The 116,450-nt window shown below is 40.9% G+C and overlaps 2 protein-coding genes and 1 long non-coding RNA gene across 9 annotated transcripts; all 3 read right to left on the bottom strand.

Annotated features, from left to right (window-relative positions):
• Positions 1 to 5,331: 5,331 nt before the first annotated feature.
• Positions 5,332 to 28,292, bottom strand: TCAIM (T cell activation inhibitor, mitochondrial). Of its 6 annotated transcripts, XM_072033442.1 has the most exons (13): positions 28,109 to 28,292; positions 27,682 to 27,812; positions 26,629 to 26,700; positions 25,902 to 26,120; positions 23,320 to 23,455; positions 22,616 to 22,769; positions 21,241 to 21,487; positions 19,932 to 20,054; positions 18,280 to 18,377; positions 16,097 to 16,188; positions 14,446 to 14,678; positions 11,325 to 11,456; positions 5,332 to 8,450 (listed from the first exon to the last, which is right to left on the bottom strand). In XM_072033442.1, the coding sequence occupies exons 4-13, from the start codon at positions 25,928 to 25,930 to the stop codon at positions 8,225 to 8,227; spliced, it is 1,470 nt and encodes a 489-aa protein (XP_071889543.1). In that variant the 5' UTR covers positions 25,931 to 26,120; positions 26,629 to 26,700; positions 27,682 to 27,812; positions 28,109 to 28,292; the 3' UTR covers positions 5,332 to 8,224. The 6 variants fall into 6 exon arrangements, with proteins under 6 accessions (XP_071889543.1, XP_027306909.1, XP_027306910.1 ...); XM_027451108.3 differs by lacking the exon at positions 25,902 to 26,120 and having other exon boundaries at positions 28,109 to 28,291; XM_027451109.3 differs by lacking the exons at positions 25,902 to 26,120; positions 27,682 to 27,812 and having other exon boundaries at positions 28,109 to 28,291.
• A 553-nt stretch (positions 28,293 to 28,845) lies between these two features.
• On the bottom strand, positions 28,846 to 69,536 carry TOPAZ1 (testis and ovary specific TOPAZ 1). The gene is made up of 20 exons (XM_072033441.1): positions 68,378 to 69,536; positions 64,408 to 66,871; positions 60,430 to 60,497; positions 58,781 to 58,911; positions 57,571 to 57,632; positions 55,563 to 55,675; positions 53,176 to 53,246; positions 52,518 to 52,655; positions 47,842 to 47,905; positions 46,646 to 46,797; positions 46,348 to 46,440; positions 45,983 to 46,098; positions 44,433 to 44,499; positions 42,964 to 43,138; positions 41,323 to 41,423; positions 37,783 to 37,948; positions 37,097 to 37,261; positions 36,037 to 36,240; positions 35,576 to 35,759; positions 28,846 to 33,878 (listed from the first exon to the last, which is right to left on the bottom strand). Exons 1-20 carry the CDS (start codon positions 69,495 to 69,497, stop codon positions 33,665 to 33,667), a joined length of 5,868 nt encoding a protein of 1,955 aa, XP_071889542.1. The 5' UTR covers positions 69,498 to 69,536; the 3' UTR covers positions 28,846 to 33,664.
• A 31,473-nt stretch (positions 69,537 to 101,009) lies between these two features.
• On the bottom strand, positions 101,010 to 110,199 carry LOC140001575 (uncharacterized). 2 transcript variants are annotated; one of them, XR_011806920.1, is made up of 2 exons: positions 109,886 to 110,199; positions 101,010 to 109,256 (listed from the first exon to the last, which is right to left on the bottom strand). It is a non-coding gene; the product is annotated as an uncharacterized lncRNA (long non-coding RNA). The 2 variants fall into 2 exon arrangements; XR_011806921.1 differs by having other exon boundaries at positions 109,933 to 110,199.
• Positions 110,200 to 116,450: the final 6,251 nt, after the last annotated feature.

Here is a 116,450-nt window from a genome sequence, read left to right as displayed (position 1 = left end):
ATTTGGCTATCCTGAATTCAACCCTGGCTCTCAAAACCTTTTTTTGCCAGATAAACTCTTCCTATAGAGCCCTTTGCACCTGTACCTCTGGCAAACCAGGTGGAACGAGGCCCTTACCCAGGGTGAAGAAGCAGCTCCGTAATTAAACAGCTTCCTTGAGGAAAACAGGTTTGCTTTTTAAAGCAGTCTCAACAACAACAGGATCTAAACCAGAACAACACCGAAGATAGAAGAAACGCAATTAGCAGTGCAAAGAGACAAGGAAATGGCTCTAGTGCGCAAGAAAATGATTCATAACGCTGCTGGGTAATTTATGCTGGGCTATTTATTATGCTCACACACATGGTGATATATTAAAATTCTTGTTGGCAAAACGTCCTTTCAAAATTAAATGATGCTTTAGCCTCACCACCAGGATTTTTCTCGTCCCAAGTCATGTTTGTAATAAACTTTATTAAATGTGATAAAATATTACACAGTTCAAACAGAGAAACCCAATGGGGAAATCATGTCCATTTCTGTGAAACTAAGTAGCGGAGCTTTGTTGCTGGCATTAGGAGAACAGCTTTGTGCTTTGCTAGAGATATGTTCTAGAAAATCCCCATAGTTCTCCATGAATAATTGAAGACAATATATAACCGAGATGCTTGTTTGCTACCTCCAGAGTTGGATCCTCAAGGACCATTAAATTAATTTTTAATAACGTAGGCTACGGCTAAAGTTACGGGACACGAAATTTCACTCTAAATATGTTCATCGTAAAAAATAAAATAAAATTAAATCTCAAGGTTGCAACCTGGGTAGCAGGAGGTTTACAATGACTAATAAAGCAGAAAGGGAGACATTAGGAGAGCTTACTGTTACTCCAATTTGTTTCTCACATCTCATTTGTTATGCCTTAGGTAAGAGGGACGCCTCTACAGACTTTACTCCACAACTTTAACAGTATGCAGCGTGATTGTAACACTCACATTTTCCAGTCCTCTTCACTTACACAGTCCCTTTTTAATTTTTTTATCCCCCCAGAAGCAAGGAATCGTGCAGACCTTTCAAGTGTGCCGGGCACCTGCCCGATCCCATCCACGTTGGTTATTTGTCATACATGGGCAGCGACAAGGCAATTTCTGCCAGCGCCTCGGGGCGATGCTGCAAACGTTTCAGAAATTCATTAACCGAGAAGAACTCGCTGTAATAAATTGTCTGCAGAATAAATTTGCACAGAACAAAATAATCATTAGGAAACTCGGCCCACTTGAAGTAGTCGCTAACTGCACCTAGGCTGCCATTAATCGCTGCATAATAGCATTTCACCTAGTATTAACTCTACCCTCAAGAAAGGCTGGTTTATCTTTGGAAAGAAAGGTAATAAAGCAAAGTAACAAGGAAAAATGTATCTTCAGAACAAAAAGAGAACTTTTCAAACATCCTGTGTCACGGAGAAATCACCATTTCTACAGATTCTCTCTAGAGATGTATTTAAATGCAAACCCATTTTGTAAAGCTGTGGTGGAGTTTTCTGACGTTATTTGGGCATGAGGTTTTAAGGCTCAGGATGACAGCCTGTACCCAGAGCAGCTTTTATTTCACCAGAAGCAGAAAGCAGCTCTGGAAACTGTAATTTTTCAATGATCTTTGTTCCAGGCGATGGTCCCTGTTCACTCAAGACAGAGAAGCCTTTGCCCAGCAGCACCGGTGCTGAAGGAGGCAAATGGAGGGGAGAGGAAGGAGCAAGACAGAGACGTGCTCAGCACCTAATCCCTTCCACTCTATTCTTAAACACTGTTCTGTTTGGACACAGATATTTAGAGTAAACCGGTCTGTTATCAATACCTCCCAATAATAATCTTCTGAGGGAGAAAATCAGCAGCCACTCACCTGGTCAGAGCTGTGCTGCTTTTTTCCAGAAGGAATTTCTAGAACCCATACAGCGAGTTCATTATATGCTCTAGTGCTTTACTTGATGAGAGAGGAGCTTTTCAGAAGTGACCTTTGAAATTCAGACATGATAAGTTTTAAGGCTTCTGAGAGAGATCTGTGAGGACTTGTTCGAGACATTTGAAGATACCTCCAAAGGCAGTAAGGTCTCCGTGGCTGCTAGAGGGCTGGCCATCCAGGTAGCATCACCAAGATGTTTCTTTGGAAAGCCCTACCTATGGCACATGGCCCCACGGCCAACCAGTGATCAGATGAATGGAGATTACCAGGCAAGAGGAGGGAAATGTATATATGGCAACACACAGATAAAAGCTTGATTCAATTATCACTAGATATAATCTGGGATGAATTCATCTATTAGTGATTTTATTGATGCTTCTTAAAATGTTTGTAGTTTCTATCTATTTTCATGCCATGTCTTTCTCAACTCATTATGTACCTATATCTTTAATTTAAATAATGCCTCATACCAACACTTTGAGTAGAAGCTTTAAGTAGTTTTTAGAAGTCTCTCATCCAAATGTGTATTAGGCTGATGAATTTACAGAACGTAAATAATTTGTTGGAGATGGATCTGGTCTCAGCCAAAAATCTGGTCTCAGCAGGGCCTTTTGGTCCACCCCCTTTTCACCATTTCAAAACTGATATAGGGGATTTCTGGCCAAAACCAGAAGGCATGTACATCCCGATTTACAGCACAGATTATTTTTACTCCAAAATCTGTCATATCAGGACAGCAGAGATCTGGACAGTAATAACACATTTGCAAACATACAGGCTTTTAAAGTTTGATTCATTCATTTGATTTTTGATTAAATAATTTGATTTTTCAGGTAACACAGGGTGTAAGAGCTCTTAGACTGTTCCAGGCATCAGACGAATACAGTCCAAGACAAGATTCCCTCTTGCTAAAAGCTTTGTAAACTGGTTAGTCATATTTAAATTAAAGCTTCGTGACCTTTACAGAAAGGTCTCACCAGCTCAAAGATTAAACGGAGAAGGATATGCACGTGATCATGCAATGCACCAACTGCCCTGTCTTTAAATACCACCTGTTGGAGGGATTGTCCGTTTTGATAACATCACCCAGGAATTTTCCCTTGTGTGAAACTGTGAAATTTATGGATCTGCATTTACTCTTAAAAAATGTTGATTTTTTTTTTTTTTTTGAGCATTCTTTGTGTAGAAGTCACAGCTCTGGCTCGATGGACTGCTTGAAATGAACGTGGGTGGAAAAGTGAAGTCATCTATGCCCTTAGATTACAAAACAAGCACAATTCAAAACCAGCCTAGAACTATGACCCACTGACTTAATGAACTAGAAACATGACATTAAAAAAACAGCCCCAAATGAGAGGTTCCCAGGAGCATGACAAACTGATGGGTAAAATAAGATCAAGGTAAAATGCCTTGATCTTGAACTGTGGCTGTCAGATCACAGGGCGGTCTTGAGGGAGGACATCGGGTTCTCATCCGATCGCTGCTTTTAGTAAATGGTCCCAGAATATCCAGTTACAGGCTGAGGGTGTGCACAACCACTGCAGGCATGAGCTGACTGCTCAGCTATGGCCCTACAACAACCCAACAGCAAAGCGGATGATTAAAGAGAATTAATCAAAAAAAATTAAAGCGGACTGTGATCTTAAACTACATCAAATTGCCTTTTGTTCTCCACAATTGCTTTTGTTCTCCAACATCCCCACCACAGCTAGGTGGGGATGTTGGAAACGAATTAACAAGAAAATTATAACCCTGCTCTTTTATCTAACCTCTACGTTAAACATCATTTCATGCTGTTGTTGCAGCCAGCACACCTTTGGCCTCTACCATGGTTCCAAAACCTTCTTACTTCTGCTGTTGAAATCCAAGGGAAGCTTGCAAAGAGGTTAGCAGCACAGTCTAGGGGGAGTGGGGCTACAGTTAGCAAAACTCACAGCGTAGACAGAGCCAATCTAAGCCTCTTCTCTTTTGATAAACACATTAGGAAAAGCAAAAGCGTTCAAAAAATATTTAAGTTTATCAACAGATGGAGACACACAATATCCAAAAGCTGGAAACAAGATTGAAAGGAGACTTTCAGAATGTAAAAGCTAGCAAGAAAATACTAAATTTCATCTCTACTAAATAAAATATCGTCAAAAGCCTTTTTTTTTTTTTTTAAGACATTACCGAGATCGCAATCAATCAGTCTGGCTACTTAGACATACAGCGCCCCATCAGAGGATTTAGCAAAAATGAAGTACTAAATTATTCAGTATTTAAGCAATCGTGTAAGGAATACGTAGCTGTAAAGGACAAACTGCAAAAGAAGAATATTTTCCTGTTACTTCAATATATACTGTAGTTTTAACAGGACAAAGTAAAAATCTGAACATTTTTTCCATGCACAGAATTGAGATCCCAATTTAGCCTCATATCTCAGTCAAATTCTTCCTGTATTTATATGCGACAGAAGAGCACAATCTGTATCTCTGAATTTAACTTAGTATTTTTACAGCCATGCTCTCTCACAGCTGTGTTGCATTTGATTTTTATTTATTTATTTTAAGCCTCCTCTGTTACAAATTCCCACACTGTTATGCTTATAAAGAAATGCTAGGGAAGTCTCGTCTTTGGATCCACGTACTACAGACATACAGTATGTGTGTAAGCCCAAGGAATCACAAAAATAACCCTGTTCAGATGCACGCTGTATTCTCAGAATGACAATTTTAAATGAATGAGCTTTAAAATTTCACCATTTTCCCAATAAAAAAGCTTTTTAGCTATAAATGTACACAATCTCGATCAGAACCATTCAAATTCTCCAAGAAAAGCTCTGATGCATTTTGAAACGTGCTTAAATACATCAGCTCTAACCTTCTGCGATATTTACCATTTTTAAGTCTTTTTCAAGATTCATAATCAACATTTTGAGTGTCTTGCAGAACGTGAATACAAGCCAATTGGTCCCTGAAAGCGCATCACAGCAATTAATAGCCAGAAGAACAGTGACCAGATGGGTATTATTTCACTTATTTCATACATTTTTTATATTTAGCTCAGAGAATCAAAATTGCATGTTAAGCTGTTAAAACACACGTAGGAGACTGTAGCACTGGAATCCATACAAAACTCATACCATAAAATGTTAAGCATACACCTGACAAAATGGAAATTGTTGTTTGCCACTGCATGCATATCCAGATCAAAGTATTAAACAGCATCAAAATAACTCATTAAAGGTGATTTTAATTTATTTTTCTTAAGTCCCCGTGTCTTTTATTCTAGCACTGAATCTTTGAATTTCCTTCTGGCAACTGCACTAAAACAATAAACCTTCCGGAGAGGTTGAATGACACGATCTGGGCACCGTGGTTTATTAACCCACGACGGATGACCAGCACACGTTTCAAGTCTTTGATCACTGGGAAAGATTTTTACTTATCTTTCAAACATTTATTGCAGATTTCTAAACAGGAGGAGGAAAACTCCAATTAAGCCAAACATTAATGACCGAAACAGCAAGACACCAACTCCACCTAATTTAATATTAGAATTTGTTTTCAAAACAAACACTTCTTGAAACTTCATACTGAGCGTGTTTTCACTTGTTGGTCACAGAGCAAGCAGGAATTCTGTACCAAAAAACACCACGGTAGATGTTAATACTCATTTAAAACTATCAGCACGACGAGCCGACAGCATACAGTCTGTTGAGCAGAAGGCGAGGTGTTCTGCCCCATTTAAAAGCAGGTCACAGTTTCAAATTCCCATTTCCACTCTGCCGTTGTGATGAAAGGCTTTCAGAACTCCAGCCCCATTCCTCTCCCCACCCCCCATTAAAATACTGTAACATAAAATATAATTCTGACAGATTTAAACCATACACACAGCTACCTAAACGGACAGTTCTGTTACTTTCAGGACAGTGTTCAAAATAAATCAAACCTGTCGAAATAAAATAATACCTATGACATGCACATTAAGTTCAGGTTTTTTCCCTGCTGCTTTCCTACATATATTTAAGAAAAAGAAGGTTGTGAGGACAGCACGTTTGTAAACTCAACCATTCTGCAGTAAAATTGAACCACAGAAAGTGTGCTATAATTCAGCTAAGATACAGACCTTACAACGTTGAATTACTGAACTAGAAAGAATCTTAATTTTTGCTGCTGCTCAATTTTTGAGCAGTTTTTAGAGATTGTAGCGCGCAGCCCCTTTCTCTGGGAAGACAGCAGCAGAACCGTGACTGGCTTATTGCACAAACCCAAGAACTCAGCCAGGCAGTGAGCATCCAAGGAGCAGGCTGCCAGCCTTTTGGGGTCTGACACGTTTTGTCAGAGGATTTTCACTACTTCCCTGCTAAACGGAATGGCGAGACTCATGAGATGTATTCCAGACTGGAAGCATCTAATTGCAATTATTTTCATTACTTCCACATTTAAACTCCATCTTCCGATTCCCTCTCGCCCGTCCTTGCCTACTCCTATCAGGCCGGGGTCCTGACAGACCCTTTACACTTGCTGAAAGATCCCACATCATTTCATAAGGGCTCTTTACAGCTTACTTCTCCTTCCCCAGCCACTTCTAGCTGCCTTCTTTAAGGCTCAGAGAAGGTCCATAAGTCTTATCACTGTTTTTTTTTTATGACATTAATGTCAGCCTCACTCAATCCCTAGCGGGATTCCTGTCACAATCACATCTAGACCCTCGATCAAGTCTACTAACCTTCCCTCATCAAACATTTTCTCTCTTCTACAGAGAAATTGGAGAGCTGCTTCTTGCCTGAATGCCTCTAAAAGGGGCATTCAATCCAAGGAAGAAGAAGAAAATTGCTACGCAGCTTTTATTACAGGAGCTGCCCTACTTTCAAAGAGCTACAGGTGACAGGACTGGCTCAGTTGCTTAGTTCAAATGGGACACAAACATTACTGTCAATACTAGGTGGAGGGAGGGGAAGTAACAGGCAATAGAAATAAATTGTTTAGTCAGAAGAAACTATCAACTTAACTTTATAACCTATGCAGGAATTGCTAAAACCTTGGTTGAACTAAGGCCCGAGGAATCTCCAGTTCTGCCTCTCCATTAAGCGACGTTTGAGATCACAGTGTTGCAACCTTAACAACAACGATGACAAAAAACATCATAATTTGAAATTGAACCTCTCAACTGAAAAACTAGAGAACCCCAACAATTTCCTTCCTCGATACAGATGTAAATATAAGGCAGGTAAACATCAGAAAAATCCTTTTTTTTTTTGCCAGTTGTTATAGGTGAAGTCCATAAATATTAAGCTGTTGAATTTTCCTCAAAGGATATTTTGCAAAGTAGTAACCCAGATACAAAACACATCTTGGCACGTATTACAATGAAAAAGCGTTGACAAATTCACACACTTTCATTTTGTTTAAGCAATAAAGTACCAGTATAGACACGTTTGCTCTACAGAGCCTTACTGCAAGCTCCTTGCTCTCACTGAGAAGTACTTAACACTTGCAGACAACCCCACTCAAATCAATGCTTCCTTCCCTCAGATGTCACGTTAAACTACTCAGGCACTAAGTGCCATGAATGGGATTTGCAATCTGGTAGTAGTGTACATAAAGATAAGTCTTCACAAAATTTGAACTGTATTTGCTTCACAAATACAGGAAAACAAAAATAGAATGACATCTCCTCTACAGTAAGTGCAGACAGTACAACTGGCATGTTTTGAAATTCTAAGGCAACAATATGGGACCAGCATATGAAACTGTACTATAGAGACCAAGTTAATGTACTGCTTTCTTCTGCAGAGTAGAAGTAATTTTTTTTTTTTTAAATTCATTAAGAGGTAGCAATATGAAATGCCAATATCGCCACCAGATAACTTATATACTCAATTTCTGCATTGAAAAAATCCATTAAGGTGATATGTAGTGTCTGGTTTGAGTACTATACTCTATATTCATGGAAGTCTGTCTGGCAATATTCGTGTGTATTAAAAACACACATGCACATTTTTGCAGACTTGCAATTTAATATCTTTTCACCGTTAACTACAAAAATGCAGTTTGGCAACTGCTTTCATACACTGGGACTCCTACAGCAGTACAGAGAACGTACAGATGCTTTACCTAGAAGTTGCAATACTGTGCATTGTGCAAATTGCCTAGGACCCCAATCCTTTCTGAGCAGCAGTTAGAAGAAAATTTGAGGGTTGAGTACAGATATCAAAATACAGATTTAAATAATTTACTCTTAAAAACACTCATATTTATAGCCTCTTACAGAAAATAAACAATTCATCTGATTATCAGATAGGTCCTCAGCTTTTCCAGTTCCAAGGTATACACAGGTCTCCATCCTGCAGCACGGAGTAGAAGTGTGAAATGCAAAGGTGCATGCCTTGTAGGTACGGTAACGATTCTTCCAGCAGCCGCTTACAGCAATCTATCATCTGTGCACTGGAAACACTGGGCTCCTTATACAGCCGATCCAAAGAAAACTTCTCAGTGGAAGTACCAATGAGCTCTTTTTCTGTAATCATCATCCTAGCAAAGGAAGACAACATACAGGGACAAAATTAGAGCTTTCAAAAATCATTAACTTGAACCAACCTTTAAATAAGTACATTTACAGATTACATGCATGTAAACAAAGGTAACGCTTCTTCATGTACAGGTATGGTACAGCTGTAATTTTGGTGCAGGACAACACCCACATCTGCCTCAGAAGCTAAACTACATGTTCTTCCACGACCATGGGCAACACCATGCCTACACACTTGAAAGCCTGCATCATTCATTTTTTTTTTTGTTTTTTTTTTTTTGCTAACAAGGTAATCAGAAAAATATCAAAAGAAAAATCCTGTGAGGTCTATTTTTAATATAAGGCATTGAAGTACTCAAATAACCTTGGAAGTATGAAGTTTAAGAGTAAAACTGTGTAACTACTCTGTCTTCTTAAGAACAGTACTCTGCATGCCATCAAATCTAAAGGATGACAGGCACCAGGTACAATCACTTTATGTGTATTAAATGCGTTAGTAACTTACTAATTGTAGAAAATATACAGAATATCAAATTCATAGCTTGCAGATGATTACTTCCATTCACTCCAAACAAAGAGTAGTAAGACAGGTCACACAGCAAATTCAAGCTCCTCAGAAGTAAAGTTAATTTGCAGAATTAATTAAGATCACTGAAACTGTGGGTTGTATGATGCAGATTCAGATCTGATTCAGCACGCTTATACCTCTACCACAATACAAAACATCTACTTTCTCAAAGCGAGGAAGTGGATTCCTACTAGAAGACTGACGTTATCTGCACAAATAACACAATTTTGTGGAACAGCAATGTCCAAACTCTCCAGCACATCAGGTCATACAGAATTCCAACTATGCTATACTATTTACCACACATAAAACATTCACCTGCATGTTCAAAGTATATCTAGTACATCTCAAAATGTTTTCCTTTATCTCAGATCCCCTTTAAAGCCACAAGATGCTAAAGAAAATCAGAAGTACAGAAAGGGTTCTTTCAAGGAACCATTAAAAGGAAAAAGGGGTTTTCAGCTTCAATAAAGAGACACTAACAGAGAAATATGACATACCCACACACAAAAAGAAGAGGTGGTAAATACAGAGTGACTGTTTTGTATTACCTACAGCATAAGAACAAGAACGCCAAATGAGATCATCAGGCCATGGTCTATAAAATAAAGAATACCTCTTCCCTCCTTCAATATACACGTGGTAAACCTAATTCAACTCCGCAATTTGCTGCCACAGGATATTTTGAAGCCACGAAGTGTAAGCTGGCTCAAAAAATAATTAGACAATTAAGAAGGGAATAAAGATCTAGTGAATGCTTTTAACATGAGATAACACTTCCAGCTTCAAGTACTTAGTCAAGTACAGACTGTCAGAAACTGGAGAGGAGTACAGAGTAAAAAGAACACCATAATTTTGCCCCATTCACATAGCCTTTCCATAAGCTAACAGATGATGGGGTTTCAACAGACCTTTGATATGACCGAGTATAGCTGTTCTCAACTGTTTCATACAAACCAGCAATCATGCAACACACAGAAGAGCTGAGATATTTAGCTTGCCTCTTACATTGTTACAACACAGCTGCTTATACTCTGAGGGGAGCCCCACAGTTCTTTCACTGTTAACCTAAAGATGTCATTATTCCTGGATGAGTGTCTTTATGATGTGGGGTAACGTGAGGGTTTTGGGGGGGAGTGAGTTACCAGATGCAAATGCATACATTTGCTACAACATCCCTCCCAACCTCTATAGACAACACTTTTCCAGCTGTCACATACAGAAAGCTGGATAGAGAGCTATTCAACAGTTATCACTGGCAAAAATAACCAACCCTTCATAGCTGTGCTTGGATCATGGAAAAACTCCAAAGAACCTCCATGCTGCACCAAAGTCCTCCCAGATGAGTCCTCCCAAGGAGTGAGATCTTAACAGAGCTAAAACCATAAAAGCTTTCAGTAAGGCTTATGCCTAAAATAACCTTCATAAAACTAGCTGGATCTTACAGATCATAGATACGCTCATGACAAAGTGTGAGGTTTCAGCAATTCATTAAAAGCTTTTGAAAGTAGAAAGATAAACTTGCAGTAACGACCTGTAAAAGGATAGTAACACTCAGCTATCCATCACAGTGTTTTATTCGAAATAAAATTGGTATCTCTACTTCACACTCTTCTTAATCCTCGAAGACACATAGAACATACAAGGTCAACAACAAAATTCACAAGTGTGCTGGATATTACATACTATGGACTTAATGTTAAGTGATGGTACTGAGACTCAGTGTAGTCACTCTCATCTCACAAGCACCTGTGAAAAAGTATCAAGGATGTATTTTTTCTATCATTCTATCCCTAGTTTTTCTCTTCCCCTTATTATGTGCTACCTAATCTTTTCCTCATCTAACTGCCAAACAACCAGAAATAACAATTCTCTAGTCAGTCTCAGCTGTTTTTAGTTTTATTTTGTCGTTTTCTTGTTGCAATTTAAGTAGCATAAGTAGAAGTATGTTGCTTTTCTTACTCCACAGAAGAGCAAGAGTTTTCCTTTGTTAACAAAAAAAGAAAAACTCTTCTTTTGGGATGTCATTAAAAAAATGTCTTGTAGGCAAGGATCTGAATTTCTGAATAAAATTTCTGAATAAAGTACAACTATTTCTATCAGCTGAAGGATGGGTATTTTCTGACAACTGTTTGTTCACAGAACACTTGAATTTTTAGCTTAGTAAAGCTGGTAAGTACAGTTTTACTTTAGAAACAGAAGTTATTTCCACCAGAAGAGCACAAATACTTTCTTCAAAGTTCTATAACAGCTACAAGCACACAAAGGTTTTTGAAAGCTAAGCATATTGAGTCATATAAACACTTACTCTTCCTTTCTTTTTAGGTTCTCTCTCGCTTCCTGTGCTTTGGCAACAATAAACCATTGAAGGGTTGCTGGATCACAGACTGTTGGGATAGTAAAATGTCCAAATTCATGTAAGCTTGGTGTATATCTATCACTGTAATGAAACATGATGGAAATAAAAACCAAGGTATTTTTTTCATATAAACATTGACATGAATTACTTTCAGAATGAATTCTAACTATGAGTAAGAATATCACTAAATCATATTCAGAATAGCTGGTGAAAATTAATCAGTTTTGGCTTATGAGAACATAGAAGCATCATACGTAAATCTTTTCATTACTTTTCATAAGCAACTCAGTCAAAAAGCATCAAAAAAATACACCAACACCTTTATACTTAACTGTGTTGTTCTAATGGTGCAAACCCTTTTACTGGTGGAGTTACTCTTTATGTGAGAGAACAACTGGAACGTATGGAGCTCTACTTCATGGTGGATTACGAGTGAGTTGAGAGCTTGAAGGTAAGGATAAAAGGGCAGGGTAACATGGGTGACACCACTGTGGGTGTTTACTACAGGCCACCTGATCAGGAAGTCACCAAGACTTCCACAGACAGCTGGAGGTAGCCTCACAATCACAGGCCCTGGTTCTCCTGGGAGACTTCAACCACCCTGACATCTGCTGGAAAGACAACACAGCTAGGCACAAACAGTCCAGGAGGTTCCTTCAGAGCACTGATGACAACTGATCAATGGGTGGTGGATGGGACAACGAGGAGACGTGTGCTGCTGGACCTTGTGCTAACAAGACAAGTTGGAGATGCAGAGGTTGGTGGCAGCCTTGGCTGCAGTGGCCACGAGATGGGGGAGTTCAGGATCCTATGTGGAGGAAGCAGGGCAAGAAGTAGGACTGCAACCCTGGACTTCAGGAGAGCAAACTTTGGCCTCTTCAGGAACCTACTACTTGGAGGGATCCCACTGGTTAGTGCCCTAGAAGGAACATAGGTCTGAGAACTGGTTAATATTCAAGTGTAACTTCCTCCAATCTCAAGATTGGTGCACCCTACAAGTAAGAAGCCAAGCAAAGGGGGCAGGAGACCTGCACAGATGAGCAATGAGCAACTGGAAAAACTCAAAACAGAAAAAGGAAGTAAAGAGCACGTGGAAGAAGGAACAGGCCACTTGGGAGGAATACAGGAATGCTGTCAGGGTGTGCAGGGATGCAATGAGGAAGGCTAAGGCCCATTTCATTTGGAATTAAATCTGACAAGGGATGTCAAGAACAAGAAGAAGGGCTTCTTCAAGTACATCAGTAGCAAGAGGAAGACTAGGGAACCCTACAGACAAGAGAGAGTGTAGAAAGAAAGATTTTCCCTTAGTTGAGGAGGACAGGGTTAGAGATAATTTAAGCAAGCCTAATACCCACAAATCTATGGGCCTGGATGGGATGCACCACCCATGAGTGCTGAGGGAGCTGGATGATGTTAGTGCCAAGCCACTCTCCATCATGTTTAAAAAGTCATGGAGAGAACAGGAGGTGCCTGGGGACTGCAGGAAAGCCAGTGTCACTCCAGTCTTCAAAAAGTGCAAGGAGTATGACCCAGGAAACTACAGGCCAGTCAGCTTCACCTCCATCCCTGGAAAAGCGATGGAACAGCTCATCCTGATGTGTGGGGAAGAAAAGTGATCAGCAGAAGTCAGCTTGGATTTAAGAAGGGGAAAATTATGCTTAACTGACTTGACAGACTCCTACGATGGAATGACTGGTTGGGTAGATAAGGGGAAAGCAGCTGGGTGGACGCTGGTTACCTTGAATTCAGAAAGGCTTTTGACACTGTCTTCCACAACATCCTCATAGGTAACCTCAGGAAGTGTGGGTTAGATGAGTGGACAGTGAGGTGGACTGAGAACTCGCTGGATGGCAGAGCTTAGAGGGTTATGACTAATGGCATGAAGTCCAGTGAGAGGCCAGTAGCTAACGGTGTCCCCCAGGAGTTAGTACTGGGTCCTGTTTTGTTCAACTTATCAGTGACCTGGATGAAGTGACAGAATGCGGTCCCAGCAAGTTTGCTGGTCATACAGAACTGGGAGAGTGGCTCATACTTGAGAGGGCTGTGCTGCCATTCAGAAGGACCTGGACAGGCTGGAGAGCTGGCTGGAGAGCAACCTCACGAAGTTCAACAAAGGCTGAGTTGAACCTGCTGGGAAGTAGCTCTGCGGAGAAGGACATGGGAGTCCTGGTGGGCGACAAGTTAACTGTGAGCCAGCAGTGTGCTCTTATGGGCAGGAAGGCCAATGGTATCCTTGGGTACATTAGGAAGAGTGTTGCCAGCAGGTTGAGAGGTGATCCTCCACTCTACTCAGCCCTTGGTGAGGTCACACCTGGAGTACTGCGTCCAGTTCTGGTCTCCCCAGAACAAGAGAGACACAGAGCTCCTGGAGACAGAATAGCATAGGGCTACAAAGATGATCAAAGGACTGGAGCATCTGTGATATGAGAGAAAAGGGCCTGTTCATCCTGGAGAAGTCCAGCGAGATCTTATCAACGTGTATAAATATCTTAAGGAAGGGTATCAAGACAATGGGGCCATACTCTTTGCACTGGTGACCAGTGACAAGACAAGAAGCAACAAGCACAAACTGAAACACGGGAAGTTCCAACTGAATATAAGGAAAAACTTCTTTACTGTGAGGGTGACGCACACTGAAACAGCTGCTTAGAAAGATTGTGGAGTCTCCTCCTCTGGAGATATTTAAAACCCACGTGGATGTGAATCTGGTGCTGTGTGCTCTAGATGAACCTGCTTGAGAGGGGGGTCGGACTAGATCTCCAGTGATCACTTCCAACCTCAACCATTCTGTGATTTAAACCAGCACAACACTGTAAGATAAAAACTCTAATTTTGACTCTGAAGTTGATTAAAACGTGCAGAACGTCTTTCAGTCCGACTCCTTCTGAACCCAAAAAAAGGCATACAAAACCTTGAGAACTAAAAGACTGACATGAAAATCTGAAATTTAGTTTTCTTCTTAGTGAAAGCAATAATCAGTGTAACAAAAACAAAACAAAACAACAACAAAAAAAAAACACCACAACAGTAAAAGCTCTAGAAGGAAGAAATCTTCCCTATAAATACCTACCTTTCTAGAATCATTTGCAAGCCTCGCAGACTGTGAGGATGAAAACGTAGCCTACTGTCAAGTAATTTATTACAGAAAGAGTCCAGCGTCTCGTAGTACTCTTCTAGAGTCAACAGCGGTTGCAGCTCTTCTATGTATATAACTTGTATGCCTCCCAGAAGTTGGCTTATCCGATCTTCCAAAAACAGCAGCCTTTTCTGAAGTTTGTAATAATTTGGCAGTCTTTCAAAAATCTGTGCAGGCACACATACAAACAAACATTTCCTGTGTTACACAGAACATTGTAATTGTAAGAAATTAAAAAAAAATAAAAAAGGAGACACTGAGCATGCAAACACGTGATCCAAGGGAAAAAATTAATCAAACCATATAAAAAAAAAAAGAAATATTATGTATATACATTTTGGTGCAAGATATAACGGAAAATGTTTGTAAGTATTTTCAGTAATTACACTATAAAGGCACCAAAAGGCCATAACAAGATAGATGGATGTCCTTTATCTCTCAATCTATGGAAATTAATACTCCCAGATCCCTAAACAATTCTAATTTAAGGCCTATGTAAAATGTTTATCAGCACAGTTACAGTGGTAGAGGTATTCTACACACTGTTAACATGAGTGGTTTTGACAGACTAATTTACATCAACTCTTAAAAAAAAAAGGCAGAGTCTCTGTTGCTGGAACAAGCTCTTTCTAAGGATTTGGTTCGTAATATTTTGTCTGGAGTCTGAAGGGAGGGGAGGGAAGGATGAGGCTCCTGATTTACAAATCTACACCAGAAAAGATTAAGAAACGTTCAGACTTGTGAGTCAAGACACAGAAGGTAGGTAACAGGGAGAAGGCTGGAACAGGGAAGAAAGTGAAAAAGGAAAAGTCCATAGTAGTCACTTCCTACCACCTACCCAATTATTACTAGAATGCAGCTTTTCATATAAAAAAAAATCCTGCCACTGTTCTGAAATTGTTACAATCTCTCTAGAAATGACAGAGCAGCGGAATCCAGGCATCTTTTGACATAACTTCCATTGGTTCAGCATTTGCATTTCTTGTATGGAAAATCTGTAAAAATCCTCTAGGTACCATTATGATAAACCATTTTACAGACCGATGTGGACATTATTTTATTACTTCCTTTTCGTTTTGGTTTTTGTAATTCCTAAATAAAGCACTAGAACATAGGAACGCTTCCTAAAATGGGTTAGAATGTGACAGAAGTTTCTACTCTCTAAAAAACAAGTAGCTAACCAGTCTCATGAAGATCTTCATCAACTTTTTCTGTGTATTTTTTAATCTTTGGTGCACTTTTAAATAAAAAGCCCTGGTTTTCAGGTTTGAATACAGACCTCTTTGACTTCCAAAGCAAATACCATCACCACGCTTGCTTTGCATAACAAATTAGTTTGATTTACATCTAATCAGGAATACAACTTTGTTTGTTAGCAGGAGCAGCAGTAAAGATCTGACAGAGATTGTTAGTAAAAATACATCACAGGATTAAATTTGGGATGCAATATACAGAGTTATGCTAAACATAGCAGCTGCATTATTTCCTTTAAATTACTCATCAGTGATCTGCAACAATTAATATTTTGGTTACAGTTTAAGAAAGGATGTCATAGCAAACAGCATCACTTGCTTTGAAATCTTACTTTGGTCCAGTGATGGTGAACATCCATGGTCCCCAGCATTATGTGGCCTGCTGCACTCATACCTGAACGGTCTGTGAACACCACTGTGCGCCCTGAAGATTGAAGAAAGCTCTTTACTAAGTTTGGTTATTGTAATTATTCCCTAAGGTAGCCACGTATGTCATAAGCAACACATTTTCACTGCACAAAAATAAACAGGTGCTTTCCTTCTGTTCAGAATCTGAAAAAGTGATTCTTGAAAACTCTGGTTCCAGAATTTTTCCATGCCAGCCTCAACTAGCTTTTATTTTCTCTGTTTGAACAGATAGACTTGATAGATTTTTAGTTAACCTGACTTTTTCTTACAAAGACAGTTCTTAAAAAAAGAAAATTGCAGCAGACTGCATCTTCAAAGAATACGTACAAATAATACATACCCAAAGAAATATATGCTGTGTGCTTAAAGTACGTGGAAAAGGTTGGTCAAAGAACTATTAGCACAATCATCCAACGCTATTTCCACAAAGCTATCTGCAGCATTCAAGCCATCAGGAATGCCTTCGTATTAGGTTTTTTATTGGCTTGCTTTTAAGAAAGAATAAAAGCAACATAGAAGTCTAATGCTATTTTTAAGTGTAGCACAGAGATTCTCAAGTATTCTTGAGGGAAATAGCAGAGGCAACTATTTATCAAAATAAACTTCCAACAGATGTCTTCAGCGTGATACATTAGTCTGCAAGACAAGGCTTAAATAGAAGATCTGGAAAGTACCAGACACCAAACCTAAAGATTGTAAAAAACAAAAGCAAATAAAACAACTTAATTTCACTGCTGTAAAACAATAGATGACAATTTCTATATTATGCAGCATTAACATTACATGGCTGGAACTGTCTAAAATCACTAAATATAATGCTGCGTGCTGAACCAGCTGTAAGTTAAAGTAATGCTACTAGTAACTCCACAATAACTCATTTTTGAGATCAAAAGGGCAGGTGTTGTCTTTGTAACGAATCATACTGGACAACTGTAAAAAGGAAGCATCATTCCATCTTTGATGTTAAGCTCCGCAAGAACTACAAGGATGAGACTGAAATAATTAGGGATCTCTATCCAGGAAAAAATAGACAAAAGAACAGAACATAATGGCTTCCAATTATGAGACCAGTTATTACTCTTCAAGAGTCTAGATGGAAAAGGCAGCTAATTATGTTGAAAACGTACCTAGGGGAAGAAAAAAAGCTTCTCCTGAACCCATCTCTCTACCTCAGCATACAGACACTTCAACCTGCTCTCAGCAATTGTGTTTCCAAAATACTTGAGAGCGAGCAACACTGACTTCAAGACATCTAGTCCATCCTCTTACCCCAAGGCAAGACCAACTGTACTTTTAGGCACTCACAATTATTTGTCCAGTATATGATTAAAAACATTTGAAAATGGAGACTACAACAGTGTCACAGGACAGACCTCTCTAGCACTTTACATCCTTACCATGCTTCGGTAAAGAAACTAACTTGAAATTTGACACAGTTTATACCTATTGTTTTACTCACTTTGTCTTTTGACAAAGGATTAAGTGAACCCTCAAATGAAAGCCACTCAAAACTGAGTATCTGGAAACAGGCAAAAAATGTGGAGCTACAATTACAGCAAACAGCTACTGCCAAGGCCAAACAGCTATATCAAAAAAAAAAATAGTATGTCAGATTTACAGAATATTTTATTTTTTTCCTGAGAAGGGACTTCATTGTGAGTATTTTATTGAACACACACGATAATACGATTTTAAAGGGATTCTATGAAGTCCTCCTTATACTGAACATTTAGAGAACCGCTAGCATTTTTTTCTTGAATCTACCATGAGTAACAACCTGTCGTTCCCCACTATCCTTTCAAAGACAGTCTGAATTTTTTGCATTTGTTTGTAGTACTTAGTCTTGTGCCTTCACCTCACTCCTCTTGCATTTATCAAGAAGTAAAAAGCTGAGTGTAGAGAATGCACTGTAAGGAAGGGTCACTGAAAACAACCAGTAGCTTAAAATGTAAATTTTCATCAGCTTTTTAGTAAGCCTACATGTTTTTTTGCAGTTATCAAAAGCACTCATGAAAAAAATACTACAGCTCCCTTGTCAGAGAAGAGTCATGCTAACCTCTGAATCAATACTCTATTAGGATATATGGAACAAGTAGTGGAAATATACCTTTAACATTCTTTACTACTTCAGGTCTCTGCTGGACTAAGCGACCTAGACTGTGCAGTTGGCTACAGCGATGAGCAATACCCCAGCTTCTTTGCCACCTGGATAAAAATACAAATGAGAGCATTTCATCTTCAGCTTTATAAAAACAAACAAAAACAAAACAACAACAACAAAAAAAAAACAAACACAAAACAACAACACACAGGCAGAGATACAGACAAGAACCTTACAACTCAAATGACTCAAAGTAACACTTCTTCGACAGTGATAAAAGCAAAGACCTATCAAAAAGCTGTCCATGTCATGCTATTTGAAGAGATAAAAGTCTAAATAAAATTTCACAATCTCCCTTGAAATAAGTGCCAAGAACAATACGGGATAAAAACAGATAAGAGTAAACTCGTCTAAGAAAAATAAATATAAAAGCTGGTGGATGGAACAGAATTTGAAAATTAAACCTCTTGCCTAATAAGAAGGGGGTTAGTTAGCAAATAGCAACATACGAGCCAGGATTCAGTCCACTCATGTGGCATGCAGCTTCTGTTTGCACACTGTGTAATGTTTGTCTAGAGCAGCAAATATTGTATATAAAGGATGTTGTCTTTTAAGTTCCTAACTCAAAATATCATGATTCTAGCATTAAGTTGCCCTTTTCTTTTTTTTAAAACCACATTTGGAGTGGAATAAGTTTTGCTTCTATAATATCATCTTTGTTAAACCACTCAGTAGCCAGGTGTTTTATTAGTGACTTTAATAAACATAGTTTTGACATCTCTTTCCATCATGCAGAAGAGACAAGCTATTAATTAATAATTTCAAAAAATGTTTAAATTAAAAAGTTGTCAGCATATCAAAAAACAGATGTTTTTCATATTTGGAAAAATTGCTGGCTGATATTGAACTATCTCAAAATGGGAAATTGGCATTCCAGGATTGTGCTGTGCCTGGCTGGGATGGATTTCCTTATCTTCATAGCAGCCCTGTGCTTTGGATTTTTGGCTAAGACCAAGGACAACATGCTGATGTTTTGGCTATTGCTGTGCAGCACTGGCACAGCACTGAGGTTCTTTTTCTTCTGCTCTGCCCCCATCAGGGAGCAGACTGGGGGTGGGCAAGGTGGGAGGACTCCAGATGACCAGAGGGACACGGCCATTCCTTGTTATGGCGTTTGTCTTCCCAAGCAACCATTATGGGTGCTGAGGTCTAAACACCTGCCTCTCGATGGAAAGTACTGAATTAACATTCAATGAACAAAGCTAACATTCTCATTCAACCTTTAAACACCAGAGCATTAGGCTAGAGTATCACAAACAGTAGCTTCCTATTAATATATTTATTTTTCAGACCCCTGATACTTGAATTCTTTCCTAAATGATGGAAGGTTAATGTAACTCCTGGAAGGCTCCTAACTCCTCAAAACATAGCAAACCTATGTATTTAGTTACAAATGTTAGGTCTTTCAGAGCAGATTGTAACAGGGAACTTTTGTCCCGCTACAGTTCTTCCAGAGAAATCTTGTTCAATGCAATAACAGTATCATACATGAAATACAGCTGCTTTGCCAGAACAGGCCTTTAAAACTCATGGCACCGTATTACACAATGCCTCACTTTGGCTGTTTTAATGCAAATCCAACTAAGGTAATTTATTACCTGATATCCGAGAGCTGGAGTTGATGAGAAAGTTCAAATTTTAAACGTTCAAGTTCTTTTCTAAGTGGCAAACTCTTCTTTAGCTTTTTAACTGCACTTGCTTCATTATCATCTAGCCATGATCTAAAAAAAAAAAAAAATCCAAAAAAAAAAAAGGAAAAAAGTAGAAAGTTGAATTTTCTCTCTCATACAAACAGTACATCTTACTGCTAACATTGATGTTTTATTTCAAGTTACAAGGTAAAGACATTTTTTCTTTCTAAAGTAGAGGTCAAAAACTCAAAGCACTAACTGCTTGCCATTAAAATATTTACAAAGGTAAACCCGCTGCTCTGTATCTTCAGGGGAACTAGGCAATCAGATTGAACGGAAAGACTTTGACAACGTTGCAATTATAAAACTTTGAGAGGTGTGAAAGGCGTAGAGCAGCAGATTAGTGTTATTTATTTAGGTGAGCTGCTTCAGACATCGGTGCTTTAATGAAAGAAGTTCCCAATCATCTGTCTTTAATAAATAAATTATCCTAAGAGACTGTCAAATAAAGGAGGTGGTACTAAAGTTACACAACTCTCAGAGAGCTGGAATGAGCACGGATTATGCAGGTCAAAGTTTTACCGTTCTTTTGTCAGTAATCACAGCCCTGGAAACACGACTTACAGAGCACATCTAAGGCCTTGAATAAACAGTTCATTCTATTTTTAGGAGAAAGCTACTCTTTAAGAGATTTAGCCTTGGCTGATAGCATGAGCTTATTCCCACACACTCATTTTTACAAACGAATACTTCAATTCTTATAAAGCATTCTAAGGGAATAAAGCAAACAAAAAAAGGAGCTCAGCGCCAAATGGCTAGGTATTAAAACCAGACTGTTAATAGATAACTGCAATGTGTCATTTCTTGTCAATGTGTAAAAACAAGTAAAAATGTTATACACTTGCTAAATCCCAGTTAATAAATGTTTTACAGTAGTACGTAGTATAGTGATTTTTGTTGTGGCATGCTAGGTAGGATAACAGGTATTTTTTATTTTCCAATGACAGAAGTTTCATCGTTATAAAAAAAGTTTTTGATATGCTGATTTTAACCCTGCCCCCAAAAGGAGCACATACAGTTTATAAACAACCAGCTCCTAAATTATAACAGGCTGCATATAACACAAGTTTAGTATTTGTAACTGATGGTAGACCCTTAGAAGCACAATGCTATGCCATCTAGCAACTCGAAACAGTCTAACCGTAATTTTCATGTATTACCTCCTTTCACATATTATTAGGTTACAAAAATAAAATCAAATACAAGCCTTACATACGTTAAAGTAGTTTCCACTCTTTGGGCTTGTTCTAGGTCTTCCTCAGGATCCTTGAATCCAGTAAATGAATAGTAAGTTTTATCCCATTTGATTGGTCTGTTCAGTGTGCTTTTTGCTTCCTTGTGGGGCTGAGAGTTCACATTCAAACTCTGAACATGCTCCGTAGACAAACTGCAGGAGTTGAGAATATCTAATACTGTGCTCAGGAGATCTCTAGTATGTAGTGTAAAACTGACGGCTCGAAACCCTAAAAAATTCAAGTCATAAAAATTAGCATTATTTAACTGATTTACTTTAACTGCATTCACATTTCTCTCATCTTAAAAAAGTAAAAACAAGGGTGTGAATATGCAGAAATTATTATGGCTTTGTTTTTTCAATATTCACTGCAAAATTCAAAGCAGTTTAACCTTTACAGTCATCTATCTCCAGAACTATAAACATTTTTAAGTATCTGAATCATTGGTCAAATCAGAAATCTAGCCGCAGATGCTGCAAAATCCAAGAAAATATTATTTTGCTTTAGCAGTGGCAGTGCAACAAAGAATTCGTATTATTACTGATCATCAATTTGCATGGAATTTGCGCTTACACACACTGGCTAAAATTAAGGTCCAGTAGTTAAATTATTGGACTAACTGCCCAGTAAGAAAGCAAGCCAGTTCTGGAGTCAGAAGCAGAATGCTGCTGACAGTTTAACTGGCATAAATAGACTGGACATACTGCTACTATTTTCTTGAAACACAGTTATGATTTTGTTTTCTGGCACTAGGGTCCCTCACAATTTGCTCAAGTTTTTGACTAGCAGAATACAGAACATAAAACTCATCTGTTAGATAAGGCATTTTGGTTCATGAGAGACAAATACGTAAAACAATATTAATCAAAACCTCTATTCTGAGCTTGGCAATATTGACTGTAGTCTCAAAGCTAAGAGAACACGTGGTGAATTAAAGCTTCAGATACTACATACGGCATCTGCTTTCAGAAGAAATTCCTGCTGATCCTATAGGCACCCTGATATTGAGTACCACTTATTGTCTGCAAAACAAGGACCCTCTTGTTGTTCAAGTTAAACATAAATAATGTATTTAAAGCACAACAATTATCACTTACATCAAACTGTGTTTTTTTTTACTTCATCATACTGCAATTTAACCTCAACCTCAAATTCTCATTCTTTCAGTCCTTTTAAAAGTTCAAGATGTTTAATTAAGATGGTCTTAGCTGGTCTGATCTAATACACGTTTTCATGGTTTGACAGTATTTTATTCAGTTGAAAAGTCATCATGGCTGCACAAGGCATCAAAGACTGCACAAAATTCTTTCAAGATTTTTAATACAGTAAGATACATTCTGCATGATATAAAAGCACCTGAAGTACTGAAGGATTCTTGAACATTAGAAGAGTTTGGTTCTCTTTCTCTTACATAAAAAGTAAGCTGAGTTGGTTTAAAAGAGCGAAATCCTGGTTTCTGCAGATTCTCCAAGTAGCCATTTAACCTCTTCAGAGAGTTTTCATTTACTTCCTGTTAAAAAAAAAAAATCAAACATACACAAATGGGCCAGTTCTCATCTAAACCTTTTTAATCTCAAATGCAAAATTAGCATTTTTTTTTATTTTTATTTTTTTAAACAATCTGTCACCTGCCTCTGAACAACACAGTTCATATTCTCAGCATAAATGAATGTTTACCTTGCATGAATACGCTGTATGATGTACATACTTGTACATTCCTGTGACAGATGCCCCAAGCCCATTTTTAGGGCTTTCAAAAAAGGGCTTAAGAAAAGAATCCATTGATTTCAAATATGATGCACAGCATTTCAAGCAATATTATAAGTTAAATTGAAAAGACTCCATATGCTCATTACAAGAATTAAACAGAAAATATGACTAATAAAAAAAATGTTTAAGGATCTATCCTTGCTAAAAATAAATTAAGCAGTGCATCTTTTTGTTCTTTTGTAACTGTATTCAGTTGTAATGCTACCCCACCCCAAAAGCAAGGAAAACAGCACACTTCCATCCTTGATGCATGCCACATTTACAAAGAAATCCCACTGTAAGATTTTTACCCTTTCTTTGGGATGCTGGCCAAAGAAATCTGGATGCACAGCAAAATAGAAAGGTCTGAGAGCATTGATGGCATCAGCTCCTGACAACGTTCTTGACTGAATAATGCATTGTAGCAATATCTTCTCCAGACATAACCTAACAAAATAATAAAATGTTTATGTATGATGCAACCAATCAAGTGACAAACTGGTATAAATTACATTAGAATGTGACAGAATGGAGTAAACATTCTCAATTGCAAGTGTAATCATTTAAAAGTGTTATTAGAAGTCTGAGTGCTGTTTTTTTTTTCCCCTTGGGACTCACAAAACTGCATTTATACAGAGCAAACCTAACAGGTTCCAGACACGGTGGATGCTAATGGCTGATTAAAGACATTTAAGTACAATAACATTTTCCTCTAAAGTAGGCTCAAATGATAATTTCCCAGTCAAGCAGTTAGAATGATAAAGACTGGCTTTAGTGGTATTTTTTTGCAGCTGTTTCTAAAAACCAGCCCTTACGTACTTTTGAACCTCCAAGTTAAAAACCCAGCCCCCCATTTTTTCTTCAAGCAGTGCCAAGGAGTATTAAATTTTTCCCAGAAATAATAACCGCAATTCAACCAAAAAGTTCTGCATTTGTTTGAGGGTCACATAGTCATGTCAATTTTGAAACAGATTCAATCTAATTTCCCAAACATTTACTCCTTTATGGGAGATGTCTAGTTAAGATGACAGCACTTTTTTGTCCTTTGATCTTCACTGAAAGACAACAAAACCGAATTTCAGTGGTAGGAAAAGAAGAGTGTTTCAAGTAAGACCACAAAGAAAAGTCAAATTAAAGTTCTAGGAAGTAGAGAAAGTGCAAAAGATTGACTACGCATAAATCAAACAACAGTTCTGCAAACTGCACATTTGTGCAACAGAAGACTGAAATGGAAGAAAAAGCAAGTTCTGAATTAAAGACCACCACTATTTCCTGCCACAGCTTAAAGCTGATATTCAAGTCAACATACACTACAGTGTATTTAAAAATGGCAAGAAGAGGCAAAGTGTGAATACTGAATGATATATTTCCCCTTTACCTGATTTCCCAGGGTAACAAATTCAACAGGCTAATCATTTCCTCTGTGATTAACGTTAATTTTGTTTTGCAACTCAGAAGGGTAGGGACTATGCTCTGTTAAGCAATACAATACTGTTTCACTCCTCACAGTAACATTCATTCAAACTGTAAGCCCCAGTAAGAAATATACAGAAGATAAGAAATAAAGCTGCTTCAATTCACATAAAAAAAAAAACAAAAAACACTATGTTAGTAATATTAAGCAAGACTGTTTGTTCAGAGAGCTATTTGCTCAGCATCCTACACCAAAAAGCCAACCTTGGACACAGAAACACGTGAGACTCTTTCTGACTGCTCTCATTAATTAAAACCCACCCCCAAAAAGCCCTAAGTCTGTGCTCAGACAGTATTTCTCATACTGGCAAATGAAACAGCTGAGTTGCTAAGCTGATGCTATGACCCTTACTTTACCTTTCTTCTGTCAACCTTTTGAGCTCTTCAATTAGAAACATAAAAGCAGTTAAAGCTAATGGTTTCTGTTTCTAAGAGGAAGGCAAATATTGAATTAGCAGGTCTTAAAAGTCAGCTTGCTGAAAACAGAAGTTTGTGTAGAGAAGTGGGAAGGAAAACCTGTAACGTAAGAAAAGTGATGAAATTTCCAACTGTTAATGACTAAAGATAATTTTTGTGAGTGTGATTTAAACAGAAGACAGAAGTCTGTCATTTATTACTGGCAAACATTTCTACCTCCTTGCTGGACATGTCTGAAGAAGGCTCTAAGATTAGTCATCACTATAGCTCACAATCCTACTCGAAACAGCAGGAGATGGTGAAGTACTCTGGCAATATCATGCTTTTATGGAGAACAAAAGCTCTCAAAAAGAATGTGCCAGAGATGCTCGGTGACGCAGGAAAAAAAACCTCTGCCTGTCCTGGCAAAAAGAAAACAAAGCACACCAGATGGGAAGTCCACTTGGTCATAGGCTTTATTATTTTGAACACGGAAAGCCAAATGCAACTGTTTTGCTGAGAAAAAAAAAAAAACTTTCATATTTGTCTTTTGTACCAAGTGGACACAACAGTGAAAAAAATTATTTCCAGCAACAACAACAAAAAAAGTGAATCCAACCAGTTACCTATCTGATGGCAGCTTTTGATTAACAGCCACATAAGAAACCCACATCCTTCTAGGCCTGGCTGCTGGGAAGAAAGAAGTAAAGGGTTTGGTTCTTGTTTCACCTTGTTTGTACACTGTATCCCACATTTACCCTCCAGCTACATTGCACGCTGCTTCCAGTAGTTTGGGGAAAAGTTCCAACGCACCTGGAAATTATTAATCATTTCCATCTGCTATTCTACAAGAAAAATGTCCAAGTATGGACAACTTCAGTGCACTTGTTTTGTATCTAAACAACTCTGTCATGCTAGTAGGAAGGCTCAGGATGCCAGCCAAAAGTCTATTTTGAACTTGCTTTAAAGAGAAACGCTCAAAGGCCAAAATTAGTCTGCGTGACAGGAGGAAGAATTCATTCACCGAAAATGAAAGACAGAACTCTGAGGCATCCTTCAAGTGAAGTGACAATATATATGAATCGAAATGAATTTAGGGAGAGAAAATGCAAGGAAGATGCTTATGGCTTCTTGCAGAAGGGGCAACAGATTGTTCCCAGAGCTTCACGCTGATTTGAAGAGCAGAGAAAGGCTTCATGTTAAAATCAAGGTCATAACCACTTCGAGGGCAGCCGTCTCCGCTCTGTGAAAGACGTGAAACACAATCTCTCTTAGAATACATTATGCAATCGTACGCTAGGGCAGATTTAATTTATTGATTAATTCCCTTCAGCTTTCTTTCTACTTTTTCTTCACATTTCCCTGAAGTTTAACTTTTTGCACTGAAAAGCTTTGTTAAATTAAGCTCTCTACTACAGATGTATTCACTCATTTTTAAGCACTGAGCTTTAATAACTCAGTAATACAGTAACATATTGGATACTGTATTCAGGTTTAGAATACCACTTTCTCATAATTAAGCTATTTAGGCCTTGCTTTGTTTAGAGCCTTTTTAGCATCTTGCTTGAGGACAAGCACATAGCTTTTGGGCATTTTCAGCTCTGGATGCTCTGTTGATAGCTTCAGGCTGTACAGATGAAAAAGCCAAAGAAGTAAGGATTAAACAAAAAAACACCTCATCAATTTTACATGCATGCAAGTCATAAGCAAACTTTTAAACACATACTAATTAAGTCAGCAACATGCCTTACCTTCTCACGACTCTCAAACAGCAAAACATTTCAACGACTCAATGCTCAAGAAAGCTTTTGGCCATCCATTCACTTAAAAAAAGTAAAAGAAACTGTTTAGTAGCAAACATGAGCACAGACCAGCATTTCTCTAAATCTTGGGTGATAACTTTTAAAGTGAGAACAGCAGTACAAAACTGAGAAATTGCACAAAAAAAAAAGTTTCACAAAGAACAGTTTCCTGTTTGCTCTGCAAACAGACTGCAAGGAGTCTAACAAACATCAAGAGTTTCTACTGTGTTTTGATTATAAGATGAATAAAGATGTTCTAGTTAGGGAAAAAAAAATTGCATTGAAAGCGTTTCCCATTTCTCCTGATGTTCAGTTTTTGTCTTAAGTATGGAAAAGAAAATAAAACAAAGCTTTTCAAGCATTAGCATGCCCAATTAATGGAATTCCAGGTTATTTTTCACTCCACTAAGTCCAAAACTTTCAAACAAGCGATGGTATTTTAAAACTTATTTGCCAAGTATTTTATTGGACCGAGACATAGAAGCAAAGGGAAGGACTGTTATGCAATAACGCCTGTTAGCCTTCTGAAAAGTTTGCTGGCACTCACAAAAGTTAATCAGCATTTTCTACCAGAGAGAAGAATCCGTATTTCTGGATTATCCATCCGTAAACTGAGCGTTTTCAAACAGGAGATAAAACACTCAGCACGGCAGACTGCTGCCACGCACCTGATTATTGGGGATTAAGAGGGAAGATCCACACGGGCAATGTTTCCTCGTATGTTTTCGGTGCACTTTTAAGAATATTTTATTGAAAAAACTTGGCTTTTACAGCTTACAAAGTAGCAAGCACCCCAAGTGTGTAATTTCACCTGGGGTGAGGCATTACCTGAGGGACACCACCCTGGCTTCCAACGGAGCATCAAAGTTACTTTGTTTAGCAAAACAGCTGAAGTTTGAGAAGTGCATCTTGCTGAGATTAATATAGTTTATTAATGGTATGTTATTACGTGCAGGTAGAGGCGAGATATGCTGAGATAAATTTCTCCAGCTTTTAAGTTACCTTCTGATTATCATCCAGGAGAGCGGGACAATGGTCCCTTCGCTTCTCAGTGCCTGTGGCAATGGTATTAAGCGAGGATTTTCCCCAGGAGCAGCAGCAGCAGGCTCCCCGGTGCTGGGACAGCTCTCCCCCTGCAAGTTTACCTCCGGTTATTTGGACAGGGGATGGAAAAAAAACACCAAAATCTCCCTAATCTGCGGCGACGCTTTACATAACCAGACAAAAGCATCATTGTTCCTGCTCCAAACGCTCCGCTAACCGCTCGGAAGCCGTCCCAAATTAAAACCTCAGGCTCCAGGAGGGGGGGGGGGAGCTTCCCCCCTCTTCCCCCCTAAGGACACCTCAGGAGCAGGGCGCCCCCCGCAGCCCCCCGAGCAGGACGCGGGGGTCGCCGCCGCCGCTCCCACCGCCTTGTGCCGGGGCTTACCTGCGCCTGGCTCCTCGGGCAGCCCTCGGAGAGCCGGCAACGAGCACGGGGCGAGGCGGCCCGGCTGCTGCAGCCCGAGCAGCCCCGGCCCTGCCCGGCCCGGCCGCACGGCGCCCCCCGCTCCTGCCCCTGCCCGCCCAGCCGCCCGCCGGGGCCCGGCCCCCATCGCCCGGCGCAGCCCCGGCCCCGGAAACGGCGCCAGGGGGCGGGGCCCGGCGGCCGCTCAGGGGGGTTCCCGCTGCGGGCGGGGGCAGCGCATGCGCGGCGCGGAGGCGCTGAGGGGAGGCGATGGCTGCCCCGCCTCATGGGGGGGGGGAAAGGGGGTTGAGGTGTGTGGGGGTAGCGGCACATTTCGGGTGTTGGTTTTGAGTAAAATGCATTGTAAACAGCCAAAACAAGCAGTTTTTCTTCCACAAAAGTAGAATAGTGTGGAATTTAGTGGTGGCGTTGAGCACTTTTTGACAATAAGTTATAGCCAGGTGAAATGCACGCAACGGGTTATGGCTACCGCGCTCCACCTGGCACCGTGCCTTGGTCACAAACTGCATCCCACCCTGTAACCTCCATGATAACACTCCTGCCATTCCGCCCTGTAACACACAACTCAAAGATGCTGTCCCTTCCCATGTGCAGCGTGTCCCCAGCTCTTCCCTTTCCCGTTGCAGGAATAGCCCTGAAACAAGAAACATGCTCTTTCCCAAAGCCCACGTAGGAGTTATCAAAGTACTCACGTGCACCTCCAATTTCCTTCATTCTGCAGAAAGATAATACCAAGTGGGCAGAGAATCAGCCACGAGCTCTGCAGTCACCAGAGGAAAAGCAAAATCTGTTTTCCTGCAACTCCCAACAGCAAACACGTTTATACACCTATTTCACTTCCAAGGTACTTCATGCTGCTACAGACATTCAACCCCAGAGCAAAAACATCTACGGCTGATGAGTATAAGAACAAAAAGAGATTAACTATTAGGGACTGTCACTATTCGCATACACTCTATTGCATTTCTGGGCAGAAAAGGCTAAAAAAGAGGGCTGACAAGGTTTAGGAACTATGTGTAGTTCAGTGAAGCTTTAAATCAAGTTAACACTCGCACAACCCTTGGGGGATTTGCATAATTTTCATAATGCGCGGCATGTTTTTGCCTCCTGATAGAAGCCATCCGTTATGTAAGCAAATTGGTTGCATAATTATGCAGATGGGAAAATAATTTTAATTGATTCAACAGAAAAGTGTGCTGTTCATTTGTTCTTTTCACCTGGGATTTCTTTTTACTCTGTGAGGAAAGAAATAAATTGGGAGAGATAACCAGGAGGTGATGCTGCCAGATACCAGCTCCATTGCATGGGGTACCTGTTTTCTAACAGATCCAGGACAACAATCTCCTCCCACCCTTCTGAGCACAGGAAGGAAATTCCTCCTTCTTAGCCAAAAGCTCTCACCATTTATTGTTTATGAATATTGTCACAGTAGTCCGTGGGAGTAGTACTGTGGCTTTATCTGGTTTCATTCTCCTTTATAGGTTGGGCTTACCTGTCATTCTGCACGGTTCCTCCCGCTGGCTCAGCAGGAATGGACTTTAGGCGTGAATGTATTTCAGCAGAAAGGCTGGAGGTCCATAAAAACAACTCTACACCTTCAAATAATTTCTATTATGTGGCACACACATTTCCGAATGGAAAGGTTACTTTACAACAAAGTTGTAAACATCTAACAATCTGAAAGAGTAGGTATTTTGACTACTTCTTGACCCCTAACAGAAGGAAACATAAGAAGGAAACATCACAATGTGAGAATTGTGAGAATTTATGTTTTTGTAGTGGAAAATTCCACTGACCTTGCATATTCCAAAGTGATTGTGGAGGCGTAACAGTGGGGAGAGAGTATGTTAAGCAGATAAGGGGACAGTAGAAGGTCCCACTGTCCCCAGATTAAAGAAAATAGCTAAGAAAAACGAGATGAGCAGTGCAAAACCAGTAAGAACAAAAAATCACAAGCCCTCTAGTCACAAGAGAAGAAAGAGAAAAAAAAAAAAAAAGGAAAAGGAGAAATAAAAGGTTGGTCAAATAAAATTGTATGTATATGGCATAGTAATAAGTGTTGAGTAGTTTGTGAACCTGCAGTACTCAGCCAGTAAGAAAATGGGAGGAATTAAGCATGAGGTAATAAGGCATATAAGGTTATGATACACTTTTTGCTGTGCTCTGCTGCTTGCAGGACACCTGCCACTGCAATCGTGAGTAAAAATGTTAGTTCACCGAGATCCTCGCCTGAACCTGTATTATTGGCTGGAGATTGTTTCTCACAACAATAAAGTTGCTAGGAACAGCTACAGAGCCCTTTTCTCATTGCTCCTTTATTTCTTTCCTCATCCTCAGTCTGCAGGGAAGTCAAAAAGTGGTATCAGTTTCTCCAGTCCCATTACACCCAAAAGCACAGAAGCTCTGAGGCCAACAACGTCACTAGTAGCTTTTGATACTAGATGTGGTACCAGTAATTTTAGAGGATATGCAGAAGGGTTAAGACTGAAAAACGTAGACCTGAAATTTGCCACAAGATAAAGATATAAGATATATCCAGAGAATGTTGAAAAGACAGAAACATGAACCAGCAATCGCTCTTAACGTGGCCATATTTTCCTAAGCTGAGGAGTATGGCACTAAGATTTTGGTAATTAAATGCTTGATTGCTACACCAGAGACGTTTCATTTTACTCTCTCCCCCCATGTGCGAAGTCTCAGTAGCATCCCATTAGGATTCCTCAGCAAGCTGAGCGCAGCACACAGGCCATTCCCCCAGATCCTCCACTCGAGCCTGCAGTTAAAACTGGAAGCTGGCCATGTCCACAGCTGGGAGCTTCAGCCCAATTTATTCATGAGCATTTGCTACATTATGTGCTATGGCATGGTGAAAAAATGCATAATCGGACTGATTTCACACATTCTTAACCTCCTCACACAGTATATCGTACTTGAGATCCTTGTAGTAGTTCCTAGATATTAAAGTCTCTACGTCACTGGCCTATGCTTTTGCATACCTATGAATATTAATTATAGAGATCTGAATGGAATTAAATATTTTAATGGCAGCACTGATTCACAGGTGTTTTGGGTATTTCACATAAAGAATAAAACCCAACATTTATTAACATCTTAAAAAATCTTCCAGAACGATACCTCCCTTTACTACATTATAAAACATCATAAAACTATCAAGCTTCTATCTCCAGCTTCTCACCTCCATCCAAGAGGTGGGTTAAAAAACTCTCAAAACTATCAATGCTTTGAAATAAAACTGTTGCAAGTCTTCCAAACTACATTATTCTGTTTTAGTTACAAGAAACTGTCCATACCTAACAAATGTCATCTTTCCAAGAGCATACCTTGTAATCAGTGAAAATTGAAGATTTCCATAAAGAGCAAGGGCATTTCTCATACATCATTAACTAACAGCATACTGAATTAGAATAGCTTTGTCTAGATTTAGCTACTGAGTGCAGCATAGGATTATTTTTTTTGAAGCACTGTCTCTGTCTGCAAACACCTAACTGTACCTTTTGTCTCCTATATGAGAAAAAAAATCTATCAAATGAGTTGCTAGTCTCTAACATAGAAGTTCTTTCAGCTATTAAGAAACAGGAACTTGTATAAAGGGAAAAGCAAAAAGAGGGATATTTTCTGGCGGTGGCTATCTGCAAAAATGCATCTTCTCTGTTGTCCTTAACTTTGATCTTTGAAATATTTCTCCATCTTTTCAGGAGCATTTCCATTCCACAATGAAGTTTTCCTCACTTGCTACGTCCTTTCAGCACATGAATTTCTGTCACGAAAAGGGTACTAAGAACGCTGATCAAGAAACCTTTCTGAAATTTTGATACACAACAAAATAACCAGATTTATGCAGTCTTTCAAAGACCCAAAAAGTATGAAAGTGTGAGATATAAGACTTAACAGTAACTATTTAAATTGCCTACTGGTTTATCATGGTGATAGGGAGAAACAGCTGGATCCTGATGCACCCACCAGTTTTAACAGAACTTCTTAGCAGTGATGCGGGGAGGCTGCTTTGCCTGTTAATATAAAATATGACTGAGATTGCATCACATCAGCTGAAGATGGTACTCAGGGGATGGAGCCAAAACATTGCACAAACTTTCCACAGTTCCAAGCTAACCTGGAAAGTCGATGGCTAATCTCTGAAGAATAAATCAACATTTGGGTATTTTTTTTTCTGGGGCTGATCTAAGCAAAAATTCAAGGTTACTTATAATGGAAAAATAATGCTGTCCCTAGAACATCCCAAACTTTGAAGCCATAAGGATTACTGAGAGTATTTTGTCCTCCTGCATCTCTCAAACACAGTATTAGCCACATCTGGTACTGCTTACAGAAATGTGGGATTTAGCTGAAGTTCAGATAGCTTCCGACTAATTCCAAGGAAGATTAAGCTACAAAGGATCTTACAAGAAGTAATTAGCAAAACTGACTTAGTTTCTTACTGTTGACTACATTGCCAGTTTTAATTTGTTGAAATCTCCAAAATTGCTCTTGCCTGTAATGCTGGAGTGGCTGGCAGAACGTCAGTTCAGATTTCTCATCTGAAACCTCATATCCATCATATCCAGCACTCAGCTACTAGGGAACAAAGCAGCAGAACGCTACTGGATTTGACTAAGTGGGTAGCCTTGCAAATGGGAGAGCCATCTCAGAGAACACCGAGTGGTAGAACCCAAACTCTGAACTAGTGTCAATTGTTTCTCAAGGACACGGATTTTAAAGAAATGCCATCTGATTGTTACTACTGAACCTGCTAGTTTTTATGAGGAAAGCAGGTGAGATCCTGACAGAAGAATGATGCGCTGCAAAAACATAAGAGCTTCTATCCCTGTATTTTTCTGTACAGGTGGGACAGTCATCTCAGAGGTCATCAGACTCGAATCTTCCTTCATCCAGTAGCCTCCTCTAAGACAGACTGGATGAGCAGTGGTATCAGATGGAAGAATTCCTGAAGAAATAGGAATGCTACAAGCAGCTTGCTACAAGCCTCCAGCTCATCATACAGTTGGCAAAAAACTTAAAACGGTAAAGTCAATTATCAGATGTGAAGGCAGAAAACACTTTTCTCTAAAAGCACCATCAAGGGCGAGAGAAAGTTTTCCTTTCCAGTGAAAATGCACAGATACACAAATGGGAAGCCATATACAGGCAGTTATCTAGACACAGCCAAACCTTCAGCTGTGAGCGACTTGTGTAGACTCTCAGTTCTGTGAAGGAAAGGTATCCTAAGTCAGGCACGTCTCATGTGGGAAATGATTTTGAAGATATTTTATGCTCACTGCTTTTTACTGTGTGTAAAATGCTCTTTTCGTCCTACTATCTGCATCATCATCGATATTAAATACATAAAAATACAACTTGAGTTTTGAAGCCCTGCTCTAAGTCAGTAAGGCTGAACACAGTGACAAATACCTTTAGTAATTTTTATTAGTTTTAACAATGATCGCTTAAACCACTGAACTCCCTCCCCCAAAGTCTTTATTTTTATTTATTAATTAATGACTACTGAAACAGCCAGACCTTTCCAGCCCATTTCATATTCTCCTGAAGCCACTTTAGAGCAGATGTATGCTCCAAGCTGTAAACTTCTTCCATATTAACATTCACTGTCATACGCTTAAGAAAAAGCCTTGGATCAGACACATGAGCAGCCAGGCTAAGTCTCTCCATTCCTGCTTGATAGTCACTGTTATTCTGAACTGTCTGGTCTTCACATCTGTAAGTGAATTTTCACAAATACAAAATTATGCAATGTGCAGGCCCTCCCTCTGCCATTTGCCTCATGGTTTATACTGGCAACAAGATCACAAAAACACTAAACTAACGCCTTGTGTTCATTTATGATAGACGTTAACTTCTAGACAAATTTTAGCTGATTATTTTGAAGAATTTAATAAGACATTAGAATTTAAGAAGTTAAATTTAATAAGTTAGACATCTTTTTAACATATTTTGCAGTACTGAAACGTAATAGGATTTAATGCCAGTGCAAAGCAGGTCTGCAATATTCACATTTCATGAAGAAATGCTCTAGTCAGGGCTGGCAAATTCAGTAAAGGAATGTAAACTATTTTATGAATTGGATATTCCAAGAATTTATATAACATGCTTGAATCCAAAAGGATTACTCATGCTTGGCATGTAATCACTTTTGGAATAAGGATGTGCCTAAGTGACATGCCTATGTTTTTGCAAGAGCAGAATTTACTCTTTAAGCAGACAAGCAGAGGTATGACAGCATACTAGCAAAACTGTCATCTAGTATAGGCTGCAACTTCTACATCAACAAATATTCATAAATAATAAATCCCTCTATGGCGTTTAATTTCCTTGAGTGTCATATTAGCTGAAGAATATATCCTAAGCATAATCAGAAAAATTCTTCTGATGACAAAAATTCTCTAAACGATACTGTTGTTCTGGCCAGCACTGTTCTCCTAATAATCTGATCATACTTAAAACTGAGTGTGATTTGTCTTTTCTGCTGCTTGTAACATATAAGTTTCTTTTTTTACAGGACATGATTATTTTGACCTGAAGTAACCACTGTTCCAAACATAAATTTAACATTCCTTTAAAAGACAGCACAAAAACTTAAACAAATTGTGTGTCTTTAAAGGTAAGATTTTCAAAAAAGACAAGGTAAAAAAAAACAACACCAGAACAACAACAAAAAAAAAACAACCACCATCTAATTTATCCAAAAAAGCCCACAAAATTAAGAGATGTATTTCTCAGGATGGGTAGAGCTGAAAGAAGACACAGCACTCAAGTTTGAGATGCCCTCATTCATCCTTCTTAACAAATGCAGCTTTGCTATGCAGTTTCACATCTTGATTCTGAGCCAAACACTCCCAGAGAAAATAGGGTCTTGAAAAACAAATTACAGGCATAATCCAGTGACAGTGGTTGGTGGTTTATGGACAAGAAGGAAAAGCAATGAAACAAATTTTTATCTTGCAGTTACTCAGTCTCACAGGAAGGGAAAAAAATCACACTTAATACCAAGATACTCCCTAGAGAGAGAATCAAATAAAATGGTTCCAAGCACTTGCCAAAGAACAGCCAAAAAAGTTGCATTTGCTTTATGAAAGGAGTTAACATTTTGACTGTGCCTTTCTCCTCCAATGCTTAACCACAACCCAAGACTCTATAGTGAACTTATCCTGTTTTTGAAAATACAGGAGTACACATTCAGCTAGGGAACAGAGGCCAGTATCACTCAGGAACACATGCTACACATGTAAAAAATAAAAGCAGAAACATTTACTGTTACATCATCAGTTTGTAAAAAAGGATTAAAAACAAGTTTTTAAACAATTCTCTTTCCTAACCAATAGAAAATAAACTCTCTCATTAATTACATGTTTAGACTAATAAGTACAATAAATAAGGTACATGTCTGACACAAACCTTTTCAGTATTATTTGAAGAGACTGAGTAGTAGCCCCTGGACTTTGAATATCGCTGGCATTTGAAACGAGGAATAATTCAATGGCCAACAGCATCTCAATCTCAGACACGTAAAAAGGAATTGGCAAGATTTTGTGATGTAAATTTCCCTCTAGTGGCGGGTAGCAACCCAGTGACAAAGCAGCTGTGAGTAAATGCAGAAACATAAGAAATTAAGATTACCAATACTGAACATGGATCTGTTTTCTTCATGCCCTGTAATAGCCACTGATTCATATTCCCAACTGTCACTATATCCCAATAAGTATTTTGGTTACAAATAAATTCCTGACATTGACAAAGAAAGTGCTCATCTTCTTCCTTGCAAGAAGACGAGCACTCTCACCCTTTTCTCCCCAAAACACGGAGCTGCTAATGTTATCCAAAGAAAATCTTGGAAGGATTTTTAAAAAGCAACTTACTTTTGTAGTAGGTTCTAGCTTTACTCCACAAACAACTTCTTCCCAAACCTGTGATTAATCCCCTCAGTAAAAAAAAATCAACAGCTATATTTTTTGAAAGCATGAAGTCTACTGCAGAAGATGAGACCCCAAGGTTCTTGCTCTCAAAACAGGCTTTTATCAGCAGGTTAAAAATGCAGCCATACTGAGAAACATCAACAGTATCTGAAATGAAAAGAAGAATATTTACAACTCAATTCAAATCAAATCAAAGCCTACTTGCAGAATCGCTTCAATGCTGGGGACCAGCACCAAGATCAGGCTTTTTGCTTCTAGGAGCAAGATGGCACAAGGTTGAGATGATTTATTCATCAAAATTCTTTCCATACAGTTATACTCATTTCATTTACATTGTGAGAGAGGAAGTATTAACATCCAAGTAATGATTTGCTCTGAAAACCAAGAGGATCAGATAAAAATACATTCACTTGCCTAAGTCTACAAATAAAATCCTCACTTGATCTCTCAAAATTTGCACCAATAAAAAAACATTTTGGTCTCTGAAGATCTGCTTCTACTCTAGATGGTCTTCCACTAAGGCAATGTCTAAAAGCACACACTGATAATAGGACTGAGACCTCCAGACAGGAGTCAGCTGAGGTTTCCTCAGTGGAGCCTAAATAACTACCCATCTCAAGCTGAAGTACACATCGGAACTGTCAGATAAATTGAGCCCAAAAGAGCACTCAGTTCAATGTATAAAAGTCTAGGGTGGCTTGCTCAGTTTTCTATCCTATTGTACAGGCTGTGAATGCTCTTTAAAAATTTAGTGGATCTTCCTTGTGGGCCTGTGTAACTGAGCTAACTGGAGAACAGGACAGGCAGACAAACTGTGTGCGTGAGTGCACATCTGTGAGACAAAAGCTGCAGAGTTCACTGACACTACCCTCTTTGGAAAAGAACGAGCTTGTATAAATCCATCTTCTTCAAGAAATGTGACAAGGAAAACAAAGAAAAAAAAAACAGTACAGAATAATCTGTTACGTTTTTAGCTCTTAACACAGTACCTCTCCTTACTTACCAGTACTATTTTGGAAACCTGGTAAATTCTGCAGAACTTCCAGTGCCTGCCTGTATAAACTCTGCCTCATGTAGTTGTGCACTAGTGAATATAACAGATTATGCCGATTGAGGATGTCCTCTTCATCACAGGGCCACAGTGGTGTATTTGTGGTCCATTCTGACTCTGCAGCAAAGAATGGCATAGTGTCATTTCTATGAACTAAAACTGCTGGATGCTGTGACTTGTGGCCTTTAAGGGTATGCTGTAAACTGTAGCAGAAAACAAACTTCAAAACTTATCATAAAATGCAGTTTTTAATAACTTCTTCCTTACCACTAAGACTTCTCAGATGGATTCTCAGAACCCTTTAATTTTAAATAATCCCTTTTATTAAATATCACAATAGTAAAATGAACTGTCAGGGGCATATCTAACTATATCTATATACAGATATGTATGTATTTATTTAATAATATAAAACAAACATGAATAGAACATTTTAGATCCTCCATGTTACTTTATAGAACACCTCCTATTCTTGTTTATACACTTCTGAGTTTCTTCTTTCAGTAGGTCACAATTCCAAAAAGCCAACAACTATGTATTATTTTAATTTACAGACCAACTTGTAGCTGAAAGCTTTCACCAAATGGGGCAGTTCAAATTTGAACGTCAAAACTCTGTTCTTTGTAAGACAAGCTTACCTCTCAATACCCATGTCGCTCCATCCAAACTTCCAGTTTTAAGAAAAATTTCTGCAGCATTATTAACAATTTGGCATCTTGATGCTAAGTTCTCTGCACCCATAAGTCCCTTCAAGACTGTAAAATTTATCTGTAGCTCATGCAATTTATCCAAAACCTTCCTTCCCTAGCACAAGAGTGAGACAGGAAACAGGGAAGGTCTGAGAAAGCAATAACATTAATACCTACACATTATACAGCACATTTAATTTGGTGACCAAGTTTTGTACACATCAGTTTAGTGACATTATCCAAACTAGGGGGGAGTGAGAAAAGGATCACATAGTAAAAATTCTAACAAACAATAGCAGATTTTTTTTCTTTGTGATTCTGTAGACAAAACAAAACAGTTGTAGTTCAACAGCTCCCAGCACACTATTCCTTTTAATATGTTCACAGTATATGTTCCCAGACAGTATTTTAATATGCTTTGTAATTTATTTGCATTTGCTTGCTTTAGCATATTAATATTTTCACTCTTTTGATTCTGTTCAGCCCTGTATAACTTATGTAATTCCAAGAATATTGTATAAGGACTTTTCTTTTTGCAGTAGAGACATAATAGTTAACCTGAAATAATTCATCCAGCATAAGCTAAACAGAACAGGTAATTCTACCCAGCAGGACAAAAAAAAAAGGAAGAAGTTGTGCCCATCTGACCAACAGTAAAACAACCAACAAATTTATCATCATATACCAAGCTGAGTTTTAGTCTGGTTTCCTAGAAAAGTTTCCTGTCAAGCTTCTTTTTCTTCCGCTTTTTGTCTGGCTTTCTCAGTCACAGATAAAAGAAAGGTAGCAGTCTCAAAGATAATGAAGATGTGACCAACCTAAAAAAGTGCTGATGAAGCCGAAAAGGGATACTAAATTAATGTCCCCAGCAAGGCAAAGACAGGCAGGGTTTAGCACTTTAGAGGGAAAGGGAGGTGTAGGAAAACAGAGATGTTGACAGAAAATGAAACATACTTATTAGGAAGCTAACTTTTTGAAAATGCCTTGTGTGTATGCATGTAAGTACCATGAACTGGCATATGCCCCAAATTGGAGACCTTTAGATACCTACAGGAATCTGCAATGGTTATCTCAACATAACCTGTAGAAAAATACAAACGAATGATTGCAGTTATCATCTATGGTTAGATCACATCCTTCATCCTGTCTTATTTTCTGGACCACTTTTTTGAAGAAGCAAGACAGGGCATCAGGAAGATAGCCCATAATCTCAGGATTACGGACTTATTTCATAGCTACAATGGAGCAAAGCTGGTTGGAAAGAAGCAGTAATGACAGTTCTAGTTCATCCCTGAAGCAGAGATCAATTTGGAGGTTGTCAGTTCTGATAAAAATCACTCAGAGCACCACCTCATTCACATCCAATATGGTCATCACAGGTTGTCTGTGAGGCTATTTGAGGATCTTGGAGAGCAGTCTATTGAGAGAGGGATTTGACACCCTGTCAAAGGAGTGATGATCTTTTGCTCTACACATAAAAAAAAAAAAAAAGTAGTAACATAAGAACTGCCTGCTCTTAGTAACCTCTATCATACAAGAGAAACAATACGCGTGCTTTTGGCACCTTGTGCCTCTGATGTCAGGAAATGAAGATGAACTTCCTGGGAATATGAGATCGCGGAACCAAGTATCAAGATTTCCCTCACAGGAGATCTTGGAAAATAGCTCAGTGTGAAGGTATTTCCCTGCAAACACTGAATATATGCTGCCTCTGATGAAGATGACAGCCAGAAAACAAACCAAACTAAGCTCTTAAATGAGAAACAAGAGCGCTAACCACTTCTCAATGGCAAGAATTTAGACCACCTCAACAGAATCCAGGAATCTCCCAATGATTCTACAAGTGAGTTCTGTGGAACAAAAACACTTTTAAAAATTCTAGTGCAGTATTAAAAATCTGCTAGTGCAAAGAACCCTTCCTTCCCTTTACTCTCAAGGCAGCGTCACACTTGATCAGGACCTGTTAGAGACCCTTCTTCTCAACAAACTGATGCTGCAAAACTTCTGATTCATCAAAATGGATGTACAGTGTCTAATTCAAGAACCTTTATCAGCTATCCCCTGGGACTTGGGGTGGCCCTGGAAACAGACAGCAGTGCATGGGTTTCATGTAACAGAATCCTTCATGGTCATGCCTTATAGGCAGTAGTTCAAAAGACATTTTAGCTCTTTAATGCAAACTAGAAAGGGATCCCCAAGAATAAAAAGACAAAAGGGGACAGGGAGAGTTTAATTTTGTTTGTAAAAATACATCTTTGAAATCACGTATAGGATGAGAAGTGTCCCAGTACAGAATAATTATTACTTGTAGGGATCAGCCCTGATGACAGAAAGGCAAGTTCAGAATACAATCACTGACCAAAACACATCCCAGAAGCACTGGTGCTTCAAATTCTCCCTCCCACTGGCACTGGTCATGCTGCATTGTATAGGGGAGGCAGATTGGTATAAACTGCTTCCTTCCACCATGAAAAATAATTTAATGTCGGAGCAGAACTTGCTGCAGTGAGCTTATGATCAATTACTGGATGAGTCCTGAAGACCGAGGACATCCAGTGAAAGGTCTAGTCTGAACACTGGCTCATCGTAATATTGGACAGCAGGAAAGGACTGTAAAGGGTATTTCTTGGTGAGGTCCAACTCTTTGAGAGATTCACACAACTCATAAATCCAAATCTGGCAAGATGTATGAAATGAAAAAGAACCCAGAAGAAAAGCACTTTCAGTAACATTCTGGGGAATTAGCACTACCAAGTGCAGCAGGAGGAGCCCTGCTATGCCTCTCTTCTGTCTTCTTGACCTTAGCCGTTCCATCTCAGATCAGGCTCAGAAGAATCGGTGCAGGAAATATTTCTCCAGTTGGGTGGTCTTGGAATTCAGCAGTATTACCAGACGGAGGAAAATGGCATTTGTGGGAAATCATCACCAGCTTGATCCAGAACCTCAGGAAGCCCGGTCTCTTAACCCTCATTCATCCCTAGCTCAGAAAAGGCAAAGCTGACCCTGAACAATCAAGTTGCTAGGTTGCAAGACAAAGTTATGACAGACTTGACCAGACAGAAACATGCTCATTTACGTGCTTTTGTCTTGAACCACGCTGCATTCTTCTACCAGGCAATACAAATACCTTGTACATCTATCACTATAAGGAAAACAATTTCTACAGTCTGTGTATATTTTGCTCATTTAAAAGCTGTAATTACATAATGTATGAAAAATAAAAAGTGTATTAATTCTCACAAGCAACTCCCTCCACCCTAACCAACAAAGCAAGCAAGAAGAAATCCCCACACATGCAAGGCTCTGAAGACTACTGCCCAGAAAGGCACAATGAAATGCTTTGATCCAGCTGGACAATTAAGAAGCATTAAGAAGATTGTGGGGAGGCAGGTGGCACATCCACATACTCAACTGGAGAAACAGTTTGGCACCAGGTAAGGTAAAGACAAATTCTTTTTCTTCCAAACAGGTTACTATAGCGCAGCGTACCTTTCTCCACTGTAGCACTTTGCGATAAGAATTCATCATGCTAATCCCAGTCCTTCCAATGAAAACCCTGTCTGCTTCATTACATGTCGGGTTTGTTATTACTAGAAAGAAAAAATGTGTATTATTTTTCTTTTCACATGTAAATGCTGTTTCAAAGAACTTGATCACAGATCACAGAACTTACACTTGAAAAACAATAGTCATTGTGAAATATTAAATACACTTTCTGAAATACTTGGCATTAAATGTAATTATTTCCTAAGTCTGACAACAACAATAGTTTATTCGGACATTATTTTCTCAAGTTTATCCATAAGATGCTTGGACAAGTCATGGCATAACTTAGTAACATCATAACTTAGCAACATCATTACTTGTAAAGTAAGCTCTCAATCTGGCACTACAGAACTGGGTAATTGCAAGTTTTTTCAAGCCGTATTATTTAACTATTTCGGAAGCATTGTTAGTACTATAGGACAGTGGTTTCCAGTGTGGGATGGTACACAGACAACTCTTCCCACACAGGTGCGGGAAAGTACTTTTTGTGCCATTGATAAATTAATAAAATAAATTAAAGTAGTGTTTATTTCATCCTTTTTTAAATTTCTGTTTTGATGTATGTTTTATAATGCACATAATAAAACATACAGTGCAGTACTGTATGTATATAATTTATAAATAAATACACATAGACTGGGGATAAGTGTTCACAAATTTGTTACTGACAGGGTGTCTGTCAGTTTGGAGACCACTGCTCTAGAGAAGACAGACCAAGTTTCAAGCCCCATCAAAGCCTTTTGTCCGTGTCATAAATGGAAGCTGTTTTATACTCTGAAAGTCTGTAATCAGAAAGGTCGTGTCACATAACTGAAATACATATTCATCAGGTTTTAGTAGTTAATACAGGTTGAAAAAGATGTGAGTCATCCCTTATACAAAGCTGTAATATCCCACTGACACTTACTTCACTGAGCCTCCGTCTTCTACAATCTTATTAGGAGGAAGGATGCAGATAAGTAAATGAAGAGGCATAGAGAGGAAAGTAGAAAGAAAACCTGCCAGAAATATTAAAGAACTAGGTGTTTTGAGGACCCTGCCCTTGCAAAAATTCTTGGTTCTTCAGGAGACTGAGAAATTCTGAAAATCCAAATTGCTAAAAACCAAAGAAACCAAGCTAACCAACCAAATGATACATACCTGATGTAACCCTGTCCAATGTGTTTTTGTATGTACAAGTATATGCAGCCGTATTTACAGCTCTGAAGTTTACTTATGTTATGAAGAGTGTTGCACTTCAGACAATAATTAAACATGCTTGCCTTTGTCCTGAGAACAGGACATTCTTCCTTAAAGACAAAGAGTTTTGGTTTCTCTTCATAATCTGACAGAGCTCAAGTGTGCTTTTTTCAGAGCAAGTAGCTCTTTCAGTGTAAGCATCACAAATTCCACTTCTACCAGAAAATGACGTCTGTTGATAATTTCACCTGACTGTATTTGTGCCTGAAGAAATTCTGAATGCTGTATTAGATAAAAGTAACTGATGTGAAGAAAACAGTCAGTACACGATTTTATTTTTGACCTCATAAAAACCCTACCAAGAATAGGATGAGCAATAAAGCATTTTCTCCATCTTAATTTTACCTGCATCAGCAAAATCGCAAAAAGGAACTCCTGGTCTGTCTTTCTCAGAATCTCTTGTTAGTATTTCAGTAATACATAAAGACAATTTCTGAAGATCATCAAAATGTTCACATCCAGTTCTTGCATTAACATACAAAGTTCCCATCTTACTCCAATCGTTTTTTTCCTTGCAATGCTATGAAAAAGACGAGTGACAAATATGAGCAAGCCTGCTTCCAGAACACCACAGAAAATATACTGAAATTCTAGAGATAATCCTCAGACACACTTAAAGCAGAAAACAATGCAGCTAATATATACCGTGTCCTATGACATTACTGAATATATTCTGATGTATGACATTTCACTTTAGCAGAGTATCACCCATTTCTTAAAGGAACAGATCTGAGAGTCTAGAGAAGTTAATCTGAAGAGATTATAACCAAATACAGACATTTCTAATGACATGACGATTAAACCTCAATGTTTTATATTCTTCTCTCTCAACACTTTTATTTTTGTAACATATTACATATTTTTATAATATATATCATTAAAATTTTGTTAGCATCACCAAACCCATTTTCTTTCATCAAGGATTAAGTTAACTTGAATCCTCCTATCACTGCAGGCTAGGACTAATCAATGTCTCCTCATGAGACATTCAGTACTCTGGTGCAACTTTTCTGAGAGGTTTAGAGCTCAGGCTACATTTCTGTACTGTAATCTAGCACAGGTTGCATATGCACATGCACGTAGAATAGTTAAATTTAAACCACGTGCGTCAGGATTCTACTGATAACAGCATAGGGCTGTGCTGCAGGGTCTGCAGGTATGCCAATCGAGATGAGGTATGTGACACACAAATGCCAACAAGGAATTACAGAGGTTTTCAGGAACTGACTGGACAAAATTGTGACCAGTCCTGGTCACAGTCCAAGTTCTTGCCTTCTTAAATTTAGGTTTCAGGCGAATTATTATTATACTAATCCGTGCGATTAGTATAATAATAATAAAACTATAGTATAATTGTTCATAAGAAGTAATTCATCTCTCAGGGTGAAAAATACAGTAGCCTATTAAAGAAGTTATGCTGTAGTATTTTCTTATTCTTCAAAATAACCTGCCTGTCACAATTACGCCTTTTTATATAAGGTATTGACTCTGCTGAAGTATTAAGTAATTTTTGGTGAGGAATGATACATCATTACCAATTAAAAGCACAACAAAAAATGCTGACAATTCTAAGATTTTTGAATTAGATGCAAAACTAGGATAAAAGCTACAAGTATGTAAATTAAAATAAGTACTGACATCACAGAAAAGCCAGGCAATTTTTCCCCGCATGTTAATCTTTCCCCAAAACTGTTTTACATAGAAATGTATTATCATCACATTAATTTTAAATGATGCAAAAATTGCTATTTTATGTAGGTTTAAAAAAGTCGTGGTTTACACATTCCAAAAGGCTTGAAAAATGCACACCGTACCTGAATTTCAGCCATTATCAAATTGAAGTCAAAGAGCCAGCTGTTTTTAAAATGTCTTTCCTGATATCTTCAGGGGGAAAAAAAATATTAAAACTTAATTTTAACACACCCTATTGAACTAAAATATGAACTAGCAGGTGATCAACAATTCATTGTATTTGGATTGAAAACTGATGTAATTTTTTATTTGATTTACATATAATACGCAAAACGGACACTGAAAACAGACATTCACGATCATGCCAAAGGAAGTCAGTACATATGTTATGCAAATAACTGAACAGCAATATTTTCAACAGGCAATATTCCCTTCTCTTGGTATAAATGTAACTGAACAGGCAGGAATAAGACAATACATTAAGTAAATGCAGACCTCACTGTACATGTGTCTGACAAAAAGGTTAAAAAAAAAAAAAGTTAATTACATGAACCAAAGTGTAATTCAGCTTCAAATACCTCAGAATGTAATTGTTTGTTCTGATGCTGCCACTGGAACAGTGAATCCACCTACCCAGTGTGATGCTATCATGTAGACACACTTTACCTACACATGAACGAGCCAGCACGTGCAGTTGAAGCAGTAAAGCTGCTCAGACTTCCCAGACACAAACTCTTTCTCAGTTTGTGCTGAAAACACAATACATACTGAGGCAACTTGGAAAGGGTCATTCCTTTGTGGAATGTGATTCCTGGTCTGAAAAGTGAAATCACCTCTAACACAGGTGGTAAACTGCACGTATAAAACACTGAAATCCATAATTGAAAGGAATTGTATGGGAAAAGTATGAAGAGCAGCAAACAATTCCTGGAGTGCTTTTCCTTGAAACAGTGATGGCTTGCTTTTACAAAGTAGATGCCTGCTGCAGGTTTGGTTTCCCTTAAGAATCAAATCTTCCTTTATGAACCATAAATTTAGTTTCTCAACTTGTGCGTGCATATATGATGCAGAAAATTTAAACAAAAAAAACTCGGGCAAGAGATGGGGAACATCAACAGTTTTGGAAGAGGTTTGGGCTCCGATTTCATGTTTTGTCCAGCATAAACTAGTGGTACTAAAAAAAAAAAAAAAATCACCCTCCTTGACACTTCTCTTGTGGAGGCACATATGTTTAAGATGCACAGTAAATGAAACTAGAAGACTACTTCAGATTATAACTAACAATTTTACTGCCTACATGATTTTTATTGCAGAAGTACTGCTGGCCTAAAATATGCATTAAATAATTACATTTCTAATTTGACTACACTTGTACAAATTTCTCCAAATAGTTGGGAACAGCAACCCATCAAACTGTACTATGACAATATTCAAAAGGCTAATCATAACGCAGCCTGAATCTAAGGTTTAAGTAATGATCCTTGATCTTTGAAGCAAGGCAAATTGACAGCGTTTGAAAATACAATTAGGCACAATATGGTTGTATTTTCCTCCAAACCCCTAAATTTACACTTTCTAGTCACCTTTTACGTTTTTACATACATTTATGAAATAGAACCTGAAGAAGGAACTAGACAGATATAATTATAAAAATAGCTTCTTAAAGGCATACCTGGATTTTATATTCAAAACAACATTTATTTCCTGGCTGGAAACTTGCAATTGTTGAAGGAGTTTAGTAATGTAATTAAAATGTTCAAACTCAAGAAACATACCAGCATCAACGAGCTGTAATATCAAACAGGGGGAAGAAAAGTAAGCATGCAAGAATTGTCATCGTGTATATCCACGTGCAAGCATCAGTGAAAAACACATCACATTGAATCTCAGTCAAAAACCCATATCAAACACTCAGCTAGCCACAATTTAACTTTTACAAAATACCATTGAAAAAATATTTAAGAACTACCTTGCATTTTAAAACAGGCAAGCTATTTTCAGAAATTCCTTTAAACAGTAGTACAATCAAACTCATACCTTACGAAAGGTACTGATTAAAGTAGGCACAGCATTTCTTATATTCAAAGAAGCCACGTGCTCGAAAACTTTCAGAAGAACATCCACAGCTGGCTATAATTTAGACAAAAAAAGCACAATTAGTTTTATGACTTTGTTCAACTAGAAAGGTTAGAGTTTTTCAAATAGGAGCTTACATTTTTTTTTCTTCAAGAATTGAGTACCAAAGTAAAACAAACTTATTACTACAAATGGTATTGCCCCCCAAAACTGAGAAACTATGGATCAAAAATGTTCAAAATATTTCAAGGTGACCTACCAGTATATTAATCTGTACAGCTACCCGCAGTATCTGAAACACTTCTTGCAACAAACAGTTCTTGAGCAAACAAATAAGAAGATCATTCAGCACTTGAAAATCAAAATCCTCACCAGGAGTAACTTCTCTGTAATACCTGACAAATATTTGGACTGAAAAAGCAATTAAAATAATTTTACTTTGGGGGCACTGATGCTTTCTAAACAGGTTATTACCTTAAATTTTAAAAGCAGTGTAAAAACTCCTAATTATCCAGAATTTTATGGCACTGGGATGTGGAGAAAAATAGGTAAAAAGAAAGTTTGAATGCAACGTTAACATTACTGACTGTTAAGATTGACTGTTCTGAAATACCTCCCATCATTGAGCTGAACTTCTGAAGGTTTCAAGAAAGCTTAGCTAATTTAGTGCAGCACAAGAATGCACAAAAAACAGGTTAGATGTGGTAGCAGATGAAGGTAGCAAGCTCCTGCCAGACGTGAAGCTCTACAAAGTGCAGTGCTGTCATGGTGGACGGTGTTACCAGTTCTTCCAGGGCTAACCATGACAGATGCAAGTACTCAGTGTTACCTGCATTTCAGTACTCAGTATTTCAGTAAGGCAACATTACTACACAGGGTGTAACAGGATCCCATGTTCATACTGTACTACAAGCTAGTAAACTTTCAAAAACGTAGGTAAAAAGAGAATGACTGTCCAGACTAAAATTAAGCCCTTTATGACTCAACTCATAGGCTCACATGGATTTATCTAAACTCTGGTCTCTAAAATGTGTTGATTTTAATTGTCTGCATATATAGCAGTGTGAAAGGACTAAATTAAAGCTGTTTGGATGCTGTAACAGCGCTTCATTTAAAGAGCTTAATTCTAAAGTTTTTGGCTATGTAATATTTAGTCAGGGCGTTGTTCAAAACTGCCTTAACAAAATCTTGGTCCCGTTAAACCTTTCCCCTTGCCCCAATATCTATTCTAAAGTCTAGATCATTTTCTAGGGAAGTAAGATTTTTAACAACCTCCTGAGATAACTGCCTATCTAAACACACATCCTCAATGGGAAACTGGTACATGAAAAGCACATGGATTCCTCCTAAATAAGAACTTTATTCATTGTTGGAAGTGCCATCTATTTTTCTCCCAAGTCTACTTGTTTTAAATAAGCTAAATATCAGATATACATAAAAAGATACTTATCATACCTGCACGTTTTAGAAGGCCTGATTCATTGATACTAATGTATGTCTTAAGTATTGCCATGCAAATCTAGAGAAAGAGAAAAAAAAAAAGTAAAACATTACCTCAGTTTATGCCAAACGATCTACCCACAAACATGAGCTGTATAAGGAAACAATCTTTACATTGCTTCTAGTTGACCCATATGTACCAACATAAGCTCTAAGAAGGTAATTGGGTCTGAAGGCAAAGGCACCATCAAAGGACAGCAAATCAAATAGAAAATAACATAGATGACATACATAAACATACATAACATACACAAATGTTTGGGAGAGGAGCTGCTGGAATCACAGCTGTATGCACGTGTGCGTACAAAAAAGGGATTTTGAAAATACTTGGAATTAGTAAAAATGTCGCACACTAAGCAAACAGAACAGCAAAGAGGTAAAAGTGAAAACATGATAAAAATTACACAAATGCACCAAGTAGTAAGTCATAAAATCATCGAGAACTGATGTTGCTAACACTAAGACAAAAATGTTTCAGCAATCAATGTTTTAAGCTGCTTTAGAAATACATTAACCTCAGCTTTGTGATACACATTCTGCTATAGCTCTGCAGATGAAAAGTAAAAACTACACAGATTAAATCTTAAAATTCCAAGTTAGGAAAAAAAAGAACAACACAAAAACAAGAACCTTTCGCATCCCCTTTGTCACTTCTGAAAAATGTACAGTCTCTCTGCAAAACGATTTAAAATGGGTCTTACATCTAACACTATTTTGTGAAATAACAAACAATGAAGGGACACAATCCCCCCCCCCCCGACCGTAGATGTGTTACTGCAGAATTGAATTGGGTTTATTTTTAAACGAAACTTCACGATTTGACAGGATCCACTCATTGAGTCTGTTACAGTGAATGAATTACCATGAAAGCACTGGCTTGTGGCCAAGACATCTTTCTTTTAAGACTATTAACCTTTTCAGATCCCCAAGGCAAACAACACAAAAATTGTACATTTAAATACACCGCCTATAAAGGTTATCATTTTTATTTTCAAACAGCATCACAATGTTGTTGAACTGTGGCCTAAGCCACCCCTTGTGGAAAATCACGTCGAATGTTTGATCTTTGATATGTGTGTGCTGTCACTCTTGCAAGGGGTTAACTCTTTTAATCCAAATCCAAAATCCCAGGTGGCTGAGGGCATTTCCAAAACAAACTTTAGCACATGCTTACAGTATGTAAATTAGTTTGCTTTCTTTAGGAATCTGTTTTCCTCCTCCTTTGGACTGACTGCCAAAAAAAGCCAAGATTGCATCTGGAGCTCTGACTGTTCCAACTATTAGTGAAATTGCTTGGAAAATCCAGTTGTAGTAGGATTTAATCATGGGACATGTTACACTACATGCATAAAAGGAGTGAACTGTGTGCTTCAGTTACAGCTTCTAGGAGGCTTCAATTGATTTAATTGTTTAAATTTAAAGTTAAAACTGAATCTATAGACCACATAAAATGTGAGAATCTCTAACCTTTGAGTTAATCGTAATAGATTTAAAATGAAGGTGCATGAAACTAGGAAGAGACAAAAATACATTAAAAAAAAGCAGCACAGATCACACTGTTCTGTCACCCACCAGCTGATTCCAGAAATCACTTGGTATGACAATTTAATAAGAAATGTAACAAAATGGCCATTTATATTCTAAAAGCAGCTGGCTGCCCAGTCAAACGGTTTTACTACAGTAACACAGAGGTGCTTAAATTACAAGAACAATCACCAAAATTCATGAAATCTTTCAGCATCTCTCCGTGTGCGCTCTGATGTTTATCAAGAGGGAAAACCTCATGCTGCAGCCCTTTGCGCAGTGAGATCAAAACCAGGATCCTTTTTACAAGAGGTTCTTTTCTCACAGGATACTAGCACCTGTAAGATGCACATTTCATACTACATGTGGCTGAAGCTGACCAACACAAAATTATCTGTTGTCCTCTGTATCTTGGTGACACAAATCCTCAGTCAGCACAGGGAACTAGAAGATACATACAGCAAAAAATCTCAACTGTCAAATTAAGGTATCTCATCAGGATGTGACAGGCATCTGTTGTCCTTGGAGGCAAATGCTTAATCCCTTTTTTGCAACCAAAGGGAATAAAATGTAAGGAAGTTCAAGCTACTTATATATAGTCAAATAAGTCAAAAAGAAGGATGCTGGGCACCTTTCTTCCCCCAAATAACAGTTTTTTTCTTTCAGTAAGTGGTAGCAAAGAACACATCTGCAGAACAAGACACCTGATACAAGAGGAGATACTTCCATGTACTAATAAGTCATTATTTTAATCAACTGGTTTTGCATTTCTGCATAAAAACCACCCCTAACTGATGACAATACTGCCACTCCAATCACACCAAACCAACACTATCGACTAACTATTTTTGCCATTTTAATTTAAACGTCAAAAGCATTCCTTTTTACTAACAAAATTGTAAATTGGAGTGAGATGCTCTTGGACAACCACAAAACCTTTTATTTTTTTTATTTTAAAGACAGCAACTCCACTTAGCTTTCTGAAAATGCCTGCAACTACTGAAGCTGTTAGAGCTGCAGAGACACTGATGGTCCAGAGAGACGTATGAAAACCTCAGCAAAAGTGTATCATCATTCTGTGCTGAACGATGCTCCAAAACCCTTTAGATTTATCAGACATCGGAATCAATAAATTATTTAGTTTTGTATGACCTTTTAAATATTAAGTGATCGGGATTTTTCAGCCTTATTTCCTGTAACTGCTGAATGGACAGGATGAACCAAGCTGTAAACTCTCTCTGAAAGACAGCTATTCTTGGAAGGCTAACTGATGTCTAAACCTAGTTAAAACCATGACCTTACCTCTGGGGAGTATTTAAAACAGCCTTAATAGTCTTGTTTACTTTGCCTAATATAAAAGAGATTTCACTGTGTGAAACTATAGTCAACTTTCTTTAAATAAATAAAACTGGTAACTTGCAGAAGGTGCTGAGCTCAAGACTATGCTGCTTTTCAAAACAAACAATGTTTTCATGAATTAGATCACTGCTTTGCTGTGTGACTAATCACAACTGTGAAGAGTATTAAATCCTAGCGGGTTAGGCCATCAGGCATCAACACGTTACCTAATGAAAATGAAGGAAGCTCCATTATGGGGAAAGATAATTCTCTTCAAAAATTCTGCTAACAATCATCATTGGAAACTTAATACTGAACAAGTGGACTGCTGGTCTGCTTAACAGTTCCTAAAGAGATTTATTTTTGCCCTAAAACTGACTAGATGACTTCTTTGTTGCTGCTGTACCTGTCTTCCATTTATGTACTTTGGTGCCACCATGAGGTGTACGGCCTATTATCATTTTACATAGTTCCCCCCAAAAAAATAAAATAAATAAAGCAAAACAAAACAAAATGAAAATATGCTTCCAGACTACCACCAAAGTTAGGCTACGTTAGGTGGGCAGAACTGTACTTGTGCTGGGGTGCTACACCGTAAGTAAAATCATATGGAAAGGATTTTAATAGCTTAACACAAAAATTATCGTTTTGCAATGTATATATGTAAAAAGAAGCGCTACAAACCGTGGTAATTCACACAAACTAGCTGAAGATCACTGATATTCACTGCAGCCTGCCAAAAACATTTCACAACTGAGGCAAAAGGAAAACATACCATAAAGAATTATTTTCAAATGATCTTAGTATTTTTAAGCTGTCATATAAACTTTCAAAGAGGTTGCGAAGCATCAGAAAAAAAAGGCAGCTTTTTTCAAAACATAACAAGGAAGGAAACAACATCAAGAAAACACCAAATTACAGGGACTTATTTTTAAAGTTCTGACACAGTACATTTATTTATTTATTTATTATTTTTAATATTGTTTGCCTCTATCATCAGGTTCAATGAAAAACACACATCAAATTATTTTTTACATGCTTATTTTGTAATTTCTTACTTAAGGTAAAAAACACTAATGATAAAATTCTAACTCATAACAAATTATCTTGTAAGACCTGATGAGAACAAGTTTAGGCATTTGTCTTTGTTAAGTTGTTTTAATGTTTTATTTCCTACTAAGTGACTTACATAACCGCCAAAGTCTCAGCTAATGCCAAAATCTTATTACATGACAGCACAATGAGCTTGCCTTGCACAGTTCTTGGAAGTAGATTTTTTTTGTTAGGGGGTTTGAAAACACATCTACTTTGCCCACCACCAGAAAAGTAATATTGCCTGCAAATACGGGAATTTCTGCTCCATTGGAGGAGCTCACAGCATCTTTAAATAGACATGCACCTGTTCCACAAAACTTGCAGAAAGTTATATATCATACATGGCTTCTGAGTTTAAGAACTTATACAAAAGTTTCTGTTTGCTTACAGGGCTCTGATGCTTGGCATGGAAACGTCTCAGAACCTTCCCATTCTACCAGTCCTCATTGGTATGGCCTAATTCTTGCTCTTTTGTTGATGTCTGCACTCAAAAAGTCTGCAAGTTCACAATTCTAGCATATTTTTAAATGAACTTCAAAAGATGAACATCTTTTGATCCATCAATCTCTGACATTTACTCTCTCTCAATATATAAATGAACACAGGAGATGTTGTTTGGCTTAAAAAAGTGTTCACATTTACAATCTGCTTCTTTCTTCAATAAATCTCTTTACCTTTTCATGTCTTTGTTCAGGAACGTGCCGAAACCAACATTTTGCCCTTTCACAGCCACGCAAACTCATGAAATAATATCTGCAATATTTACGGGGCATATCAATCATCTCCAGGATCTGCTGGACTGAATGAGAAGCCTAGAAATAAAATTAAGCAGAAAAAAAAAAATATTTTTGAAAGCATGCGTGTGTTTTTTTTTGTTTGTTTTGTTTAAAGAATTTCAAAATATCAAAGTATTAGAAGAAGAAAGATGAAAAACTACTGCACTGCATGGCTCTGGATAACAAGATGATAATTCTGGGCGGGTCAGATTGTCAGATTCCTTTACCCTTTTCAGTGCCCAGCATAATGGATAATGCAGTTTCTCCTAAACATACGAAACTTTGTCTGCTTTTCACTTCTACAAAAACAGTAAAACAAAAAGCATTTTTCATTTTTGTTTAAGCTGGAAACAGAAATCAGCGAATCTCTAGTGTGAACAAATCACTGGTTTTGCTCTCAGAAACTGTATTTACTCATTTTTAACGTTTTTAGAGGAGTAGAAACATAAATCTAACAGGTTTGTAATTTCTTACTGGACGTGTGGAGAATTGTCTCGATATCCCTAATAAATTTAGTGTCGAAGTATCTGAAATCACTACAGATTCTGCAACTCACTTTTGCATTTCTGTCTGTTGTCCATGGCTCAGAATCTCCATTGTTTAGCAATGGCAGTGAAAGGTCTTTTCCTGAAAATGTACAATCTAAAAATTAGTATGAAGACAATAAATGGATCACATAATAAAGTGAACCATACTGAAACCATTCTCATTTATCTTATTCTTCCTTATATTTAGAAATCTGTCAAGTCATGGCAATGATTAATGAAAATTTGATTAATACAATTTAAAACCAATAATGGAACTTGTACTTTTCTTAGTTATCCTAAAACTGGGACTTTAACCAAACTTCAAGAGTAAGGACCTAATTGCAAATATTCACAATTAAACTTCACAACGTTACGCAAAGTTTCTTATCTAACTTTCAGAGATGAGAAAAGAAATGGAATCAAAATATCCAGAAGTTTAAATTTTAAAAGGAAAAAAAAAGACTTTACCAGTAATCTTTGCACTGCCACATCACTAACAAAAAGTTTAAACTATCTTTCTGAAATGAAATAAAACCTTTCATAAGCTGTATGTTTCAAGCAGTGCAATATCAAGCTCAAGCCCAATGGAAGTTACTGGTTTCTTAAACATGAAACTTGGGTTTAGATCTTTAATTACTGCCGATAATGGAGATTTCTTTTTCTGAAGAATGAATAATGTTAATAGAGGATAAGAGTTCAATTTCTTAAACTTCACATATAAAGAGAAGTAAAAGCTTTTGAATGCCTTGCTTTCTACGGTGCCCATCTGGCATCTTGAAAGAACTGGGTATTCAAAAGGCAGGGTGCTTAGTGCTCTCTGAAAAACTACAGTTTAAATAAAGAACATCCAATAAAGAGGCACGTTCTGGTAGAGATTTGCACTAGGCTCTTCATTGGTATGTCATTCTAAGCAGATAGGGCCATCACAGGATGGGAAGTAGAAATGGAACAATTAAATATGCAGATGTTAAGTACTGTCATGGCTCCACGATTCTGTGCAGAGATGATGGGGAATTCAGTAAATTTAGGAAGGGACGGATTTAGTGACAGGAACAAGACTGAGAAAACAGCCAGCAGCTGCAGAAAAATGCCACGGTCAACTTCAGCTCAGAAGTCTTTCCTCTAGATTCTTGCTGTCCCCACAGCCTAGAGTTTCTGGCCAGGTCCTTTCAACAACAGTTTGTACTCTCCCTGCTACCATATGCCAAGTTCATAGGGGAGCAGGCACTAGGAAGTGAAACAGCTTGATCCTGCCTGCACTTTTCTGGGGGAGAAAAGGGCTGTTTTACTCTCTCCCAGCACAGAAGCTCTTGCTTTGGTAACCATTTCAACTGATACCAAGGAAGGTTTACAAGAACTCTTCAGAATATGAGTACACTTTTAAGGCCAAAGACATGAGCAATTTTAAACCACTGTAGTCTGGAGACATATTTCACAGCTGCTTTTTATAGCATTTATGTTTCTTGCACTTCCTAAACATACTGTTAAGTGATGTGATGATAAAATTGTTCTACAAACTCCGACTGGCAGCGTAATCTGAAATTAAGCAAGAACGTCTGCCACTGATCTCAATTCAGAAAATCCACATTTATAAACATCCACATTAACCAATCATTCTAAAAACATCAATTCCCAAAACAGCTGTTGCAAAGGAACAGAATGCCTATCTATCCATAAGTAATCAAGTCCTGGTTTTTCTCTATCTCATTTGCCAAGTAAAACTATGCATTTATGTAAGGCTAAACATCAGAGTTCTCATGTGCAGGGAAAAAGATACAGAAACTATGAGTATGGTTCCATTACATTATGATTTCTCTGGTAGCAGAAACCCTTCAGCGGTACCTGTCCCAGTTGTGAAATATACCAGGTCAAAATGAGGTGCTGCTTATTAAATCTAGATCATTTCCTTGATGCACTTTAGCAAATGCTTCAGAAACGTTTGAGTTGGCATACACAAGAAATTTCTGATCTTCGGCAAGGTGGGCAAATTCCTTTGCCAAGCATTGCTGACAGATAACAATCAATCAAGAAAACCTGTTGTCACATTCTCCGACCACAAATAAAGAAAAGTAAGTTATTTGCTAAAAACACAAGCTGTCAAAATACTAAGAATACAGACATTATTGTACCATTAAAGTATTTGAGAACTATAAATAACAAGATAAAATGATTGATATTTCATCCAACCTAGTAGGAATCTGCTAAAAAATCCAAAACAAGAATCAAGAAAACAAACCTAAACAAACAAAACCCTAACTTTTTACATGAGCGTGTTTATTTTTGCTTCCATGTATAAAAATAAAACAAATTGCGACCAATGACTTCTGAAATTGGAGAAAATCCTTATGACTTTATAGGCAGATAACACACATGCAAAAATAAATTCTGGAGGGTTCACTAATACAGCATACGATACCATTCTTCCTGGGTTTCAGCACTGTACTTTCATCGAGGACATCTATTTTCGGTTCATGCAGTGGAGATCTTGAGAGCAGCTCACAGTTCATAAGGTCTGTGTATTTACAGTCACTGTTAAGTGTTAAAAAACAAACGTTTGGTTAGCCAAATTAAACATGTGCTTCTCTCATATATTAAACACCTACAAAGAGGGACTAAGTGTGTAAAAAATGAGAATTTCTGCAAAAATTAAACCAATGCTTAAAAACTCACTGTATATTTAAATGGCTAGCAGTCCCAACAACTTTATTAAGGGGGTATTATATTAAATCCCCTTTTACCAGATCTTCTTCCCTTCCGTTAAGAATCTAGGTTCAGTATGAACAACATTTCAGCATGCTTGCTGTTTGGAGAAAGCAGTAGTCTTGCTATGCCCTATGAGAGGCATGTTCTAGCTATTAATTACTTCTTATAGCAAGGATAATACAAACCTTTTTGAAACTTCACACTGTTTTTAATACAGTCTGAAGCAAAAGTGTTAATGCAGAGAAGAATAAATTCCATAGAATAAGACCAAATTCATTAATATCAATCTTCACTTTTATTCCAGTCAATATATTGCATTAGTCCTCAGAGGAAAAAAAAATAAAAAAATCTGTGGATCTCATCGCCCAGAATTTTCAAGTTATCATGTAAAAATTTGTTTATGCTTCTTCACCACACCAGCCTCAGATGTGTTACAACAGGATTTTCACAGCAGCCTACCTTCAGGATAACAATCTCAGATTGCTTTTTAATCTAGACGTCAAACTACACAATTCAGTCAAGAAAGCCGAACTATGTAGCTGAACAATCAAATTCTTTGTTTAACTGACATCATCGCTAGAGGCAGGATTTGCTAAAAAGGGACAGTAACTGTGTCTTCTTCTAGGTGAAACTTTGCAATACTAACATTTTTGAGTAAGACTAGAGAAGAGTTTTACTCCAAATGGAGGATTGGAGTAAGCACAGAGTGCTGTGTTGCAACTAAGGAAGTTTATCTCAGCTCTAATGCTCTGTTAAGGAAAGAGATGGATTAATCTGCTACAACTTGCACAAATATTTTTATCCAGCATAATCTATTTTTTTCTGTAGCATAAAGAGCCATTTATGGCATATAGTAAATCTAAAATATTTTAACAGGAGGAAGAGCTTGAAGCTTCTAGCCGATTAAAGAAAAGACGTAATATTCTGTGTATAATGTCCTTCTGGTACACTTCAAGTCTGTCACAGAAATGTGACTGGTACTGGAAAAAAACAGTTCTTCTATGCCAGCTAAACTTTCTTGACTATTGTGAAAATGACTCTGAATGTCTGTGACTCACTTTCTCTCTTATTTACCTGAGTATTCCATGAGTTCAGTTTATTTTTTCTACAAAGTTGTCTTCTGCTTCATTTTTGGGCTGATGTTGAATGGAAGCACATGACTTTGACGCTTCAAGTTGTAAGTACAATAAACAAAGTAAGCACAGCTTGAAGCCAGCGTAGCCGCTGAGCACATGATTAACTCCACGTGCCATGTTTTTAAGCGCCTTTTTCCACTTTTTCCACAAATATTTGTCCGTATGAATTTGAGTGAAATCTTTAAATGGTCTCATGAATTTATAAAGTCCCAAGAGGCAGAAAAGAAAGCTGAGAGTTTCTTTTATGTTCTAGTAAATACTATTGTGGCTGGAAATCTATCTTGCATTGTACCTATATAGAGATGCCAACACAGGTGAGACACTGGCACAAGGTGGCTATATTTAGTCACAAGTCAGAAGACAAAATACCAACTGTCATCTGTTAGGCTACTGCTGTAATATGGCTGTAATATTCTTGTACTTAGCACTACGAATTATGCTATTTGACACTTTTTTTTTTTTAAATCAGTCATAATAGAAAAAAATGAATTAAAATGCCAGTGGTGTTTTGGCAAAAACATCACCTTTCATTTGCAAAGTGACTGGGGAACATCACAGGTTACTTGAAGGACACAGTATATTTACCTTTTTTCTGCTTCACCTTTTTCTTCTGGTTCAAGAGCAGCCACTCCATCTTCAAACCTGAACTGTGAAGATATTTATGGCTTAACTTTGGTTAAGATTGAGGTTTGGGTGAGATTAGTTGGAGATATTTATTGTTGTCCAACACGACACAGAAGAGACACTGATTTTATAAAGCCACGACACCATGAAGTAGCCCATCTGGGGATTGGCCTGGCAATACTGCAGCAAGTACTGCTCCTCCAGCAACCTACAAAATTTGACAGACCCTTTCATCCTCTCTAACACACTAGGGACAAAAGAGTGCTGTTCACTTTATGAATCATGTGTTAGGAGCACCAATTCCGTTGCTGAAGGAAACGCTTCAATTCTGCTTTTAAAAATCGTTTTTGCCAGGGAAACCCATTCCTTACTGTTCGATTACCTCGTAATTGCACTTACCAATTTTTAGCCATCTGAACTTAGTAGTTTAACTTACCCAGTTAAAATCATTATCCACTCCAGATGTAATGGAAAACAGTAGACACTATCAGCACCTACATCTGAGTGGCAGTGAAATACAAATTCCAATCCATTATCAAATAGCATAAAACTTCAGCAACTCTTAAAATACCTAGACTTATTATCTTGAGGAAGGAGGTTAGAGAGTATAAAGGTCAAATAAAGTCACTGAGCATGAAAATTGCTTAACATTCCCTCAGAACTGCAAGGAAATCAGTATGATACTGTCACGGCACTTCTGCCCAAGTAATCAGTCACAAAATGCTTCTCCTTAGAGGCAGGACGGCTGTGCAGTTCCCCAGGGTTCAAACACCATCCTTTCCTTCTGAGGCTGTGCGCTGAGAAATACTTGACACCTACTTTTACTAAGTATGTTATCTAAGAACATTACATATGCACAGCGGTGCTCTCATGTGTCTATTGAAACAGTATTTTTCATACAACTGGTAAAACAGAATTACCTTAACAACTGAGATGACAGCATCTTGTTTCATTTCAAATTTGAAGATAAATTACTGATGTCATGTTAAAAACAAAAAAACTAGTTCCATCAAGCAAAACTTAAAATGTCAACAGCATGCAGTAATTGTAAAACTCTGGATGTAGTATCTCTTAAATTCAGGAATTTAAAAATTAGCAATGAAAACTATCCAAATACATGGATTACCATTTCTTAAACTGCTCAGTGACAGAAAGAATGATTTCTTGGTACCTTTTCATTAATTTCAAAACTCTTTAGAAATCCATCTTGCTTTCTCAGTTGGCCATCTTCAAAAGAGCCCTCTGTAACACCTCGCAAAGGACTGTTTCTACTGGATGAATTATGGGTTTTAATATCTGTAGCTGAAAACGTACAAACACATTACTTTATATTTCCCATACTACAAGACAACAAAACTTTTATTTCCTAGATATTACAAAGACTTACAACCTATGACATTTAAGAACTTGTAGGACTTCCGAAATGCAGAATTTACATGTAAAATTATTTCACTTTAAAGCACAAACCCTTTCAAATAAACATTAAACTGAATCTGCAATTAAAATTCCAACCAAGCTGTATGTTCTGCAGTAGTCCCTGTAGAACAGTGTAACAGGTTTATTTATATCACATTGAATTCAATATTTTAAAAATAAATTCAGTTAGGATTTATTATTAAAACACAGCCAAAGATATGTATGTTAATTTGCTATTCAAATAAAGACTTAAGTCTCTGCTGGAGAAGAGGCTAAGTTAATCATAATGACATGATGGAACTCAGCAGTAAATACAGACAGCTCTGAAAAAAATCGAATTCCTGTGATACAGTGAACTTGATGAGAATTCAGTGCAAGGGAATTTAGCACCTTTTGTAAGTGCCACAGGAAATGAAGAGGCCACCTCACTGCAGCTCTCTGACGCGGTTCTTTAAGAACAATAAAAGGAAAGAAATTCACTATTTCAGCATGTCACAGAGTCATTGGTGTCTGTATCATCATCAGGTCAATTATCTTTTTAAAAGGTTATAGTCAAGAGTCATCACGGACAGATCAACACGCATGTGGTAAGTTAAGTGTGTGACTGGATCCTAAGTTACTCAGGCCTGTGAAGAACGAGCTGCTTAAACCTTTTTCTTTATTTTAAGCCCCACAAGAAGACCCAATGACTTCGAATTCCATTAGAATATGCTGTAAAACAACAAACAGATTATTCGAAGTAGAAATTACCAAAGAGTACAGGACTGGCTTCCAGGTTTTTGTTCAGACACGTCAGTACTGTAGGTGCCATGCTCTATCATCTGGCCCTTTCTCTTTACGTAACAAGAGGCTTAGCTGTACACTTGTTCCCTCCTGCACCTCAGCAGTCTTGGTATCTGAGCTCTTACACCCCCATTAACTACTATTTTGTCTTGTAATCATTGAAGCTTGAAGCCTTTTCTCCCACAAATGCTCACTATTCCCATAGGGAAATTCAATCCTTTTTCTCCAAGATGCTACTTCAGCCCAAACCACTCACTCTTCCTACACGAACGTTAACATGTTAATATAAAAACACTCAATGTCTTACTGTTGTCTCATCAACGAATAGAGTTCCTTTCCTGAAGTGCCAGAGATGTCAAAGGACAGAAAAGACAAAAAAGGACAGAAAAAAGAAAAAGACAGAAAAAAAGACAGTACTATCAACAGACAAGAACTACAGGGAAAGACATGTTCTCTGTAAGAGGTTTGTACCATCTCAAAAGACATGCACTTTACATAATTAGGAAATAAATCACTGTTACAATAAAACATTATTACTGACAAGTTCTCATTTTATGTGGAAAGCACAAATCCCAGATTTTCCCACTGAACATCTTTGTGGTTCCTTCCTCAGACGCTTACCTTTTATTGCCAAATCCTGTGAATTTCCAGCATGATTCAACATCCCAGATTCCTGTACGGTAAGGTCTCTGTTTTGAACAAAAAGTACATTTAAGATCTCCATCTTGCAAAAAAGAGAAGTCATCTAACCAGTTGTGTAAAATTAAAGTTCTCAGTAATACTTTTAGCTACAGACAGAATCCTTACTTACAATACGCTACCCTCATTAGAGTGTTCTTAAATCTCTTTTGACTATATGTCCATTCCTACAGACATACACCTAGACATGTTAAGTAAAAACATTTCTAAATCCAAATTTTCTAGTAAAAGCCCATCATCTCATTTCCCCTTTGCTTAAAGTAGGGAAAAAGGGAATCTTTTCTATACAGCAACTTACAGAAATACTGGGCTAATAAACCAATTTGTAAGTATCTATAAAATGTGATTTATAGCAATTTCACATTCAAGACACTTTGCATAACGATGAATCCCAAAGACAATAAGAAAAAGGTTTACAGAAAGTTACTTAGTTCACCTATTTAAAGCTAAGTTAGAAAAATATTGTGTATTTCTCTTTAAAAAGCGCAGAAGGTAAAAGTAAATTAAAAATGATATATAGAATAAATAAAACAACAGTCATCATTGCAGATTTTGGAAGCTTATACCTGGTGAATGAGACCAAGTGTAACAGCAGCAAGCTACCCAGAAAAATGGAACAATGGGAATTTGCAAGAACCTAATGGAAACGAAAGCTTCCCAGCATGTGTAACTTTGAACTACACGATATGCAGGCACAGGCACCTATGCAGGTCTACAAGAAATACCACAAAACAGAGTTTAATCAAGTTAGAGCAAGTCTGCAGAGATAAGATGGATTTTTACTAGAAGCAGGCTCTCGGCAGGCTTATTTCATCTCTCTCCCACATGACCATACATTTCTATGAAATGAAGAGCTTGAGTGATTTTGCCTACAATTGACTTTTTGTTGTTGTTGTAAAATCGCAGTGCAGACATTTCCAGAAAGCTGTCATCTTCATACAGTTTTTTTTTTTTTAAATGGAAAATATATAACATCATCGAGAGACTGCAATCTTCACGTTCAGGTCAAATGCCATTTCCAAATCCTTACCAGATTCTGCTGTGTAGGCTGAAATATTTATGAGAACCACTTTTCAAGTTCTTGCAAAGAAGGTGCCTCAAACATCTACAGAAAGCTACGTTTATTACAACACTTGGCTTCTGCTCACCAGCCTGACAAATCTAGGAGCACTGACAGAACCTGCAGAAGTCAATGCTTTTTTGAGTTCAGAAATGGAAACAGACTGATCACGTCAGAATTTTTTTGAGTAGTGAATGCAGAATGCTTTTGTATGCTGTTGATGATCAAGTTTAAACAAACCTCTCTTTACAGAACAAGTTACATGAACCAGAGTGCTGTTCAGTTTGCTGTTTTGCATTTGAAAAGGGAATAAAGTTTATAGATCTTATTTAAAAGGAAAAAAATAAAATGCACAAGTGTCCTCAGAGCAAGAATGGCTACTATGCTCCTCCAAAGATAGCCACCACATCTTCTGGCTCTGAGCTGCTAGATCTCAGACTTTTGTGTTTGGAGGAAGAGCACAAATTAATGCACCAATGGTGTCCTTTCCAATTGCAATTTTAATATTATTAAACTCCTAAATAACACTCAACATGATTTGAAAAGCTTTAACAACCTAGCTATGTGCTTTCAGAATAACTTGCTGCTAGCAGACATCCAGCTCTCCCTGTTCTGTATCAACGACAGAGCGAAATACCATCATACAAAAATTAATCTACCTAAGTCCATCCCCATGCACACACGCAGTGAAACAATTTTAGCAAAGATCCAAATCCTTTCTCTTATCATCTGCCCATCATCAGTCTGAAGGGAAATCAGAGCAATGTTCTGATACAGGTAGAGAAAACAGTCAGCAACAGCCACCACCTGCAGGCATCAAGACCTTGCACCTCTAGTTCTAGTTAAAACCATTTTGATTATATTTTTCTACAGTGTAATGGTTAGTATTAACCAAACACGAAGCAAAACATAGAATCATAGAATCATAGAATATCCTGAGTTGGAAGGGACCCTTAAGGATCATCAAGTCCAACTCTTGACACCGCACAGGTCTACCCAAAAGTTCAGACCGTGTGACTAAGTGCACAGTCCAATCTCTTCTTAAATTCAGTCAGGCTCGGTGCAGTGACCACTTCCCTGGGGAGCCTGTTCCAGTGTGCAACCACTCTCTCTGTGAAGAACCCCTTCCTGATGTCAAGTCTAAACTTCCCCTGCCTCAGCTTAACCCCGTTCCCGCGGGTCCTGTCGCTGGTGTTAATGGAGAAAAGGTCTCCTGCCTCTCGACACCCCCTTATGCATATACTAGAATTTACACGAGCTCGAGATGGCTGACAACAGTGCAGTTCTGACTCGCTGCTCTATGCGGACAGATGGAAGCAGCTTTCCAAACTGATGTTGCTGCAAAGCAAAATTGAGCATGCATAAAATAAAAAGCCAAACAACGAAATACATACAATACCAGGATATTTCTAAGGAGAGGCCATGAACAGAAACAGCATTTTGTTTTAAAATATGTAGTACAATATAAACAGAACTCAAGGTCAGTCTTCATCTAATCGTTTAATAATGTTACTCCAACTCAATGTCATTACTAAGTAAGGGGAGTATTTATCCTCCCTGTGAACTAATTACAAGACCCAACAGATCTTCAGATAGTAGTGTACATACCAAACTTTACACTCACATGTTGGTTACAGTAGTAAAGGGCTCGGAAGGTCTTTGTTCTTCAGTTTTGTTTTGTTTTGTTTTAGTAAAAAGTATTATTCTATTTTTTTTTTAATATATTCTCATGTCTAAAACCTTCTTAGCACATTGAAGAAGATGCCCTTCCTCTTTTGCACAAGTTTAATGACAGGGAAGGATAAAGATCGCAAAGAGTCAAAACATGAATGTTGTTGTAAGATGGTGCAACTTTGAAAATAATTAGTTTTTGTTGTTGTTGTTGTTGTTTTTTGTTTTTTTGTTTTTTTTTTTTAAATAAAGGTAACGTAAAACAACCCATAAGGTGCCAAGGAAGAAAATCAAACACCATCCAATTAAAAACAATAACAAACTTATCTTCAGAAGAAACAAAATCTCATACAATTGCTTTCTAAACTTTGGTTTTCTAAGATAAAAAATTCAAACTCAAAACTCATTTATCAAACAGAGGTATCAGAGCCTAGAGAAAAGAAAATGGACTGGTGAGTTGACGAATTCATCTATTCCACAAGAGAATACTGCTTGTTTTATAAAAGCCTGTGGCTACTTTAAAGTGACTTTTATTATCACCTCAAAACCCAGAAAAAATAAATAAATGCCTGATAATGCATACTAGGCTTCTGCTGAATGAAGATGCAGGCTTATAAACATCCCAAACGTGTTAGCCAAATTACAGATCTGAAGACTATTCACATGTCCAGGGGTAGAAGAGAAGTGGGGAAGGAGAAAGACAATGGAGGGCTGCTGCAGAGACAGCCACTAACTCAAACACAGACAGCAAAAGTATAAGCTACACCTAAAAAGCAAAGAGTATTTGTAAGTATCGTACCACTTTACAACTAAAAACTGCCCTCAAAGGGATACTGCTCAAGCCAGATAATTAAAAATACTGTTATTTACTAAGAATATTATTCTTAATAATTAGCTTTCCTTATACTTTTGTATTTCACATCATCAAGACCAATTCTTGAGGACTAGGTTTTCCTTCCATTCAGGGTTTATCCTTGTCCTTACAAGGAAACCAGAGCACAGTTTATCTGCACTCAGAACCCTACTGTACCTCAATCAAATTTTGAGGCTTAATGCCAGCCCAGACATCAGCCAAATTTTCCAAGGAAGCCTACAACTACAACCAAAGTATACTGATAGGAGATCAAAGTAATTGGGATTACTGTCATCAAAAAGAATGATAAGCATACCTAAAATTAGCATTTACTGAACCTCTATTTTCTGAAATCACAGCATACTCAGGCTTATTATTCTGCTTCTCTTCTTTAATGAAGATGCTACCACAGGATGCCTTCGCGGGCCAATTTTCACAGGCTGTGAGTGCAAACTCTTCTTCGTCACTGGCTCCAAAAAGATCAGGGTCGTCCTGAATCACATCAATGACAAGAACATCTTCTTTGTAAGCTTCCAGAACATCTGGAAAAAAATCACTTCTGGGCTTTGAACAATTCACTCCTGATTTGCCACCATCACGGATTTCTAATGCAGCAGGAGGGTCAACTGCATTCCCTGAACGCTCTGGAAAATTCGTCTTCCACCCACAGTCAGTAGCACTGGAGCCACGTGGAGATGACTCCTGCTGCCTCTCAAGAGCAGGACACGGATATGAGGAGGCGTGTTCAGGGAGCGGGGGCATCTCCTTTGAAAGGGTTTCAGAGCCATCGTGATGCAAGTCCTTACTGTTGACCTTACCAGCATTTTTCTTCATGGAAGCTGTAGATGCAGCATCACTAGCCACAGGAAGAGGCTGCTGTTCAGAATTTACCGAAGTCTCCTCATCTGTTTTCTGCCTTTGTGAACCATCAGAGCTGTCAAGGAGCTCTAGTGGGCTACAGGCTTTTCTTCCTGATGAACTGACACATTCCGATTTCCTGGATTCGGGTTTGTTTCTGCGTAAGGGAATTTTGAAATTTGTCAGGTTTCTGGTGTTCAATGCTTTCACTAGTTTTACGTCAGGAAGCGCCTGGTTCACAACCGGTGCCTTAGGGCTGAAGTTTATTCTGCTTTTGTTACTTGTAGATGGATTATTCTGGACTGTCACAGACGGACTTTTCTTTGTTACAACTCCTTTGTTTTTATTTTTTGGTTTTGCTGTAAGATTTGAGGTCGCTTTAACTTCTTGCATATCATCAGGGTTAAAAGCCAGAGCACTTCTAACCATATCAACTGGTGATTCCACGTTTTTATTGCTCATTCCACAACTCTCATCAATATCCATAGCAGAGGATTCTGGGGTTTCAACCGAAGTCGGGCATTTGGCATTTAGGTCTACTGCTTCATGTGCACATTCCTTAACTTCTGCCAGTGATGTACACAAATCCAACTGCCTCGAATTTTCTGTCACAGCACTGTTTCCTACAGCTTTGATGCTGCTTGGATCAGAGGATCCCTCAAAGACTGGACTTAGAAGTCTGTTTCCTTCTGAGATGGACCAGTGATTTTTGGGAACCCATTCAGAAGTCCTGGCACAAGATTCACGAGGCCAAACATTTTTACCAGTCATAGGCAGTGTTCTTTGACAGGTAAACTGACACAGTTTCTTATTAGCTTTATTCACTTTTCCATCTGTCATGCTTTTTAGACAATTAGAAACACCAGGGGCCTGAGTTAGTGCCCTCAGACTACCTGAGGTAGCAGAGTGCTGCTGTGCTGCCTCACAGCTTGAAGCTTCTCCTTCTGCTACTACAGAGAGCCTGGATGTCTTCTTCAAGCCACCTTCAAATGCAAGTGATTTGGTACTGTTCTTTCCCTGTACTGATGCCTCTTGTGCTTCACGAGTATTGTTTCCTGTATGAAGATCTGCTGTACAATCCCATGAATCTGACAGAGTCATTTCTTTACGGTTTTGTCCTAAGACAGCAGAGGAGCCTGACGTGGCAACGTCTGCCTTTAATTCACACTTGGTGCATTCATCAGGCACATTTGTGAAAACATTCTGCACAGCTGACATCTCACTGATTTTCATCTTTTTTGCACGCTTTCTACCAACATTCGTTTTTTTTTCACTCAAAAACTTACTGCTTTGACTCTGACGGCATGGAAGATGCCCTTCTTTATGTTGAGGTTTTACTTCTTCATTAAACAACGAACTACTTTTTATGGGTGAGCTTTCTTTTTGCATTGTGTTAGTGCTGCAATTCACTTCACTCTGTTCTACTGTTCTGTCAGGACAAGCAGCTTTTCTCTTACGCTGGGCTAAATGGAAGAATTTACTTAAATCAAAAGTGCTGACAGTTCCACCAAGAAATGATTTCACAAATGTATTGATGTAACTACAAACCTCTAATCTCACAACTGGATTCTTCCTTGTTATGCAGAGCAAGCTGTTGCAATGCTTTAGGGTGTTTCTGCAATGGTCAGCAACACGTTCTGCAGATTTATTTATCACTTTTTCTGCTGCAGCTACACTCGATATGCACGCGATATGATCAATTCTGGCTTTCCTTTTTTTAAGCTGTGCAACAGACCTTTTTGCTTCAGGATGACAACGAAAACTCTTGTTTTGAGTCCCACCTAAAGCAACAGCTGCAGGAGATTCAGAGTAGCGAGGTTCCTTCTCATTGGGATCTTCTGAGTTAGTTAGATTTGCCTTACAACTCTTCACAGCCTGTGTACCTGAGTCTTGCTCATTTTTTTTCCATTTTTTCTTTGCTGCTTAAAAACAAAGTAGTCTCATTAAAGAATACACTAAGGGAAAAAAACACCCTAATGCGTTATTTTATAAAGAGGACAAAAACATTCAAGGCTAGCAAAGCACATGACACTGTATAAGCCTTAAACATTTGTTACAATTCAACAAATCTTATTTTTTCATTTTTAATGAGCGCTATTAGCAGACGTGAGAGTACCAAATTGCCTGGTCTTCAGAAAATGTATATAAAAAAAAAAGGAACAGAACCTGAAGATGTCACAGGGTTATTGGAAGTTGTGTATTTAAAATAGGCAGAAACCAATTAGAGCAAGTTTGGCAAGGAAACACCAAGGTTATTTGCACCATCAGCCTTAAAAACTTTTGTTTACATAGTACATTCTCCATAATAGGAAAGCTTGTTTATAACAATGCAATAATTTATTTCTGATATATTGTCCAATTAAATCCTGGAAAATTCCAGGACTTGCATTTTTCTAAAATGCTACTTTTTATTTGAGAGCACACACAGATTATGTAAACTGTACACGTGAAATTTCATATGGAGAACGAACTTGAGAAAGTATTGGTAAAATTTGGTTTTATAAGACCTCAGTTTTCAAAGTCAAACATAATTTTAGTATCTCAAAGTTTTCAGGAATTGTTATCTAGATGAAATATTCATTAATAACCTGCAGCAAGTATTTGTCATTTGAATATACTCATTTTGGAAGTAAAAAGAATGCCTTACAGACAACTGCATTGAAGATAATGAGAATTCTTTAAAAATCCTCCTTCAAAATTGTTCATTTGATACAATATTCTCTTAATACACCAAAACAAAATATTTGTTTTGGCATCTTTTAGGACTTTGCAGAGAACAGTGACAAAAAAAGCTGAAAGTTCTGACAACAAAACCCAGCATTATACAAAGGCAACCACTAATGCCTGCATGATACACATTTGAAAACAATCAAGTAACAAAAAACTGCAGAATTTGCTATCTTTTATTTTAGCTTTGCTAAAACTACTGCCTCTCTTCCTGCTTGTGCCTTACCTTCTACATGTAAACGCGTACACCATGTTGGAGGAGAAAACAAATAAAATGAATTCTTATTCAGGGCCTGCTACTGATACCCCTTCTCTCTTCCCCTTCTGCCCCCAACCAGTTTATGTGGTCTCCTCTCCTTTGTGCTACAGAACTGCTTTTCTACTTCAACAAAAGCCTCTCCTCTTCCTAAAAATTTCTTCCAAGACTGGTATTCACAGTTCTTGAGCTAGGGACTGTAAAGTCCCTAGCTCAAGAAGCAGCGAGGTAAGAGCCAGGTTACCAGCCACGTGCTGACGGCCACATTGAGATAGGCCACAGACCACCCCTTCCTGCCTGCAGGACATTGCCCCACGCATACACTTACCCACAGGAAAAAAAAAAAATAAATCTGATTTTTCACTTTCTAACAAGGTCTTACTGCAGCACCATGCCCTCGTCCTGGAAGCCCAGATTCTCCACCTGTATTTCCACAAATGCTTACCACTTTTCCTCAGGCTATCTGCTCCTTTCTGAGGGTCTGAGCTCTGCTGCTGCTCTATCACACAATGCTTGCGCAGCTTTCCTCTGGCTGTTGGTTGTTCTTGGCCACTTACACCCTGTACGTGCAGCAAGTCCCTGTTCTTCGGACTCAGAGCCCTCTTCTTGGACTCCAGACACTTTGTATGGAGTTCTACCAAGGCAGATCCACCTCTCTTTCTTGGTTCTTGTAGTTTTGATTTCACCAAAGATGTACTGCTTTTCTTTCTCAAGCATTTATTTCCTTGTTCCTTGGTCTTTTCTGAACCTTTTAAAGAACACAGATTCATCTTCCCTGTGTTATCTACCACTTCCCAAGGTTGAGGTTCAGACAAGGACGATTCCTCCTTCCCCAAACTCTTTTTAAGATCTGGGATTTGCAGTTTCAGTATCATTAAGGAGCCAATGCCTTTAATTCCAGTACTACATGCCCTGTTCCTAGGCTGCAGCACCTCTGCTTCTGGCAAACATGGGATAATACTCTCTGTGCTGTCAAGCTCCTCCTCCGAGGTTGGGATCTGTAATTTCAGTTCCATATAGGAACGTTTGCATTTTTTTCCTGGGCTCCTCAAACCCTCTGGGAAACCTGAGAGGTTCAGCCCTTCTGGGCTACCGGTCTCTGCTGAGACTTTCTTCTGCAGGGTAATTTGTGAGAGAAATGGCTGTTGACCCTGTCCCATCCTTCTGCTTCCAGTCTTTTCCCAGCAGGTTCCTGCCACCCGATTTTCGCATACGGCTGTGTGGGGTACCTGCATGGTGACACCCTTCTCACTTGGCAATGCCACCCTGCACTGGATCCCCTGTTTTTTCTTACCGGGGAGTCTCTGACTCTCAACTTGCTCCTTCTGCATGGGCAACAGAAGAGCACGCCGCTCAGGGCAAACTCCAGCCAGCACAGCAGGGCGTGCAGATGATGGTAAGGACTGCTCGGCTCCTCTCTTTAGTGCCAGGCGAGAGCTCTTCTTGCCTACCAACACCTCCCTGGGCTCACCCCCTACCCCTGCACCCACAGCACTCAGCCTGGCAGCCACCCTCTCCGCCGCCTCACCACCAGCCACCACCTTCCCCGACCTTAACTGCAGCATGGCAGCACCCTGGAGAAGCCACCACCGAGCCCACAGAGCCCACAACACCCACTCACCTGCACACCCCTACCCTCACGCCGGCCACCCCGGCCCCGCAGGCGGCCACCCCTTCTTCCCGCCTCAGCCCTCACCTCAGCGGGGCGACACCGCCGCCACCCCCCGGCCCCGGCAGCACCGGGAGGGGGATGGAGGCAGCGGCCCCGCACCTCCCCGCCTCACTCCCCCTGCAGCCCCGTGTCCCTCGCCCTCCTCGCAGGGCACCGCCACGGCCCTCAACGCCTCGCCGGCCACAGCCACCGCCGAGCCCCCGAGGGAGGCTCCGAAGCCGGGGACGGGGACGGGGGCGGTCCGGGTGGAGGCCACGCCGCTTGGCTTCGCCCCGCTCCCCCCCCCGTAGCTCTCCGGGGCCGGCTGGAGGTGCCGAGGGGTTGTGGTGGCGTTGCCAAATGGCGGCAGGAGTCTTGCTCCACCGGGCCTGAGTCACGTAGCCCGAAAAAAAAGCAAACACCAACCCCCTAACCCCACAAAAAAACACATATATTGCCCACACAAACAACGTCCCCCCCCCACGTCCCCCCCCCTCCCCACCCTTCCCTCCTCAAACCACATTGCCCAGCCCTTTTTTATTATTATTATTTTATTATTACTATTATTTTTTTAGGTCTTTCATCCACCAGAATAAGCCCTGCAGTTCTTCAAAGTCCCTCCAAAACCGCGAGGGAACATGCTCGTGTCTGTACCAGCCCCTTACATAAGCTTTGTATTTCAAATACGGCGTTTTCTGAGGAGATACTGAAGTCAGACCGAAATAGTCCAAACACTGTGTAGCCAGAAAACTGCAAAAATTGACGTTTGTATTTGAAAATACAGTAGTATTTGCAAATGCAGTAGTAGTTCCAATACAAATGGAGGCCACCCAAGCTTAAAGAGCATTCACTGTGTGTGAACATGAACACATGGAAACGAGCTTACAAAAACAAGGTTGTACAAAGATCAAATCTTTGTGTGGTAAATGCTATGAAAACCATAAATGCTGTGGAAATCATAAATGCTGAAACTTAAGTTATTAACAGCAAAGTGTTACTTTAACAGCAGCAATGCTGTCAGCATCATGGCAGGTGTACATAAATGGCCTCCTCCTTGGGTACAGCCATTTTCCACTCACGGATCAAATGGAGGCAGTCACCTTGACTTAGTGCTTCCTCATGTGAGACCTGGGACCAGAAATGAAGCTTTTTGTGTCATTCCTTTCCAGAAGTAGAGTGCCGTGGGTGCGAAAGAGGAGCTGAAATTAATAAAGGCATCTTTGGATTTCTAACCAGCTGGAATTGGCCCACTGTGCAACTCTGGCTAAACCACTCCTTTTACCTTTCTATCTCCATCCACAGGTAGAGATAATACCTCACTATCCTAATAAAGTCAGGAACACTCTTTTATGTTTTATTTTTGAGCGAGAGAGGGGGCAAACCTCTCAATTAGTGACAAAAAATAAAAGGCAGGCTTGAAAACTTCTTAGGTTACGCACATGTTCAAGCACAAAAAAGTCAGTGAGTGGCCAACTAAAACTTATCAAAGCAGAAAATACAGAGGTTTTTTAGTCACTTTTTGCCTCAGCTCAGTATAGTGCTTCATGTCCTCGGGACAGAAAAGACCTGATAAAGGGGAGCCAACTGTACGGCACTTGCCATCCTCAATGTGCTGCGGGGTTCCTGTTACATGAAACATTCGGCTCTGGCAAAATCTAACCTTCTCTGGTTCAGATGTGTGTAACATAGTCTTTTAAGTTTGGTAGCAAGCCAAGAAAGGAAAAAAAAGAAAAAAACATGCCAAAAAGCAGTATTAAAGGAAAGCTGGAAGAACGGCATTTGATTTAGCTTATTGCTCTCTGGTATCATTTTCAAGATTTAGTATCTCGTCAGTTATTTACAATAATAAGAATTTTAGTCAGACCAGATTTTTATGAAATGAATAAAAACTGTACTTGAAATGAATACTAATTAAATACATTCTTCATGCAAGTCCTTTGAAAAAAGAGCTAGAGCCTCAGAAAGGACATTTTGAAGCAGCTGCGGATTATGTTAAAAAACAGACTGCATTCAGTTAAAAATATTGCTAAGAAGAGGTAGTGTAAACATTATCTTACAAAGCAGAGCAATTTAACCTTCTTTTAAAAAATGCTTGAAATAAGAGGCAGAGATTTAATACACGGACGTATTATTTAAGGAAATTCCATGTCAAGCGTTTATTAAAACTGCAGGTTATTAAAGTGTAAGTAACTTAAAAAATCAAATAAACAGCTTTAGGGGAAACATGAATTATTGTCACATTCCAACAACATCTGAATTAGTAATACTACAAGCAGATGTTTAAACTTTATTGTAAAATTCCATCTTGTTTGGAAAAAAAAAAAAGATAAATGCCTGTTTCTCCTGAGTATTGTAAATTGTGTACCTCAATGCAATATCTAAGCTTTAGACTTAATTCAGCTTTTGCTGATCTGTTTCTTTGTTTCATTGGTTTCTTCTTCATGCTTGACACTTAAACAGTCACAGAAATACTAGGTACCCAGTGTCTGAAAGTAAAAAGGGAATCCTGCTGCCTAAAACCATTATTTTTTTTTTCCCCAGAATAACTGGTATGTTCAAAGATAACTGGCAATTTCCAAGAAGAAAAATGCAATTTATGTGACTACATTTATGTAAAGTCCATTAAATTTTTCTTTCTTTCTTCTCCCAGAGCAGCAAGTGTTTGCTCTTAGCCTCCCAACCAACTTCATTTTCAATACCAGTGTGGATTCTGTAGCTGCAGATCTAACATTGATACGTTTGACCAATCTTCTAAAAGTTTTTGAAGGGCTGATATTATATGAAACCTGTAAATAACAGCTGTATAGGTGAGCAAATCCTACACAATTTTTACTGGGCTGTATTTTGGACATTGCAGATATACTCACCTAGCAACAAGAATTAAGTCTTCTTTGTGAGCTAGGGAACTGGAAACAATTAACTTGAAAATTAATTGTCTTTTTGTATTTTTTGGTGAGGTAATGTGAAAAATGTCCCCCAGGACTGCTTCCTTTTGCATCCTTTCCTTACATCTTCATGCTTGGTTGGGGAATAGATTTGTTATCTCTGGCAAACCTTAGCGTAAAGATTTTGTCTGTGCTGTAATAGTTGAGACTGAGCTCTGAAGAATGTTCATAGTCTGTTACATTCCTAAAATATGCCAAATTAAAACAACTAAAACCAAACAGGGAAGGGTTTTAGTCCAACATGTCCGCGAAAATGTATTTCTACAGCCTGGAGGGTTATTTAACAGTTCTGATGTATTGGTTTTATGAAGTTAGCACCCAAAGATACATGTATTACCACAGATATGATTTTTAAGTAACTTTTTTTGCCCCCTTGCCTTCTATTCAAATATATGGCTGTTTTGGAAATAGGTTTATTGCTAGCCTGTTGAACTCAGGAGTTTTGTCTCATATTATGCATATTATTTGTCTTGTAATATGCGTATTTCCCTCTAAAAATGCCTTTGCTTTCCATTCACCTTTGACATGAGTTGTAATGAGAATCGTGCTACCTTGCCTCATTATGCTGAGGTACAATGTGCATGTTGGGCTGATGTCCTTGGTAGCTCAGCTGTGTAGGTGTTGACCCAGTTCACGCTAGCAGCTTTTCTACCCTGGCACTACAAACTCAGTGAGACAGGGGTCATGTTTGGAAACCGCTGGATACACTCGGAAACCAGAGAGCTCACTGCTGATATTGTTAGAAATAAATATAGTAATAATACAATGATTAATTGATGTGCAACCAGTGTGGTGTTGGGAGCAGAGGCACCTCAGTGGAGGTATGTGATCTGCTTTGCAAAGCAGTTACACTGCGTGACATCCTGAGTCATGAATCTGGGCAGTAGCTGGGATTTCAACCTTTATTTTGGTGGCTGTTTTTTTATTATAGGGCTGTACAGAGTAGATTAAAGTAACTGCGTTTTCCACCAGTTTAAAATGAGACATCGGAGGGAAAAGGACAGCTGGTGTATTTCATAATGAACCATCTGGCTTCTTTTGGTAGATCCTCTGATTCCTAATTTATTGCTGAATTGTGACAGCATAAAAATCAAAATTATCGATTGTGTGGAATCAGTGTTTCCCTCTGGCACATTTTGTGCTCCTTCAGTTTCTGTCAAAGGATGGTCCTAGGAGGGATAAGGACCTCTCACACTGAGCTTTTGCAAAGCTTGAAAGTCATCTAAACCAATCGCCTTTTTTTTTTTTTTTTTTGGTGATCATGCTGCTTGACATTTATTCTGGAAGACCTACTTTCCAGATGATCACATCTGATCTGAACCTTGTAGAAAGTGGCACTAATCAGTTTTAAGTTTCCACGAGGGAATTTCTGCTTTAGGTTCATATTCCGTTTTATTCACATTCATTTCTGTCTTTTTTTTTTTTCTCTCTTTTCTTTTCTTTTCTTTTCTTTTCTTTTCTTTTCTTTTCTTTTCTTTTCTTTTCTTTTCTTTTCTTTTCTTTTCTTTTCTTTTCTTTTCTTTTCTTTTCTTTTCTTTTCTTTTCTTTTCTTTTCTTTTCTTTTCTTTTCTTTTTTTTTTTTTCTTTTTTTTTTTTTTCCTAGCTTACACTGCTAGGAGATTAATAAATTAACTAGAACTTGAAATTCAGAAAATAGAGATACAGTAGAGGAATTAATTATTCAAGTAGGAGACCGTAAACCAAGTTTCAATTTATTTTAAAATGCTCCAAATAAAGTATATCTTTGCTTGAACTCTATAGTACATGTATGTAACGACATACCTACCACTAAATCTGCCTTCAGAATAAACTTGTTTTAGTGGCTGGATGAAAGAGATGTTAGACTTTAGAGGAAAGCATCTGCAAGCCAGCAAGTACATGACGCCTCCATCTCACTGCCAAAAAGGATTTTGAAATGTGATTTCTGAATGAGAAAATTAAAGAAGAAAGGAAAAGTGGAAATGGAAGTTCAGTAAATCAGAGCTAGAAAAGCCGTACAGTAGGGGTGAATGAGACATAGGCAGTGTAATAAAACAGTAAATAAACAGAGGGAAGTGTGCCATGGAGAAATCAGACTAAAAGATTATAAAATTGCTTCAGAAAATCACCCTTAAAATGAAAGCAAAGTGGAAAGAAAGGAGAGCTGAAGACAAAACATGGTGGGAATTTCTTTGTGGTTTGGACTAGAGAAACAGTAGAGGAGCATCTTCAGCAGTGCTCTAAGGAAAAGGAAAGAGCCTTGAAATTTGGATGGTGACACTGATAAGTGGCAAACTAGAATCCAGATCTGAGTCCTAATTAATCTTAACCACTGGACATTGAGGTATCCTCAGTGACTGGCTCCTAGCTTCAATTTCTTGTTCTGTGGACATCCATTAAGACCTTACATCTGTGTCCACTTAATAGTGTCAAGGTGTCTGACATGCTAAGTGTGGAGCCTTACAGTCAGAATAGCTTTCTGTGCCTTTTTTTCTCCTTGGGTGCTTCATCCATAACCATCAGATCACTCCGCATCCACCAATAAATTCTGTAGTTTATATTGCTTTTGAACCTGAGGAGTATATTTACAGTTACAGTATGTTTTCAGACCTGAATATGACTTTTTCAGAGCTGCAGATCTATGAAATGGCTGCTGTTTGCCTTTTCTTTCTTTCTTTCTTTCTGTTTTTTTTTTTTTTTAATTTTCTCCTTGGAGACAGTATTGCTCTCTAACAATGAAAATACCTTTTGCAGCTGAAACATATTTTTTCAGCCGTGCTGACTGTATTGAACAGTACTGAGCATGTCCCCGACAAACACAGCATGCAACCTTTTTAAAATGTGGTAGCATCACCACTGCTGAATGCTACATGTGCTGAATGCCACCGGCATAACCAGGGTAACCCATGGAAAGAGACACCCTTTCAAAAGCTTACTCTTTGGTATTAAGGCTGGCAATAAGTGATTATTATAAATTCAATGCAGTGTTGTCACCACTCAAAGGACATGTCAGAACATCAGCCCAGTTAATTTCCTTCTTGGTGTTGCACTTAGCGTATGTGTTTCTGTTTATGACAGTCTTTCCTTCCTGGCCTCTGAGTAAGTATTGAACGTTGGGCAGTTTTGTCTAAATTTGACTGTGAAGGGATGAAGACTTCTGAGATATTAAGTTCCTCCATATTTCATGAAGATAGATATCCATGTAGATGAAAAATGGTCTATGGAAAGAGAAAGGCTAATAGGCTCACCCTTTATTAAACATCAGAGAGTCCAGAGAAGAAAGAAATGTCATATACCAGGTATTCTTGTCCTACAGCTGACAGAGCTATGGGTTTTGAGCTCTGCAGTAGGGTTTCAGGCAGGACTTTCTGTCTGGGGACATCTTGGTTATTAGAAGATCTGCTGGTGCAGAGAGCTTTCACGTGAATTACACTTGGTAACAGAGCCTTCTGGCCAGAACACACTTCAGGGGTTCCTGAAGTTGTGCCACACAGGATGGCAGCTGCAAAGCGATATTACTCTTTGCAGTCTGCATAAACACTGCCTCTGGATTAGTGGCTTTCTGAGGAAGTGGTGAGGATGTAAAGGTGTCTCCCTTGCTGGTGGTACCGCTACCGTTCGGGCTGTGCCTGTACCTGACATTTGCCACTGAAATTTGGCATCAGTGAAATAACCTCAGCTTTGTGGGAGGGATTTCAGCGAGCTGGCTGGGACTCCTTTGCTCTGTGCTTTGCTGGCATCTTGTAGCAGGCTGAATGAAGGGGAGGGGAGGGTGAGGTGATAAGATTTTTGCAAGAAGTTTTTTCTTCTCTCATTTTAATTGTAGTTTCTTGTTTATATCCACCACTGTCAAAAAATAACTGCATGTGCTCCAAATTTGGGAAAGCTGCCTTGATTAATCAACAAATACCTGTGTTACATACTACACCGGGTTCCTCAATTTATCCAGATCTGATATGAAGAGATGCCTCGCTTTGTGGCTGGAAGGATCTTAAAAAGACTAACAGCAGGGAACAGATATTGATCACAAAAAGCATAAAAACAAATATATCTCAGAGTTTGGCTCCTAAATTTTCATTTAAGGAAGAACAAATACAGTTTTATCTGAGACAGTATGATTCAGTGCTAGTTTTAGGTAGTTTTATATTAGCAGGTAGCTAATGTAGCTGCATTCTGTCCTCTGTTTCCTTCCCGGTGTCATGGGAGACGTCTTTTATTCTGGCCACAATTCTTCATCCTCCCTGTCTACTATGACCTCCCAGTAAAATTGCTCCTTCCAGTCCATGCTGATTGGTATCGACCTGCCTGTTGGTGGAGCTGCTGTGAGCCCTTCTTGCCCATAACCTGTGTGCAGCTGAGAAGGACGCAAGGGGAGACACTGTTACAGCACTGAATATTTCTGTGTATCTTGTATTTTTGCTACTGAAATGCATCGTGCATTAAGAACATGGTATGGCGTCCTTGTATTCTTTTGGGGTCACATGAAAATGTTAATAAAACAAAATAATATTTACTGACCATTTTTGCTAGTCAAATCTTACTAACTCTAGCCAAGCTATAAGATAAGATGAATATAATGTTGATTTTTTTCCAAGAAATCAGAATTAAGGTGTGAGGTACTGGACATGTAAACTGGAAGTACTGTGAGGTTTAGAGAATAAATGTGTCCTGTGGTTTCTATTGTCTTTTAAGCTAATGAAATATCTCTGTGGTAATGGGGAGATGAGGTTGGTGGCTTTTCCCACCACTTTTCATATTTTAACTTACAGAACTGATTCATTTGGAAAATATCTCAAGATTTGATGTCCATACAAATTTACCATAAAAATGCTTTATGATTCGTAACAATTCCTAATAAAATAATTCATAAAAAAATTAGGAAAAGCCACATTCCTTACAGAAGACTTTAAAAAGTGAAAGTCTGCTACCTTGAGCCGCACTGGACCACTGCAGGTAAACCTGTGAATACATCAAGAATCATCCACTGACCACAAGCCATGTCTCCTTAGTCCTGGGGAATTGTTGCTTAAACTCTTACCTGAGCCCAGCTGCTAGGCTTTTTACCTGTCTAAAATCATGGCCTGCCAAAGGGGCAGGAACAAGGCTTGATTTTGGTAGACTTGAAATCAAGAGCCTGAATTGTACCTGTAAACAAAAGAGGAAAGCAACACAACTCCCAAAGACATACTATTAGTTCTTCTGTGCGGCTGACTTTGATGAGGTGACCGTCTCGTTACCAGATGTGATGTGTCTGAATGACTTTTCAGGGCTCTTCCTAGAAATGAGCCTCTTCCTTGGTCCATGTGAATTTACAGCAAAAGATTTTTTATATGTAGTTTATGTTGTGTAATAAATCTGTATATATTTATTTATCATTTATTAAACTTATTTAATTTGTAGATATTATTTACATTATATAAATGTCTTCAAATATCTATTCCTGCTTGTTGTATAGGTTTGAGTTTCATGTTCTGTTTTGAACCTTGAAAAGAGCCAGGTAATAGTTCAAATTCATTTTGTATGCTCATCTGTCTGTCTGAAAAAGACAAGTGAAATCCCTCTGTTGCCTTCTGTGGGCTAAGAATGATGCTTCAAAAGACCCAGGTGATCAGGGCTAGACAAATGCTGGACCCTGCAGTCCTGTGGGGCAGGATTGTCTTGCCTTGTCTTCTCCCCACCATCCCCTAACCTTTAAACTTCATCTTCAGGTAGTGGTTTGTCATATAAATCCCCAGGGAGTGTCATCTTGTTATTCCTGGTTGTTGAGCAAATTCAAAGGTGTAACCAAAGTCAAATGATTATTCCTAATTGTGAGTGTGTTTGGATATTTCTAACGAACATCTTTACTTCAGTGTAATTATAGACTTCTGTGCACACAATATGTTCCCGTAGTTTAGAGGCTGTATTTGTTAAAACGATGAATTATCACATTGCTGCCTTGTTTGGGAGGTTGGACAAGATGTGCAGCATTTATTTTTGACACCTGTTTTCTGATACCCTCTCCTTTGCCTAAACAAATGTTTTCCACAGAGTGAGATGGAAAGAAGGCCGATGTAAATAGCTGAGACCTTGCTGCCTCTGGGCAATTCTCAGTGCAGCCAAGTGCAATGCATTGCCGAGAGGCTATACCTGGGGTCACAGAGAGCAATTTGATGTGTTTTTTTTGGTATTGGTTGAGTGTAGAAAAATAGCAGTTAAGTGGTCCCGTGCAAGGAGCTGCCTGATATCTCACTACGACACCCTGGCACGCAGGTTTGCCCTTTCGTCCCTGAGCGTCCTGAGCAGCAAAGCTAGACAGACAGACAGCAATTTCAGTCAGATTCAACTGGGTAGGATCAGCAGGACAAAACCCGATACAAGAATTGCTATAAAGGGTGGAAAGGAGGCAGCAGCCTGAGGCAGCTGTGTGTGACAGGCACAGGCCTCGGGCACGGCCTGAGGCAGCGGTGAGGCTCTGCTCCTGCCCCATGCCGCCTCAGGGCCCTGAAGCCTGGCCTGTTGGCTGACCCTGAATGAGAACCCATGTTCCCCGTGTTTGACCATGTTTTTCTCTCACTAAAGGCTTAAAAATGACCTGAAAGCTGCCTGAAGTCAATGGCTGGCCAACAATTTCCCTGAGGCCTGTGTCTTCCTCTTTTATGTGAGAGTAGATGTGAAAGGCGTGCCCCAGCGTGAACGAAAATAGCAGTTCATACAACAAACCCCATACTGCCAAAACCTGTGGCCCTGAACCCTCACCTCAGGTTTTGTGTCTGCTTTCTTTCAAAGCAACAGCTACGCTCCTCAGCCAGCACGCACTGGCCCCATCAGCTGGAGCCTGCGCACTTGCAAACCTCTGCATTTGGGGATGACAAGACAAGGAGAAGCAGGAGGCTTTCAAGAGATGATAGGAAATACTACATAGATGATGTGAAATGAAAGCAAATTAAACCAGCACACCTCATTAGTCATGTAGAGATTCAAAGATGTTGCTCTGAAAAGGAGCTGTATTCAGTGCAATAGTGTTCACTAGAATGCACAACCCATATATTTTCATTGTCCCCTCTCATATATGCTACAATTTACATCACTGTTTTGGGGACATATACTTTTTAAACTTCAGGCTCTTGGGTCAGAAATCGCTGTTTTGACTCCCCACAATGAAGCACCTGCTGGTGGAGACTGCAGTTTGCCACTGTGCACTCACTGTACATGTGGAAGAACAGCAGGAATGTTTGCAGGGGCAACCGAAGGAAAAGTTTAATCATATATGGCCTTTAAATATTGACTAATTGATTTAGCACTTGAAAAATATTTGGGGCTTGTAGATTTTGTCTTCTAAAACTGTAAATAGCTACTGCTAGCAGTCTCCAGCTGGATTCGGGGAACGCTGTTGGTCAGAGTGACCTTCCCTCCTGTTCATTCGTTGTTACTAATGGGAGCTGGAAAAAGAATTAATCAGAAATGTCATTCAGATTATTCAAACTATAGTAATCTTTAGATTAAAATGTACCCTTTGAGAAATGAAGTCATTTTTATGATGAGGAAACTAAACTATGTTGAATTAAAGTGCCAGAGGTTGTTACAGTTAGGTGTTTATGTAGATTTATGCACTCAATTTTGCCTGCTATTTTATGAAATTCTCATGATATAAATTGTTTTGCAGAATCATAAAATGTTTTAGGAGAAATATAGGTTGTGGAGGGTAGATTGGATTTTTCAGGGCTGAATGGCTGCTCTGCTTACAGCCTCTGCTGCGGGGAAAAAGACACGGCGGCATTGTGGATTTGCAAAGCCATAGACAAACAGCGATGAAATAGTAAAATTTTGATATATACTAATAAGTCCAGACAGGAAGCATTTATTTTAAAAACATAATGGATCACCCTTTCTTGATCATTGAGAACTTATAAAAAAGTTAGTTCTCACTCAAAACCTGAAGAAACAAGCAGCTTTGTCTGTTCTAACTCAGTCCATTGGGATTACCAGTAAGAGTGGAAAAGAGTTTCTTTAACAAACTAGATGAATTGGCTCTCCTAAATGCAGCTGCTCTCTCTGTCATCCTGAGCCACTTTACAGCATGCACAGCTGGTTTGCTGATACTAAATAATGCCTACAACTCACTCAGATTTCTTTCTTTAAAAACAAACAAAAAAACACAACCACACACCAGCCCACCAAACCCCAGCCTGCAGGAGCATCACTAAATAGAGTATTTCTTTATGCAAGCAAAAAGTTTGGCCATTTTTCAGTAATGTCTTTCTGGCCCTGCCTGTGCCCCTCAGCAGGATGGGGTGAGGAAATCCCCAAGGAGGGACAAATGGAGATATTTCCCATAGCAGGAGCAGTGTGGTTATCTCAGCACATTGCCTGAGATAAGCCTAAGCCCTATCAGCCCTTCTGGGGGTGGAGAAATTCTGTCCTGGAATACCCTGTCAAGAGAAAAGTTTTCTGATTTCCATTCAAGGTTCAGATTCCTCCAGTGGATGTTTTTCTGAGCAGACAAAAATCTCTGAGAAAAAAAAAAAAAATAGCCTGCCAAAATTCTCCAGCTGGCTCTTGCTGTTAATGTGGGGAGGAGGCACGAGGTTTTTCATAGCTAATAAAGATGTTATGTCCTACTTTATCATGAAGCTTAGTTTTGACTGTGGGAATGTGACTAATTCTCCCACAGATTTAACGCTGGCAAAGTAACACAGTGATTTATGCTCATTAGCTCAGATCTCTTACCTAGCAGCTCCTTCTGCTGAATTAACACTTGCCTCTTGAGTTGTCCAGGTATCAACTAGGGGTCCCACCTCAGGTCCCCAGGCTCATTTTGGCATCAGTTACCTGCACCAACCAGCCTCTTGATAATTCCTGCCCATGAAGTCAGCCTGCAGAGATTAGAGGCCAGTGTATCGAGCTGACTTCTTGGACAGGACCTTAAAATGCAAACTTTTGGTGGTCTGTTCTCTTTTTTTTTTTTTTCTTTTTTTTTTTTTTTCTTTTTTTTTTTTCCAGGTCCTTCTAGCTGTCAATTGCCATGGTTAATCACGAAGAAGAAGCAATGAAGTGGAAATTTTCAGGATTTTTTCTTGTGTTGAGGAGGGTGGGTGGGGATCTTGTCCAAAGTGTGCTTATTCCCAGCAGATGGTGCTGCGCTGGTGGACCTGAGCGAGGGATGGAGCAGAGGAAAGGGCTCGGGCTGGTTGTCTTCTTAGTGCCAGTAACTGTCCATCAGCTTGATACGCAGCTCCGAGGCCACAGATGTGTACATATATTATCAAAGGAAAGTGCTGGGGATCCTGAAGACACTGCAAATTTCTCTGTGCACATGTTGAGTGGAAACAACCTGAATGCCAACAAAGCTGGCTTGCATATCTCCAGCAGGAAGGCACTAGCAAGAGTCAGAAGTCATTTTGCTGACTTCCTCCTGCTTTTTAATATTAACTTCTTTTAGTGGTATTTGTCTAATTTTTGGAGCTGACAAACTTTTTAGGGCAGCCTTCATATCACTGGCCTGTTTTGTGCCTCATCAAAACGCCTTTCGTAGTGCTTAAAAGCAGAGTTTTGAATATGTAGGAGGAACATAAAGTATATGTGAGACATTTTCTATTTTTCTGTGCTTTGGAACAGTACCTGATTTTAGGGACCTTATTATCAAGGTCATGGTAACATTATATTAGAACCCTGAACGTTGTTTAGCAGGAAATTTTTAACCCCGGAGTCAAAAGACTTGATTATCAGTGTTGAGTGTAATCAAGTAGAATGAGCACATAAGAAATCTTCACAAGCAGCACAGCAAAGCAGCTCAGTGTTGTTTCCTTTGCAAGGCCATGGCCTTTTCATCGCATTGACTGCACAGATATAGCTGGGCTTGCAGTGCTTTCTCCCCTGCCTTTGTGATTATCACTAAGCAACTGGCCCCTCGCTGTTTCTCTGCTCAGAGCTGTTTTATAGAGATTTGCATCATTTCGAACTTTCTCTTTTTTTTTTTTTTTACAAGCTACCACAAATTAATGGACGAAAAGAAAAGCGCCTCGGATGAGTGACATTGCTTTGTAGAAGAATTATGGATGATATTCTCTTCTGCAACCCTCTGTGGAGAGAACATGAAAAGCGCCTCCGCAGCCCCCACAGTGTCCTGCTGCTGCGGAAACCTTGCAGGTTTGCAGGTGTTTTGGAGGTGTCTACAAACAATGCATCGAACGTGTGTGCCCGTACATAAACGTCCTAGCTCAGCAGCTGAGCAAATCATATGCTGTCAGTGAAATTCACAGGGTTTCCTACTTGGCCACACAAGACTCGAGTTATTTCTGTGCAGAGCTCCAGTTTATATAACCTGTTTACCCTGTGGGGATGCAAAAAGTCTTGGTTCCTGGGTGAAGCTGACCACCTTCAATTACAAATGTCTTCTGGGGGTGAAGGAAAATCAAGTGACTCCCAGCTCCCCCTTTTCTGTGCTTTAATACACTTCTGAATGTCATGGAAGTATGGGTTGGTGTATAGTGAGAGTCTGTATTTTTATTTTTTTATTCCATAACTATTCGGGAGTTTTGGTTCATCCTTATAGTGGACTTTCACTAAGAAGTAGTTGGAAATTGGAAGATTAAATTTCATTTAAAACCTTTACAGCTTCTGATGGTGGGTGTCTCGTTCAAAGAAACCTCCTTTTCTCGATCAGATATGAGCCATTCTGCAAAGACAGGGTGAAAAATCCCATTTCTGAGCTACGGGCACAGTAGGAAATGCCATTCCCACACCCAGCAGGGTGAGCGTGCTCCTGCCCCACACAACCGAGCCTTGAAGCATGAGGCTGGTGGCAATTCATCGCAGCCTACGAGGTGATTTTTTTCTACGGCGCTCACTCCCAACGCTCAGGTCTATCTCCTTTGCCAGCACTTGGCGCCTGCAGTGGACTAAGGTAGCTGAGCTCATGCCTGGAGTCGCAGAACTTCCCCTTCCAGCAGCGCAGCAAGCCACCATTTATTTTTAATTGCTCCCCACCGCGTAGGCCAATTAAGGATGAAGCCAGCAGGGCAAGGATCACTGGCAAACCCTTTGAAGGGAGCAGACCCAGCATTTGCTTCGCCGGAAGGCTGCCATTCACACATTTGTGCAAGAATGCAAACAATTGGGCTCACTCAGTGGGATGGGAGCGCCGCCGCCTTGGGTTTGAAGCACTCGCCTAGTGCAGATGGCAGCGAGAGTGGCAGCATCGCTGAATATTATCCCCGGGGTTAGAAACTTTCCAAATGAGATTTCCATTCGTGACCCTCCCCGTTTCAGCAGGAAACACCTGCTAAGGCAGCTTTAGGAAATGCCTCTCATTGTCAGCTTCTGTTTGAGCTCTGGGTTTCATAGCCCTCGTGGTTCAGCAGGCTTAAGAACTTGATCTTTTGATAGTATGAAAGAGGAAACGTTAGAGGATGCTAGGCACAGGCTTCATTTTTGGCTCGTGTTTCGTGCTACCGTAATTACTCCTTTAAAATTCTCATCTAACACACTTATTTTCTTAGCTTGTGAACCTGACAGAAATGGGAGTTGCTGGGTACCCTGAATAGGTTGGTCATTTCCAGGGAGTCCTGGGTGGAGGGCTTGCTGGGTAGGTTGGAATTAGCAACCAAATATTTAAGATGATTTGGGAAAGAAGAGAGCCTGCAAATGTGCTCAGTGATGCTGTGAGTTATCTGTGCCTTCCTGTTTTTGTGGTAGAGAGCTGGCACTTATTTTCAGTTTTGCTCAACACTGGGAAATTTCAGTGTACACAAAATCAAAATGTAACGAGGAGAAATAGTAAACCAAAATGTGGTAAACCCAGTTTTATCCTGGGAAAAGTTTTTCACTTTCTCATCCCAGGGTGGCTTGCTGTTCCTTTGAGTGTTGGCTTGTACCAGCAGCTGGCAGTGGCTCACACATCTGCTCAGCGGTACGGACACACAGACATGGGGCTCAGGACTGGTCTGGTCTCTCCTGTCTGAACCCATGACGTGTAGGCAAATGTTAGTCGAAATAAACCCTAATTCTGGCTTTGTTCTTCTTTTCAACCTTTCTAAAATTATTTGTATAACTGTAAATTCTTTTTTTATTGTTGTTTTTGTTATTATTATTATTATTATTTGGAGAGGAAGACTCTAACTGAGAAATCTTATTTTATTAGCAAGAAGCCTTTTGTGAAAGGTTTAAAAACTGTGGCCCCAGCTCACATCTGTGTACAGGAGCATTTTCTAGAGAAAGGCATTCTCAAAAAACATTCATTACGCCTCTTACCTGGGCATTTGTTTAATCCTCTGTCTGAGGAATCCTTGTCTGTCCAGAGGGCTCAGGCTGTACGTGCTTTTCTTTGCACAGCAGTAGTATGAATGATGCAGCTCAACTGAGACTGCAATGCTAGCGTGTGTGTAGCTAGCTTTAATTTTACTTGTGAGCCATGTTGCCTCGTCCCCACGCATTATAGAAAACCGACACCCTCTGGCTTGTGTGTAAATCTTTTTCCCCCAGAAACTCCTCCAGGTGCCCGCAAGGGGCTTATTCCCAGGAGCTGGGGTTATCCCTGGCTCCATGGATCCTACAGGGCATCTCCCTGCTCTGCTCCTTCCCTGCATGTCCCCTTCTGGGGACACTGTGGCTTTCTGTTCCACTGAAAGTCATTGTGAGGATCGGGTAGTTGATAGCTGCTAGGGCAAGCTAGCTATTAACATTGCTAAGGGGGTGCTTTTTGCTACATTCAATGTGTTCCAGCAGTCAAGTCATGTAAAATTTTAATTATATTTCATCCGTCGTGACAACAAGAAAAGCACTGTTATTTTGCAAAACATTCGCAGCTCGGCTGGGTGTAACTTCGCCCTGATTTTCCAGAAATGAACCATTCTGTATGAAATGAATTAAATGAACTGCTGCAGTTTTTTCTCCCCCTTTAGCTACCTATAATGTTAATATATTACAAAAATGGAAATCCCAAAGCAGTCTTTTCTGGGAAGAAATGCAGCTTCTAAAAAAAAAACACGTATAAATAATGATGAAGGGAGACATATTTGTGTTTGTCTGATAATGGAATAATTTGATGCCCGTGTGTATTTTAATCTGGCACGTGGTAACTACCGCACGGCGACAATCCTCGGATTTCAGAGCCGGGATCCTCCAGCAGACGCAGAGTTGTTTTCGGTGTGGCAGGGAATCATAGCTGGGGAAGAGACAAAGCTGCTCATTGTTAGCCGAGGGTTTATCTCTCTGATTGCCTGTAGTGTATGGCTCGGGAGGTAGGATGTGACTGAATATCTGTTTGTATGGCTGTTATCGAAATATATGTGCGCGCATTTGGAATGCGATTTTTCAGAATAAAGCTGGATGTGCACTTCTGTGTGCAGTTAATCATTCTGCTCTGGGGCTTATATCATGAAAGCTCAACAATTGTGTTACAAATAAAATAAAATAAAATATTGCGATCGTTTGTCTTGTTTTCCCCATGATTGATAAATTCTTGGTGTATCGATACATCAAAACCAAGCCTGTATAATATACAGAAGCCTGTTGTATCAGAGGAAAACCAAAACATTAAATAAAAGGAAACTCCTAGCCTATATTCATGAGCACCTAACAGCATTTAATAAGAGCATCCAATTCAGGCCAAAAGCCATATTTTGCCTTGTATCAACCAAGTTATCTCACGCTGGGGATTTGGCTTGTTATATTTGCTTCCCCCATTTTTGCAGCCAGAAGGTCTTTGCGAGAAAAGTTTTGTTCTGATTTCTTAATAAGATCAGAATCATGTTCCAGTGCACGGAGACCGACTGGCTCTGCGGTTCCTGCAGTAGCCTGGATATGTTTATTAAGAGAAAAAAAGATTTTGCCTATGGTTTAGAAAGTGCTCTGTTGCTTCTCCATAGCCTGAATATTCATTAAAAGAGCTGAAATGAGCAGGCAGAAGAGCCAGCCTACCATGACCAGCCGTGCTGCTAAAACAGAGAGCAGAAAACACAAGAATGACACCGGGCTTTGGAGCCACCCACAGCAACGGGTGGCCAGGGAGAGGAGGTGGTGGTAGGAATGCAGGCAGGGTCAGCTGGGGGAGAGGCTGGCCAAACTGCAGGAGAGCAGATGGAAAGAAACATCAGGTTTTGGAAATGTGTGATGGGAAAAAAAGGATGGCTTTAATTAATTGTGAGCCGAGACTCCAAGGACATGGGTTCAATATTTGCTGTGGCTCAGGGTCCTGATGTCTCAGCAGGTGAACAACCCAGTGTTTCTGTCTTTCAGTTGCCCACGGGCACCTTCTAGGTATCAGTGTATCTGTTTTTATACATTTGGTGTGCAATACCAAATGTAAGGTGTTCGGCACAGTTGGGAATACAAGTGAAAGTGACCCAAAAGACCATCTCTCCTTAAGATGATCATAATATAGAAAGGCATTTGGTCTACGATCTTCAAACAACACCTCGGCGTAGTTCTGTGTTTAGTGGGATTTCCTTGCCAAGTTCTCCCACAGCTTTCTGACCACCTCAAGCCTCTACCACCTTTCCCAGAGGCTGTTGATTTCAACAGAGAGGTCAAAACCTCTGTCCTGTCCTAGCACAAATATTTCCCTTTTATTTGTCATCCGATTGCAGTATAGGGCCAACACCCGCTATTCAAGACATGTATGTTTTTCTGCTGCCAGAGGAATAGCTTTTCTTTCCCCTGTTGACATCAATCACAGGTGCAAACATCTTCCTGACCCCGTGATGGGGTTGTGAAGCTGCAAAGCTTCAAAACCAGCACTGCAAAGGAGCCAACACTGCCCTGAGTCTGTATGGAGATGGGTAGATATTTCACTGTTGAACTGGGAAGTAATCATACATGGGATGGCCTTATATTAATTCCACGCCACAAGAACATTCCCATAAGGTTAATTTTAAAAAAAATCTGTGTATTTTGAATCCCCACCTTATTGTGTAAACACTAAAATTACGACTGTTCTCTGAAAAATCGTGGTGCCCAAAGCAGAAATTACTCCTTCCCGAAAGTATGGTGCGTTTTGTTCCCCGGGTGCAGCCCATCTGATTAGCCCGGATTTGCATTTGATGAAGCTGCGCGTCACAGATTTTGTCACCGGTGATCCTTCTTTTCAAGGGGCAAGGCTGGTGATTCGGGCTGGAATATGCTCATTACCAAAACCCACCCGCACGTGACGAGCTCGGCACCGCTGCCTCCGCCCCATGCCACCGAGAGCAGGGAATGCGAGGTGCCAGCCGCCAGGACGGGCAGGCATCCCCCAGCATCCCATGGAGGGAGAGATGAGGGAAACAACATGCTGGAGGATGTGATGCTGTTGTTATATCTGTCCTCTAAGAACCTGGGGCCATGGGCTGGAAGGAGCTCTGTGGCCGACGTACGAAGGCTGAGCTCTCTGGTGCTTCCCATGCCACAGTGAGAAAGTTTGCATGAGGATTTTTTTTTGTTGCTGTTGTTTGTTTGTTTCTTTAAAAACCCATCCTTGGCAAACAGCAGCTTAAACACCCGCGAGAATAACACGGGGGATTATTCTGAAAGTGCTGTAAAAAGATCGCAGCAGAGGGGAGCTGCTGATTGTTCAAAGCGAGGCAAAGCTGGTGCAGCCCATTCATTTCATTCATCCTAAATACCCCGGCGCAGTTTAATTCCTAGATGTACTGTATGCCCTTTCGTATATAATCAGCCTAATTTGTCTTCAGCTGCAAGCAAGTGAACCAAGATTCATTTAGTTAAGCAAGCTAAGCAAAAACATTCTTTGCTCACAGATGGGTGAGGCAGCCGATATCTTAAGATAAATGAAGGGAATTTTGTGTTCTTTTCTTAGCTGGGGGAAGGAGTCCTACGGACAGAAGAATGACAAAACAAATTCTGTCCCTCCACGTTTTTAATTAGTTAAACAGGGGAAAGACTAATAGATCTCATCCTGGAATCTGGAATCCTAATTTGCAATATTGGATGTTGTTTTGACTTAAACTGGCACTTTTAACAAATAGACTTTTCACTAGAGGTTTTCAGAAAGACCATGTGTAATATTAGATGAGAGGTACTTAATTAATGGAGGAAAGCGCCAACAAACTATCAGCCAGCGCTGACTTGTCTTGGATTTGAAATAAAAGGTATTTGCTCTGTGCTGCCTGCCTGGCAATTACCGCTAAATGTGGATGGATTTAGGCCAATTCTTAATGAAAAAGGGGCCAGCTCGCAACAAATGTCCCCCATGTTGTCTTGGGTTGCACTGATAGCGCGGTGAATGAATCAAACAGAATGCAAACATCGAATCGAGCTGACCCCGGGGTACCCAGGGGAAGCCAGAGGTTGGCTCTGACCCTCCTCATCCTTGTGCCCTGTCCGAGGGCCCGGGCTGTAGCCAAATCTGCTGTCACATCTCTCTCCTGGATAGCAAGCGGAGCCACGGAATAGCTGCGAGAAGGCATCGTGTTGTCAAACGGGAGCATATGCAGAGGAAAAGTGCTGAAAATTGAGACCCTTTTAACCCCTGCAATCACGCTGAATATTAGCGGGACCTTCTACCAACAAGACTATATGGGCATTTTCCTGAAATAGCCTCGCTGCTGACTGCAGGCAGGGAGGAGAAAAATGCTCCAAGGCTCTGGTATTTTCTGGGTAAAGGAGCAAACCCTTCAGGACAAGTTGCCTTGTGTCTCAGTGTCGCACTCTCGCAGTGACAGAAGGGAGCACAAGCAGCCCTTGCTGCTCATCTCCATCTCCCCAGGGGGAATTCAAGCAGGTGGAGGAGCAAGGGACGATGCATCCCCCTCTGCCCCTCTACCTAGGGCTGCAAAGAGGCAGCATGTGCTGATCAGCTGCTGGAGAAGGAAACTGTGCAGAGATGAGGTTTTCTGCTTGGTGAGGATCTTCTCCTGCATGCACCTCTCCTCTGTCCTCCCCCTGTCTCTGCCTTGGCCAATCTCTACAAGATGCACATTGTGCATTTTTCTATTAGCAGCACTGTGCAAAATGGGTTAAATCTCCCTGGGGCTGGGTCTCTGCATGCCAAGGTGCTGGGCAGAGCCTCTTCTCTATCAGAAGCTCCTTCAGGACTCTTTTATTTTTCCTCTTTTATTTGCCTCTGAGATTTCTGTTGTCTCTTTCTCCTCTAACCACTGAAGTTTCCTAATGAATCCCATCGCTGGCACCAAATGAAAGCAAGCAAGCATTGGGTTTCTGCCTTGGGATGCAAAATGGAGCTTCTGGCTCCTTGCACAAAATTCTCACCACATTTCTGTAAGTACCCACTGAAATCTAGAGGTCTCATCGATAGGCAATCAGTGTCCCAGGAAAAAGAGGGGCACTATCAGGTTGCCCCAGAGCAGGTGGGCTCCTGGAGGAGATGGCAAGCGAGTCCCTCTTGAGTGTGGTCCGTGGGAATTGTCTGAGCTCACCCCAAAGCAGGCTGAGTTATCTGCTTGGAAAATAAACTCTGTTTAGAGACCTTGTTACTTCTTTAGGTTAGCCAGGCATGGCAGCCAAATGAGGATTTCCCTGCCATAATCTTCAGAGCACAAGCGTGGAATAAGCTGCAGCTATCTGGGAAGGGGTGATGGTATTCTGTGCTGGACACTCAGCAGTGTCATCACGCTGTCATCTTACAGCCCTCAGCTTTTTTTCCATGGTAGTGGTGCTCAGCAAGCAGTCCTCTTCCCAGCTGACTCCAGGTACACCAGGGGAGCATCTTTCTACACCCAGCTGCAGCACTGCTTGCTCCCGTTTATCCCCTGTCCTGCTGCCAAAAGACAGCCCACAGCCACTATTAGGGATGGCGTTTTTTTTTTAAATCAAACTTTTAATACACTGAATGACTCTTTCAGAAGCCTGGTCGTGTGTGTAGTTGAAGGAAATGGTTAATTCTGAAGCACAGCTACAACTAGTTCTGCTTTTGTTACACCAGAGATCTATCTACCACTAACGCAGTTAGGGAACGAAACAATATTTATGCTAGAGATGAAAAATGCAACGACTGACCAAAACCTTCTGTGCCACTGAACACTGTACGGTGATCTAACCAGCAGTGAAACAAATAACTTATCACAGCATTGGAATTACATGCACGTAGTGGGAAATTCTCTCTCTCTCTCTTTTTTTTTTTTTTTTTGTTCACAAAAGGACTTGATCACATGCCATTATTCCAAGAGTAGCTGAAATCTCTGCAGGCCTTTGCTCTGTAATCTAAAAAGCCCTTTGCTTTTTACTATCGCAGGCTTTGGCAGCTACAAGAAAATGCAAAATGATGGCTGTGCTTGTATCGATTATCATCCTAATTCTGCTTCCAGTGAAGTCCATCGCAAACCTGCCGCAGCCTCCCATGGGAGTGAGTGCAGGCTGTGTATAATTGCAGTTACTTTCATACAAATTTACCTCCTTGACACTTGAAATTCTGCATGCCTGCTGCAGCTATGCTGTGAGTGGTATTCAATTAACTGGCTCCCAGAAAAAGGCCGAGCCCCCTCTTGCTCCCATGCTCCCACTTTCTTGGAGCGGGTCCTGCGGCACCACGGGGGCTTTTTGCCACTTCCCCATGTGCTTTCCCCGTCTGATCACCTGTGAGGTTCCTCTGAGGCATCACGGCTGTGTGATGGATACGCTGCCCGCTGGCAATTGCTCATTTTGATGCTCTGCGTGACGTCTCTGCTTCACGTCTGGCTCCTTATCCCGTTATTTATTTTATGACCTCTCTGCCGATTCTGATCATCAGTCACTCCGAGTTCTCTTTGCTGCCCACTTCTCCTGCTTGGCTTGCTCAGTTAGCGTCCCTGCGTCTGCTTTCTGGGTCACAGTGAATGAACATGCACTGGCTGAATGCCTCCTTCTTCAGGAGGTTACACCTTTTAATATTTCTAAAGCTGTTCAGTGCCTTTGATCAGTTCTCCCATTGTCTGAATGCCGTACGTGTAGCCATTTCGCCTTGCCAACAGGGCACCTTCAGCAATAGCTTTAATTCAGCCAGCACAAGGGGTGGCCACAAGGCCGTGGCTTTATCCACGGTCTATTTTAGGTGTGTGGGTTGGGTGGAGAAACAGAAATGTAGATGTTTCTATCCTCTAAAATCTAGATGACCCTGAAGCTTTGTTATGTAGAGGAGCCACCACCAGGGAAGAGTCACCTCCTCCCAGCTTGCTCTACGGTGTGCGACCTGGAGCAAAGCCCGTGGACAATAACCTGACTCTGCTGTAAACCTGGGCAAGGTCAGGACTCCAGTTTTACCTCATAAAAGATCCTAGGTGCCTTTATGCACCTACTAATTGCAAACTGGAACCGGGAACATGCACTCCTTACAAAATGACTTTTGCTTCTGCCTGCAGCCAGTCAGTGTGGTACCGACTGCGGAGCTGCTGAGGGAAGAGCAGCGTATCATCACCAACCTGTCCTTCCTTTCAGAGATATCTCTGCCCTAGAAGAACAGGAAGATTTCAAATGCTAATGTGGAGAATGCTGGGTGCAGTTCAGAAATGATGCTTTCACAGAGATTAAAAAAATTTATTGTGCTGCATGTCCCTCAGTTGTGCTAGAAAGTGATTAAAACAGGTAGATAGGACCAAATTTGCACCATATCTTTTTTTTTTTTTTTTCACATCTCCTGTGATGGTAAACTCAAAACAGAGTTTCCAGCTTTACAGGTTCAGAAGCAAAGCACTGTGAAGCCCCACAACAGAGCTGCTTTGCAGTCTGGACTGTTCCTGTTTAAATGTGTCAGGATTAAAGATAGTTTGAGAGGGGGTGCCAGCCTTACCAGGGCAAGTTACAGGCCAGAGTGCTGCAGGAGGGCTGTGGAGGCCAGGATGAGAGAAGGGAAGTGCATGTGGACATGTGAAACTTGGTGCCTCCATCATGGGGCTGGAGAGGTTTTCATGGTGATGTGTGGCTTAGAAGTTGTGGAGAATCCATCTGTGCTTACATCTGTGGCAAGTGAGAGGCTGTATGGAGCACTCAGTGAAATATAAGCCCTGATATTTTGATATTAAGATGGCAAAAAGGCACCAGCTGAAGCACTACAAGCATTACGTCTTAACTCCTCCCTGAAAACAGGCTACAAAACTCACTTTAACGTGGCAGTCTGTCAGGGAGACAGAACCAGGCCGCTTTGCAATTTAACAGACTCTCGGTGGCCAGTTTTCCCTCTCTCCCAACCCAGGTTGCTGGAGGGCCACTCGCTCCCCAGAGCTCAGCCCTGCCAGAAAAGAAGCACCGACGTGGCTGTAGCTAGGCCGGGAAGCATGGCCTGTTGCCTGTGGAGTCTGGAGAAACTTTTTGTGGTTGAGACTTGTGGGTTTCGTTCAGCTGACAACCAGGAGTGATTGAAAACTCATTTGCATAGCAAGTGTGCATTAAAATGCGTGAGGCGTGCAGGGCTGTGGCTGGTGGAAGAAAAATGCACGCAATTTGTGGAAAGTGTGGATTGTTATGACTCCAGAATTGGCATATTTATATGCTTCGTTGTTCTTAGATTTACTATTTTCTATTTGTCACATCTAACGTGTGTGACATACGTATCATGACAGAGTCTCCTGCTCTTTCGCTGCAGACCTTTCAGTGCAACTGATGCCACATCACTGCTTTTTGAAGCAATGACTACTGGGCACGGGCTAGGTGACCCAAGAGAGATCCCATCCAGCCTGAGTCATTCATCATGAGAAACACACTTGCCAGCCTAAGATATTTCCCGAGAATTCATTGCACTACAAATCACAATCAGGGAACGAATATAAATCCCGTGTGATGTGTCCGACTGAGACAGTATTCTTAATCCTTCTTTCACAGTTGTCTAAACACAGCAAAATTGAAGGCAAGATTAAGACCTGTTAAGCAAAGGATCAAAAAATATTTCTTGAGGCATAACATGAAGAAATTATCTTTTTGATTTGGGGATCCCAAATGCTTTCCAGCAGAGGTGAGGAGCCCTTTGGGGATGTCAGGGATGTAGGCATATATTGAATAACAGGCAAGCTTGTTCATCTTAGTCCTTTTCTGCAGGACACTTGGAGGAATTTCACAGATCCTGCAAGACTTTCAGACGCCATTGCAGGTGGAAAAATGATGTTAAAGAGAACAGACTTAAAACTTTTAATCAATTTTCTCGTTTTCTAGGACTAAGAATTCAGAATATGTCACGGCATGTAAAATGTTATCTCACTGATGACACAATTGTATTTCCTATGGAGAACTGGAAGTTATGAGACTGTATTACAAGTTGGATGTTCCTACATAAATGTGATCTACCTCCCTGTGAGATGTACTCCGCATCCCTCTCAGCACACAGATTTACTAGGCAAGGTCTCTTTGATCCCCCAAATGATGCAGAGCAGCCTCATGATTACCCCCATGAGCTCTGCATGTCATCTGTGTCATCGTAAAGACTAAAATCACGGGGCTGTGAGGTGGGTTACAGCACGTCTCCAGTCCTGTGTGAAGAGTGAGCTAATTTAACACCGTGTGGTTTGATCCTACAGCCAATGGGACAAGCTGCTGAAGGAAGGATTGATTCACTGCTGCTGCTGCTGCCTGCTGCTAGTCGTGGGCTTCAGTGGTCAGGTAGTGCATGGGGTGTGCAGATCAGTGGGGAGAAGCAGAGCCAGTGAATTCCCTTTTGTTCAGAGTAAGAGGCCAGAAAACTGATAGCCTCTGACTTGGCAGAGGTGGTGACAGAAAAGCCCCATTTCTCATGGGGGATAATAGAAAGAGGTTGTACAGCTGCAGGCAAGAATAAGCTCTCTCTGAAAAAAATAAAAAATAAAATAAAAAAGTAAAAAATACTGTGTGTTTTTAATGTTTGTGTGGCACTTGGAAGCTGGAAATTGTTGTAAGTGCTAAATATTATGTTCCCTAATGTGTAAAACGGTGACTAATACTATTACATTTCTGTCATACAGAAGCCCTTGGGATGCAAATTCAAAGAGGCACAATAAATAACCATAAAAAAAAAGGGTGGAGAACAAACCCCGTCTTCCCATTTCAGTGCGAATGTGCTGACTGGCAGCAGGCTTGCCCAGGCACTTCTCCGCTGTGCTCAGGCTGCAGAGCCCAGGCCCAGCTCAGTAAAAAGGAACTGCAGCAGCCATGGGGGCAGAGCAGCCATGGACCCAGTCCCCAGGTGGTCCCCACAGATCTGAGGGTTGCAGATCTGACCCTTTTCCCCGATTCTTTCAAAATAGTGAATACGAGTGGCCGTGCTGCCCTGGTAATTTCATTCATAAATCTCTGAGCCATTAATGCAGAGCTCTCGGTGTTTCATCCTTCTAGGTTGTGATAACCCTTTAATTTCACCCTCCACTACTGAGACTTTGGGGAAAGAGCTGGATCCCTCTCAACACCACTCTGGCAGCCGACAATCTCTGCAGGCTCCATCACAGGGACAGTCCCAGCTCAGCCACTTCTAACGTCCCATGCAGGTGGGGAAGCCTTGCCCAAGCCCCCCCAAACATCCCTGTGCTCCCACAGGTCCCAACCACAGCTCTGCAGGCAAGGGGCAGGGGCCTGGAGACCACGCGCTGTGTGGAAAGCCCAGCCAACGGAGAGAAAAAAACCCATCGGGTTGTTTCCCTAAGCCGACATATAATAAGCTGAGCTTGATGAAATGTGCTGCATGAATGCATCTTGCGCGTGGCTGTTTCTAGGGGAGCAATTTTTTTTTTTTCTTTTTCCTTTTAATTAGCCAGGCTTAAATTAGCAGCAACTACTGTTGATATTCCTCCGTGAGCAGCTAGAACACTTTCAATCAGGAGCCTAATTAATATGCAAAAATGTGATTTGTTTTGATTTCAGTCTGGAAGGGCTTCTTTCCCCCCAAGTTTCCATTTCAGAGTCTTCTGCTCTAAATGAAGGTGAAATTACTATGTAGTGGCCATGTAATAGAGCTTATATCGTCAGGGGAAACACATTATAGGGAGTTTCGGGAACTCTTACCTGGGTTTGTAGTTGTTTTGCTTCATTTTTCTCTGCTAAATAATAGCCTGCCATGGGGCAAAAGGGGGACTCACCCAGCTTGCTCCGCTCCCTCACAGGGTAACTAAAACGAAAACAAAAGTTTATTTCCCAAAGGCATTGGGACTCTTCTCATGGACCTCTTCCTCACCCAATCCATGGTTTTGAACAAGAGTAAGGTACCAGTTTTTTTTATTAATTCCCAAATTACTTCACCAGTGTATTTGCATCCGTGTATTCATGGTGCAAAGGACCAATGCTGGCCTGTCCATGGTAACACAGCCCCGAGCCTCGTGCATGGTGGAGGACCTCACTCTGCAAATCAGTCCTGCTAATAACACCAGGTACCAGGTCTGGTGGCTTGTTGGGAGGTTTGAGGCCTGATGTTGCAGCCAGTTTCATTTGTTTCCTCTCTCAAGAAAACCTTTCCAACATGGAGACCTGGGAGGCAGAGACAGTTTTGGGCTGCAGTGTGGTGAGGTCTCCTCCCTGGTGGGATTTTGTTGGCCTCTTTGTAGCCGGTGTCCCTGTCCGCGGCACACAATCGGCTAGGAGGTCTTTAAATCTGTTTCTGTGCAACCCTCAGTTGGGATGGTCGGGGCTCTGTCATTGTTCCTCGTAAGCGTGCTTAGAAACCCTGCTGTGTGTCATAACCCCTCTGTGGTATGTGCTGGGCATAGACAGAGAAAGCTGGGGAAATGCTGAAAGAAAATGTGAAAAGGTCCAAATTTCTTGGCCCTTTGAGCCCCCTTGACATGGCAGGAAAAGCAGGAGGAGAGCACCGTGCCTGGCCTAAAGCTCCTTCCCCTGCTGCTGCACCTCATGTACATAAATGCCTTTAGCAGCTGCAAGTACCACTAGCCGTGGGTTTTTCCTTACATTCAACAAAAGTAAACTTTAATTTCAGCGCACCAGAATTTTTGCTCACTCCCATTTAGTGCTATTTTTATAGGATTTTTTTTTTTTTTTAAGTGGTTTGGGTATTTTTTTCCCTCTGAGAAAATCCCAGCATTTCTCACTGCTGATCTCAGTTATATTCAGAAACACTCTGATTTTTTTCAATTAAGCTGTTTCCAAACTTGGACTTTTCCTTCCATGAATGTATGGGGAAAAGTGTATTTTTTCTTTCCCTGACCAGCTTTAAGAGGCCCCGTAGACTCCAGTCATGTGCTTAAATTAGAAGAAGAGACCTGATTCTTCAGATGTAGGTTAAACTGATTCACGTCAGCTTTGAGCCATGGGGATTGTGCACAAGAGTGATTTACACTGTGTAAATTATCCGGTACGGCACCATTTGCCTTAGGCCACTTATGTGGTTAGAAATGAGCCATGATTACTCCTCTGGATGGGCGGTTCAAAAGCAGAGGATGTGTTTGAGCTCCAGAATGGGGTGTGCAGGATCAGGACACACTGCTTCGAAGGGGCTCGGTCCCCTCTTCCACCCCACAGTGGGGTTGTGAGGAACCTGGAGAGAGGAGTGATGGGACAGACTGATGGACTGAAGACAGACAGACTGGAGGCTGTGGGGCCGGCACGCAGGGAGCATGCTGTCGTACTACAGCCCTTGGAAATGATCACAAAGCCAGTGAAGATTCACCAGATATTGCCCTCAAAAGGAATAGTCTTGTGATTATGGGGGGAAAAGTCATGCCTCTGAAAGACGTTTGCTTCTGTGGGTTAGGACAGACTTTTGATGTGTGTTTCCAACATGCCTTTCTTCTGCTGTGGTTCCTCATATCTCCAGGGTTTTATGGTGAAGGAATTAGAGCCCTGCATGTCCCCGGAAATTAAAACAAAAACTGGCTTCAGTGGTATTTCCCCAAATGCGTTTTCATCTCATTGAATCTGTCCTACCAGCAGCCCTGAAGCATCAAAGATTTCATTTTCATCTAGTAGCGATCAAAAGCAACATCAGCAAGGAATAAATACACAAAGCCATGCTGCAGGGATACGAGCTCCCATGACAAGGCGGTGCTGTTCAGTTTATTAAAACAGAAAGCTCATGTGAGGCTGCTCTTGGTCACCGAATGTTTCAGTCATTTTGAACATCTGTGTTTTGCAATCTGGGATTTTTCTGGATCTTACCTTTGAGGGAGTCAGTCTTTGGGCAGGGTGAGTGAAGATGTGGCCCCGGTGAAGGCGTCTGAGTGTGTGAAGCACCCAGGACATGGGCAGCCCTGGCAGGGGAGCTGAGGCTGGAGGCATTGGTGTTAAAGGGTTACTTTCCCCTGAAAACCCACACTTTTCTCCCATGACAGGATAATGCTGTTCCTTTGGCAGGGCCAGTGGCGGGGAGCATCAGCTCTGCTTCCCCGACCTGCGATCAGGCCGCCAGGATGCTGCCATTTTGATTTCCAGGCTTGAGGAAAACATGGTTTTAATTCACAGAATAAAACTAGAAGGGCTTTTTCAGCAACACGGCTGTCAGAATGCAATGAAACACTTCTGGATTTAGACTAGCAGAAAGTGGGAAGGGACCAAAACCCATTCCCGGAGGAAAACGGCCGTTTCTTGTCACTGGAGAGCTATCACGGGAGATGCCGCCGTCGTACCACAGCTCAGGCTGGCGGTCCCCGAGGTAGGACAAAACAAACCACAAGTTTAGATGGAACAACCAAATAATGAATTAGATAAATTAGACTCTGACGAAGGGCAAGGCTGTGCAGAGTGGGAGTGCTGCCCTGGAAACCAGCAGCTGCAGTGCCGAGGTTCCTGGGGCGCACGGGGATTTGTATCCTCAGAGAGTTTTCCGTAACGTGTCTCCGGAGTTGGGGTAAGTGCCGGGCCACGTGGCTGTCACTATGGAAACTAGTATTTTTACATCCTAAGGAACAGGCATGGAAAAAACCCTCACAAAAGCCCTCTGCCTTTTGCCGCTCCCCGAGGAAGAGGTGCAGGCCCGGCCTTGCGTGCTGCCTGTCACAAGCCCCGGCGCCTCACCTTCTATTTATTTCTCCTTCAGTATTTATTTCTCCTCCTGCTCAAACCTCTGCTGGACTTTTCAGCTCTAAGACCATGAAACTCAGCCACAGCTTTTGGTATAAGATGTAATTTGCAGCGTTAGCAGCTGCTTCAGGTGGCAGGAGCTCTGTGCACTGAGCTTGCGGATGCAAGCTAGGCTGGGTACTTCTTTCTTGTTAGTGAATGCTTGGAGGACTAGGTCTAATCAAATACAACATAAAAACTCATTTATTGAGGCACACGTAGCTAGCCTTGTTAAAGACTGGCAGCAACTGTCTGCCAAAGAAATGTAATTTGGGGAATTTCCCTTAAAAATAAGGACAAGGAGTATGACACAGCAAAATCTCCTCTGCTCTGGCTTTTAGGCAGGGAGTATCTCCCTGAAGGATAGGTTATAAAACTTCTTTTAGTCCATATGGTCTTCAGATTGCTTATTCTCATCTCTCATTTATATCAACCTTGGAGTGAAATGGACTTTTAGCTTTACTTTGTGACTTTTTCACTATCTGTGGTACAACTTTATTGCACAATGGGGGTGTTTCAGCCCCATTTATTTGTATTTTTGAGGCCTGACGATATACTGAAAGGACTCTGATTTCACTGCCGTGTATATTTAATACAAATACTTGTATTTGTGAACTGTAACCATTGCTGTCAGTCATTTACCACAGGGAGACCTGGGCAAGGCAGACTGACTTCACATCCTCAGCTTCCGCTGCAGGGATGCCATCCCCATCCCTCTCGGCTTCTTTTTGTTTGCTCATTTTGCCTTTTTTCCATTCTTGTGCTCTCTTTGCCGCTAGCCATTGTCTTGCCACGTGCTGAAGAAAGTCCAAGTTGTACAGAAGTGATTTTGAAGCACAAAGCCCAGGCGAGGTGTCAGAATAAATCAAGGAGGGTTTCTTAGGTTATTTAATCTGATCAGCCTTTCTATCAAAGACCTGCTTTGGCTTTTAAAATGGTAGCTGTGAAGAAGTCCCTTTCCTTCCTACCCAGTGTCACCTCTTGCTCACTGAGTTAAGATGCCTGAAGACACTTTCCGTATTTTCTCCCTCCTATTGAGCTGCTTTTATAGCACTGAAATAAAACTTGACTCAGGTTTGTGGATACAACAGTTCAGTCCCACCTCCTTTTTGTTTTTTAATGTTGTTATTTCAATGGTCTGAAATATCATTTTAATTTCATATTAGTTGTTTGCAAAAGAGGAAGCCCTATTAAAGAGTTGAAAAAGAAACCCATTAATGCCACATTTCATGAGGAACTCCACAATAACAAAGCAGCATGCATGTGAAAACACAACATGAGAGCTGCTTAGCCCTCCTGTGCCTGTCATCATGGCTTCTGCATGTGGGAGAGAGTGCAAAATTCACAAGGATGCTACTCTCTGAAGTGCTGCATGCACTGCTGGCAAGTGGAAGAAAGAAACAAGAGTCAGTCATTCAAAATAAGAGAAAAACAGCTATAGTACAACACAGATGCACTGAATAAATAAATCCATCAGATTCAGATTTTAAAGGGTTCAAGGGTGAAATTAAGTATTGTTTGCTTAAATATAAAAAGCACTTTCAGAGTAACAACCCTTTAGAAATAATAATAATAATCTCACGAGATTACAGCCCCACGTTTCAGTTTTGATAGGCTTTGCTCTAACCCCATCAACAAACTAGGACTACAAAAATAGGTCTTTCAACAATTCTGATGTGGTATTTTGGGAAGAAACAGACCACAAGTACCAAAAAGGATCCATAAAGCACCAGGAAGCTTTCCATGGGTATCCACAAACTGCAAGGGCTTCCAGTCTGGGGGGCTACCAGAAACCCAGCACACGTGAGGGTTTTCCATCCCAGCAGCCAGAACTCCTGTTAAAATGAACGGGAACCACAGGGGCTTACTTAAGAATAACACTCACACACATTTAAAACCCATGTTGAGCTATTTATTCTGTGCATTCACCTTTCATTTGTAGTACATGCTAAAATTAAGTACTTCTAACTGCTGAATGGAGCAAACAGAAATTGCTTCCATCATCTAAAGTTGACAGCCGGCTATTCAGCCCACGATCCTCCCTACTGGATGGCACGCTCAGGCTCCTTAATGATGAGCAGGAGCGTTTGATTTTCAGCAGCAGTGCTACATTATGGCACACATTAATTTGCTAGGAAATCACTTCAGAGGAGCATAAAGTGTGATGGATTCCAGTTAGAAACACAGAGTACAATAAAGGCCCCAAAGGTACCTCTGAAGTGTGACTTCCCAAGAAATTCTTTAACAAAGGGAACCGAAAATGAGCCGTCTTACCCATACTGTGCCTTCACACAGCACACTTAGCGAAGTACGGAGACAGTCTGCCAGGTCACCCGGCAGTGGATATTAAGCACTAGCCTATTTCAAATGTTATGTGTATTTACAGACCAGCTGAATAGGTCGAACAGTTTTCTAGTTCACAGTGTGTAAGATGAAATGATATTTAATTCCATATTTGAATAGCTGCCGATGTAAATAGAGTGTATGAGCAGGGGTTATTGAGGTTATTTCACTGTCACCTCCTGTTTCTAAAGGCTTGTGTATTTTACCCCACGAAACAAACCTTACAGTGAAAGGTATCAGGCTTTAAAGCAAGGTTATAATAAACAATGAGACTACTACACAGAGGACACATTTTGCATTAGCAGAGGACAAGTTTAATAAAACATACTTCTTGCACATCAGATTGACAAATTCATGCTCATTCTTGCCATAGTGCCTGAAATAGAAATGGGGTCTTAATTTCCCTCTCGTCAATGTAAAAACACCAGTGCTAAGCTGCATCACCAGACTGCCCTCTCCTAATGAATGAAAGTGCCTCCCATACATATCCCGTGTTGCTTTTTGCTATGAAGGGAACGCAAGGTTGCTTCTGTAGAAAGCCCACCTGAAGAGGAAGATTAGGATGTGTCTATCCCAACCACCTTTGCCACTTCATACTTGCATTTCCAGGCTGTCCTGTACTATCGCTCATCTTGTGTGTGTCCTGACACCCCAACAGTAAAAGGCACATCTTGAGCCCAAGAGAATGTGGCTGCTTTCAGAGAGAAAACTTGAGCAGAGTTTCTGTTTCACTTACTGGGTGCACACAGCCATCAGCTTTTGTGGACCTCCACGAACACGACGTGGCTCCAGGTGGGAAGTGCTGCCCTGCAGCCCTTAAAGCTAAGAGCACGTGGGCCTTATGGTATGAGGGAGGAGGTAGGAGAGCCTGAAATTCAGACCTGAAACACAGGGCAAGTGTTATAGGGCCCCTCTGGACAGTGTGGGTCTAATAGCCATTTTTTGGGGGGTTGTCAAGCAATGCAAACTCAAACATTTCCTCTGTTTTAACAACAGCAGACGATGGCACCACTTCTGGCCAACCCCACTCTTTATTTTCGGTACTTTGTCGTTCATTACAATGCACCTGGGACTGCTGCAGTGTCATTTCCAAGGAGCCTGGCTTCTTCCCCGCTGCCTACAGCACCTTTTACAGGACCACACGCCACGAGGTGTCCGCTGGGCTACACGTGGAGCACACAGGGTCTGCGCTCACCCCGCAGCTTCCCACCACCCACTGCCAGAAGCCACGACAGGACTGCCCCGCGCCGCGAGGCCGGGCGCCTCGGGGCCAGACCCGCAGAGATATTTAGGGGCCTAACTTCTATTTCAGACTGCCGTGGGAGGCTGGTGCCTAAATAGGAGTTGAGCACCTGATTACCTTTGCAGGTCTGGGCTGGGGGCAGAGGCAGCGAGGCCGTGCTCCCCCTTGCCGTGTGCCCGTCCGTCCTGGGGAACCTCCGCTCCTCCCTGGCCGGCGGTCGAAGCGTGGTGCGGTGCCACCCTGGTGTTGTGAAGTAGCCGTTCTCCGACTGGCGACGGCCTGATTCACAACACCAGCTGCTGCACGGCACCCGACGGGGCCCCGGGTCCTCCGCGCTCCATCCATCACGTGCTGGAAAGCAAAGGGACAGAGTTAAGTCCATCGACCCCACAGGTTACGTGCCCCCACCTGATTACAGTGGTATGAAAGCGTGAAGCGTGCTTCTCCCCCAGCAAGTGCCACTCTTGAGATCTACAGCTCTGTAGAGGTGGTTGCTGCAGTGTGATACGGGTACGGCTGCATCCTTGCTATTCACGTCCTGCCTCCACCTCAGGAGGATGGAGGCTTGCAGGCAGGGGAAGTAACCTAGAAACTCAGCCAAGCCCCAAGAGACACGGAAGAAACAGGCTGCTGCTTCTTCACCGGTGCCAGGGCATTGTCAGAAGGAGAACGGTGCCCCAGGGACTGTGTGGCTTCCTCGGCACCGCTCTGCCACTCAGCCTCACATCCCTCAGCACGCACCTTACCCAAGGCAGGTGAGACGCCTGCATGTGCCTGGTCTGATGCCAGGAGCTGCACGGTGTGCTGGCATTTGGGATGGTGCCCCCTGCCCCCAAAAGTCCTGCTGGGACCCATGAATACCCGGTCTGCAGGCCCTTTGTTCCTCTCCATGGCCCCTTCCCTCTGGGGCTGAGAACTAAACGCAGGAATCCTTCAGCAAACCGGAGAGAAAGCAAGTGATGTGAGGCCTAGCAGTCCTCCAGCTGCTCATTTCCAGTAGTTCTCCTGAAATGTGTTTGATGTGGAGGCAATACACTTCTGCCTTTGGTGACAAGGAGAGTGCACCCCAAGCCTCCCCACCACGCCATTTAATGCAAAGGAAACCCCATACGTTGTCTTTCCATTGCAGAGATGGGAGCTGTGGTCACAGTAGGCAGAAAAGATATTAACGTACGCGCTAACAGGAGACATCCTGGAGAAACAAGCTCTACAATGGAGCTGCTGGAGGAAATGGAGATGATTCCCCTGAGCAGATCCTTCCCTGTGCGATGTGGCAGGGAGCACACCGGCTGAAGCACGCCGTGTCACACCCAGGGTAAGGCCAAATGCTTTCTGTGCATCCCTTCTTCCATGGGAACACCAGAGTCTGCCACTAGGACTGTGGGTGGGAACAGAAAAACAAACGATAGGAGCCTTTTCCAGGGTTGTTTAAAACCTTATGAAAGCTTTCAGGCAACCTGTGCAGAAGTACAGCAGATGAGTGAGAAATGAACGCTTAATCAAAGACTTTCTCTGCCCTTACTGTACCGCAGATGGAGGCGGGTTTTCTGCCTCTTCACCTCCTCGAATAGTCCAACGTGGTTTTAGAGCACAACCTGAAATATCCACATTCTTCCATTTTTATGTAGCAGGGCTTTATTCATTCATCTGTGGGGTACAGTTCCCACGTTCTCTAACACGCCATGGTTGGAAAGCTTTCCTACAATCTCCACTAGGTTACACGTATTTAAGCGTACAATTTCCTCAACAGCTGAGTAATCAACACCTACAGCACTGCATTCTCCCATGCTGGCTGGCTGGCCCTACAAGCCCTGAGGAAAAACACCCAAACCAAATATTTATTTTAGGATGACACTAGTATGTTAGGAGAAGAACCTCATCTCCTAGAAACAGGAAAACTAACTTCTCTGTCTGGGGGGAGACAACCCAATCACCCAGATCACTCTCCCCATGAATTAGCATTTTGCATTTAGAAACAGGAAAGGGTAACGAGAAACCCTGCCAACGAGATGCTTTTTCTACCCCAAATTTTTGCCTGGCGAGCCTGGGTATCTGGGTCTGTGCAGCAAATGCAGCTCCACCGCCAGGGCTCTGCTATCGCTGCTAATATTCCATGCAAATAGATTTCCTTGCTTTGGTCACAGCAGTCTATTAATTCAGCCCGCTTGTCTGGTACATCTTTATCCTCTGCAGGTTAATCCTGCCAAATTCCTTTGCTGTAGTACATGTCACACAGCATATAATATCCAACAATGCAATTTTGCTAATCCTGTTTTATCAGCTTTGTTGCCCTGTCTGGTCAATCCAATAGCGAAAAAAACCGCACAGAAGGTTTTTGCCAAGATCTCCCTTCTCTTTTTGCCCTCCCCCCCCCCAACTTTGTATGGTTTCAATTAAATGGTTTGAGAGCAGAACACAGTGTTTGGATATCTGCCAATGTCCTTCAGATGCAGAATGTCAAGGCACTTAATTATATAGGTCTCCAAACTCTTTCAGATGCCCCACCTACCCAGTCAGCTGAATTTACTGAAGGCAAGTGTAAAAAATCAGCTCAAATCTCTTTTTAAAACACTCTCCACGCATTAAGGACTTGAAGATGGCTGAATAGCGATATATTTATCGCCCATTATCTTACTAAAAGATTAAACAAATGAGTAAAGACTGTCTCATTAACAGTTCTTTGTTGTCTTGTTTACTGTTTAGTGGACTCATTAACATTAATTATTAGAAGAGGAACATCAATTATTGCAATAACCTTTGTCAAGCCTAGTAAACCGGCTGCTGAACAGCCAGCGGATCCCCGTTCATCCGGCAGGATTGGCACGCACAAAGAGAGGGATGTGAGGAAGGACGGCGGCCACGCCGGCTGCAGCTCGGAGGCAGCTCGGGCACCAGCAGGACCCGCTGCCCTGGACCTCGAGAACGGAAATAAAAGGCCAAGTCAATCCGAAGCTGAACTCCACCAGACCCAGTGGACGGGGGGGGAGATGGGAACAAAGGCAGCCCGCTTCCCCTCGCGCTCACCGTGCTGTATGTGTTACACCCCTTGTTTTAAAGCCCTTTCCCCATACGTGTGTACAAACGCAACACAGGCTGCAGCATCGATTTCGGGATTCTCCACAAACCTCCAGGGAGGGGTTTTCAGGCCCTTACCAGGTATTAAAGCTGGGGTCCCCCCCCCCGGTTTCTTTTTCCTTCCGAGAAAACCAGCCCCAGGTGGGGATCTCCTCTGTCTGAGCAGAGATTCAGCGTTTTATCAATATTTCAAATACTCCGTATACTTCAGCAGCTCTGGCAGGAGTTAAGTATCAGCAGTAGCGCATCTATTATTTAAAATGCTGCCAGGAAGAGGGCTGAGTCACTAAGCTGGATCCCTCACCTTTAACTCTGTTTCTCATCCTAAATGCAAGCACCAGCCCGTGCCCGGGAATGAAAGGAGCCTTTTAGGAAGGACCCCGAGCCAAATCCACGGCTTGTAAGGCTGTATTTATGCACAAACAGAGACGAGGGCAGCTAAGCACTGCACCTCTTGCAGATGCTTCCACAACTACACACTGTGAGCCACTGAAAGAATACGCAGAGTGCTCCATACATCAGCCAGGTTTTAAAGGAATAAAAAAAAACAGCACGGTCCCACCAACCTCGGTGACCCACTCGCCGCCCCTCCCAGTGCCTCGCCTCGGCGTGGATCTCCACGCTAATAAAAATAATAAAAACGTGCAACAATTAAGCTGTTTGCTAAATTAATGATTCTGGCCCTACAGCCTCCTGGCCGGAGAGAGGTCCACAGAGATGGCGTAGCCTGTTACCTTGGCAGGAATTGTGCTGACAGGACAGTCCATCCGTCTTGGCGTCTTTAGACAGCTGTGCTTACCTAGCAGAATGTAAACATCTTTGAACTTTGCTTACTGGCTAAAAGGAAGCGTTAGTTTCCTATTGCATTTCCTCCTGCAAGATCAATCATACACGCAGGCTAGACACAGCATCCCTATGTTTGTAATTAATCTCGTAAAGGAAGAATATCTCCCCTCCATCGATTGCTGTATTTGTATGCAGTCTTCCTGCGAGTCAGAGGAAGAAGAAAATAAAGGCTGGTAGCGGAATAATAATCAGCTGATCCCCTAATAAAGGCTGGTATGTGCTATACAGACAGAGCGAGATGCTTTTGTAGTGAGCTGGTTCTTTGTTGGAAAAAACACCTTGTACTGGATGCTGATCATTAACACTGAGGACTTCAGGGCAGTTTTTAGATGTCCCAATAATACAGATGTTTTACTGCTTCTTACTAAGCACCAGTTCTTACATTTCACGTTTCCTGGAGTAGATATGGAAGCGTTTAAAATCCAGCCTAAGAAAACATTCGTTAAAAAAGCAAAACCAAACAACAAAAAAACACACCCTGACATGCTAGATGAAGACTTCATGAAGAATAATTTCTCCCCCCGAGGTCCTGCAGGTGTGTGTACAGTCACTGCACTTCTGAGGACGATGGGCTCAAACCAGCAGGCAGGGGGACTCGATGAACTCAAAGAAATGAGGAAGCAAGTGCTCTTCAGCAGCTCTTAGGCTCCAGCTCTGACCTGCTGCTGTTTCAGATCTACCCATTTCATTGCACTAAATGCGCCGAGTTCACTGACATTTACATTGGGCCAGCATACTCTCCGTAATGAGAAAATAAATAGTCTCTGGGATACATTTAGAGCGAATGTACCATTCTGGTAGGCGCTACATTAGTTTAGGGTGTCACTGCCTGTTTTGATTTGAAGGAATAATACACAGATTTGCTTGCTGAATGCAGTCCTTGGACAAGTCAGAGCCGTTCCCCTATCATCCTAACAGCAGCAGGACAGGGCTGTTACAATTCATCGCAGAGCTCACCCCGTGGTACCTCACACATCCTGGCTTAAGAGGCTGGGAGACTGGGGTCTAGTGCCTCAAAAAACAACTATTGAGGAGTATTGAACTGCATTTGTCTGAGAAAACAACCACCAACACCACTATGTTTTAGGAAACCGATTTACACAACAGGGAACAGCACTTCAAAACAGAAGGTGGGACTGGTATTATTTGCCCCCAGCACCGACACGACGTCCACACCAGCATCACGCTGTCGGAGCAGGCAGCAGCGCGGTCCTTGCTAAATGCTCTGCCGTGGTCTGGCCCTGTGGGGGACACAGGCTGAGAGCTTTTGTTTTGCACTGTTCCTTTTTAATTTGGACAGCTTTTAGCTCCAGAAAAATTAGGTTTGCCTCAAAGGAAACAGATCTCGGATATGCACAAAATGCTTAAGTGCACCCTTTTCTTTCGGAGTACTTAAATAATGCAGCCTCCACTTAGATATAGGCACAATTTTCATAAATAATTGGATACTAACCCCTCAATTTCAGAAACTCTTTGTTGGAAAACACTCACATCTACACGGTAATGAGCTGGCTTTCATCTCGGAAATCTATGGCCCATTACAAGATTGCCTGCTCATTGTTTAGAGGAATTACCAGCAAAACCAAGTGACAAATCACCAGCCTCAGTCTTTCCGCCTCTATTCACCAGCTCCCCGCGTGGCCAGCACCTACCCCAAAAGAGGGATGCTTTGGGAAGAGCATTTGTGCACCCTCGCCTCTTGCTCCGTTCTCCCTGCAGCGCTGAGGTGTGCTGGAAGGGCAGGAATTCACCCCAATGCGTGGAGAGCCATCGAGCCCTCATGGGATGAGCAGAAGCTCACATGCCTGCATTGCTCCTGGGGTGCCTCCTCTCTTGCTCCTCCTGGCTCGGGGTCTTTACACTGAGAATCCTGGAGGGGAAGCGTAAAGGTGCAGCGATGCATCCAGAAGCATCCCTCCCCTCCCATCTTGTCCTCCTGGTGCTGCCGAGCATCTTCCTTGCTGGTGGAGGATGGAGCTGCTCCCCCCTTCTCCTGCTGTGCTCAGCCGCTGGGCTTTGACAGTCCAGGGTGAAAAGAAATCATAATTTCTCCCTTTCACCCACCCTTTCTCAGAAGTTGCCATTTGCAAACATTGATCACTACAACTGAGGTGCTGGTCAAGTGTTTGATAAGGTGCAGAGAAGACACTGTCCGATACAAGATACAACCACAGTATTTGACCAAAGCAAAAACGGGGCTGGGCACGGGGTGCTAACCTACCCTTTCTCTCTGTTTAAATGGGGGACTTTGAGGCACTTGGCTGGCTTAGCAGCTTTAATGCCTTTCCAATTGCCCTCAGGCTACGAATCTCAGATGATGAAATTTTCCTGTGGCATTTGACTTTCTGGCTGAAACCCAGAAAGCTCAGAGGAGCCAAGAGAATGGAGGTGAAAGTAACCCATTCAAATTGATAATAAACTCACTGTGCGTTCCTAGTAAAACTTGTGGAGAGTGAAAAAAAAAGAAGGGGATTTTCCTATTTGCATTTCCTCCATATCCTTGTGACCACCACCGGCCTTTGCTCCGATGTGTACTGCTCTCAAGTCTCAAGAAAAGCAAACCACTCTTCAGGCTGCAAGAATTTCTCAACCCTGATGACTGAGAAGAGGCCCCTGCTCCTCATCTCTCTGCCTTCATAAAGCTGCAGACTAATATTAATGTTGGTTTCTCCCTTCTGCCCGCAGCCAAATATCACAGGTACCTTCGGCTCTTGCCCACCGAACCTTTTATGGCCAAATCGTAGCTGGGGACAGGGAGAGCTAACACGACAGCTTAATAACCCAGGGTAACTGGAGATCAAAAGCTGCAGGAACGCGGGATTTTCTGCAGTGCTGTGGTGTGGCAGAAGAACAAGGGAGAGAAACTGAAAACAGATGAATGTGGAGGAGCCAATACTGCATTTAGCTGGGGCTTCGGATACATCGTGTTGTGCTTTCTGATACTGAACTCCATTGGATTTGACGTGCCAAACAGACTGAAAATCACAAGGTATGTGAAAGCACAGACTTGGACACTTTACAAACCTGTAGCCAGAATGCCAACCCTCCAGCCCAGGTGAAGATGCAGCCACTGCGAGGTGGTGCACTGGCTTCTGCCTCCAAAATCCACTCTGCACGCCCACTGTGCGGGGACAGGCTTTAAACAATGCGTGCGCAGCACTGCACGTGTGAACTTGAGCATCTCTGGCAAACCCCTGCTGCAAGTGGTTGGCTTGTTTCTTCAGGCCCCCACACAAATGCTGCTACAATGGCATTTGGCGCCTCTCCTAAGGGAAGGCTCTGCGTCAGCCCTCAGTGGACGGGAAGGATTCACCCGGAGCAGGACAGGACCTCGGAGGTCGGGATGCAGGCTCACCCGGCAGTGACTTGCCTTAATCAAAAAAAAAAGAAAAAAAAAAAGAAAAAAAAAAAAAAGAAAAAAAAAAAGAAAAAAAAAAGAAAAAAAAAAAGAAAAGAACCGAAACTTCTCCAAATTCTATCTGCTGTCTGTTATGCTTCTTTCACAAGTATATACCCCCCCATCCCCATACGCTGCAGAGGCGTGAGACGTACATTTCTCAAAGCAGGCAGGAAGACAATAAGAATTAACAGAATTATTCAGTTCTGGTGAAGCCAGATAAAAACCACGATCAGAGTAAAAATTCAAAATTATATTCCTAATGAAACAGGTATGCCATATCTTCCTAAAAAAATAAAACCAGAAAACAAAACAAAACAGTACAAACAGACAAACAAAAAAAAAACAACAGAAAATAAAACCAAGATGAAGAAATCAGGAAAAACAAGAAAACAAAAGGAAACACACCCCCAAACATACCAAACAAAGAGGAAAACCCATCTCAAAGCAACTCTCAAGTACGCAGGAGCTTTCCTTTACTTTGCAGAGACTGCAGTGCAACCTCTGTTAGTGCAAACCAGCTGCACAAAGCCACCCCCTATTTTGTTAGCAAATCAGCAAAAAAAAACATGAATTGAAGCGCAAATACTGTGGAGATTTACCATTAAAGCTGCAAACTTGACAGAGAATCACATATGGTCAGTCATACCACAAACACGAAGCTGCAGTCCTAAATCCAGCTGGTCTCCTTTATCACAACAGGATGCGTCTGTCTAGCAGTAGTCACTGAAAGAACGAAGTAATCTAGTGTCTGGAAGATAACAAGTTGGAAGGAGTCATGTTGGAGGATTTCAGCTGAATTAATAGCCATAGATTTTATTGCCCTCTGCCTCTAGCTTTGCTTTCAGTTCTTATTCAGATTCGCTCTCATTTAATGAGCAGAATACAATCAGGAAAACTAAGCATAATAGTTCAATTAAGCATTTTTTGGGGGGAGAAAAGCATGTATTTGGGATTTTTACTGTACAACGTTCACGTCTCCAAGGGGGGATGGGATTCTTACGGCACTAATCTGTTTAACAGAAACAAGCACAAGTATTCTGAAAATGAGAACTGCACAGCGTTTCATTTTAATCCCTACCTAAAGACAGAGCTGACAAAACATACTCACATGTGCAAATGGGTTGCTCGGGAATGAAGCTAAGCTCAGGTTATTTGCACAAATAAGGATTTTTTTAATATATTTTTTTATTTTTTATTTTTCCCCCAGCAGAGATGACAATAAAAGTACTCCTGTCATCATCACAGCCTCCTGCAATGTTAACATTGAATTTCTTCTCCATGTGTGCATGTGTGCAGGCAGCTTTTGTTAACGTTTGTCTACCAAATTATAATAGGTGTCTTTCCCTGTGCACTGGCTTGTATGATAGAGGTTTAAAAGACAAAACCAAGCCCCGTCTTTAATATAGTGTTATCAGAGGCATCTCCCTCGGGGAGGTGTTACGGCCATCCAGCAGACACCGAGATGAGATATGCGCTTCTTTGGAGAGATATTGCCACAAAGCCTTTCAGACAGAATGGATGCTCCGCTAATAGATGCGCATAATTACTAATCCACGACGTGCCTTGATGGGGAATTTTGACAGGCAGTTGTGAGAGGTATCACAAATACATGCAGTAGCGCTGCTGAGTTTGCAACTCGTTCACTCGGAATCCTCCAAGCTGAACTTTTAGCAGGTCTGTAATTTTTTGGGGTTGGTACGCTCACAGATGCGTTGAGACCCCAGCCCACACCTTCCCCTCCCCTCCCAAAGCAGGGCATGGGGATGAGAACTGCACGTCCAGGCTTCCCGCACCCATACACAAGGGGCACAAGCTCCACGCCACAGAAGGATGGAGATGCTTCTGGGGAGAGGAACATGGCCCTACTGTGAAAGCTGTTAACATCAGTGGGGTACTGCAGAAATCGAGTTGCCTTCATGGAAGCCCAAAATTTATGAGGAGAGAGGGTGTTGATACAGAAATACATCCACGGGGGCCAGCAACCCTACCTCAGAGTTGAAGTATATGGGGCTCTGTTGGTATCAGAGCTGCAAACACGCATATGGGCTGGGTACGATGGAGAAGACAAACTCATGGGTGAGTAACAGGCTGTTATTTCCCCATTCCTTTCCTCTTCATCCTTGCACAGCCGAGGGCAAGGTTTCTGATTGCTGCTCCTGCCCTGCAGAGGGATGCTGGCCCCAGTCACTGCTCAGCTGGTTTTGGGGAATGGTCTAGATGTGCTGCAAGGAGGTAACCCCTCACCCTCCCTTCCACATCCCCAGTTTTGCTGTGAAATGCAATATCAAAAGGAAACGCTGCGATGGCACATCTTGCTCTGAGAGAGCACAGAGTACAAGCTCCACTGGCATATTGCTCTGAGAATTTTAAAGAAGGGTACATCTGGCTTTTGTCACCACCCTTCTGCGCTTCCATCGTAACAGGAGGTGACCGTCCCTGCTCAAATCCCTCATTTGTTTCAGCAAAGCATCTGTCTGGCCCCAAAATGCTTTGAACAAGCATCTCAGGAGCTTCTGTCGCAACCGAGAGCGAAAAAGCTCAGCAAACTGCCTAAGTGTGGGTGACACTTCGACATGCACGGGCTTTAAAGAGGAGAGGGAGCCACGGGGATCTGAGAGCAGCAAGCAGCGCTCTCAGCGCCGCGGTTCATTAGGAGAAAGGCCACCGAGTATCTGCGGTGTATCAGGAGCCCTTGTCATGCACTGCAAACAGATTTGGAAAGGTTTTCTAAACAAATCCTAAGGAGGTTATTAAATTTGCCATTCTGTGTACAGAAGGCATGAAAAAATTATTATAAATGGGGCAAGCAAATAGAAGTCTGACTGCAAATAATCAAACTACATAAATAATACAAGAATGATGACTAGATTGCTGTTTTTTGAGTGGATTCGAGGCAGATGTGAAACAGGTGGTAATTATTTGCTACAGAGTAACTGCAATTTACTTGAATTAACTGCATAATACATTTTGGCCACAAATCATTGTATTAATGTAATGTTTTCTGAACTTCTTTGGAAAAAAAATAGCAGCAGATCAAGTTGCATTTTTACCATGGCACTTGCATTTTGTTTTTGTCCTCAGTAAGACACAAACATTCAAGCAAGACCTCTGAGGCCCGGCAACTTGCCAAGGCAGCAGAGACCAGGAGCTCTGGGAAGAAAATGAGCATTGGCCCCACACAAGAGCTTCCTCTTTCCAGCTGGTTTCACCCCAAATACCACCACAGCGTGCTGGGATGCTCCCAGATACTTACTGGAGGTTGCAAGCAGGTCTCAGAGGGGCTTTAAGCTTTGTGTGGGCACACTCTCCACTGAAATAAGTCTCACAAGCAACCCGTGAAGGTGTGTGAGGAACACAAGCAGATGGGTTGTATGACCAAAGATGAAGGGAGAGCTAGGAAAGCCAGACACAACCCACCAGAGCCAAGCTGGGGTGGAAGGAAGGTCCTCACCTCGTGCTCAGCCCCAGGACCCAGCTGCAGATGCAGGTAACCCCTGCTTGGCACAGGAAAGAGGATGAAGGGCGATGATTGACTATTTAATTAGAGGTGGGCACACAACTCCTGCCTTTTTTTTTTTTTTTTTTTTTTTTTTAAGTTATTTATAAAATCTTCATCTGGAAACCCCTGCTTTGGAGAGCGGAGCCACACAATGGGCTCATGCTGCTGCGGCTTGGTTCTTCAGTCCTTCAGTCTCAGGCATACCTACTCCATCTCTCCTAGTTGCAGGCATGTAAACTAATTACAGCGATGTTCCAGTGGAAGCTTCCTGCTTGATTTGGCATGCCGTTCTTTCAGAGCACAATGATGAAAAATCTTAATTTGCTTCAGAGGAGCCTGTTAGCTGTATTAATAAATTACAATGCCGAAAATAAGAATAGCAGCGCCTGAAATTCCATGAGCATAGAAAAAAAAAGCACTGAACAAAATGCATTAAAGCTGCTGTGCAGAGCACGTATCTGCTATATTTAGCTTTTTACCCTATAGGATGATAATCCTAAAGTGGAACGGCAAACCTGCTGAATCATACATCTTAAAAATGTAGTCGTCCTCAAGCAAAACACACCAGCCACAGGAAACCAAATCTTCTGCCTTTTGCCCTGCCTTAAAACACTTACTGGACTGGAAGAGATTAAGGAATACCCAAAAACTTCCCGAATGCGCAGTTCAGAGGAGCGGGGAATTAGATGAGAGTTGACGTACTGAGAAGCAGGTACTCGGACTGTTTTGTGGAAGGAGCACTCTCTGTTTTGATAACCCAAAGCACTGAGACAGTTTCAGGATACAAGTACAAGGATAAAGGATCCTGTACTATGTACCTTGTTCAGGAACAAGGGCAAGAGAGCTGGCTTCAGGAATGCCATTCACACACGAAGAACTTGGTCTGGCAAGCCCCTCATCCACTGCTGACACCGATAAAATTGTAGGGGAGAAAAAATGCAGACCCTCACCAGAATTTGCAAAAGGCTTGCGTACAAAGCTTGGCAAAAGCACAGGCAATGTGCACAAGCAGCGCAAGCCTCTAAAACTGCTGACAACAAATGCCACATTTTTGACAACGTATTTTAAAAACGGGAGGCATGTTTTGTCAGGCTGAGAATTCCTTTTAGAGCAACTGAAAGGTACCAAGTTCCTACCTTGCTTGAATGAGCCATGCCACGGGTTGATATGGCAATTTTCACCAATAACAACTTTTGAAAAATAATATCCTTTTTTTCTCTCAACGAGCTTTACAAATCAATACAGAAAAAAGAACACACTTGAATTAAGCAGATGCTTATGACATTCCTCCTGGCAATTTAATGTGATTTATTGAGTTATACTGCAGTCTTCGTTTTTTTAACCAGATTAAGGTTGAAAAGGAGCCGGCAACTAAAACATTTTTTCCATTTTTATTTATATTATATTTAGTTATGTTATATTTTTAGTTAAATAAACTTGTGGAAGAGTACAGAAGCTACAAGACCTAATGGCCCGGATATGTAATTAATCAGATTTGAAAAGCAAGTACCATTTATCTCCATAAAACAAATAGAATCTATTCTATTAAGAAAACCCATTCAAATCACAAATCTGACTGCTGTTAGTGAGAATATTTTGCTTGGCAAGGGGCCTAAAGGCTCTAAAATTATATATTCTATTTTTATTTCCTCCTTGGATTGGATTAGTTACTAAGGCAACTGAAGAGTTCAGTTCTGCTGGTTAACAGTTATCCTGGATTTCATAAAATCAGTTACTATATAGGGCCTAAGTGCCCAGAAAGAAAAAACAGTACAGTGGTTTTTTGGAGGCTCTTTGCTTATAAGCGGTTTCCTACACCCAACTGTATCTCCTGACATTTTAAAGGCATGTAATTATATCTGGGTCGCAAGTTTGTTCAAGTTTGATTTCTGGGTTCTATTTTTATAAAAAGAGGGATGCAACCTCTCCAAATCGGCGTCCTCCTCGACAAGAGAATTTGATCACTTTTCATTTCCTGAAGATGACACAGCTCCAATTCACTAGTGGCACCAGCGCAACGCGTGCTCTCCGGTGTGCTGAACAGAAATAGGGCACTGTTTAATGGAAAAGTTAAGAAGTGACAGGAAAGATAAAGAAGATTCCCCAAAATAGCTCTCACTCCTGAAAACGCTCAAAAATCTTGGCATAAAGGAAAAAGATCTGTAACACCCTTTAAGTCTCGTCTAACGGTCATATTTTTAGCTGATCTATTGCTATCACTTTTAATTACAAAGTTTCATATGGCTATACTTTTGTCACCACGGAGGAAAAAAATATATATTTCGAGCCCCTGAGGAGTGTAAAGTGTTCTGTTTACTGTTGCAAGAAGCCCTCTAAAACCTCCACTGTGCAACCTGACGAGGTATGTGCCAAGCCCACCTTACGCAGCACAAAACTGGGAGCAGATGGGCAGCTTGATGGTTGACTCCTTTGGTTTGGGTGGTTCTTGCTAACATAACTTCAGCTCAACCAGTTGGGTCAGCTCAACCCAACCTCCTCCTCTCCTTCAGCAAACCTTGTTTGAAGAAGATGTTATTTTGGACGAGAAGAACATACACTTGAGTGACCAGCTGCCGTGTCAAGCATCTTTCCTGCTCAGATGCAACTAGGTCAGGTAAAGCTCCTTCCTTTCCAGGCTACAAGGAAAACACCGTTAAAGCTGGCAAATCATTTGGATGCACCAAATATCTAACTTTGCTTCACTGAGCTCTGGGGCAAGGAAAAGCCAAGCTGAAGCACAGGGTTGCACGGCTTTCACCAGGCAAACACGCAGGTTAGCAGAGGGATGGAGAGATGCTGGACTGTGCATCAGTCCCAGCGCTGCCCATGTCACCCATTTCTTCTAGACAACATAATTTAAGCTCCTACCCATAAATAGATGTTACTGGATGATGACAGAGGTAATTGGAAAGGCTTAAAGCAGCTACTCCATAAATCATTTGTATTCGCTGGGTTCCACCTGTGCCCTCGTTGTACTCTCCCTCTTCTGCTGGCTTTGACAGGCAGTGCACAAAGTGGGTCACTTTCTGCTCCCTTGAATATTTTATCACTAAAACGGGAACAGCGAAAGGTCGGCGTTCAAAGGGATTCCTAACCCACATCTCTGCGTGGCTTCAACAGCCCAGGTGATCTCGGGAGCAGGCCTGTTGAGAGGCACACAGGACCTCTGGCAGAATCGCTGCCCCAGTATCATCGTGTTTCCTCCCATGCGGCTCCTTGCTGTCTCAGGGCTAATGTCCACACAAAAACCCTATTGCTAGAGGCTAAAGCTGACCCCCAGCATGGAGCACACTATTCCCGAAACTAGTTCAGGGTTTTCAGCCCCTTCTTTCAACTACAGTCAATTCTTTAAGCAGTGCTCTTCTAACAACTTTTCAATAAAACAACATTTGAAGAGCCATTAGTGATGCTTAAAGAAAGCCTACAGCGGTACGAGACCGCGAGGCAAGAGCCCACCTTCCCGTCAGCTGCACAGAGCAGCAGGTTTGTGCTCAAACCTGCACTCTTGAGAGCCTACAACCTCTGCAAGAGCAAAGACGCTATTTCAAAATCAAAGGGAAGGGAAAAAATTCATCCTTGTGATGCCACCCACCTCTGCTCCCCTGCCAATTGCAGGGAGAGTGACATTTCCATCGCTTCCGTGCTCCCATTTAAGCTGGGAAGAG

This window comes from Anas platyrhynchos, chromosome 2 (assembly GCF_047663525.1).
Source record: "Anas platyrhynchos isolate ZD024472 breed Pekin duck chromosome 2, IASCAAS_PekinDuck_T2T, whole genome shotgun sequence".
In the NCBI taxonomy this organism is placed as follows: domain Eukaryota; kingdom Metazoa; phylum Chordata; class Aves; order Anseriformes; family Anatidae; genus Anas; species Anas platyrhynchos.
Note: the sequence above shows the minus strand (reverse complement) of the source record. Positions and strands in the feature narration are given on the sequence as shown.

Coding starts and splice junctions, on each gene's coding strand:
- TCAIM (XM_038174869.2), bottom strand. CDS start 25,550: ATGTGGGTTTCTTATGTGGCTGTTAATCAAAAGCTGCCATCAGATAG. Junction 20,055..21,240: donor AGAGTGGAAACTACTTTAAC/GTATGTAAGGCT, acceptor TTTTTTTTTTAG/ATCATGGCTAGATGATAATG. Junction 11,457..14,445: donor TTGCAAATGATTCTAGAAAG/GTAGGTATTTAT, acceptor GTTTCATTACAG/TGATAGATATACACCAAGCT.
- TOPAZ1 (XM_072033441.1), bottom strand. CDS start 69,497: ATGCTGCAGTTAAGGTCGGGGAAGGTGGTGGCTGGTGGTGAGGCGGCG. Junction 60,498..64,407: donor TCAGTAAATGCTAATTTTAG/GTATGCTTATCA, acceptor TGTTCAAAACAG/AGACCTTACCGTACAGGAAT. Junction 36,241..37,096: donor AGGTTTCCAAAATAGTACTG/GTAAGTAAGGAG, acceptor TTTTCATTTCAG/ATACTGTTGATGTTTCTCAG.